Raw genomic sequence first — 117,859 nt, forward strand, 5'->3', positions numbered from 1 at the left:
TGCTCAACTACAAAAATTTCAAAGTCTGAATGCTCAACTTTTCCTCAACTACAAAAATTTCAAAGTCTGAATGCTCAACTTTTGCTTAACTATATGAAAACCAAAGATCAATTGCTCAACTTATTCCTCAACTTAATGGCAAGCTTCAGTTGAGGGCCAGTTGAGCGACATCTATTAAACATACAGTGCTTGGCCAGGTTTGAGTTGAGCTAAGATGCTTAACACCTAGCCCTCAACTATTTTGCTTAAAACAGCTCGCCCTCAACTGTCCGCCACATGGCCATCAACTGGCCCTCAACTTTTTTTTCTGTATTTTGTGTTCAGAGTTCACAAATGAGTAAAACAACTGAAATAAATACCACAAACACAAATAGATATCAGAAAAAACCTGTCAGAGAGAAATTAAGCATGCTGTTTTTGCAAAAATATTGAAAAAAGTGAAAAAGCTACATTTTGGTCATTTAACCTGAAAAGTGACTTTTTCACAAAATTTCTATCAAATGAAAGTGAAACTCTTGTGTATTCAAAAGTTGATAATAAGAACTCAAAATGAGACTGTTTATAAGGGTTTTTTTTGCACTTATTATTAGAAGTGTGACCTAATGCAGTTAACAACAAATAAGTAAGAAAAAATGCAACAATACTAAAACTGATTCAAATTATAGGTGCCAAAACAATGGCATTACAGTTACCATACCTTCTCCTTTAGTCTACAACGATATTAATAAAATAAATATTTAAAAAAGATATAATTGAAAACAACATGTAAAATTCAAATAAGACTCAACAAGGAGCAAATTCATTGAATGGCATATCATATAAATGTATCTGACTGTGAAATTTGAAATATTTACTGGCCACATTAAAAAAACAAGATGATAAAGATTAACAAAAAGGCTTATTTACAACATCAGATAAAACAAGAAATGATTGTAACAGAAAGATATAACAAAACCTCCCAAACAAGGTCCACATTAACATAAACCCCTTTGGTCTCCCTATATTATTCATTCAATTCATCTTGCGTAAAATGTATGGTTTAGAAGGAAAATTGACTATTTTCTAGATAATATTAGTTACATAGTGTACTAGTGGGTCAGTAAATTCCATATGGTGTGAGAGCGAAGCTGGAATCCAAATATGGAATTTACTGACCCCATATATCCTGTATTACGTCACTAGCACACTATGTAACGAATTTATCTTACCGCCTATTTTAACGTGTAAAATTAAAACAAAATGAGCAAGTCTTCAATACAGTTAGCATTAACATGATTAAGAAACTACTTCCGTTGATCCTACAAAAACAGATGCCAACAATGACAACTTTTTAGATTTAAATGTGTTTTATGAATTTATTTCACTTTCTTCATCTGTTGAAACCTTTAAGATTTTTTCTCAGTACTGTTTTGTTTTTCTAAAGGGACGTCACACCACTACTAACCGTGTATGAAATAAGCCCAGACTCCTTATTACCTTATATGGAATATAAAAGGACGTAACTCCACTACTAACCGTGTATGAAATAAGCTAACCTAATATTAAATATACACGGTTTCCACGAGGACAATTTTAACCAACCATATTCCTAGAAATGTATAGGAGGTAAGATAATAGAATATCCTCAAATAAGATTGGTTGGAATGACACATAAAGGCTAACCCTGTACATTTATCAATTCATCTTGACATGAATATATATGAACTAAGGGTTCAAATATTGAAAAATTACAAGATATTTGGGGTAGGAATGACAAAAAAGGGCTTACAATGTACACTATTAAGCATTTTTTACATGACACACAGGAGTGTATATGGTTAAGGGTGTGGGTACAAATGATAAGTTATACAAACATTTCACAACATTTTAAAATGGCAGGGGATTCATAGGGTTGGGGATCTTGACCCTTTGGAAATATTTTGCACATTATCAAATGACAAAGGATTGGGATGACCACTGGGGACTAGAGTCCAATATATTCGTTACAATCATTTTGACATACAAACAGTAACATCATGTGGTTGTGGGTTGGAACCTCAACCATCCATTTCAATATACTGTAAACAGGGAAATTTTCGTGGCAGTTTAATGGACTGTGAAACTCAGATCAGGAGATTTGGAAATTTTGGTCAGGAGATTAGGACTCAGATCAGGTGGGGACATAAATTTTGTCATAAAAGTAACCGTATGATGTAGAAATTGTGTTTTTCTTCAAATTTCCATCAAATTGTAATATGTTTATAGTACCCTTATTGCCTTTCTATTTGAATGAAAATAAAATATTAAGAAGAATCAGTTCTTGTTTTGTTTTGTTTTTGATAATTGATTGTTCACTGCTTGCAAATAATTCATTATATGTATTTATCTTATCTGTATAGATTTGTATTCATGTCTCCATCTCCTTATCATTGGTAACTGTATAGTCAAATAAGAAAGAAATATGCTATACATGTATATTTGCAACATGATAAATTAATTAAAAAAATAACAAACACTCACAATAGTACTGCATGGCTTTAAGGGCATACGATACAGTTACAGGGGAGGTAATGACGTTGCTAACGTAAAATGTTATTTTCGCGACGTCAAACTCTGATATATCAGGAAAAGATGCATTTTTCAACTGATTTTTATCATTCAAACTGATTTAATTTGAAAACGAGTGCATGGACCCCTATCTTTTTAAACAGCAATTTGTTTCATTTTGCAAGGAGATTATGTGACCCAAATTTTATAAAACTGTAAATAGCGCAATTTTTTTAATTTTGATAAACATGCAGCAAAAAATGATGTTTTTTCCTCTCTATTCATGAACATTTGATAAATATAGAGTTATTTCGAAATAAAAATTGTTAATGATACTTATAAAATACAAAAATTACCGATTATTTAACAAAAACCATTTTGTGTTTATCTTTTAAAACAAAAAAGTTATGTCTTTCTTTCTAAAAAGAAAATACGGACACAAATCTGAATTTTGAGCAAATATACAAAATTTCGAACTCATTTTACTCACAAAGTAGCACATGAAGGTATATTTTTTATTACATATTTGATTTAATGAGGTAAAGAATAGCCTATATGCAAATTTTCATCAACTTGTACATACAGGTTGAAAACTGTATCGTATGCCCTTAAAGCATTATGAAAGTCATATTTCTAGAAAACTTATAAAAAGACTCAAACAGTGTAAAATGTTTTGCTATCTTTAGTTTAAACAATAAAATCTTATATACTGACATAAACAATTCTCATTCCCAAGGTATAATTAGAAAAAAAACAGGTTTTTATTCAGTTTTTTTTTTTTTTTATATTATATAGTTTTTTATTCAATTTTAAAAAAGACCCCCTAAACATAAAATTGTCCATATTTTCAGTTAGAGCCGATGAAGTTTTCTATAATTTGTCTCAAAAGCAGTGTATTACAGGTTCTACTAATTTTTTAAACAAATCAATTTGACATTCAATAGATAAGTTATTTGTTCTACATGTCTTCAATAATCCAAACATGGCTTTAGTTGCCTGTTCCTTTAGATACTTTCTTGTAGACAAGAATGATCCACTTTTACAAAAGAATATACCAAGATATTTATAATCTTTAACTATTTCAAGCTCATTATTATTCAAATAAAATTTTGTGTTTTTTTACATCCTGCTTTTTGAAAAAATTAAACCTTTAGTTGTCTCTACATTTACTTTAAGTTAACCGTAGTTTGTCAATGTGTAACAGCAAGGGACCAAGGATGTATATTTCTAACAACATCTTTGTCCGACTCTAAAGGACCAAGTCTTAGGCATATTTGGTAGTTATCAGTATTTGATTCAATGTTAAAACTATACTCCTAGTTGTTGAAATGCTGACTGATTTTTATAGGGAAAATAATTATGATGGTCAATTATGAGGTTTATTAATAATTAACGGATTAGTGACCCATCCGATGGTGATAATCAGATTAGTTGTAATCATTCACACCTGTTGCAAATGTTAATTACCTGGGGTCAAAAACTTGTCAAAAACACAGAGACAGGTAGATTCACAGTATTTTCATGGGAAAATATCTTTATACTTTCAGAATTAAGTGACGAAATTGATTTGAAATTCTTTTGCCATTTTGAAAACTGTTTCGTAAATTACGAAAATGACGAATGCTAGCAAAATCACTGCAAAAACTATTTCATTGTCTGTAAAAACATTTTTTTTTAAACTTATCAACTTTTATATAAAGACCATTATTCATAAATGTGAATAAAGAATTGCCATTAAGTTTGTATATGAATATTAACTTTGTATACGAACATATCAAAATAACACAATTATTTACTATGTAAAATAGATTAAGAAAATATAAATATAATAATTTCTATAAATACATTTGTAGAATGCAATTCATTTTTTTTACTTTATTTTCACTTCAATCAATGACAAGTTATTGGTTTTGTGAGGTTTCTAATGAAAAACAAGAGGCTGTCACAACGACAGCAAACCGGATTTATTAATATTTATTTGTGTCCTGGCAATATCACAAGAACCATTACTGATGAATGGTGAAAGTGAAAATCGTCAATATCAAATTTGACCTCCATTTTGTCATCAGTATCAACATATTAAAATTTGAAAAGCTTAGATTGAATGGTTCATGAGTAAATGCAACAACGTGAATGGAAACACCATTTTACAATTTTTCAAGAACCATAACTCCTGAACGGTAAAAGTCAAAATCGTCATTATTGAACTTGACCTCTATTTTGCCATCAGTAACAACATATAAAAATTTCAAAAGCTTTGGTTGAATGGTTCATGAGAAAATGCACGGACACGACTGGAAACACCATTTTTCAATCTTTCAAGAACCATAACTCCTAAACGGTAAAAGTCAAAATCGTCTTTAATAAACTTGACCTCTATTTTGTCATCAGTAACAACATAATGAAATTTGGGAAGCTTTGGTAGAACAGTTCATGTGTAAATGCACGGACATGACTGGAAACTCCATTTTTCAATCTTTCAAGAACCATAACTCCTGAACGGTAAAAGTCAAAATCGTCATTATTGAACTTGACCTCCATTTTGTCATCAGTAACAACATATTAAAATTTGGGAAGCTTTGGTAGAACAGTTCATGCGTAAATGCACGGACACGACTGGAAACTCCATTTTTCAATCTTTCAAGAACCATAACTCCTGAACGGTAAAAGTCAAAATCGTCATTATTGAACTTGACCTTTATTTTGTCATCAGTAACAACATATTAAAATTTGGGAAGCTTTGGTAGAACAGTTCATGCGTAAATGCAGGGACATGACTGGAAACTTTATTTTTCAATCTTTCAAGAACCATAACTCCTGAACGGTAAAAGTCAAAATCGCCATTATTGAACTTGACCTTCATTTAGTTGTCAGTAACAACATATTAAAATTTTAAAAGCTTTGGTTGAACGGTTCATGAGTAAATGCACGGACAACATTTGATTGCCGCCCGCCCGCCCGCCCGGCCGCCCGCCGTACATCCCCAAATCAATAACCGACATTTTTGTCACAAAAATCCGGTTAAAAATAAAAATAATTATAATACAAACAAACAAAATATTTTTTTATAAACAGACATAATATGTACATAACATGTTAAAATTAAACTTTACTAACAAATAGAACATACCATCAAATACATTAAATTAAAATGACAATTTGATGACCATGGTATAAATAATTTTAAATATACACAATTTCATTGTCTTAATTTCAATCCATCAACAATATTGTAAAGATTATAAATAAATAAGTGACAAATAATTGTACAAGTCCAGCATTTAAAGAAATAAATATAATAAAGATAAGCTCACTATTACCCCCAAACTCAATCACAGCTTTCCCTTTGTGATATGGAATCTTGTGGCACAATTTCAGGGAGATCCATACACTTAACTCAAGTTATTGTCCCATTATTTGATAGTTTACTTGATAGTTTACTTGATACTTTTTCCCAAAATATATTGTTCAATTCACTTTTGCATTAAATGAGTACAAAAAATAGCTACTTCTGGTTTACACAAGGTCACTTCAATTTGGTTTTTCCATGGTCACGTGTCTTGCAACGTAATGCAAAAAGTCCCATGGCTTTATCATGTATAATTATGAGGTAAAAGCAAAGGTTAAAATCTAGACATCAATTCAACCTATGACCTTGAGTTCAATTTCAAGGTCATAAACCAAGGGCTTCAATTTTCTTTAAATCAAAAGACCATAGGTCTTAATCATGGATGGTTAATGAGTTATATCACTATAAGCCTAATTTTTAATATAAGAGGGGAGAAAACTCCACTTTAATGTTTCAACCAAAATTCATGTGTTACTAGATGTCGCAACTTACAATTTCAGTAAAAATATGTTGTCGATATCTTATACAGCATGTACAGTTTTTAGAAAGAATAGAAAATAAGCCAAAATCAAAAATATGACCGTGACCTTCACAAACAAATGGAAGTTTTTAGCGACCTTGACTAGCTATTCAGCCCTTCTTTTTCGGTTACAGAAAAGATGCAGTCACAAGGAAAACAGAGATAACTCTTTACAAAGAAAATTGTTTGTCTTAGCAGGATGAAATCTAAAAGCGCATGAACTATAAGATATAATATGAAAAATATCTAAGCAACATATTGCGAAACAAATATTTATCACAAAAACAAAATTAGGCAGAAGAAAAATAAAAAGAAAGAAAAGAAAGAAAAAAGAAGGCCTTTTCACATCAATATTTTAAGAAGAAAGTTCTGGTTTTCTCAAAGTTAAAATTGGCATCCTATCAACAGTTTCTGTGAAATAAGGGAGATAATTAGCTACTTCTAGTAAAGTGAATGTCACTTCCAGTCTCATATGATAGCTTCTTTCACACTGATTCAAAAAATATATAGTTTCTATATACAGTGCAAATAATTACAGATGTCACACTTTTTCACACTTGTTTTACATCATGACCTTTACAGTTTAAACACATGTAAAGAAACTGTAATATAGATTGATGCTGACAGCAAATTATTCTATTATGTCATTCTAACTATTGCATGTAAAACTAAAAGGTCATCATGATGTAAATTAAATTGAGCTGTCAACAACTGATTATTTTCTCTTTGTCACTCTGCTACTGTTTATCTTGTATAATCTAATTAGTTTTACATGTTATTAAACTCTATTATAACGGTGGCCCTTTAATATTCAGGATAAAATCATCCTTTTTATGATATATGTTACAATTTGGTCAGTATGATGTCTACACACCATAGATGGTGCCTATTTCTCTGAAAACCAAATTTGAAAACAAGAGGCTCCATGCAAACCCTGTAAAGTTGTTTTTTCCATCATTACGCATTTTTAAGCTAGGGACGTGGAAAGGATATGTAAAAGAATAAGCTTATTATTATTACCAGTATACACTAGTATACTGAATATGTATGGTTGTGAGTATGAACTGCAAGCGTTTTAAAGTGAACTTCTGAAATAAGATTGACATAAAGATATAGAGATAAGAAGTATCTCAAAGAAGGGCAATATTATTGGTCTGTCAGTCTTAATTTGTTAATTTGCATATAATAATAAGAAAAGTGTATTTTTTGTCTGAATGACTTGTAGTTGTAATAGTGATAAAAATTAGGCCCTTGTATGGTAACAAGCCTTTATTTAGTGATTCTGTAGAAATTTATTCTAAACTGTACAAATATTAGAACATTAAATATGTCATGTATATTATACCGGTATCTTTAATTTAAGAGTTTTAAAATATACTTAGAAATATATTTAGGAGTCCCCCCCCCCCACACGGAACCTTGTCCCTTAATTATTGAAGGAGTTCTGTAAATAGCGAAGTAATTGAAGTATCAGGTTGGTATCATCCCAAGTAATCAGATCTGTTTCTGTTACTCTGTAAATTTGATTTGGATCTCGCTCAACTTTAACCAATTTAATACCATCTGGAACAAAAACGAGGCCCAAAATATGTTCCTGGTTAAATGATAACCCAGCTAGGCACTGCTGTACACATTGATGTGTTGCATGATTCAGAGTTCGTCTAAAATTTGCTTCCCCAAACCTTTGCCAGGAGCAAATTTCCACTGTACATAATAGTGCTGCAGACAGGTTCTGTCCAATATTCTGCTCTTTAACTACTACACAATCTGGTTTGTGTGGTTCAAAAAAGTTATGTAAATTGGGGGCATGCAGATCATAATTATCTGCATCCCCCAAAAAATCATGGATGTCGTTTGGTGGCAACGGTCTAGGTGGTATACGCCGCCTTACCTGTGGACGGATGTCATTTGTAGGAGAAGGGGATCTAGACTTGGATCTTTGTCTGTCATCCATAGCTTTAGGTATAACAACTCTATGAGTCAATTTCCCATCTTCAGTCGCGTAATATTTTTCACGTCCACGTGCACGTTCTCTTAATCTTTGTTCACGTGGACGTTGCATTTGTTCAGTTGCTCTATCAATTTGATCTTCATGAAATCCATAAGTAAGACAGTGCATAACGCCTTCCCTCAATGACTTATTCCTAGATGTTTCCGCTGGTGTATTTATACAGTAAATGTCTGACCATACTGTACCCAAGCCAAGTAGGTTCGTTAAGAAATCTTGGATAGATGATTGTTCTTGGCCCATACCTTCAGTAATACAAAGGGCAAAGCTTTGTATCCACGCATTTTCAACCTAAAAGAGAATAAATTTTGAGACATTACAGAGCATTTAATATATTAGTATGATTCAAATTAATTATGGCATTTACAGCGATTCCCCTAACACTGAATGCACTGGGTGTTGTGATCTACATTTAATATATTTAGACTTCTACACATACAATATACACAAAAATGTGCAGATCTAGCCTTGAAAGGTCATCTAAAAATATCAACACATTTGTTTGTACATTGCCATAATTGTCTATAAATTATTTTTAATGCAAAATGATATTTTTGATGATTTTCAGCCACCTACAAAATTTCTGATTACAACTTAATACTTACACCGAAAGTTTGAAGAAAAAAAATCTTTTTGGACAACAAAAATCCTAATGTTTGTTTAAACTAGACATCAGGGAGATGGCAGCCATCTCGAAAGGCCCCGCCTGATTGAACCCTATTGGAAAAGTCCAAGGGCTTGACTAGGTTGAAAATCAACGGACCCGAACGAAACTTAAGCTTGACTTGTAACGCATCATATCAGACACACATACAAATTTCATCCCAATATCTGCAAGCGTTTGGAAAAAAAGTCTGGAAAACTGTTATTTTAGTCCAAGGGCCGTAACTTGGTCAAATATGGACAGACCGGATCAAAACTTTAACTTGACTTGTAACTCATCATACCAGACACACATACAAAATTTCAGCTCAATATCTGCAAGCGTTAAGAAAAAAAGTCAGGAAAACTGATTTGTTATGGACGGACAGACAGACTGATTACTATAAGGCGTCCACAACAAAGTTGTGGGGCCCTAATAAGGGGAGATAATATTTTACCTATATTTAGCATGTGAAAACCCTCATACATTTTACAATGAATTCCTTTTTCAAATTTGGTTGTAGCTAGTTGGGAAAGTCCGAAAACTTTATGAATACAATCTCTAAATGCAAATATAATCTTCAATCCTACTATTCTGAATGCCGCATGTACAATGTCAATATACATGTAATTGGTTTTAAGAGAGATAAACATTTTCCTTTGAATTTTTCTCACCATATGTTAGAAACAATAAAAAACTTAGCTTATAAAGATTTCAAAAATGTGATTTTTGTAATTTATCTGTATGACAGACTATCCACCTGAGTTATATATACAATCATATATATGAGTTGGTTACCTTACAGTTATCTTATACACATTCAGACTGTCAAAGACACAGGCATTTGGGGTCAGAATTGTTCTTACACTTTTGATATACATCACATGTACCATTTCTAGATTTGGCTTCTGTGTGTTATTGAACACATTAAATGGTTAGGAAAGATCAAAGAGTTTTCACTTGCTAAATATAGAGAAAATATCATTTCCCTTATTTGAACAATAAAAGCTACGCCGAGTGCAGCATGATTGGGGACCATTGTGAATAGTATGTGTTTGTCATATTCATCTCATGGTGGACTGACTAAACATTTTTGTCATCCCTTAAATAAAAGTAAAATATTTTTTTTCATTATAACATACAAAACTGTACATGTACCAATTTGGGGAGGGGGAGGAGCAGAGGAAATGTTTTTTTCCCAATTTCACCGGAACGCAGATGAAAAATTCCCAAAATGACCATAGACTCCTTTTTCCCAAAACGTGCTGATAAACCCCTGCCTGGTTAACAATCGCGGGCTGACAGGAATTCATCCCTTTATGTCACTTCTGTAACACGTTGCAGGCAGCATAATAACCTAAGTTAGAAAAATGTGATTTAAAATTCCAAATTATAGGCAATTTTGCATCAAAGTTTAGAGATTATTGTGCTTACTCATTCAAAATATAACAACTCATAGGAAAATACAACCGGACTGTTACAGGGTGACAGTCAAGGCAAGCAAACATACATTATCTGGCAATAAATACCTTACATCTAACTTACCCAATGCTCTCCAATGATCTGCTTTAGTGACGCCAATCGCACAGGTTTAGGTGTTTCATTACGGGAGTTGTTTATCCCACCAGTCCATATGTCGCTCTTTAATCCATCATGTAATGACTGGGGTGGAGGTCCATTTGCAGGGGTCATCTAAAAACATATAATTCTATTGAGAAAATATAAATAAATTTTGGAAAAAATTCAAGAATGCTTCATTTTGATTTAGCTGAAACCATTGATGCTACTTTTTTTTTTATAGCTCACATGACCCTAAAATTCAGCAAAATATGAAAAATTCAATGGCAATGTTCTAACCTTGCATATTTTAGCAGAAATAGTTGCTTGTGACATATCTTCCGCTTTTACTTCCCTAACGTACCAATAATTCTTCGCAGTGACGTCATAAAGTGTAGAAAACATCAATTTTTGGCGAAAAATCATGAAAAGAGAATATAATTTAAAAAAACATGGATATTCCTCTGCCTTTTGGTAAATTTTGAACACATTTTAAGAATGTTTATTTTTTTGGCCAATTCTGGTAATAGCTGAAGCTGCATACTAAATATTGAGTGGCTATGATGAGTAGTTCCTGAGAAAAGTGTGACGAAAATTTTCACTTAAGACCATAAATGCTAAAAAACATACTAATTAGGCCAACAGAAAATTGGGGTCGCAGAGGTCTGAAATAGCATAGTGCGATATGGGACCATTAGCTGAGGCTGCATACCAAATGTCGAGTGGCTATGATGAGTAGTTCATGAGAAAAATGTGACAAATTTTTTTTCACTTAAGACCATAAAAGTCGGTTAACAAGAAGTGGGGGTCGCAGAGGTCTGAAATTGCATAGCGTGTTATGGCACCAATAGCTGAGGCTGCATACCAAATATCAAAGGGCTATGATGAGTAGTTCCTGAGAAAAGTGTGACGAAAATTTTCATTTAGGCCATAAATGCTAACAAAATTACTAAGTCGGTAAACAGGATTTCTGACACAGAACGAATGTGGTCTAATGAACTTAAAAGTTTTTTTTTGCCTTTGAGCAATTCACTATGCTGTTGAATATTAATCCTCTCAAAAAAATGTTTGAAGAAATTTTCTTTTTAATTATGAAATCTGAAATGAAAAAAATTTAAACCCCCCCTTTTTTTTCACATCCCCGTTTCCCGTTTCCCTTTTTCCAAAACTGATATCAATTCAAATTTCTAATGGAGTTTGCAACAATAACTACTCTTTTAAATACATCATAAAATATTAAAATGTAAAATAAAGTGCTTGTTATCACTGAATGGTAAAGATTGGTTGGTAGTAAAAGTGAATATACATTGTTTATTGTATAAAACAATAAAAAAACTTCATCAGCAACATTTTATATTGGCAAATTTCCAATGAAGTTATTAACATAAAGTTATTGGCAAATAAAAATAGAAAATGACATCATAGTCATGTCTGGCAAATGTCCAACATACATTATCTAACCAGATGCTCCGCAGGGCGTAGCTTTATACGACCGCAGAGGTTGAACCCTGAACAGTTGGGGCAAGTATGGACACAACATTCAAGCTGGATTCAGCTCTAAATTTGGATTGTGATTAAATAGTTGACACAGCATAGGTTTCTGACACAGAATGAATGTGTTCTAATGAACTTAAAATTTTTGTTTTCTCTTAGAGCAATTCACTATGCTGTTGAATATTAATCCTCTCAAAAAAATGTTTGAAGAAATTTTCTTTTTTATTTATGAAATTTCAAATGAGAAAAATTGAACCCAATTTTTTTAATCACATCCCCCTTTCCCTTATTCCAAAACTAATCTCAATTAAAATTTCTAATGGAGTTTGCAACAATAACTACTCATTTAAATACATCATAAAATATTAAGATGTAAAAAAACTGCTTGTTATCACTGAATGGTAAAGATTATTTTAATTTATCAGTTGGTAGTAAAAAGTGAATATACATTGTATATTGTATATAACAAAGATTTAAGTTGATTCTGGACAAAGAAAGATAACTCCAATTAAAAAAAATCTTGCTATTGCACAATATTTTGCAATTAGATATTTCTTGCTTACTATTCTGGACAAAGAAAGATAACTCTAATTAAAAAAAAATTTGCTATTTCACAATACAGTACATTCCGGTTATTTGCATAGCCTATTTGTCAGACGAAATTATGCAATAAAGCGGAGTATGCTTATATCCGAAATGCCAAAATACGGAGTTAAATAACATCGATAGAGGAAATCATGAAGAAAGATGAACGTCAATAATCCACTTACATCATATTGAATGATTATTTATTCTAATAAAAGTTATTTGTCTAGTGTTGTGCATTTTTATTTCATTGTTTATTCTTTCAATAAAGTTTATAAACACATTTAGTTTTAGTTTATTTATGTACCGACTTTTCCTTTACCTGAGATACGAAAATAACATTGTTCTAAAAATAGATTTGTTTCTATAACCCGGATGTACAAATTATATTTTTACGCTTTGATTAAAACAAACTGTAGAACAATGTTACACAGTTTATAATCATTTGATACAATAAATGTGTAATGAACTGCCTTTAATGTGCAGTATTTACCGATTGCACATTGATGTAACACTGTTACAATAACCTCGTTAGTTTCGTATAATCTATGCAAAGCAGTTTTAACAGGTAATGGGGTCCTGCACGGGTTATTTGCTGGACACGAGTGTTGAAAGTGAGAAAATATAATAATTTTAAGTTAATGTTCTTTTCAAAAAATTTTTAAAATAAAGATTGATGTATGAAATTCTTCAACCATATATAAATGCCCTGTAATATTTAACATAAATGTAGATCACCCCATGCCAAATTACGAGATTGCACATTGGATAATGATCGATAATTAGCAGGCGTTATTGTTTTAAAAATACACCCAAAATGTAATCTATGAACAATGTTTGAAATGCAATCAATAATTAACACCTTTTGAGATAGAAGATCATAGAATGGTTGTGTTTTTACAACAATCAGCTGATTGACATCTTTATGACCTCGAGGCTTAAAATAGAATATGGGAAACTTTACCTGTGTACACATCGAGGCCTTTTTTATAATCATATAAACACGAAAGAAACTGTTTTAAAATTTTATTTAAATAACACAGAAGTAAATGTGAAATAATATAAAAAAAAATATGATGCATTCAAGAAAAATATACTTACCAAATTGCTGTTTCCGGTCAAAAATCTCGTTAGTTTTAAATCAGCATATCTAGCTGGCGATTATTTTCTATGCAATTAACCGAAATGCCACTTGAGGGGCTATGCATATAACCATACAATTTAACATTAGATGAATGGGAAATGGTTCTGTGCAGGAGAAAAGTATGCAATTAACCGAATTATGCTATTAAGCGGTATGCAATTAAGTGGAATCGACTGTATTGTGCAATTAGATATTTCTTGCCATTGCGCAATACTGTGCAATTGAAAAGACTTGCTATTGCACAATACTTAATATAATAATTTTAGATCCTGATTTGGACCAACTTGAAAACTGGGCCCATAATAAAAAATCTAAGTACATTTTTGGATTCAGCATATCAAAGAACCCCAAGATTTCAATTTTTGTTAAAATCAGACTAAGTTTAATTTTGGACCCTTTGGACTTTAGTGTAGACCAATTTGAAAACAGGACCAAAAATGAAGAATCTACATACACAGTTAGATTTGGTATATCAAAGAACCCCATTTATTCAATTTTTGATGAAATCAAACAAAGTTTAATTTTGGACCCCGATTTGGACCAACTTGAAAACTGGGCCAATAATCAAGAATCTAAGTACATTTTTAGATTCAGCATATCAAAGAACCTAACTGATTAATTTTTTGTCAAAATCAAACTAAGTTTAATTTTGGACCCTTTGGACCTTGTAGACCAATTTGAAAACGGGACCAAAAGTTAAGAATCTACATACACAGTCATGACAGTTAGATTCGGCATATCAAAGAACCCCAATTATTCAATTTTGATGAAATCAAACAAAGTTTAATTTTGGACCCTTTGGGCCCCTTATTATGTTGGGACCAAAACTCTTAAAAATCAATACCAACCTTCCTTTTATGGTCATAAACCTTGTGTTTAAATTTCATAGATTTCTATTTACTTATACTAACGTTATGGTGCGAAAACCAAGAAAAATGCTTATTTGGGTCCCTTTTTGGCCCCTAATTCCTAATCTGTTGGGACCTAAACTCCCAAAATCAATACCAACCTTCCTTTTGTGGTCATAAACCTTGTGTTAAAATTTCATAGATTTCCATTCACTTTTACTAAAGTTAGAGTGCGAAAACTAAAAGTATTCGGACGACGACGACGACGCCAACGTGATAGCAATATACGACGAAAATTAGACTTATTAAGCATAAGGAATGGTGAAAAGTATTTTCTTTTTTTCTTGCATATACAAGTTTTAAGACACGTTATTTTCTTTCTTTCTCACATTTTATACCTTCAGCGTTAATTTCCGTTTATTTTCACGCAAGTATGTCTCTTTTCGTAAGTTATATAAATTACCGATAAAAAACACCCGAGGTCATAATCAAGTATAGATTTTTATTTTTTATAAAACTTTAATGCAATTGAAAGCATTAACAACAACCTTTTGCTTTTTAAAACTTTTATTTTGTAATCATAAAATGGAAATGGCTTAGACTTATTAGCATAACAGATAGTGAATAATATTTTCTTTTTTACTTGTATACAAAACTTTGAGACGTGTAACTTTTCTATAAACTACCCTAATTTATTCAGCGTTAGTCTCCGTTTATTGTTACAAAATTATATCTCTTTTAGTAAATTGAATATTTATTTACTGATAAAAAACGGAAGTCAAAATCAAATATAGTTGTTTTTAAAAATTGATTTAAATGTACAGAGTAATTAAAAGAATTAACAACAACGTTTTGATTTTGATTTTAATCTTTCATTTGTTTCAAGCAATCAGATATAAACTGATAATCAATAGACAGGAAATACAATTGTTTAATTACATTAGAAATCTCGCATACCTTGACTGTCGCGTGCCGTCATAGATCAGAAGGATTAGGGCAATTAATTACCTGGTGTGACACCGCGTCACTCCAGACTGGGAGAGATGTCGCTAATACAATAAACAAAAGGTAACGGATTTACGCGGAAGTCGGAGGGAATACTCCCAAATTTTCTCCGAGAATTTAGGGAGTGATGTCGGCGTTTCTTGGTGTCACACCAGGAAAAAACTCGGTGTATGGAGTTTGGGATGGCTTTCCCGAAAATTGTACTGTATGGTGCAAAAACCAAAAATGCTTATTTGGGCCCCTTTTTGGCCCCTAATTCATAAACTGTTGTGACCTCAACTCCAAAAATCAATCGATATCCCAACCTTACTTTTGTGGTCATAAACCTTGTGTTAAAATTTCATTGATTTCTATTTACTTATACTAAAGTTATTGTGCGAAAACCAAGAATAATGCTTATTTGGGCCCTTTTTTGGCCCTTAATTCCTAAACTGTTGGAACCAAAACTCCAAAAATCAATCCCAACCTTCCTTTTGTGCTCATAAACCTTGTGTTAAAATTTCATTGATTTCTATTCACTTTTACTAAAGTTAGAGTGCGAAAACTAAAAGTATTCGGACAACAACGCCGACGCCAACGTGATAGCAATATATGACCAAAAAATTAAAATTTTCGCGGTCGTATAAAAAGGACTCTGTTATTCAACATTGCCAATTATTCAAATATTGTGATAGAGTTATCCTTCTTTGTACAGTATAATTTTATTGTGAAAAATGGCTAAGTCCAAAAACGGCAAAAATCACATTAATTTTTTTTCAAATTTCTCCAAAATAGGAGGTGCACATCTTCAATATATATATAATCACTATGTAAAGTTTGAATGATGTAGGTTGAATACTTTTTGAGTTACGGATTACACAAAATTTTGCGACGGACGGACGAACGGACGGACGGAATCGAGCGACTACTAGACCTGCTTTCACCGTTGGTGACGCAGGTAAAAATGTCGGTAACAGGAAGTAGGGGTCGCAGAGGTCTGAAATCGCATAGCGCGGTATAGGACAAATAGCTGAAGCTGTATACCAAATATCGAATAGCTATGATGAGTAGTTCTTGAGAAAAGTGTGACGAAAGTTTGTGACGGCGACGACGACGCAGGACAACAGATGGTATCCCTATATGCCGACTCTGCTAAAGCAGGCGACATAAAAAAGACAAAACAATTAACTATAAGCATGATAAGTATGCATTACACCTCCATTAGTGATTGAAAGTGCAAACCTGGTTGATAGGCCTGTGCATATATCATCACTGCACAGAATTGCCAATTTTCATGTATATCAAGAATTATAGGGAAACTACATGTGTATGCATGTAGGGAATCCTCAAATTAATACAAAAAATTGACATCCTGAACTAAGCAAAATTGACATCAAATTTCCAGAGCCAATACATGTAACTGTACATGTACCTTGACTTTCTTATATTAACCCTTTCACCGACAGTTCCCGGTCTACTGGGATCTAGAAAAGTAACGTCGAGACGACAGTTCCCGGTTGACCGGGATTTGCGGTATAGGTTTTTGTATGTCCGTAATATGGCGCGAAAACGGAGTTATCATTCTTTGGCGGTCTTCCAGTTTGAGTGCTCCTTTCATAACGTCATCTTTAACTTACATTTTTAAAAGAATAATAGATACAAGTACATTACCCAGTGTTCTAAAGAATGCAAGAGTAACCCCTGTTTTTAAAGCTGGTGAAAAATTCATGGCAACAAATTATAGACCAATTTCTGTACTTCCCGTTTTATCAAAACTTTTAGAAAAGCATGTTTCAAAACATTTGTATGACTACCTAAAAAGATTAGATCTTTTACCAGTGATCTGGAAGATTTTTTTCACTATGGGCCCATGGCCCCTCAAATATAAATTCAATGGGCCATTTTAAAAAATAATGGGCCATATTGTCAAATGAGTGGGCCATTTGAATTGACTTCGGTAAAAAAAATAAAAAGTATCATTATTTTTTGGCAAAGAGGTGTTGGTACTTAGGGAGCTACCATTTGATTTTTATGGGGGGGCTAGGATGAAATTTGAAAAAAATAGGCAGGACAGGAGTTTTAAGTAAAAAAAAAGGCAGGATGAGACACTTGCAAAAAAAAAAAAGTCAGGACGACAATTTAGGTAAAAAAAAGTCAGGATAAACTAAAAAAAAAAGACAGGACCGAACAGAGTGAAAAATAAAAAAGCAGGACAGAGATTACCGCTAAAAAAAAAGGCAGGACAAAATTTTTCATCCTAGCCCCCCCATAAAAATCAAATGGTAGCTCCCTTACCTTTACGATTTTAAATAATATCATGGATAATAATTGTTCCTGTGATTCTGTAATTTCAATGAATATACAATAAGTTCTTCCAAAGCAGACAATATTAAAGATAACCTTTATTTACAATGTTTAAACTGGTACTGTTGCCTTGGCTTGTTCATGTTCATGTTGGATTTTTTAACAATAAATTTGGGTCTTCGTCGATACCATACTTATTCCAGACGCACTTCCTCTGCACTTCATGTATTATTATTATTACTTTATCACGATGACAGTAGAGAGTACCACTAATTGATAGAACAAAACAATAATTCGCTGGTCATGTTTACAAAATGTCAAAACTGGTCAAAGACCAAAAAATGACCAGGAGTTGTAGTTAAGCGCCTTTTATGGAGACAAAAACTATATTCCTAAAAAGGCTTCAGGGGTTTTCAATCGAATATAGCAAGGGAAACTAAATTAAAGATTATTATTAGAGTTACATCTCGTCTGTAATAGCCAAATTTCACAAATTTAAAGTTGTTTATAAAAAATTATATCATGAATGATGGTTAATTACGTTTTTTGGGTTATCAGTTAAACCGCATGATTCTATTATTACCATAGGAAAACACCCGAGACGTTAAACCGCATGGTTCTATTACCATAGGAAAACAATGAGACGTCCCAAAAATATATACAGGTGCTCCTATGATTGGAGCAACATTATACAGTTGTGTACACACACATGGCGGCACGGAACACGATCGGAAATCCATTTGACGATATCTAAACGTTTCGAAACGATGTGAAAAATATCGTGCGCCACGTGGGCGCTTACATTTGTCACTCTAAGCGCCATTTCTGGTCAATATGCGCTATAGGCGCAGGGCGCACGACCTTCCCGATCACTGTTTTACACCCAGCACAGTCTGGGTTTCGACAAGAACACTCTTGCCAAACTGCCCTTATCAATATCATAGATAAATGGATACAGGATATGAATGATGGTAATATCAACTTAGCAGTCCTGTTGGATTTTAAGAAAGCTTTTGATGTAGTAGATCATGATATTCTCTGTAAAAAACTTGAAATTTATGGATTTGATAATACTGCTGTTTCTTTTTTTAAATCATATTTGAATGAAAGAACTCAACAAGTACAAATTGGTAATGCTCATTCTGAAAAACTTTATATCAAGTATGGTGTCCCCCAAGGCTCCATATTAGGCCCCCTTCTGTTTATATTATACATAAACGATCTTCCTATTTATATGAAAAATTGTTGCACTGATTTATATGCCGATGATTCAACTTTACATCTTTCTGGTAATTGTTATCAAACTCTACAGTCAAAGGTACAAGAAGATTTACATGGTGTAGAGGAATGGTGCAATGATAACAATATGTTCATCAATAAAAATAAAACAAAATATATGATTATTGGAACGAAGCAAAGAGCAATGCCACATTACAATGAGAGTTGTTTAACTATTAACAATCAAGTGATACAATCTTCCACATGTGAAAGTCTTTTAAGCATTAAAATTGACCCTTCCCTCACATGGACAAACCAAATTGATGTGATCTGCTCAAAAATATCATCTAGACTATATCTACTATTAAAGATTAAAAAATTTCTAAATCTAGACTGCAGAAAATTATTCTATAATGAAATATTACAAATGTTAATTCTTTCAAATACAAAATAACAGATCATTTATTGAAATCAACCTAGCTATATCAATAATATTAAAAACTGATCATGTCATCATGTTTATTTTTTTCATCACATTTTATCAAGTTGTATTAAACATTATTATCATACTTGACTTTTTATACTAATGTATGCAATGTAAATGTTTGCATTTTGTTTGATTTCTCATGATGAGGGCCTCAGGGAAGATTAGTTATATAGCTAACTGTGTAACCCTCTTAAAATAAAGTATTGTTGTTGTTGTTGTTGTTGTTTGAAAGGCAAATGTCAGGCGGTGTTTTTGTTGAAAACCGGGTGAAAAAAGACGAAATATTATTGATTTTACGGCAATTTAAAGTTGGAAAACCTTTTTATTTCAAATTTTGGAAAGCATGTTAGGTCTGAACATGGGCGATTTCGCGTTGAATACTCGTTTTCCAGCTGGAAATGATCAAAATAGACGTTGGATTTGACACGTACACTGTTTGGATCAAACTTTATCCAATCTTTTGGTAAATATATCGGAATTTTAAGTCAATTTGGACAATTTTGACGGCAATCTTGAAGTTTGACTTGTAAATGGCGGAAAGTCGGCTTTATTTAAATAATTTCGGTTCCAACTTTGAGAAAAGATTGAAAACGTATTTTTGTTGTTTTCTTCAATAAATGATCATGGACTTTTTATTTATTATTAAAACAATTTATCAACATTAAATGTGAAAACTCCATGTCTGACATTACTGCCAGGGAAGCCATCGTCTGAGAGTAACTTCCTGTAGGGGAACCAATCAGTGAAAGGGTTAAAATAAATTATTTAGTCCTCTAATAATCAATTTGTACTTACCATTTGAATTAAGGCATGCTTAAGATGCAGCAAAAGGTTTGTTATTTGAAGCCACAAGTTTGGTGGGACAATTTCAAAGCGGTTTCCCTCTGTATTAAGATCTAGATTTGGTCCCTGCAGCATGTTCCTGGTTGGAGCGTTGGGCCAATCTACTGACATAAACAAATCACTTCTGATAGCTGCCTTAACAAAGCCATCATTCACTTTCTGAAAGTGTATACCAGTGATCTCTGACTTCTCATTACCATACACTTCGGGTAGTATATCTCTACCAATTGAAAGACAAGGTACTTTTCCTGCAAACCTGAAATATGAAAAATATTGAGTATGCTCCAATGAGAGATTCACATGGCATTTAACATTTATTAATTTACTAATTTGTATATTCTCTAAAATAAATGTGACATATAAAAAATCAATTTATAGGTATTTATTTTATCCAGTGCTCATTACCCTACAATATTCAAACTAGATGGAGCAATCTAGGGATAGCATTTGTTGCCTGTGCTGTGCATAAGTTATCGGTAAACAGGAAGTAGATGACATAGAAGCATAAAATCAGAATATGGTTCTATAGTATTAAGACTTGTGTAAAGTTTCAAGCCTCTGCCGTTTTAAGTTCCTCAGAAAACTTCAAAAGTGTGGCGGAAATTTTTTGTGACGCAGGACGACACATGGTACCAAAGCAATCCCTATATGTCGCTCCAGCACACATAGTAGTCGACATAAAAATCATAATAATTCCATGGAGACCCTGAATGATCTTGACCGAAAGGTCAGGCGAGCTAAAAATAGGTGTGTTTCCTATTTCCCGACCCTACCTAATTTTTCGTCCCTACAAACATGTACCCTAGAGTTTTTTTCACCATTTTCCATTAAGTCGAGATTTTTCTCCCATAGAGTAAAAAAAAATTACAAAAAAAAAAAAAAAATTGTACTTTCCCTACCTATTTTTTTCTGGCATGCAATAGGAAACGCACATATTTTTTTGTTTGGCCCAATACCCTATAGAACATTTGAGTATGGTTTGGTTGAAAATGGTTCAGTAGTTTAGGAGGAGTTAACGTTTCAAAAATGTAACGAATTTCTGTCACTTTTGTGACATTTTTCAAAATGGCCACCAATCGCTTCCAACAAATTTTGATATTTTTCATAAAGTTCTAGTACATGTACTAATAAGTCTCTACCAACTTACCAAGTTTCATCAAATTTGGTTCAGTAGTTCAGAGCTCCAGATAAGCAATACAAATAATAAAAAACCCAATGCAATTGCCCATTGCAGGGTTCAAATTCAATAACCCAATTAATTCAAAGGAAAACCCAATTATATTCCAAAACCATGAGTTCTCAACCCTTTTATTGGCTACCATTTGCGTTATTTACCCTTATCTGTTTACAGTCGTCGCGTAAACTATTTTTATAAAATATTTATAATTGGAAATTTCTTTCGTTCTAAAAATAGATCCCTGCATCATGTAGCTTAAATGGGTCCCTGTTAGAGTTTTCCGTTGCTCAATAGGTACACGTGTTTTTGAAAACATTTCGATCTTCTCGGCGTTTATCCAATTAGCGTGTGTCATGAAGTCATATTTTTTTCGCATTGCTCGGGATTTATCAAAACATACATTGAATTAAAACGAAAGTGAATGTCTGGTAAAATATTGAATAGAAGCATGTTTTCTGCTTCTTTTGAAAAGCTGACGGAAAGTTATGATGATAACAAGACTCAGCCAGTGTTTTTAGGAAGCGTCCATCGAACACACGGGAGTGTGTGCGTACCTTAACGAGACCATTGCTAATAAAAACAGGGTTTCCTCAAAAACGAAATCAGTTGAAAAGTGAAAGGCCAAATCAATTATGACATGATAAAGCATCAGAAACCAAAAGTTCTAATAAAAGACAACTAAACCCAGATTTATGAAAATTGGAATAAAACAAAAACATTCTTGAAAGTATAATTAGAGTTTAAATACTATTTTTTTCATTTTACGGTTAATTAATGAACACAAACAGGCACTGGTCTCAGAATTTATTATATAAAGCAAGACGCGTACGAGTGCCTGTGAATACACATATCGGTTTTTAACAGTTTATATGAGAAAATACAAAACTGGCAGAAGGTTTGAAACGGAACACAAATTAAACCTACAATTGCTCCTCAGTGAATAAACCAAATAAAACAGCTAGCAAATAACCCTAACCCTAACCCTTAACCAAATAAAACAGCTAAACAAAGAAAGAAACATATTTAAAATGGAAAAAATCTGGGGTTGATATTGCCTAAATATTCAATATTGTGTTGATGAAAAACCCAATACATTAAGGAGCTTGATGGAAATTGATACGCTTCCAGTTTGCAAATGATTGTAACGGTCACAATTTTAGCCGCAAACATCAATTACGGTGTTTCGCGGACTTTTAGACGCTGTCATTCGGGGTAAAAATGAGATCATGACAACATTGAGCAAAGGGACAGCTATTTTATATCAACAATTGTCACGTTTTTAAACCAGAATTACCCCGTTTGGCTAAATTAATGAATGATCCCGTAAATGCGCAATCCATGTATTCTGGTAATTAAAACTGATGTAAACAACAAAGAAAATCATATGTGCTCGTCACACAAATTTGGTCGCATCAACAGGTAACGCCTGAAAATCATATTAATTTTTTTGCTTAGAGTCACAGAGTTTCGAGGTAAGTATATGTGTACATAGATTAATATTCATTTATATTAATCTATGTACACATATACATACTCCTATCAACACTTGGCCGCTATTTTGGGTATTTAGACGTTTTTCATGTCCGTTCCGGATCCGTTCCAGGTGAAAAAACGACGTTGTGGCAATAAGAGCAAAGGGAGAATTTTTTACAGCATGTTGTAATTTTCATTTTGCACCTACATGTATTTGTGACAAACAGACCCGGTTAGTCGATTTTTGAAGGACTGAGACAATTTTCTAGGGGCTTAAAACAACCTTCTGCAACAAAATAAACAAAATCACTTCACTCCCTATGTAACAACCGGAAACCAGTAAACAAGTTTTCGGTGAAATTTGACCAAAAACCCAAAAAGGTTTGATTGGAGTATTGTACAGGTCCTGTCCAAATACATTTTAGCTTTAGTAGCTAAATTTAGCTATTATAGCTTGATTTAGCTTTCATTTATTATCTCCCTTTGCTATTTTAATGAAGTTTTCCAAGATCTTTGTTACGTGCACCTTATAATTTGGTGGATAAATTAATCAAATAGTAATGCAAACATTGACAGCAAAAAATGAGAATTTTGCCGTCAAAATATTTTTTCAACTTTTTACTTGAAATGTGTGTAAAAATGGTCAAAATTAAATCAACGGTAGACTATTTAAATTTTTAACCGTATGTTGAAGAAGTGATTCCTGAATACGTCTGCATAAAATAAACATGCTCCTCCCAGAAATTACAATGTTGAAGACATTTACGATTAATTCTGACAAAGGGAGATAATCATGAAAGCTGAATAAAGCTATAATAGTTAAATTTAGCTACCGTAGCTAAAATGTATTTGGACAGGACCTGTTGTACTGACCTCGAAACCCTGTGCTTATAGTCCCTTTGAGATCGTGGTCCAAATACAAATAAAAATACCCATTTGCGATTTCGCAGCTAGGAAAGGCTTATTCCATGTTATATTCTTCTAAAGAATCCGTCGCTCCAATACCTACCTTGCATTAAACATGTGATAATCACAAAGCCCATCAACATCCCGCGCCATCTTGTCTATCTTCCGGGTTTTTACGCAACACCATGCGCATGACCCCGGTATACAACTCGGCCCGCGGACCACTCGGCCCATATATTTCATAAATTTTATTTATAAATTAAAAATACAATGATTTTGGAATTGTGGTTATTCAAATATTTTACATAATTATAATTTTGTAAAAATGTTGATAATATCCAAAATGAACAGATTTTTTTAACAAATACATTATTGACCATTATTATGTTTTGAGTACTCAGTAATTATATATTTTAATATACACGTTTAGAGACGTATTTCATAACATATTTTAACTTTAAAAGTTGTCAACGAAAATTAATACACAAAAAGCCACATACAACAACTGTTGCATAAAATTACGTAATTTATGACACCTGCTGATACTTTTACCTGTACCTGTAATTTTAGTTCTACATACATGTATATTCAGACGGCAAGAAATTCAAATTTATAAACCAACAAAGTTGTGTAATACAATTCTAGAAGATCCAAAAATTGTAATTTTAATGCCATTCTCTATATAGTTTTTGATATTAAAAATGTTTAAATTATAAATTATATATATATTTATTGAAGATTTAAAATTCATGTCATCACTGAAAATGAAATAAAATACATGATAGATTTGCACAGGGACAGACGTTGAAAAAAGAGCCCATTGTTGGTTGCAATGCTTAGTCCTTGATATAATGAAGTAGTGTACAAAATTTCATGAAGATCTGACTTGTAGTTTAAGAAAATGTAAAGTGTGACGGACGAACAAACGTTCACCAATGTCAATGAAGATATAAGTCTTGTATTTTAAGTCTTATTTACAAACAATGTGTAGCTTACAGTAGTAATATGCCAACATATTATGAATTACATGTAATGTACCATACAAATAACATGTACATGTATAACTACCCAGCTAACACATAATATTTTCATGATATTATTGACTGGTTATATATATGTTTTTCAAAAATATTACCAAAAAACATTTTAAAGACATTTTTTTTACATCAGAAATTATGCATTAATGATATTTTAACAATAATATTTCGTCCCAATGTTTGATTGCTAATATAAACACATTTTTTGTAAATATTTTTTTATAATGAATAATAAATATTTTTTGCTGATGTTTTTAAAACGTTAAATAGACAGTTTTATAAATGAGAACAATTGTATGCCGAGGAGATATTTCTTTGCAATATTCAATCAATATCTGATGGACATTTTTATATAACATTTAATATATATATTTTTTAGATGTGTAAAAGAAATATTTATAAAACATTTTTGATTTACATCTATGTAAATAAAAATAAAATTGAGAATGGAAATGGGGAATGTGTCAAAGAGACAACAACCCGACCAAATAAAAAAAAAAAAAAACAACAGCAGAAGGTCACCAACAGGTCTTCAATGTAGCGAGAAATTCCCGCACCCGGAGGCGTCCTTCAGCTGGCCCCTAAACAATATATACTAGTTCAGTGATAATGAACGCCATACTAATTTCCAAATTGTACACAAGAAACTAAAATTAAAATAATACAAGACTAACAAAGGCCAGAGGCTCCTGACTTGGGACAGGCGCAAAAATGCGGCGGGGTTAAACATGTTTGTAAGATCTCAACCCTCCCCCTATACCTCTAACCAATGTAGAAAAGTATTTTTAGACAAACTCTGTAAAAGCATAGGTTTGATGTATAATAAAATATCTTTTTGATGTAACATCAATATACTTTTCTTGTTCTAATCAAAAATATAAAAATGGTAATATCTAATGAATATTTCAATAACATCATAACAATATATTTTTTCGATTTTATTTAGAAAATATTAGTTAAAGACTGTTTCATAATAGTTTTAAGATAATATGTTTAATAGATAATTGTAAGATGTATGCTAGAAATGTTCTCCAAATGTTTGTCAGTGATATTTGAGTGAAGCACATGTTTGATATGAAAAAAGAAATATTTTATAAACATTTTTACATAATATTTTTAATTGATATTTGTAAGATGTACGACAAATGTTTTTCTTATGTTTGTTAGTGATATTTGTGTGAAGTCCATGATGTTTGATATGAAAAAGAAAATATTTTTTATATAATTTTTTAATCAGATTACCATGAATGTTTCCTCATTTTTGATAGAAAAGTCTTAACAATTCTAATCTAACTTAAATGAAAATTCAAATCAAGTCAAAAGAAAAATTATCTAGCGAATAACGATTGTGCTCTAAGAGCATTGAGGACCCAGTAAAAAATCAAAATGATAAAGTCATACCAAATAGGACTACGATAATCTGTCCCTGAACTAGAAAATTCTTTGTATTTTGCCTAATTCAAAGTTTTTTAAACAGTGTTTATAAAAAATATCATTGATATTTCATGCCAATAAAGAAATATAAGCCAACATTGTGCCAACAATATGCCAACGTATTAGGTACTTATCTCCCCTCTTTATACCACATACTTGAAAATCATATTATTCCACTGTTCTAACAAAAAATGTGCTCTTCCTTCTCTTTATTTAACATTTTCAAATCTGTGTAGTCATTTAAATGTATTTACCTAAATGATTGAATAATTTTATGCACAAACAAAAGATATTTAAAACCAGCCCAAAACAAAAAATACAATTTGGATATACTTTCATTTTTTTCATAATCTTGTATATCAACATATCATTGACATTTCTTAACTGGGCCCATTATAAAAAATCTAAGTACATGTTTAGATTCTGCATATCAATTAAAGAACCGGAAGAATTCATTTTTTGTTAAAATCAAGCTAAATTTAATTTTGGACCAGAATAAGGTTGAGAGACTGTATTTGAAAAAAACACTTTAGGTAGACATCAATAAAATGTATCCTTAGACATTAGAAGAATATTTTGTCCAGATGTTTGAAAGATGTTGTCTGGATATTTTCAATTGAAACTGAATTATATCAAAATTATGTTATTTCAATATAAAATCAAGATATTTAAAAATAATGCTCTTTAAACATTCAGAGCAAATATTCCCAGAAAATATGCTATACACATGAGTATAGCCAGACATATCACATCAAATACATGTTTTTGAATGATATTTTGGTGATATTTTGCAATATATTTTAAAAATATCAATAAAATGTTTTTGTGTTACCTGGGTATAAGGTAATAATTTGCACAATTGTGCAAACTTACAACCGAAATTTCACTCTCCCAGGGAACAAATCACAGATCAGTAAAAGACGTCCAATGCTATACCCCCATGTATCATATAATGATTTGTCAGAGTACAGTGTAGGTCAGCACCTAAATTGTAAAGTCTATATACATGTACATTAGACATATGACGATCGCAAACTCAAATGAGCATATCATTTGTGATTCATTCCTAAAACTCTAGTTGAAAACCTCTCAGATATTTACAAAACATGCAAGTGGCCAGTATGACTAAGGTACAACATGTCAACAATGTACATACATTTCGAATGTTAGTTTGCCTCGTCCTTTATGTTTGTTCTTTAGTAATTATTAGTGACCTGAACCTTTACATTTTATCCACTTAGAAAAGTCTAAGCCCTAAGGTCAGATTATGTTGATAGTCCTAAGTATAAAGCTAAGCTTTAATACAACTGTCACATAAACTTAACATTAACCAAGATAACTAAACAAAGACCAATGAACCTTGAAAATGAGGTCAAGGTCAGATGAACCATGCCAGGCAGACATCTACAGCTAACAATGCTTCTGTACAACATATATAGTTGACCTATTACTTATAGTTTAAGAAAAATAGACCAAAACACAAAAACTTAACACTGTGCAATGAACCGTGAAAATGAGGTCACGGTCAAATAAAACCTGCGCGACTAACATAAAGATCATAAAATATTTCCATACACCAAATATAGATGACCTATGGCATATAGTATTAGATAAAAAGACCAAAACGCAAAAACTTAACTTTGACCACTGAACCATGAAAATGAGGTCAAGGTCACATGACATCTGCCCGCTAGATAGGTACACCTTACAATCATTCCATACAACAAATATAGTAGACCTATTGCATATACTATGAGAAAAATAGACCAAAACACAAAAATTGTATAAAAATGTATAATGGAGAAAAAAACTTCTGGCTCTCATGTTTGAAAATTGAAGCTTAAGTCTATATGTTCATGTCTATATCTGGTAAGGGCGGTTTATTTATTGATGAAATATCACCAGGCTTACTTCTGGCTGGGACTATTATACTGTTAGTATAATCTGAGACTGCTATAGCACAGTGTTATAGTAGTCTCAGGTATAATAGTCCCAGCTTCAGGAAGATCTTGAATATTGTCCAAAGTTGGATAAGAATGCCTCAAAGAATAGGATTTTTTGTGTTATATAAAATGCCTTTTTTTGCCGTCATTTCTAAATACTTGACACTTCAAAACATTTTTTAACCGGTTTTACCGTGACTATATGCAATAAGTCACCTATACCTGTCACTATGTACATGATGTACTAGTATATAAGAAGATGTGGTATGAGTGCCAATGAGACAAGTCTCCATCCAAGTCACAATTTATAAAAGTAGACAATTATAGGTCAAGGTACTGTCCTTAACACAGAGCCTTGGCTCACACCAAACAGCAAGCTATAAAGGGCCCCAAAAATTAATAGTGTAAAATCATTCAAACTGGAAAACCAACTGTCTAATCTATATGAAAAACGAGACACAAGAAACACTTATGAACGACATCAACAAAGTTAACTATTGAAGATCAGATTCCTGACTTAGGGTTTTACTTAGGACAGGTGCAACAATTATACACTTAACGATTGCCCTATTTTTTTAATATGAAATGTGTGGTTTGACAATTGTACATGCCCACGACACCGATGTCCAGATATTGTTCGGAAGATGTTTTGAGAAGTAACGATGCTACCGGACATGTAAAATTAAACTGTTACAGTATATTACAGAACACAAAACTGGCTATCTTTGCTGTAAATACAAGTTAAAAACCGGACATGGTTTACATTAAAGCTAAAAATCCCAATCCCACGGCATCAAATAATTTTAAAAAAAACATATGATACTACCATATACCTCTAGTAGGCAGTAAAAGTGCTATATGTACGTTTTGTTTGGGTCTAGCCCAAGAATAAGTAAGTTCAAGTCTTTTTAGAACGTTATAGGAAGGACATACTAATACAAAAACTTAGTACCAGTGTTATATGAACGTTATCGGAAGGACGTACTCCTACAAAAACTTAGTAAATGAATGTATCGGAAGAACATATTCCCACAAAAATTGAGTACCAGAGTTATATGAACGTTATCGGAAGGACATTTCATACAAAAACTTCGTACTAGTGTTATATGAATATTATCGGAAGGACATACTCCTACAAAAACTTAGTATCAGTGTTAAATGAATGTATCCGAAGGACATACTCCTACCAAAATTGAGTACAAGTGTTATATGAACGTAATCGGAAGGACATACTTGTATAAAGGTCATCACATGTATGAATTTTTGCATACCACACTTGTAAAGATCATAACATTCATGATTTCTCGTGTATCTATTGTCACTTAATCCTTCACTCAACACATGTACACCACTTTTGTAAATTTCATGAATTCTCGTGTGCCTATAAAAGTGACTTTTTCCACTAAATTATTTACCGATACAGGTAAATGTGCATGCAATTATTCATCACAAGTATGGGTTATAATGTCTTTACGATAATAACCGTCGGAACTAAAGCTTGCACCCATACGTCACATTTTAGGTCTTCTTTTATCAGTATGTGTTTTTGTATGTCTCAGACAATTACTGATTCTGCCAACTCTTTTTCAAAATATCACATCTTATCTTTCCAAGTATGGATTTTCATGTGTTTATTACGATTGCTTTTGTGACCAAATGCTTTACCACATACATCACATCTGTAAGGTTTTTCGCCAGTATGTGTTTGGTATATAAGGTGTATAACATCCTCCTGTGTTACATCAACCATGGTGCATGTGGTATATAAGGTGTATAACATCCTCCTGTGTTACATCAACCATGGTGCATGTGGTATATAAGGTGTATAACATCCTCAGGTGTTACATCAACCATGGTGCATGTGGTATATAAGGTGTATAACATCCTCAGGTGTTACATCAACCATGGTACATGTGGTATATAAGGTAAGTATTTCACGTTTTATCAGGACACGAAAACAAATTTACAACAAATACAATAGGTAAAGATCTACATGAGGCATCAGACTTCGTTTATCCTTTCTGAATTCAAACATCGCACACAGTCAAAAGGCCGACCAGCTCTAGCAATGGATTGACTGTTGAGAGGCAATGGAAATTATCACATTTCTATACCCCAGTCACCACATGCACCATTGCGGTTTAAATCTATTAACGAACAACATATACAAAAATCGAATCAATCGCATGAAAATTGTTTAAGCATTTTGAGTTATTGTCCGACGTGTTGACGACGGATATAGACAACAGATTGCCATGATACGTCCCGTAAATGAGCGTATTAAAATCTGTGAAGATTAGTAGGAAAGGTCTTTACTCATCAGATCGACGAAAGCAGAATACATCTAAAATGGTTGAAAAGTATCATTTTTTTTACATAAATAAGGCCATTAGTTTTCTCGTTTGAATTGTTTTACATTGTCTTATCGGAGCCTATTATATGCCCTACTAGGGTGCTATGAGAGCATGACTGGGGTGTTAGATGTATAGGCATTATATATGTAGGTGTGATAGATACAATAGAACAATTATTACAAAGATATGATGTCTCTGTATGTATTATATAGTTGCATGATTGTGTATGACTAGAATGTCACAAATGCCTGACTAGGATCCTATGAGGGCATGACTTGGGTGTTAGATGTAGACATTATATATGTAGGTGTGATCGATACAATAGAACAATTATTACAAAGATAGGCTGTCTGTATGTATTAAATAGTTGATTGTGTTTGACTAGAATGTCACAAATGTCCGACTAGGGTGCTATGAGGGCATGACTGAGGTGTTAGATGAATACAGCTATACTAGTTTTCTTCAGGTTTAGTTTGTAGTTCTGATGTAACATGACACCAGTAGCAGCTTTTGGGGAACCAGTAAGTGGTTAAGGGGTCCTTACTTATTCATTTAGCTCTCATATTGGTCTGAAATAGAGATAGAAATAGGGGGTTTCTTTACATTGACTAGACATTATTTTTGACAAAGAATGTTTTTATGATGTTATATCAGCAAGATTAAATGGTTTATTCATTATTCATGCAAATAAGATTAATTGTTAAGATTTTCTGACAGTGAAAAACACAATAAGGGCAAATTGATTATGTAAGGGGACATACTTTAACTTAATGCATACATGAGAAATGGACAAAAAGTCAACTTAGAGATGTTTTCTAGTACATGTATTGTGAAAAAGATTTTGGAATAATAGTTAATTGCAAGCTAAAGACTCTTGTTGTATTGCCCTCATAATCTGGAAATGTTTAAAGTAGTATAAGGCGTGCTGTAAAATGTGGAATGGACTTTTAATATCATTTTTCATGATTTGGTGCTTAAACTGTTTCTTTCAGTCAGATTAACCATAAATAGAGTTGGCAATCCAATAATTCCTCCTGAATCACCATGTTTGACTTCTGTGTTGATTTGAAACATCATATATTTTGGTTTTGGACACTCCTCAAGTAAAAATGGTAAGATGAAAAAAAAAGTGAATATCTTCCAGATGGGGTAGGGATGTAATGTTTCATTTTTTTGGGGTAAGAAAGGAGTGCTGACAAGTATTCTTTATTGTAATATTATAATGAAGGTAAAATGAGGTAAAATATTTAAAGAAATAAATTTTAATATTTCATATAAAACTAAGTGAATCTTCTTTGCAATAGTAGAAAATAACTTATTCTTGTATAAAGCTTTTTGTATAAAAAGATATAGTTAGAAAGTCTATAATGTTATGTAACTTTTGATATGAGTAATAGATGTGAAATTCTTCCTATTTGACACTTAGCGACTTAAATAAGGTTTGACAGCTTAAACTCTTAGAAGTATTTCCTTTAGCAAATATATCTAATTCTTTTCTAGTGTTCACTTAGAATTCTATCTAACCAAATAATCGGATTTCCCTGATGGTCGTAAACACAAAGCATTAAGTAATTAAAATTAGTAACCCCAAATTATGTAAAAATATAAATTAGATAAAAAGAGATCTAACCAATAGAATCTGTTCTTATAAAAATAAGTATTCTAAAAGTCATTTTGATTGGTGAATAAAACAAGTCCATGATCCAACCAGCACGTGTTCTAGGGGTTTAAAATAGGAAACCCTAAGGAACCAAACATTAATTTACTCGTTTGGTTGGACTCGAAATAAACATATAGACATCTTTGTTTTATTCACCAGGTTTGTAAACTTATAAATTTTGTTTAGGGAAAAATTAAACGTAACCTAAGCAACATTTTAATGCAGTAATAAAATTATAACAGAAATCTTTCTTTATTACAGTTACCATACATATAATGATAAACTATTGTAATTAATTGATAAAGTATTTTGATAATTGTTAATTCAAGTTTATTTTTAGAATCAAACTCTTTTATTTCATATTTATGTATTTGATTAATTTACTCGTTTGGTTGGACATCTTTGTTTTATTCACCAGGAGGCCTCGAAATAAAGCAAACGACAGTCCCCCAAATTGTCGTAGTTAAAGTACTGAGAAGAAATATGTAAAACAGCAAAGCAACAACACAAAAACCCTTCAACGGGAAAGGGGAGGCAACTGCCTTAGTCTGCGCTTTCCCCCTCTTTTCCGCACAACAATATGTTTAAATTGAGTTGTAAAAGTGTTTAAATTACTAAAACATAACTTGTACGAAGCGGTCCGTTCGAAAAATATGCACACGATCAACAATATAAAATCACCCTTCCCTTTTCCCGCCCCAAAAAAATCAGTCAAAAAGAAGCATTCCTTTCTTATTATTATTTTTCTATTCTAATAAGACAACACAAACAGTTTGACCAAGTTTTTCTTTAATACACCAGTGCACTTTTTATTACGTGTCAATTCGAATTTAACATATAGTTTTGATATTCCTTATGTATTAATTTAATTTTAGACAAACTTCTCGTAATTTCTTGAAAGTTTTTACATTACATTTTTTTTCCTACAAATATAACTTCCTTGCCAACAGAACTGCATTTTGGTTTGTTTATTAACAAAGACTTCCGAAAAGTAATGTTATTCTTATCCTTATTATATACGCTGACTTTAACGACCTTATATTAAATATTCGCGCTTAGGTCAGCTTTTCGTGCGTAAAAATTACCACCAAGGTAGGCACGGGGTTTAACTATGCATTTCCCTGCACACTTAAACTGTAACGATATTTTTCTCTATGAATTATTATTCTGTGATATATTAAAACAGACTATTTTGACCGTTATGTTAATTAATCTTAATTACAAAAGGAACGGTTAGATATATGTCACCCGACTTTGAATGTTACCTTCACGCAAAAAAGGACAGATTCATGCTGTGATGTTCACTTAGCAGATCGTCTGTATATTCAAGAAGGTACAGGTGCTATTTCATTACCATATCTGAGGAACTGATCTTAGGTCATAAAAATAAAAGTCAATCAACACCTAGGCCATATGGTATCATAAAGTTTTACCTTAAACTATTAATCTGACCAGGCGACAGTTAGAGACAATTTATATACCCTTAATAATCGTAATCATGTTCTGACAGTTAGGTACCATTAAAATATATGTTCAAAATGCTAGCTAGCCCTGATTGCATGCGTGTATTTACATAAATGTTTTGTGCTTAATTCAATTGCATCGGATATTGACAATTTTTGAAAGGAGGGGGAAATGGGTCGTTCAGCATTTTATTTTGATATATTGTGAAGGATACATAATATTGTATACAGAACATCTAGTTAATTCCAATATATATATATATAGTTTGGCATTTAATGCACAGTTCTGTCGTATATTTATTAATGTGTCAGAAAATTCACGTTAGTAGGTAGAAAAATGATGCTAAATGCGTTTTTTTTTGTTAAACTACAATTACGATAGAAAAAAGACCCCCCCCCCCCCCCCTAGACAAAAAGAAAACAACTATTGTCGTCTTGTCGAAAGCAAGGAGGTCTTTAAGATTTATGAGTGAAATAGCTACCTACTTGGATCTTTTGACATACATCCTTCTTTTTGACAAGTTTCGCGAAAGCGATACTTAGCGATGCTAGGTTCCGTCGTCAGCATTCACGCCGACCAATTCAGCATTTAGGTTCAGTCTGTGGTTAAAGTTTTGTTTTACATCAAAATCGTTGTCAAACATAATGGAATTTCGGGAAATTGGGAGCTTCTTTCTGTCCAAAATACAGTATATCCAGGGTAAAATTTTGCAAATATTTATTTTCATTTTTCCGTAGCTTACTTCTAGATGGTCTTCGTTTTTCCTGAACAGTTAATTTCATGTTTTGTCTGAAGTAAAGGTTTTCGTGCAGTCGTCAATAACCGTTTTGTTTAATCGTCCAGTTGCAAGTTAAATGCATATCCATACAGGTCAAGATCATGATAATGATATATGAATGTTGAAACTATTTTGTTCTACATTGCGCTGGACTTTCACTCGTGTGTTCAAAATGCAACAGTCAGAGAAAAGACATTTATATATCTTATAAATGGGTGCGGCTTTTTTGCTAAGATTTTAATTCCATATGACAATCTGCAGCTGTTTGATTTTATGGGAACTTTATATTTTTATTATGGTTTGAACAAGGAACGTATATACTGTACCAAGGTTTAACGGTCAGATTATTTATACAATATTGAAAACGTATATATATAACATTTATGAAGCCATGATGTTTATTTTTTATTGAATACTCGCATAATATCATTCATTACGACTATGTGTTATGACCAGCAACAACTTTTCAAAAAGCTCCGTCTTACATGACAATCATATGGTTTAGATTGTTTATCTATATTCTCCCGAAAAAAAGGCTAAAGAGAATAAATTATGTAGTGTCACTATTGTAGTTATACTGTTTTGGCAATTAATGCCATTACGCCAGCATGTTTCTGGAAATTATTCTCAATCAACAAAAAAATATATTTCTGCACATAAACTTCTTCAAAGTTCTAAACAGCTTCCAGGGACTTGAAGGACCTCGTTCCTTCATTATCAAACATTTCGTTTTGGCTTTTTGCAAGCAGTAATTTCAATTTCTTTTCCAATTTTCTCCTGTAATTTTTAAACACTATGTCCCGAAATTTTTCAAAATATTACTTATTTTACTTTATTACACATAAACATAAACAAACAAAAAACAGATGACATTCAACGACTTCACAGGTAAACGGGAAAGCGGCAGGCGTCCTAATAAACGCCTATTAAACACCGAATATTGATGTGCACCATATATGACTTTGCCCCCAGTTCAACCAAATCTCGTATATTCTCGCATGAGTTTTAATTAAACGCTTGACCCACTCAGAATTCTAGGTCGCGAACAAGCTTTCCCTTAACTACTGTATTGAGAAATCATAAAAAGCAAAAAAAATGTCAATGTGCCGTTGTTCTCGAGATATTAGCCATTGGAATTTTGGCGGGGAAAATGTTCTCTCTTGATTTTTCATAGTTTTATCATTGACCAGTTAAAGTTCTCAAATACTATTAAAAAATAAATAAAATTTTATAAGACTTTTACAAATGACTTATAATTATACATGTAAAAGATTTATAAAAAGAAAAATGGGGGTTCATGGGGATTTTTTTTAAGGCCATTCAAATGGATAAAACCAGAGGATTCTGAAAATCTGACAAAAATTTCTAAACATGACAAGCAGACATCCTTAAAAAGATATATTTGATAAACCGATATATACGCCTCGTTAAAAGTTTTTTTTTCTAGCAATGAATCTCACGTGATGAAATACATCACATGTAATGTGAAGGACATTTGATTTTATGTACAATCTGTAGAAAATGAAAGTTATATATATTTTGAGATTTACACTATATATAATATTACGAGTTTATCAAGGTATGAGACTTCCAAATAGAATTTGGTTTGTATTATTTGTTTATTATCAGTATAATAATAGATATAAAAGATAGGTAGTAAATTCATCTAGTTGTAATTGTTGGCTAGATGAGCTGTTGACCTACTTTACGTAATCAATTATATAACAATAGCTTATTTAGCGTAGATTTATCACAGACCCTGGCGGATCTAGAAATTTCATAAAGTAGGGGCCCGCTCTTGTCATTTTTCAGTGATTCCACAGTGGCGGATTCAAAAGGGGTAAGATTTTTTGTTCCCTATATAGTCCCCCCTTTTTGTCCTGGGTTAGGAACCTCTTTTTAAAATGGCTTGATCCGCCTGTGTTCCCAGGGGCGCATGCAGGAATTTTCGAAAGGGGGGGTGCTAACCCAGGGCACCCAGGGCAAGGGGGGGGTGCAAAACATGTCCCGATACAAATGCATTGATCGGCAAAAATAAAGGGGGGTGCGCACCCCCGGAACCCCCCCCCCTGGATCCGCCACTGGTTCCCTTTATATTCAACCATTTTTTTTTAGAAATAATTAAAACCCTGCTCCCCCTTAAATCTACCTCTGGGCTCTGGGTTATATCTCCAATTTAGGTTATATTAGAGAAATTAGGTGTCAAACACCAAAGTAGGCACGGGGTTTAAGTATGCATTTCCCTGCAAAAATATTGTATTTTTCTATGAAAAAATTATTTGTTCATTGAATTACGGTATTATTCTTAAAGGCTTTTATATTATCTTTCAGATGCACAAAAAATTAGCTCAATGGCGTTTATTTTAGTTAAATACCGACACTTCAAAATTTGGAAACGTATATATACGCCTCTTTAACAGGTCGAGAACTCTAGATTTCTTTACGTCAGAATATATTTGCATAGTAATTTCCCAAACACAAGGCCAATACGGCCTTAAAAAACTGACCAATCGATTCAATGAGCTACAATGCATTGTGGGCTACTACGAGTTTACTACAACCGAAAAACACGTGGAATTAGTGGAAGAACTGTCAACTAATATAGTGTCTGGGATTCTCAAAATGTATGTTTTTGTTCTGCGAATGTGATTATTGTAAAATATATAACATAATCTTTAATTTGCATGCTCAGAATAAAAAAGTATTGTTTACGGGCTTCACTATTCGACATTTTTTTTCACCTTGTTAAAGTTGTTGTTATTAGGCAGGTGCGCATGTCTGAAAGAGGAAGTAGGTCAAACTTTGCATGGGCTCCCGAAAAAAAAATATAAATTTTTCACTAAAATCACGATATTTATCTTTATCTTGATCATCGTAATCAGCTTGAATTCATTAAATACACATATTGTTAAAAAATTTACTGCTTAAATACATTTTTAAAATAAAAAAACATAAAAACTGTCAAATTTGACAGTTGCTACCGCCAAATAAATCATGTGACCATTAAAAACCGTAAAACCGGAAGTAAACAAACTTATACGTTCTATTCAAAACCAAACAGGCTAAACCAAGAGACAGTAACCTTGCATCCTTGAGTCGCCCAAGGAACGAAGATTAACACTGTAAGTCTACCTGTATTAACATCCTTCTATTTTCTATCTTTTTTACCAACTGTCTCAAACAGCATGAATACAATTAAAACTATACTTGCAACAGTCCTCACGACTTGCATTGGAAAATCGTTAAATTTAGATATGCATACTTACTGCAAAACTGTAAACATGGCAAACAACACACATGTTCAGCTCAACAGTGACGCTCCAGATCGATCTTGGTCAGTAACCTTGTCATCTCAAGAACCAAGTAAGTCAAACATTTCTTCACTTAATATGCTTAACATACAGGCAAAGAAATCATTGATAAAATATGACAAACTAGTACTTATGTACTTATGTAGTCTGCTACTTACCAACTCATATGCCCCTGAACCAAACCCAGGGCCACGTACACCAAAATATCCTTGCGGAACATGCACTTGTGCAGTCACATGGAAAACTGAAGCTGTCTGCTGTGACAGCTGCGGACAGTGGTATCACATCAACTGCCAACAAATTAATCGCTCCATGTATGAAATATTTGGAAACAGTAACATCTCATGGGAATGCGTCAACTGTGGCATGCCAAATTTTTCCACAACCTTTTTCAACACCACAATTGAGACATCAAACAGTTATTCAGAATTAGACATAAGTAACGAGCCAAATGGTGTGGATAACATCGGGCCACCAAATTTTACATCTTCACCCTTACCAAAAAACCAGGGGAAATACAGAAATAACAAAAACAAACCTAATCCATGTAAAACACCACTGAGAACACTTACCATCAATTTTCAGTCTATGAAAAATAAAAAGCCTGAAATAGAACAAATAATTGAATCTTGTGAACCAGACATAATTTATGGCACAGAAACCTGGCTCTCAAATACTATATCACCATACGAGTATATATCACCATCAAAGTACACCGTATACAACAAAAATAGAAAAGATGGATATGGAGGAGTACTACTAGCAGTATCAAATAAATACGTATCATCACTAGTAAATGAATTTGATACAGATTGTGAAATAATTTGGGCAAAAATAACATCACCAAATAGTAAAACGCTCTACTTAGGTGCCTACTATAGACCACCTTCAGATAAAGGGGAATCATTAGAAAACATGGGTATCTCTCTTAATACTGCATGCAAGAAAACAAATGCAAACATCTGGCTGAGTCTAGGCCACATAAACTGGGAAAAACACTTGGTATTACCAAACAAACCTGATCCAGCACTACACCAACAACTGCTTAATATTCTGGATGATAATAACCTAGCACAAGTAATTGACAAAAACACCAGAAATGACAGAACTTTAGATCTAATGTTCATGACAAACCCATCATTTATCAACAGATTTGAGACCCTCCCACCAATAGGAGGAAGCGACCATGATATTGTCTTTTGTGAAATCAACTTTGCTATACCAACACCAAAACAACAACCACATAAGGCTTAAATTAAAATATTGATTGTTTGCCCTTTACCGACCGACCCTATAAATTCGTTGCGCCTGAAAATCTTTTATTTGTATTTACCAGCAAGATTTTATTTTATTTTATTTTTTCGTTCCTACCAAAAATCTTATATTTGTATTTCCCGCTCAAAACTATTTTACCCGGAATTCTCGGGTTTTATCTTTAAGTTATAAGGTCCAGTCCGTTTGGTATCACCTGAGCGTTTGACATGAACACTTGCAATTGAAGTTTCAAAGCATTTGTTTGAAATAGATGTTCAGCATGTGAACGCTTCCATGATATGACGTACGCTACTCTGTACCTTTATACTTAAAGAGCAGGGTTCATTTACAAAAAAGTTCGTTTGATACAAAATCATCAACGTGTGTACAAACTAATTTGTAAACGGACGTTGTATTCTATGTAGGGATGGCCTTTTGTGATCCGCAGATCAGGATGATTATGTTAACGATGTCGCTATATTATTTATATCTGACATGAACCAAAAGTGACAAAACCCTGTAAAGTGGAGAATATCTGGCAGTAAAATCGCCAAGTTTTCCATACAGGTCATTTATAAATGCGATGTAAAATACGTGAGTCGTGACAATTGTCAGAGTTTTAAGTCTTGTAGCATTTTTATTGGAAATAAAGGCACACACGATGTTTTTAACACTCTAGGGACTTTTTCTACTAGTAATGTATGTCTGTCCGGACATATCTTATCAGTACAAAGTTATCTTTTACAGAAAATCTTAAGGTAAGCATACAAGGTACATAGTACAGAATATTAGTGCAAGTTCAAACTCTTCAAAGTTCCAGGCATATAAACGTTGAAGATATGCAGCACAGCTCTATATTTTGATATTTGAAAACAAAATAGTAGTGCATATGAATTAGCTTCACATTCTACGTGATATTTTTTTAAAACTAATTGTCCCAGAAAACTTATTTGCAAAAACAAAACGGACACAAATTACATTATGCAGAGTTTGTATCTATAAAATAAAATATTATACCTACCTGCCTACCCATGACAAATAATATACCGAGCCAAGTTATTTTTTTGGGGAAAAAAATAAAATATTTTACCTACCTACCTACCCTGTTTCAAAACATAGGGTCGGAAAAGGGCAAACAAACAATATTTTAATTTAGGCCTAAAGCACTAATATACAAAAAAGCAAACTGGGAGAACATAAAGAAAGACCTTATTCTTATATATGATCATTTAAAAGCAAACAAGACAAATATGACTATCGATGATATATGGACCACCTTTAAAACCAAAACAACAGAGACCATCAACAAAAATAAACCAACTTTGCTATACCAACACCAAAACAACAACCACATAAAGCACTAATATACAAAAAAGCAAACTGGGAGAACATAAAGAAAGACCTTATTCTTATATATGATCATTTAAAAGCAAACAAGACAAATATGACTATCGATGATATATGGACCACCTTTAAAACCAAAACAACAGAGACCATCAACAAAAATAAACCAACTAAAGTAATTGGAAAAAAATCAAAATTACCATGGTTAAATAGAGACCTGAAAAGACTCATAAGAAAGAAAAACAAACTCTATAAAAAGAAAAGTCATGACTCTAAATACAAAAATAAATACAAAGAGATAAAGACCAAACTCCAAAAAGAGATGAGAATAGCATACTGGGCATACATCGAAAATATGATCTTTGACATCGATATAAAAGAACCAGATCAGCATTGCTTCAACAAACAACCAAAAAAGCTGTACTCTTATATAAAAAGCCAAAGAAAAGAAAACACCGGCATTGCATCCTTAAGAAGCGAAGGCACCCTCCATACAAACCCCTCTGAAAAAGCCAACATACTAAACCAACAATTTGAATCTGCTTTCACATCAGAAACTAACACAGAAATACCAACGAAAGAAGCTAGTACACACCCTAAAATGGAACTAATTAACATCAGTCGGGAAGGTGTATACAAACTCATAAAAAACATAAAACACCAATAAAGCTACAGGACCAGATACTATCGCTGGCAAAATACTGAAGGAAAACATCGAAATAACCTCAGACATACTTGTAATCATTTTTGATAAATCTCTTGAGACAGGCAAAGTACCATCAGACTGGAACCATGCAAATGTTACACCAGTATTTAAAAAAGGAGACAAACATCATCCTGGTAATTATAGACCAATCTCACTTACCTGTATCTCATGTAAATTACTTGAACATATACTAGCTAGCAATATGATGAAACATCTTGAAGCAAATAACATCCTATATGAACTACAACACGGATTTAGAGCAAAAAGATCTTGCGAATCTCAAGTAATATCTCTTATACACCAACTAGCTCAAAACAACGATAAAAATATACAAACTGACTTAGTTATCATGGATTTTGCCAAAGCATTCGACAAAGTGCCACACAAACGCTTACTTTTCAAATTAAAACACTACGGCATCTCTGATCAGGCAATAAACTGGATCCAATCAATTTTATCTAACAGAACTCAAACAGTCCTTCTCGAAAACACGACATCTGAAAAAAATCCAGTAACAGCAGGCGTTCCTCAGGGCACTGTACTAGGACCAATACTCTTTCTTATCTACATCAATGATTTACCTGACTACCTTAAACACAGCCAAATAAGACTCTTTGCAGACGACAGCATTATCAACCGGCCTATTACCTGCCAAAACGATTGTATTAAGCTTCAAGAAGACATAGAAGCAGCTATTAAATGGGAACACGACTGGCTCATGTCATTCCACCCTGACAAATGTAACATCTTAAGAGTCTCAACAAAGAAAAAACAAATACACTTCTATTACAACATGCACGGTCATATCCTAGAACAAGTACAATCAGCTAAATATCTAGGCATTACAATCTCTTCAGATCTCAAATGGAACAAACATATACAACAATCAGCAGCAAAAGCAAATCAATCTTTATCTTTCGTCAGACGCAATCTAAAAATTAGTTCAAAATTAGTGAAAGAAAGAGCATATCAAACTATAGTAAGACCAAAACTCGAATACTGTTGTACCGTTTGGGACCCATACACATCAGAAAATATATACAGACTGGAACAAGTGCAAAGAAGAGCTGCACGATATACATGCAACAGATTTCACAACACCAGCAGTGTATCTGATATGCTTCAAAATCTGAAATGGCAAACTCTACAAGAACAAAGGCTTAAAACCAGATTACAAATGTTCCACAAAGTAATAAATAACGAAATTGCTATACCATCACAAGATATTCTGATAAAAAGCCAGTCCAAAACAAGATCTACTCATCAATTAACATTCAGACAGCTCCAATGCAATAAAGACAGTTTTAAATTCTCATTCTTCAGCCAAACAATCAAAGACTGGAATAAACTACCACCTGAAATTTCAAACAAAACTTCTACATACAACTTTAAGGATGCACTTACCCATGAAGTACTCCTTAAAACCTTTTCTCACTTAAACTAAATGTACCTATTGTTTTTATCTTAATTTAAAAAAAAAAAATAGAATAAAAAATGTAAAAATCAAAAGTTCAATAAAAATTGTAAAGCTTAAAAATAAAGAAAAATTGAAATAAATTTTAAAAAGCAACCTCAATCAGGCATTGGCCAGAAAGTAATCTTCAAAATGTTGATGGTTTTCTGTAACTAAAGAAGAGGTTTTGTCCATTGTTATTCATTGTACCTATTCAATAATTTTACGACCTGAAACAGTGAAATTTCAGATGAAATGACCACTGTCCATTATGAAATTTTTTGAGCTCTTTTAAACCTGTATAATGTCATTCCCAAATCATTTCTGCCTAGAAAAACATGAAAACTTTCATTAAAACACTTCTTTCTGTACTGGATGTGTAAAATTTATCAGGACCTGAACTGAAAGTAAGAACATCATAATATGCATTATGCTAAAAATAAGTGTTATAAAAGCGGCAGGGCGGATCCAGCCATTTCAAAAAGGGGGATCCTAACCCAGGACAAAAAAAGGGGAGGTTCCAACTACATGTCCCCATTCAAATGCATTGATCGTTCAAAAAAGGGGGTCCAACCCTCGGACCCCCCCCCCCCTTTTGGATCCGCCACTGAGCGGGTACGGTATATAGCTTAATACATTTTTATATAGCTTCATCCATCGATAAAGTCCGATAGTTGCTAATTTTATCACAAAATATACCTTAGAAGTTTTTTATCGTTCGGCTGCTGTCATGTTGATGTATGTGAAATATCTCCAAGCCTCTGGATCACATTTGGTGCCATATTACCTTTTATTTTTGTTCAAAAACGTGCTTTGTATATAAAATAAGAAGATGAGGTATGAGTGCCAAATGAGATATCTTTTATGGCTGACTATGCGATATTGGCTTTGCTTATTGTTGAAGGCCGTACGGTGAACTACAAATGTTAATTTCTGTGTCATTTTGGTCTCTTGTGGACAGTTGTCCCATTGGCAATCATATCACATCTTCTTTTTTATATTATATCCAACGCTGCAATTTTCACAAAACATATCAAATTTTCCACCTCGTCGCACATACATATAAGGATAACATCATTACAGCTTATTTCCTAATGCATGTAGAGCAAAACTTTGGTTAGCTTGCTTGCTTTGTTTGTATATTGTACAATCATATTAGGATAACAACAAATTAAATTCAAATATAAAATATACAAGTTAAACTATGCCTATATATATTGTTTAAACAACTATACACACAAAGCAAGCAAGTCAACCAAAGTTTTACTTTGCAAGCATTAGGAAATCAGCTGTAATGATTTTATTCAATTTGGCGAATGTCCGAGCCCGTTAAAAAACGAAAACAAAATGAAACTACAGTTGCTGACTTCACTACCTTCAAAACAAAGGGAACAGTTTGGAAGTCTCTTCGCCTTTTTTACGAACACAAAATTCAAGGATCACACATTTGCCTTTAATCATCTATACGGAAATTGCTGTACTCGTGAATATTAGCACCGGCTGTTATCGACGGCTTACTTTACACTAGTAAGTTTGTCTCATGGGTAATTGTGTTTTTCGCTGTTGTTTCGTTGCTGTCTGGTGGACGAATACATGAAATCTCCGTGCCATCATCAAACATATTAATGGCTATATATCGGGTAATTCAAAACCTTTTTTCTTCGCATAGAAACAACTCTTCGTTAATCTGAGCATGGAAGGATTACTTTGTACCACAAACTATAAATGAGGATACACAAAATGAAAAACTAAGCGAAATTGTGAATCCCGCATTGCACGATAAAATGTGTTGTATTTCAATAAATAATGCGTGTTCTCGGTTGATTGTAAACACGTAGTAGTCCATCATGCATTGTTACTCATTTAGTGGATTGGTCAAAAACCTAGGTAAAAATAAATTGCGTCAAATGTAAATAAACAATTACATGTGCGAGAACATAAGTATGCTAATTTATGCATTTCCATATAAGGTAGTGGTCCCGACCTGTTTAAAAGGTCTTTTTTTCTAGCAATGAATATCACGTGATCAAATACGTCACATGTAATGTGAAGGACATTTGATATCATGTACAGTCTAGAAAATGAAAGTTATATATTTTGAGATTTACACTATATTACGAGTTTATCAAGGTATGAGACTTCCAAATAGAATTTTATTTGTATTATTTGTTTATTCTATCAGTATAATAGATATAATAGATAGGTAGTAAATTCATCTATGTCTATAGGTCACAGTATCAATATTGTTACGGGATAAATAATCTGACTGTTATAGATTGACTCTGACACTATGTCTATAGGTCACAGTATCCTTATTGTTACAGGATAAATCATCTGACTGTGATAGATTGACTCTGACACTATGTCTATTGGCCACAGTACCACTAGTGGTACAGGATAAATCAGCTGACTGTGATATATTTACACAGTAATTTACTCTGACGCCATTTCTATTGGTCAAGGTAGTATTATTGTTATAGGATAAATCATCTGACTGTGATAGATTGACTCTGACACCATGTAAATAGGTCACAGTATCATTATTGTTACTGGATAAATAATCTGACTGTGATAGATTGATTCTGACACTATGTCTACAGGTCACAGCATCATTATTGTTACAGGATAAATCATCTGACTGTGATATATTGTCTCTGACATCATGTGTGTAGGTCACAGTATCATTATTGTTACAGGATAAATCATCTGACTGTGATAGATTAACTCTGACACCATTTATATAGGTCACAGTATCATTATTGTTACAGGATATATCATCTGACTGTGATAGATTGACTCTGACACTATGTCTATTGGCCACAGTACCACTAGTGGTACAGGATAAATCATCTGACTGTGATATATTAACTCTGACGCCATTTATTTTGGTCACGGTATTATTATTGTTACAGGATAAATCATCTGACTGTGATAGATTGACTCTTGACACCATGTCTATAGGTCAGAGTATCATTATTGTAATAGGATAAATCATCGGACTGTGATAGATTGACTCTGACACTATGTCTATAGGTCACAGTATCATTATTATTACAAGATAAATCATCTGACTGTGATAGATTGATTCTGACACTATGTCTATAGGTCACAGTATCATTATTGTTACAGGATAAATCATCTGACTGTAATAGATTGACTCTGACATCATGTCTACAGGTGACAGTATCATTATTGTTACAGGATAAATCATCTGACTGTGATAGATTGACTCTGACAAAATGTCTATTGGCCACAGTACCACTAGTGGTACAGGATAAATCATCTGACTGTGATAGATTTACTCTGACGCCATTTCTATTGGTCAAGGTATCATTATTATTACAGGATAAATCATCTGACTGTGATAGATTGACTCTGACACCATGTCTATATGTCACAGTATCATTATTGTTACGGGATAAATCATCTGACTGTGATAGATTGACTCTTACACCATGTTTATAGGTCACAGTATCATTATTATTACGGGATAAATCATCTGACTGTGATAAATTGACTCAGACACTATATCTATAGGCGACAGTAGCATTATTGCTACAGGATAAATCACCTGACTGTGATAGATGGACTCTGACACTATGTCTATAGGTCAAAGTATCTTATTGTTACAGGATAAATCATCTGACTGTGATAGATTGACTCTGACACTATGTCTATAGGTCACAGTATCCTTATTGTTACAGGATAAATCATTGTTAATGATACTGTGACCTATAGACTTGGCGTCAGATTGACTCTGACGCCAAGTCTATAGGTCACAGTATCATTATTGTTACAGGATATATCATCTGACTGTGATAGATTGACTCTGACACTATGTCTATTGGCCACAGTACCACTAGTGGTACAGGATAAATCAGCTGACTGTGATATATTTACACAGTAATTTACTCTGACGCCATTTCTATTGGTCAAGGTAGTATTATTGTTATAGGATAAATCATCTGACTGTGATAGATTGACTCTGACACCATGTAAATAGGTCACAGTATCATTATTGTTACTGGATAAATAATCTGACTGTGATAGATTGATTCTGACACTATGTCTACAGGTCACAGCATCATTATTGTTACAGGATAAATCATCTGACTGTGATATATTGTCTCTGACATCATGTGTGTAGGTCACAGTATCATTATTGTTACAGGATAAATCATCTGACTGTGATAGATTAACTCTGACACCATTTATATAGGTCACAGTATCATTATTGTTACAGGATATATCATCTGACTGTGATAGATTGACTCTGACACCATGTCTATAGGTCACAGTATCAATATTGTTAAGGGATAAATAATCTGACTGTTATAGATTGACTCTGACACTATGTCTATAGGTCACAGTATCCTTATTGTTACAGGATAAATCATCTGACTGTGATAGATTGATTCTGACACTATGTCTATAGGTCACAGTATCATTATTGTTACAGGATAAATCATCGGACTGTGATAGATTGACTCTGACAGTATGTCTATAGGTCACAGTACCAATATTGGTACAAGATAAATCATCTGACTGTGATAGATTTACTTTGACACCATTTCTATTGGTCAAAGTATCATTATTGTTACAGGATTAATAATCTGACTGTGATATATTGATTCTGACACCATGTCTATATGTCACAGTATCATTATTGTTACGGGATAAATCATCTGACTGTGATAGATTGACTCTTACACCATGTTTATAGGTCACAGTAGCATTATTGCTACAGGATAAATCAGCTGACTGTGATAGATGGACTCTGACACTATGTCTATAGGTCAAAGTATCTTATTGTTACAAGATAAATCATCTGACTGTTATAGATTGACTCTGACACTATGTCTATAGGTCACAGTATCCTTTTTGTTACAGGATAAATCATCTGACTGTGATAGATTGTCTCTGACATCATGTCTATAGGTCACAGTATCATTATTGTTACAGGATAAATCATATGACTGTGATAGATTGACTCTGACGCCAAGTCTATAGGTTACAGTATCATTATTGTTACAGGATATATCATCTGACTGTTATAGATTGACTCTGACACTATGTCTATAGGTCACAGTATCCTGATTGTTACAGGATAAATCATCTGACTGTGATAGATTGATTCTGACACTATGTCTATAGGTCACAGTAACATTATTGGTACACGATAAATCATCTGACTGTGATAGATTTACTTTGACACCATTTCTATTGGTCAAAGTATCATTATTGTTACAGGATTAATAATCTGACTGTGATATATTGATTCTGACACCATGTCTATATGTAACAGTATCATTATTGTTACGGGATAAATCATCTGACTGTGATAGATTGACTCTTACACCATGTTTATAGGTCACAGTATCATTATTATTACGGGATAAATCATCTGACTGTGATAAATTGACTCAGACACTATATCTATAGGCGACAGTAGCATTATTGCTACAGGATAAATCACCTGACTGTGATAGATGGACTCTGACACTATGTCTATAGGTCAAAGTATCTTATTGTTACAAGATAAATCATCTGACTGTGATAGATTGACTCTGACACTATGTCTATAGGTCACAGTATCCTTATTGTTACAGGATAAATCATTGTTAATGATACTGTGACCTATAGACTTGGCGTCAGATTGACTCTGACGCCAAGTCTATAGGTCACAGTATCATTGTTGTTACAGGATATATCATCTGACTGTGATAGATTGACTCTGACACTATGTCTATTGGCCACAGTACCACTAGTGGTACAGGATAAATCAGCTGACTGTGATATATTTACACAGTAATTTACTCTGACGCCATTTCTATTGGTCAAGGTAGTATTATTGTTATAGGATAAATCATCTGACTGTGATAGATTGACTCTGACACCATGTAAATAGGTCACAGTATCATTATTGTTACTGGATAAATAATCTGACTGTGATAGATTGATTCTGACACTATGTCTACAGGTCACAGCATCATTATTGTTACAGGATAAATCATCTGACTGTGATATATTGTCTCTGACATCATGTGTGTAGGTCACAGTATCATTATTGTTACAGGATAAATCATCTGACTGTGATAGATTAACTCTGACACCATTTATATAGGTCACAGTATCATTATTGTTACAGGATATATCATCTGACTGTGATAGATTGACTCTGACACTATGTCTATTGGCCACAGTACCACTAGTGGTACAGGATAAATCATCTGACTGTGATATATTAACTCTGACGCCATTTATTTTGGTCACGGTATTATTATTGTTACAGGATAAATCATCTGACTGTGATAGATTGACTCTTGACACCATGTCTATAGGTCAGAGTATCATTATTGTAATAGGATAAATCATCGGACTGTGATAGATTGACTCTGACACTATGTCTATAGGTCACAGTATCATTATTATTACAAGATAAATCATAGTGCTGGAACATATTTTCTGTGAAATAATTTCTGGTGGAACATATTTCGGCGGAACAAATGTCACGCCGGAACAAATTTTTTGTTACACCTGATCTGTAACAACTGTCACTTTTTTTTCAAAGAATAAGATGAGGGCCCATTTTCCATAAATTTTAATATTTCCAAAGGACATCACTCTATTAATAAAAAGTTGATCGTCACCATTATAGAACTTGTCCCAAGACATTACTGGTATTAAAGTTTCTTCAATAGATAAAAACAATTCACCTAAGTTTCATTCAATTGGGTTATTTAATATAAAAAAGATGTGGTATGATTGCCAATGAGACACCTCTCCACAAGAGACCAAAATGACACAGAAATTAAGAACTATTTGTCATTGTATGGCCTTCAACACTGAGCAAAGCCAATACCCCATAGTCAGAGCTCTATAAAAGCCCATGAAATGCATTTTTTGAGGTATTGTCAGACATAATATGTCCTGTAAATGGTCATATAATTATTTTTTTTGGGGAGAGATAAAAAGTATATCTGAACAAAGAACCGATCAACTGGTATTAAATTTTCTTATTTTCTAATTTGTATTGGATGTTTATCAACCTTTTTCAGCTGGACCAAATCACTACTTTCCTTTAAAATTCTGGACCCAAATTTTTTTACAGTGTAATTTCACCCCCCTACTTGCAATTTGAGGCATTAAACATGTAGAAATAAATTTGGAAGGGGTATAAAAATTACTGACAAGTAACCCACTGTCAAAACTAGGGACTATATTCGTGAACAACGAAAATCAAGGGAAGACAATTGTGGTCTCGGACCCAATAGGATAGAAAGAGTTGACAAATCTTTAAAAAACTTGGTATGACCAAAGCTTAATAAATTATTACACTGCTTACAAACTTTCATGAAAGTAGGATGTATATTATAGACAATAAGTTAAGTTCTATACTCATCTTTGCATGTAAAATTTTGACGTTAAAATTGAAAAAATTTCAACTATCAACATTTGGGGCTTTAAAAATTAAAATGTTGCAAAAAAAATACTTTTTAAATGCCTTAATATATAACTTATCATGTACTAAAAGCAATAGAGTACTCATTTGATTTATCAGACTTGGCATAATTATTCAAAAGTCAAATTTTATATGAGCCTGCGCCTAAAAATTGAGGTTTTTCAATGAAGGGGGGCCTTACATGAAGAGGTAATATTTTCCAGCAATTTTAAATTTGTGAAGCATTTTGGTTATGAATATTCCTTACATATGTATTGAAAGTACTTTAAATTGAAAGAAAAGTTACAAATAACATATCATATTAGTTTAAAAGGGTCTTAGGCCAAGTAAGACTGGAAAAAATTCAGGGTCAATTTAGGCCATGCCACATATTTACAGTAAAAAATGCATATTGAGGCTATAAGAAATAAAAATTTGTGTCTTTTTATCATTTCTATACTCATGTGACATGATGCAACAAATCTGAGCAAAAAAAGACTCTTGCAGTTAACTTTTCTTACAAACAGTATGGTCTTGTAGTCTTGTTTCGTGGCAAATGATTTATCCTGTAACAATAATGATGCCTTGACCAAAAGAAATGGCGTCAGAGTAAACCTATTACAGTCAGATGATTTATCCTGTACCACCAGTGGTACTGTGGTCAATAGACATAGTGTCAGAGTCAATCTATTACAGTCAGATGATATCTCCTGTAACAATAATGATAATGTGACCTATAGACATGATGTCAGAGTTAATGTATCACAGTCATATGATTTATCCTGTAACAATAATGATACTGTGACCTATAGAAATGGTGTCAGAGTCAATCTATCACAGTCAGATGATTTATCCTATAACAGTAATGATACATTGACCAATAGAAATGGCGTCAGAGTAAATCTGTCACAGTCAGATGATTTATCCTGTACCACTAGTGGTACTGTGGCCAATAGACATAGTGTCAGAGTCAATCAATCACAGTCAGATGATTTATCCTGTAACGGTAATGATACTGTCACCTATAGACATGATGTCAGAGTCAATCTATCACAGTCAGACGATTTATCCTGTAACAATGAAGATAATGTGACCCATAGACATAGTTGTCAGAATCAATCTATCACAGTCAGATGATTTATCCTGTAACAATAATGATACTTTGACCTATAAACATAGTGTCAGAGTCAATCTATCGCAGTCAGATGATTCATCCTGTAACAAAAATGGTACTGTGGCCTATAGATATGGTGTCATAGTCAATCCATCACAATCAGATGCTTTATCCTGTAACAAAAATGGCACTGTGGCCTATAGACGTGGTGTCAGAGTCAATCTATCACAGTCAGGTGATTTATCCTGTAGCAATAATGGTACTGTGGCCTATAGACATAGTGTCAGAGTCAATTTATCACATTCAGATGATTTATCCCGTAATAATAATGAAACTGTGACCTATAGACATGGTGTAAGAGTCAATCTATCACAGTCAGATGATTTATCCCGTATCAATAATGATACTGTGACCTATAGACATGGTGTCAGAGTCAATCTATCACAGTCAGATGATTTATCCTGTAACAATAATGATACCTTGAACAAAAGAAAAGGCGTCAGAGTAAATATATCACAGTCAGATGATTTATCCTGTACCACTAGTGGTACTGTGGGCAATAGACATAGTGTCAGAGTCAATCTATCACAGTCAGATGATATATCATGTAACAATAATGATACTGTGACCTATAGACATGGCGTCAGAGTCAATCTATCACAGTCATATGATTTATCATGTAACAATAATGATACTGTCACCTATAGACATGATGTCAGAGACAATCTATCACAGTCATATGATTTATCATGTATCAATAATGATACTGTGACCTATAGACATAGTGTCAGAATCAATCTATCACAGTCCGATGATTTATCCTGTAACAGATAATGATACCTTGACCAATAGAAATGGTGTCAGAGTAAATCTATCACAGTCAGATGATTTATCTTGTACCAATAATGGTACTATGGCCAATATACATAGTGTGAGAGTCAATCTATCACAGTCAGATGATTTATCCTGTAACAATAATGATACTGTGACCTATAGACATACTGTCAGAGTCAATATATCACAGTCAGATGATTTATCCTGTAACAATAAGGATACTGTGACCTATAGACATAGTGTCAGAGTCAATCTATCACAGTCAGATGATTTATCCTGTAATAAAAATGGTACTGTGGCCTATAGACTTGGTGTCAGAGTCAATCTATCACAGTCAGATGATTTATCCCGTAATAATAATGATACTGTGACCTATAGACATGGTGTCAGAGTCAATCTATCACAGTCAGATGATTTATCCTGTAACAATAATGATACTGCATATCTTTGTAATAATTGTTCTATTGTATCTATCACACCTTCATTATAATGTCTTCATCTAACACCCCAGACATGCCCTTGTAACACCCTAGTCAGGCATTTGTGACATCCTAGTCAAACACAATCAACTATATAATACATACAGACATCATATCTTTGTAATAATTGTTCTATTGTATCTATCACACCTTCATTATGATGTCTTCATCTAACACCCCATGCATGCCCTTGTAACACCCTAGTCAGGCATTTGTGACATCCTAGTCATACACAATCAACTATACAATACATACAGACATCATATCTTTGTAATAATTGTTCTATTGTATCTATCACACCTTCATTTATAATGTCTTCATCCAATTCCCCAGTCATGCCCTTGTAACACCCTAATCAGGCATTTATGACATCCTAGTCATACATAATCAACTATATAATACATACAGACATCATATCTTTGTTATAATTGTTCTATTGTATCTATCACACCTTCATTTTTAATGTCTTCATCTAACACCCCAGTCATGCCCTTCTAACACCCTAGTCTGGCATTTGTGACATCATAGTCATACACAATTAACTTTATAATACATACAGACATCATATCTTTGTAATAATTGTTCTGTTGTATCTATCACACCTTCATTTATAATGTCTTTATTTAACATCCCAGTCATGCCCTTGTAACACCCTAGTCAGGCATTTGTGACATCATAGTCGTACACAATCAACTATATTATACATACAGACATTATATCTTTGTAATAATTGTTTTATTGTATCTATCACACCTACATATATAAGGTCTACATCTAACCCCCCAGTCATGCCCTCATAGCACCCTAGTCAGGTATTTGTGACATCCTAGTCATACACAATCAACTATATAATACATACAGACTTCATATCTTTGTAATAATTGTTCTATTGTATCTATCACACCTTCATTTATAATGTCTTCATCTAACACCCCAGTCATGCCCTCATAGCACCCTAGTCAGGCTATTGGGACATCCTAGTCATACGCAATCAACTATACAATACATACAGACATCATATCTTTGTAATAATTGTTATATTGTATCTATCACACCTTCATTTATAATGTCTTCATCTAACACCCCAGTCATGCCCTCATAGCACCCTAGTCAGGCATTTGTGACATCCTAGTCAAACACAATCAACTATATAATACATACAGACATCATATCTTTGTAATAATTGTTCTATTGTATCTATCACACCTTCATTATAATGTCTTCATTTAACACCCCAGTCATGCCCTTGTAACACCCTAGTCAGGCATTTGTGACATCCTAGTCAAACATGAGTTAATCGCCCGGGTTTACACATCAATAACCTCTAGAAAAAATGTGTTTAATCCTATAGTAATAATTGTTCTATTGTATCTATCACACCTTCATTTATAATGTCTTCATCCAACACCCCAGTCATGCCCTTGTAACACCCTAGTCAGGCATTTGTGACATCCTTGTCATACACAATCAACTATATAATACATACAGACATCATATCTTTGTTATAATTGTTCTATTGTATCTATCACACCTTCATTTTTAATGTCTTCATCTAACACCCCAGTCATGCCCTTGTAACACCCTAGTCTGGCATTTGTGACATCCTAGTCATACACAATCAACTTTATAATACATACAGACATCATATCTTTGTAATAATTGTTCTATTGTATATATCACACCTTCATTTATAATGTCCTATCTAACACTCCTAGTCGTACATAATTAACAATATAAGACATACAGACATCATATCTTTGTAATAATTGTTCTATTGTATCTATCACACCTACATATATTTATATCTAACACCCCAGTCATGCCCTTTAATACACCCTAGTCAGGCATTTGTGACATCCTAGTCATACACAATCAACTATATAATACATATAGACATCATAGCTTTGTAATAATAGAGCTTTCTTACAAATTGACGAAAGGTACGTATGCTTGACGAATTATACGTAATACTCGATTTAGGGATCCTTTATTTTGACATATTTATATAATAGTCGTGGAACTTCGGACAATAATCGTGCATGCTACGACACTTATTAAATTGGATTTTTCTTGAGATATATTAAGGATTTCGGGACGTACGATAGGTTAGAATATGATTATTGATACCACCAGGTCGGAGGAGGTAACACTACAAAGTATTCTAAATATGGAGTTGTCAGACGAAAAAAATGTCCCCTAGAAAACTAAAAACCGACCCCTCCCCCACTTTTAATATTACAATGTTGCCTTCCTTGATTCATAATTTGCAACGCTCAAAATAATAAAATGAAGAAAATAGGATGATCTTTATACTATGTCATATGCTGGTGTTCATTTCATAACTTTGGAATTATCGCCTTAATGTGATATATATGATACACCGGAGCAATGGAACGGTTATTTTAGCGTATAACTGCGTTTTGCCTAAGTCCTGAATATTCATGAAATATGAGCCGCTGGACTATCTTCCAAACATGTGTACTGTTAAATCGTCATTATAAAATCCACAATATATACGGTGCAAAACTGTAGATTTATTTCTTGATATACAGTCTTTTTTTTTTTTTTTTTTTTTTTTTTTTTTTAGATTTATTCAACATTTCTTTTTAAAATCATTGTATCATCATTTTATAGCAAATCTCGATATTCCACTTTGACAATTTGCTGAAAGTGTACTGTAACAAATAAAAATAAATGTGAATCTTGTCGTTAAATTTAGACTAACGATCTTCAATAATGTCATTGAAATGTTAATCGTGAAACTCGTGCTTAAAAAATTCCCGCGAAAATGTGTGTACTCGTGGTTTACGTAAATAACGTATCGGACGTAAGTGTATTTGGCACTATTTTTCTCTGTTTGATCATATTAAAATCGTGTATTATTTGCGATATTATTTTTTTTTTAAAATAAACTTGATTTAGAAAAGAATGCTGTTTTACTGGATAAAACAAAGACTCTTTTAACTGTTTTTGTAGAAATGAAATACGTGCTCCCTTTACGTTCGTTCGTACCTTTCGTCAATTTGTAAGAAAGCTCTAATTGTTCTATTGTATCTATCACACCTACATATATAATATTTATATCTAACACCACAGTCCGGCCCTCATAGCACCCTAGTCAGGCATTTGTGACATTCTAGTCATACACAATCAATTATTTAATACAAACAGACATCATATCTTTGTAATAATTCTTCTATTGTATCTATCACACCTACATATATAATATATACATCTAACACCCCACTCATGCCCTTTAATTCACCCTAGTCAGGCATTTGTGACTATCGTGCGGGACACTCAACCGAAACAACGTTACTTCGGGTTCACCATGACATTGCAAGTGCGCTAGACAAAAACTGTTGTGCCGTTTTATTGATGCTCGACCTTTCTGCGGCGTTTGATGTGATTGACCATGACATTATCGAAGCTAGATTAGAATATGCTTTTGGAATCTAAGGTTCTGCTCTGAAATGGTTACTCTCTTACCTCCGAGATAGGACACAGCGTATAACAGTAGGCTCGGCCCACTCCAACGAATTTCGTCTTAATTGTGGTGTGCCGCAGGGCTCCGTGCTTGGCCCAAAGCTATATACTATATTTTCGAAGCCGATCGGTGAAATCTGTAGACGTCACAACATGTCTTATCAATGCTACGCCGATGATACGCAGATCTATTTAGTTTTCGAACCTCTTGATAACTGGAAAAACACATCAAATCGAATTGAGGACTGTTTGGCCGATATAAGTTCCTGGATGTGTGTGAACATGCTTAAACTGAACGAGGACAAAACGGAACTGATGCTAATTGCTCCGAAAAACCGAGTGAAAGATTTGAAGGATTGCAATCTCACCTTTAAAGGAAACATCATTACAAGTTCTGAGTGTATTAAAAATCTGGGCGTTCATTTTGATAAGACTCTGTCAATGCACCAACAAGTCAGTTCAGTTTCGAGATCATGTTTTATCAAATACGAAATATAGGCCGCATACGTCCGTACATCAACGAGGATGCATGCAAAACTCTGGTCAATTCGTTAATCATTTATCGATTGGATTATGGCAACGCTTTACTACATGGACTACCAGCTTACATGATTCAGAGACTACAAAGAGTTCAGAACACTGCTGCGCGAGTGGTTACAAGAAAAAAGAAAGACGAACACATTACTTCGACACTTGAGTCTCTTCACTGGCTGCCTGTGCAATACAGGGTGCAATACAAAATATTATTATATGTATTCAAGTCCGTGAAACATGAAGCGCCATTATATCTTAGTGGACTTGTAAATTTATACAGGCCATCAAGATCATTAAGGTCTGAAAACAACTTAACACTCGTAACTCCTATTGTGCGAACCAAAACCTACGGCAATAGAAGATTTGATCAAGCAGCGGCCATCCTTTGGAATGCATTACCAAAAAAACTTCAAAATGCAAAGTCGGTGCCTGTATTCAAAAAGAACTTAAAAACTCATTTTTTTCGACAAGCATTTTTAATCCCTTAAATTCGTTTCTGTGATACATTGTGCCATAGACGTTAGCCTGCTTTTGATTTATAGAACCTTTCTTTTAACTGGAGATATGTTTCATTTATAATATGTACATTGTTTGTTTTTTTTAATAGCACACATATTTTTCATTTCAGTAATTATATCTTTACATGGTAATATTCCTTTTTCATCTTTTGAATACGTTTTCAAATTTTTAACTTATATTTGATAATTTGTAATAGCAATCTTATTTTAGACTTCTTTGGCTTTTTATTTTACCAACTTTATTCAGTATAATTTTTTACTCGTTTTTTTATTTTGATTCATTGATATATATATTCCACTTTTTTGAAGAAAAAAAATCCACATTATTAATCCTTTTATCTAGAAAAGTTTTAACACTTAAATATTTATTTTGTGGGTTCATGTTTTATATTTTTATCACTGTCTGTGTGTATATTTCGTTTAACATGTGATGTAAAGCGCTTTGAGTAATATTGTTTTAGATTTAGCGCTATAGAAAAATTGTAATAATAATAATAATAATTTTAGTCATACACAATCAACTATATAATACATACAGACATCATAGCAGGTGTATAACATCCTCCTGTGTTACATCAACCCGGGTACATGTTGTATGTAAGGTGTATAACATCATCCTGTGTTACATCAACCAGGATACATGTGGTATATAAGGTGTATAACATCCTCCTGTGTTACATCAACCATGGTACATGTGGTATATAAGGTGTATAACATCCTCCTGTGTTACATCAACCCGGGTACATGTTGTATATAAGGTGTATAACATCCTCCTGTGTTACATCAACCAGGATACATGTGGTATATAAGGTGTATAACATCCTCCTGTGTTACATCAACCAGGGTACATGTGGTATATAAGGTGAATAACATCCTCCTGTGTTACATCCACCAGGATACATGTGGTATATAGGGTGTATAACATCCTCCTGTGTTGCATAAACTAGGGTACATGTGGTATATAAGGTGTATAACATCCTCTTGTGTTGCATAAACTAGGGTACATGTGGTATATAAGGTGTATAACATCCTCTTGTGTTACATTAACCAGAGTACATGTGGTATATAAGGTGTATAACATCCTCCTGTGTTACTTCAACCAGGGTACATGTGGTATATAAGGGCTATAACATCCTCCTGTGTTACATCAACCAGAGAACATGTGGTATATAAGGTGTATAACATCCTCCTGCGTTACATCAACCCGGGTACATCTGGTTTATAAGGTTAGAACATCCTCCTGTGGTACATCAACCAGGATACATGTGGTATACAAAGTGTATAACATCCTTCTGTGTTACATCAACCATTGCATTGACTTAAGACTCAGGTGGTTTAATTTATGAAACTTTATAAATTGACTTCCAAAAATGGGGTAGACTTACTTTCCAATCCCCCTTCTTTAATTCATAAAAAAATTCCAACCGTTAACCTTTTGTCCATACTAGGTACAAATGATAGGCAACTGCCCAAGGTTGCCTGGACCCGAAGACCCAGGTTGTTAAAATTATGGAACGCTTTTAATCGATGTCTAAAGTTAGGGAAGGGAGACCCTACCACCTCCGTTCTTGAGTTCATTCAAGATTTTCTACGGCTAAGCTTTTGTCCACACTAGGTACAAATGATAGGCATTACCATAAGGTTGCCTGACCTTTAGACTCAGGTGTTTAAAATTATGGAACTTTTATTGATTGAGGTCCAAATTTGAGGTCGGCTGACTTTTCTATCCTCCTTCTGTAATTTATTAAAACAAGCCTTACGGCTAAGCATTTGTTGAGGTCCAAATTTGAGGTCGGCTGACTTTGCCATCCCCATTCTTTAATTCATGAAAAATTCCCTATGGAAAGCTTTTGTCCACACTTGGTACTTATGATAGGCAATATCCTAAGGTGGCCAGGAGTGAAGACCTAGGTGGGTATTCATATGGATATTTTTTAGGTCAAAAGTTGGTGTAGGGTGACCCTACCACCTCCCTTCTTTCATTCATTAAAAATTCTCTACTACAACATGTACAAAGCTTTTCTCCATAGTGCTAGGTATAAATGATAGGCAATTGTCTATGGTTGCCACAACCCAAAGACCGAGGTGGGTTAAGTTCGACATCATACCATTATGCGATCCAAAATAGGATATTCAACAATTACCTGCTATATCTATAGGCCATTTAACAATTAGTATCTCTCACAACCATTTGACATTCAACAAGTACCTGCTATGACTAGAACATTCAACAATTACCTGCTATAGCCATAGGACATTCAATAAGTACCTGTTGTATGTAAAGGACATTCATCAACTCTAGAAATATTATAGGACATTCAACAAGTACCTTATATGACTACAGGACATTCAAAAAGTACCTTGTCTAACTGTAGGACATTCAACAAGAACGTACTATCAAAAGGATATTCAACAAGTACCTGCTACTAAAGGACATACAACAAGTACCCTCTATAACTATCAAACATTCAACAAGAACCTTCTATATCAATAGGATATTCAACAAGTACCTGCTATCACTAGGTCATATTCACTAATTACATGCTATAACTATAGGACATTCACCAAGTACTTGGTGAATGTCCTATAAAGTTGCTATAGCTATAGGAAATTCACCAAATATAGGATATTCGACAAGTACCTGCTATACGACATTCAACAAGGACTAACTATACCAATAGGATATTCAACAAATACCTGATAAAACAATAGGACATTCAACAAAAGTATCTGCTATAACTATTGGAAATTCAACAAATACTTTCTATAGCAATAGGATATTCAATAGTTACCTAATATAGCTACATGACATTCAAAAAGTACCTGTTGTATGACTAGGACATTCAACAAGTACCTTCTATATCCACGCCTGGTAAACCATCTAATCTCAACCAAATGTTGAGACGGTAAAAAGTATTCTGGCACTTCCTGTTGAGCTTTTCTGGTTCAAAATATCCAAAATAAACATAGGGTAGGTCGACTTTTCGTCAATTTAATGAAAATCAATGATTGTTTTGTAAAATAGGAGAATGTCATGCCATAGATAAATGATAATTGCAACTAATATGTCTCTTCTTGGTTCAAAATATCTGAAATTGAAGTCACTTTCACTTTTCTCCTACTGATTATCATATTTACTTTCTTTGAATCCGATAGAACTGCTATGATATTAATGATTTAGCAAGAAAATATGTCAATTATTTGTGTTTTTTTAATGCTTTACGATAACCACTTCTGTAAATTGCAAGACTATTTGATTGTCAAGCCTATTCTTAGCACAGAAATGAAAAATTCTAAATGGTTGAGATATAAAGGTATTGGTTGAGTCTTTCTGTCACAATGTTGAGACTTTCTGGTTACTTTGTGTCATGAAATATATTACTGTTATAACATTGGCACTTAGGTTTCAAAGTTTAAATTAACTATGACTGGCAACCCAACACGCGTGCATTATTATAATATAAACAGGGGCGGATGCAGGAATTTTCGAAAGGGGGGGTGCTAACCCAGGGCAACCAGGGCAAAGGGGGGTGCAAAACATATGTCCCGATACAAATGCATTGATCGGCAAAAATAAAGGGGGGGGTGCGCACCCCCGGAACCCCCCCCCCCCCTGGATCCGCCACTGAATATAAAGATAAAACTATTAAAATAACTAGGCTAGAGTTTATTTCAACTAATCAAAATGTAATTTCTATTGTAAAAATATAGTTACTTCCCAAAATGAACAAAGAAACTTTATCAGTGCGCGGTACTATTCGAGTTAACCTTTTTAACGGTTAACTTGATTTATGTTTTCTGTCTGTGGTAAGTTAAAATCTGAATACAGATACAATTTTAAGAATTGCCGATAGAAAAATGCATCATCCATGCCTTTCTAGTATAAATAAGATTAGTTTATAATATATAAATTATATAAATATTAATATGATTTTGAAGAATTCGATTTCTCACAGACATTGTTCAATGCCGAAAATGCGTACCTTTATAAAGAAATAAAATTGTTAAAAACTAAACAATCGAACAGGGGATCCCCTTCTCTAGGTTTGTTTTATGGTGCACATTATTTCAGGATGAGTTCTCATTCTAAAAGGTGGTGATTATTTATTTGTGAGCAAAAGGTGTTATTCTGGTCATTATAATACTGATCACAAAAACAAGCCTTAGATTATAGATATGATTCGATTTTAAAACTGCTTTGCAAGTACTATAAGTGACGTCCAACTTAGTGTAATCACACATGTTGTGTTGAAATAATTATAACTTAGATTGATTGTTCGAAACTGCATTCAGGGCACATCCTTAGTATTTGGTAATATTCAGCAACATTAATATTATACCCCGGACCCTGTCACTCTAGGCTAAGATCGCACCCGATCTCTAAAAAAATAATGCTCATGACGATCGAAGTGCAATCATGTAGATCACAGTATCAGGCGGAAACCCGGTTAAAATAGAACAAAAGCATTGAAGCTCTTTGTTAGAGAAGGCGATAAATGCTTACTGAATTATTAACTATAGTAACAACAAATTTGGTTGATAGAAACAAATAATATGACAATTTTCTTCTCTATTACGAAGTGTTTTATTTTAAAAACACCATTTGCATAAGTTTTCAATTTACCTATAACATAGTTAAGCAGAACAATTATGTATCAAGTCCACGACATGGGTATCTATCAAGATGGATGTAGAAAATGCATAACCTCCGATTTCTTTGAAAAATTACCACGGACGGAGGACATCAACCTATTAGTTCAGTAATTTCCGTGTCTGCCCTTCCATTAGGGACAACATAAAAAAATCAATGAAGGATAAACATTTTAAATAGTTTGGATACTGGAGGGGAAAAAGGGGTGGGGGGTAAAAATTGCTGCAAGTTATGTTTATTAATTGACATCGATTCATTATATATCATTATTGGTCAATCAAAATTAAGTTAAGAGGGGGGTTGGTGGGGGAGGGGTTAGTGAAAAAACTATATGAATTAAGTTTTTTTATCCAACATTGAACTTTTGATGTCTAGTGAAATACCACAGGCACTTGTCTCAGAAAAAAAAATCCTATATATCTTAGTATAAGACAAATAATGGATACAAAACGGACACATAACGGACGAGTATTGTACAAAACGGTCGCTTACCGGACACTTCATCCGTTGAACGTCCGTTCAAAGTTTTGAACATGCTCATTTTTTTCCATCGGACAAAACGGACGTCGACTGATAAAACGGACAGCCCGACACTGAGCGAAATGAAACAGATATCGACCGACGTCTAAGTCGGGATAACAACATGCGGCTTACGGACATGAACGAATTCAAAAAAAAAGTTATCGGTTCGGCGTCCGTTCGCGCTATCTGGTGAGGTGTGACCGGAGTTTTAAGCACCAGTCACACCTTATTGGATAGCGCAAATGGACACCGAACGGATATCTTTTTTAAATCCGTTCATATCCGTTAGGCATCCCTTAGTTTTCGTTTAATGTCCGTTCAGCATCCGTTTTATCCATCAATGTCCCTTCTGTCCGTTGGAAAATTTTGAGCATGTTCAAAACTTTGAATTAAAGGACGTTCAACAGATGAAGTGTCCGTTGTACATCCGGTAGGCGTCCATTTTTTTACAGTATGTGTCCGTTCCATTTCCGTTTTTAATCCGTATCTTCATCAACGGACTCACAACGGATATCAATTTTGTCAACGGAAACCCCTTTCTTTTATCCGTAATATAATATAAGGCGTCCGTTCGTGCTATCCGGTACGGTGTGATCAGAGCTGAAGTGAGAAGTAAACACTTCTAGGCTTAGATTTATAATAATGTGTTCTTAAAATGGGACAATACCTTGTGTATACTATAAATATAGATATTTAAAAGAAGATGTGGTATGATTGCCAACGAGACAACTCTCCACAAGCAAACAAAATGACACAGAAATTAACAATTATAGGTCACCGTACGGCCTTCAGCCATGAGCAAACCCCATACTGCATAGTCAGCTATAAAAGGCCCTAAAATGACAATGTAAAACAATTGTAGCGAGAAAACTTACGGCCTTATTTATTTAAAAAAAAAATGAACGAAAACAAATATGTAACACATAAACAAACGACAACCACTGAAATACATGGTCCTAACTTAAAACAGGCACATACATACATAATGTGGCGGGGTTAAGCATGTTAAAGCGGGATCCCAACCCTCCCCTAACCTGGGACATTGGAATAACAGTACAACATAAGAACGAATAAAAAAAAACAGTTGAAAAAGGCAACTCATCAGAAGTACACAAATACAAGCGTGGACGTGTATATCAATTTCATTTCAAAAGCACACAAGGCGTGTCAGTCTAGTACATAGGAGGGTTTATATTCGTGCAACATGTTCATGTACTCGTCTTGAATATGCATGTAGTTAGACAATGGGCGTTAATGACTCATTCAAACATCAATACTACAATCTTTGCAGTTTTACTCCTGTTCATATTGATTATAAACATAGACAAAACGTTATAGAAAATAACTGACCCACTGACATTTACTTTGGTGAAATTGCCACCCGTTGATATATAATTTGACAATGAACAAGAGACCCATTCCTGTGGCACGTCTATGTATTCTTTATAGAGAAGGGACCCCATACCACGATATGAGGCTGTCAGAATAAAGGTCTAGTGTTGAAGATTCACAGTTAAGCACTGATTATATAGCCAAGGGAATGCAAATTGTCCCGTGCTAACGATTTTTAAAACCAAGTTCTGTAGATACAGTGTTATGTTGATGTTAACACCAGCACTGCAAATGTAAAGTATAGAGATGTAGATATCTAAAAGCTAGCTATTGAGATGTCAAGATAAGCGATGAATAAATTCTAGCTTTTGGAGATGTCAATTACACCATTATTGACTTTATAGCTTCTGTGCAAAACTGCATCTCAAACGCTAGACTATTAATCTCCAGCGCTAGAACTTTAATACTTTAAAAAACACACAGTTGTTTACTATTTAGACTCTATTACAACCAAAGGTCTCTTTAGAAGCTGTTGTCATAACTACAGACAAGATTTAAATGACAGTTGGAACGTTTTGACGGTTGTATATGTAATTGATACTAAGCTATAGTTGAAAGTTTCATTCACCAGAAGATCTCAACATTGTTCCAGAATATCTCAACCGATACCAGAAAATCTCAACATGACATACTTTATAGCCTATTTCGCTTAATGCCATTATATAAATAAAGAAAAAGAACAAACTGTAATTTTATGTTTATAAGGTTTTAAAAAAATACTAATTCATTGATATATACGTGATATCGCTAACATTTTGTCAATAGCTGACTGCACTGGCCCCATTTACCTGCGGGAGAAAAGTCATTTCGATGTCATTTAAAATCATATTGATCCATGTTATACACGAGAGAAACCCTAATTCAATTATCTATGGCATGACATTCTCCTATTTTACAAAAAACACATTGATTTTCAGTAAATTGACGAAAAGTCGATCTACCCTATGTTTATTTTGGATAATTTGAACCAGAAAAGCTCAACAGGAAGTGCCAGAATACTTTTTTCCGTCTCAACCATTTGGTTGAGATTAGATGGTTTACCAGGCGTGATATCTATAGGATATCAACATTTACCTGCTAAATCTATAGGTCATTCAATCAGTACCTGTTGTATGTAAAGGACATTTGTCAACTCTAGAAATACTATAGGACATTCGACAAGTACCTTCTATGACTACAGGACATTAAGAAAGTACCTTATATGACTACAGGACATTCAACAAGAACGTACTATAACAAAAGAATATTCAACAAGAACGTACTATACCAAAAGAATATTCAACAAGAACGTACTATACCAAAAGGATATTCAACAAGTACCTGCTACTATCAAACATTCAACTAGTACCTGCTATGACCATAGGTATCAGGACATTCAGAAAGTACCTATTATAACTGTTGCACATTCAACAAGAACCTTCTGTACAAAAAGGATAGTCAACAAATACTGCTATAGCTATAGGAAATTCAACAACTACCTGCTATTACTATGGAAATTTCACTTAGTATCACAATAGGACATTCACCAATTACTTGCTATAACTATAGGACATTCAACACGTTCCTACTATAGCAAAATTAAAAGATAATCAACACGTACTTATAATATCTATAGGATATTCAACAAGTACCTGCTTTAACTATAAGACATTCAAGAAGGACTAACTATACCATCGTCCAATAGGATATTTAGCAATTACCGTTTATATTTATATATATCAACAATTACCGGTTATAACTATAGGACATTCAACAAGTGCCTGATATAACAATATAGAATATTCATTAAACGTATCTGCTATAACTATACATCTTTGGTATAATTGGTTTTCTGGTGTAATAAGATATATGATGTTTGACGGTCTTTCTATTGAAACATGCTTGGTATAATTGGTTTTTATGGTTGATTTTTTGTCTCTGGATACACCAATGTCTTTGATTCACCGATAACAAAAACTGAAATGAGGGGGGGGGGGGGGGGGGGGGGCAAGGGGTTTAACTGTTATGCTGTTATGGGGCAATTTAATTCTTTGTTATCTGTTATTTTGAAAATTTATTTGCTGTTAGCTGTTATTGTCTTATTCTTTTGTTATTGTGATAATGTATTTGCTGTTAACTGTTATTGAAAATTGGAATGTTAGCAATTTTTTTTGACAGTCAATATGATCATTGGACATTGGGGTCTACCACTACTAATATGTTTGTCCCGTATTCAGAGATGGATTTCATTAACATATACCCATCACAGAAGTGAGGTCCAGGACAGTTCAAGTATATCTTATGATTATCCTTTGTAATAAATTCCATTTTTTTATGAATGTGTATTTAGAATTATCTTAATTTTTTGTATGAGAATAATGTTCCTTGTTTCCCCTACGAACATATTAAATTAAAACAATTCTTAAAATGACAAAAAGGAAAACATATGGCCAGGAATATCTGACAAGGATCTCAATTAAGGACTAGGTCCTAACAACCACTTTACCTTTTATATAATATGGTACATAGACTCAGCTCTGTGATTCTTTTCAAAGCAGAACCAAATGCATTGTACAATGAAAGTTCCAACCATGTACTTGGGTCCGAAGCTGCACATAACTCATTACAAACAAAGATTTATTTCGTTTCAAGCCATTGTTTCCCTACTAAACTATGTATTCTACATACGAGTACACTTGGTACAATCAAAAGATGAAAATTGTTCAAATAAGGCCTTTGAAAATAGTGGAATGAATTGCTTTTGGAGTGTCAAAATTCGTTCGAAGTACTTGATAAATTGCATGCTTATAATTGGTGCTTTTGATTTTTCTACCCTATATACCACTTTGCCTCATAGTCTTATTAAGAAAAATTCACACACCTCATTAAATGGTCATTTAGAAAAAGTCAGAATATTCAAACTCTTTTAGGTCATTTTTTTTAATAAGAAACAAAGGGAGCTTCAGTCAATATATATAAACAATACACCAACGTTTCATGAGAACTGCTGAAAGCAGTTATTTTTGAAAACTAGAAAATACCACCTTTTTCTAATGAATAAAATCCCTTAACTCAATAACATAAAATCTAAAATTAATAAAAATCGAAAGGGAGTTTACAACAATAGATATAAACGTTTCAGCAAAGTTTCATGAGAACTGTTGAAAACATTTTTGTGTTAATGTCTGAAAACTGGAAAATCCCCCCTTTTTAATTAATAAAACCCGTTAACTCGGAAACGTAAAATCTAAAATTTATAAAATTGAAAGTGACCTCATGTTAATAGATATAAACAATTCACCAAAATTCCTTGCTTTGTGAAAGCATTTTTGAGATATTATCAGAAAACTGAAAAAAAAACACCTATTTTATTGCATAAAAACCCGTTACCCAGAAACTTAAAATCTAAAATTTATAAAAAAAAAAAAAAAGCCAAAAAGGGAGCTCACGTCAATAGATATAAACAATTTCCCAAAGTTTAATGCAAATTGGTTAAAGAGTTTTTGAGTTAATGTCCGACATGTTGACAACAGTACACTACGTACTAAGTACGGCGTGCACAAAGCTGAGTCTACAAATGTAACGTCTTCAAATTACAAAAACCATTTACGACGTCGGTATTTTCCCTCAGAAAACGTAAGCGTAACAAAAACACTGGACACTTAGTTTACCACATAATCCTAAACATTCACGTTCAACATATTTCTTTTTTTTTTCGAACAAGAAAGTGCAGCAAATGCACATTTTGAAAATATAAATAAATATTTGCTACGAGCAGTATAATGGAAATAATTAGCGACGATGTCGTGGATCCTTTTCAGAAAACAGCGTCAAAACGCCATTTCTTTAGATTGTAACATAATAGCTGGACATTTAAAAAAAATCAGGTGTTCAGTCTGGACTATCGAATCATTCATATGTTGCAGATTTTATTAAACCTCTGGTTTTGCACATTTCGAATACCAAGTTATTTTGGAAATAAAAAGATAGCAATAACATATTTTTTCTTACCGATTCTTCCATTTTGATTATTAGTCCTTCCAAATTACTACTTCTTACACATAACGAAGATCATTCCAAACTTATCTACTATGGTCGTTTTTGATTTTTTTGCGGTAAATTTCATATAATGTCAGAGTCCGAATCTGAACAATTCTATTATACGAAAATGTGGGATACAATGTTAAATTTGTATAAGTTTTAGGTCAAAAACTCTATTTTATGCTAATTTAATGTTACAAGTTACACCGATTTTTTGCCGTTTTCTATATGTCCGTTTCATGCTTTATAGATTAAATATTAATTTACCTTACTAGTAATGTGGATTCTTATGGCATGCATTCATCATTTTATCATGAAAAAAAATTCTTCTTCAAAAAATATTAAAAATACATATAAATATTATATGTTTAAAGCTATTGAAAAAGCGCATTTTACAGTTGCCGTCAACTTTGTGCACGCCGTCTAATATACCATAATACGTTCCGTAAACGAGCGTATAAAAAAATATTATAATATATTGAGTAGTAATTTAAACACATTCTAGATACATAAATTAATACTAAAAACATAGTCATAGAAAATGGAATGCATTACAAAGGATTATATCCGTAATAAGAAATACTGATTTGTCAAAGACCGAATTATTTTAATATTTCATTTACCATGTTTACCAGTTTACTGTTATCTGTTTTTGTCCATTTTAATTCCTTGTTATCTGTTATGAGCCAAATCAATTTGCTGTTTTGCTGTTATTGGAACCCCTTGCCCCCCTCTGAAATATATTGAATTGGTACATTTTGTATTTATTCAAAATTAAATCAGAAACCTATACTTAATTATAAAATAATGAACCTCTTAAAGGGAGACAATACTCGCATAACTTTTTTTCGAATTGGCACATAATACAAATTAAGGAATGTCACTCTTGCATACACATGGCACATCAATATAAATAATTTACTGTGCATTCGTGCTCTATCTTCAATGAAGATTCAAAATTATAAATATAACCAAAAGTTGTTAATCTATAGGATAGTGAAGACTAATGAAAGCTAACCCACCGTAAAAAATATTTCATTGACATATTTTAAAACTTACTCAGAATAATGCTCGAGCCACTTGACTTTCATAGCTCATAATTAACGTTTTTACACGATATTTTAATAAAGAATACAAATCGTATGCTTGCATCCACGGGGGGTCAACTTCCTATTATTGGGTATACGGGGATGTGCCAAAAATATGGGTCATAATTTTGCGAGATTTTATATAAAATGACCCTCCTTTTTCATGACATCCTATATCAAAATGCATTTACGTTTGATAACTGTATATTGATTTGGGGAATGATCTACATTTCATATATAAATATGCTATTGAGAATGTCAATTCATATATAAAAAATTAAGGGTAGCTGGTATATTTATGAATTATGAGTGATGATCAGTTAGTGCTTATATAAGCATGGGTCATATTTTAAATATTGTATATAAGTATAGGTCATTTTTTCTTGAATATTTATATAACTATAGGTGCTGAATTTCAGTGAATGTTATATTAAAATGGGTACGTTTTTTGAGGCAAAAATGGCACACCCCTACCAAAAAAATATCGAAGTTACGCCCCCCCCCCCCCCCCCCCCCCCCCCCCCCGCCCGTGCTTGCATCACCTTACCCAAATACAGATTTGAACATTTCGACATTTATTTGTTTATTTCTATCAAAACCGCCGTGTTAGAACAAATCACAAGTACATGTTAATTAAGATACCTATATCCTGATATCGTCAGGTAAATATGCTATAGTATGTCTCTGGTTCAAATTATATACATTTGTATTGAGAAAAATAACAGTATATATTCATAATTAAACACTAATCAAATGCATTTAAATAAGTTGGTACGAGTTAGCAGTGGTACGAGTTTACATTGGTACGAGTTATATTTTAGTGGTACTAGTTAACGTTGGTACGAGTTTACATTGGTACGGGTTAACTATAATTCTCTGGTAAGAGACTAAGAGTGTTCCGATGTAAAACGGAGGATCATACTTGTACAGAACATTACAAAACTGGTATCCTGTCCACACTCAACTTTTTCGCCTTGACAAAGATAGTTGGATACAGTTAGCTCCATGCACATAAAGACGCACTTGTGAAAGATGTTGCGATTGTCACTTGGTGTAAAAATATTGTCCTCCCTTAATTTGCAAGTTAGTCAGTGTATTTGTACTTCTTTTCAAAAATCGAGGAAATACAGCAAAAACTTTCGGCGTTATACGGAGGAAGATATTTGTAATATCCTTATTAAATCACTAGACAGTTATAAAGACGTTCAATTTGAACCATACAGACTGAAAAACTTCACTCTCGGTTCAAGTTTTACAAAAGCTAACGTAAAAATAGAACAAATTATCAAAGATCTTACTGGAAAGTTGCTAGATCCTTACCTTGTTGACGACAACACTGACACGTACTCGGATTTGGTAGACTTCAAATCAATATTTAGGAATGGTTTTGATTCTCTCAACCAAAACATTGCAGAAGGAAAAACAGATAATGTTGATATTAACTTTGCAATTCAGGCCATTAAAACAAGCTTTTTACGGGACAAAGGTATGTGCTTCTTGTAGTGCTTCTCATGTGTTTCTCTAGATTGTGCGGTTGGACCTAATGGAATCCGGGTCTGTCCGCCCTGATTTCTGTTCGCCCTAGTTACTGTTCACCCTAGTTCCGTTTCGCCCTGAGACCGTTCGCCCTGATACCTATTCGCCCTGGGTATGTTCGCCCTGATTTTTATTTTTTATTATAGCGTTGTGTTGTGTGTATTTAATTGAATTTGTTGAAGTCAGGCTACAATTTCGCCGAATATTTACGATGTATTATGTTGTCTACAGCTAGCTGTTACTAGGTTATAAGTTCCTGTAAATTTCAGGACTACTATATTGTGACTTCAAGGTATTGAGAACTAAGTTAGTATCTGTATGTAATTACGTTACTAGGAAATTAGTTTTTGTGAATTTCGATCAGCACTACATTGTATTTTTAAATGTAAAACAACTGAAGACTAAATTATTTGTATGTAATGGCATATGATGAAGTCTGTTTACATTCACCGAATATTTATTTAAACTAACTAACTAACTAATTTTATTCAGTATAAAATCCAGTACAAAAGGATCATCGCTGAAACACATGAACACATATAAAACATATACAAAACAAAACAGCAATAATACATAACAACCAACAATTTTTACGTTTATACTGACAAGCAAGAGACAAAACTCACACTTCGATATTATTATTTATGATGTATTACGTGTTGCTGCTTTTGGGAAATAAGTGTCTCGGAATTTCAGGCTCAGCACTACCTTGTGTTTTTAAATGTACTAAGTTATTATGTTGTCGAATCCATGACAAATCGCCCCACACCTAATCGCCCCACTTTTTAACCAACTCGCCCCACTTAAAAAAAACCGCCCCAAACTGGTTTACCAAATGGCCCCACTTTTTAAAAAATCGCCCCACTTGTGAAATGTGTTAAATCCCGTTAATATTACTCCTGCCAACTCGCCCCACTTAATGGAAAACGGTAAAATCTAGATAAATATATTATTAACCAGGATGAATTTTGTAATGCCAACTCGCCCCACTTATGGAAAAAGATGTTATCCCGTTGTATATGGGTTAAATCCTGTTAATATTACTCCTGCAAACTCGCCCCACTTAATAGAAAACGGTAAAATCTAGATAAATATATTATTAACCAGGATGAATTTTGTAATGCCAACTCGCCCCACTTATGGAAAAAGATGTTATCCCGTTGTATATGGGTTAAATCCCGTTAATATTACTCCTGCAAACTCGCCCCACTTAATAGAAAACGGTAAAATCTAGATAAATATATTATTAACCAGGATGAATTTTGTAATGCCAACTCGCCCCACTTATAGAAAAAGATGTTATCCAGTTGTATATGGGTAAAATCCCGTTAATATTACTCCTGCAAACTCGCCCCACTTAATAGAAAACGGTAAAATCTAGATAAATATATTATTAACCAGGATGAATTTTGTAATGCCAACTCGCCCCACTTATGGAAAAATATGTTATCCCGTTGTATATGGGTTAAATCCCGTTAATATATGTTATTCCTTTTTGTCGAGCCTTCGACTTTAGTTGAAAAAGCGAGACTAAGCGATCCTACATTCCGTCGTCGTCGGCGGCGTCAACAAATATTCACTCTGTGGTTAAAGTTTTTGAAATTTTAATAACTTTCTTAAACTATACTGGATTTCTACCAAACTTTGACAGAAGCTTGTTTATGATCATAAGATAGTATCCAGAAGTAAATTTTGTAAAAATAAAATTCCATTTTTTCCGTATTTTACTATAAATGGACTTAGTTTTTTCTGCGGGGAAACAAAACATTCACTCTGTGGTTAAAGTTTTTAGAATTTTAATAACTTTCTCAAACTATCCTGGGTTTGTACCAAACTTAAACAGAAGCTTGTTTATGATCATAAGATAATATCCAGAAGTAAATTTTGTAAAAATAAAATTCCATTTTTTCCGTATTTTACTTATAAATGGACTTAGTTTTTTCTGCGGGGAAACATTACATTCACTCTGTGGTTAAAGTTTTTAGAATTTTAATAACTTTCTTAAACTATCCTGGGTTTCGTACCAAACTTGGACAGAAGCTTTTTTATGATCATAAGATAGTATCCAGAAGTAAATTTTGTAAATGATTAAATCCATTTTTTCCATATTTTACTTTTAAATGGACTTAGTTTTTCTGTGGGGAACCATTACATTCACTCTGTGGTTAAAGTTTTTTAAATTTTAATAACTTTCTTAAACTATCCTGGGTTTGTACCAAACTTGTACAGAAGCTAATTTATGATCATAAGATTGTATCCAGAAGTAAAGTTTGTAAAAAGATTACTCTGTTTTTTCTGTAATATACTTTTAAATGGACTTAGATTTTCTTACAATCATAAAATAGTAACAAGAGGAATATTTTTATTGATTTTTTTCCTCATTGTTGTTGAGCCTGCGATTTACAGCAAAAATAGGCGAGACACTGGGTTCCGCGGAACCCTTACAATTTTTTTAAATAGCAGTAAGAAGTGATTATTAGTATTTCGGTAACGTGAATGTGAACTCGCTCCACTTGTGAAAAATAGAAAAATCCTGATGAATTGATTTATGCCAACTAGCCCCACTTATGAAAAGTACAAGTATGAATAGAGTTAAAGGCTACCAACTAGCACCACTTATGAATAAAATAATTAAACTGTAAGTCACATTTGCCTTTCACTGATTGCTCGTTAGTGTTGAATTATTCTTAATTCAGAGACAAAAGTAACCAATCCGGTAATTGCTATGATAACAAATTGCTGTTAATTGAAATCCTTTAACATGTTTAATATTGCATTATGATACAATTAACAGGTTTCTTTTCAATTGTTATGCAAATAATTAAGATTACAAGAATACAGTTATTCTCCAACAATACGAAAATTATATTTAGAATTATAATTCCGGTATATCAATAATAATAATTACATAAATTTTCAGTTTGTTTGTATTTGGTGTAGATTAGTTTTCATTAAAGTGGGGCGAGTTGGCAGACATGAAAATTATATTTTAATCTAGATATTACCGTTTACTATTAAGTGGGGCGAGTTGGCAGGAGTAATATTAACGGGATTTATCACATTTCACATGTGGGGCGATTTTTTAAAAAGTGGGGCGATTTGGTGAATCAGTTTGGGGAGGTTTTATTTAAAGTGGGGCGAGTTGGTTAAAAAGTGGGGCGATTAGGTGTGGGGCGATTTGCCAGTGGGGTGATTTGTCCTGCTTCCATGTTGTCTTGCTGTAACGAGGATAAGTTTCTGTGAATTCAAAGACTACACAATATTTGACATGAAACAACTAAAGACTAAGTTATTTATATATTTAACTTTAATTGATACATTTTAACAATATAAAAATATTCACTAACAGTTATAACAAGATCAATTCGGAACTGCACTTCGCACACATATATTTCCTAAACGAATATTTTAAAGCACTAAATTGAATTACTATATTAATCCATCAAAGACAATTCATATAACAATCAGTGATATCAAAAATTTTAAATTATACCTAATCAGCAATCAAAATTTTTAAATTATACCTAATCAGCAATCAAAATTCAATCAACATGCAGTAATTAAAAGTAATTATAAAATAAAGTGTAACAATGCAGCCAAGAATTTTATTTAATTAATATTCTGTATTTAACTTTTAATAGATATACATAAAGTTTCATATATATATAAATATATATTTCTTTCATTAATCATGTTAATGTAACATATACATATCATAAATGAAAATAGGGCGAACGAACCTAGGGCGAACGGATTGCCAGGGCGAACAAACTCAGTGCGAACGAACCTAGGGCGAACATGTAATCAGGGCGAACGATCCCGATACCGACCTAATGTCCAACTGATTTCTCTGCAATTCATTCCTGGCAAAATCTAAATCTCAAACCAATTAAGTAAGTATAAGTATAGTGGTGTCCCCGCGGTCTGTGATATCGCGCATTTGCTGATTTTGTCATATCAACACACACAGTAATTTTAAAACACAAATAAAATCGTTCTTGTTATTGTTTAAGGTGGTACCCAACACCTTAACTAAAATTAATTTGGCTCGTTTAATTTTCATAAAATTTTGACAAACACTTATTTTGATCATAGAGAAGCTTAATATTCTCTTAACAACACAACGTAATAAAAATGTTTAGTTGATTTTACAGAGTTATCTCCCTGTAGTATTAGGTACCACCTTAAGCCTTGTGAAGGGATGAAAAAGAATAAAATTGATATGTTCAAGAGTTAATTAATAACTGCAATCCAGTGATTTACCATATTTGGCCAATTTCCATTAAAAGAAAATTACATCATCAGATAAAATTTGTTTTTGTTAAGTCAAATTTATATCAGATTGAAATAATTTTTGCTCTGCATCCTTGGCAGTGTGCTTGGTTCAATCTCAGCTATATTTCGTTGTACAAAATCTTTCCTTTATTCAAAATAAGCTATTTTTGGAAGGCATGCGCGAAATCACCGGACATTGGAGGAACTCTCAGAACAGGGGTTTCCCTAATTTCAAATAATTTTGGACACACATTACACAAAATCTAGAGGATGAAACCATACCTGCATACAAACAAGATTTTATTCTGGACATATATTATTTATATCTTTTTCAAGCTGATTACGTAAAGATTTATTAATTTTACATTTTAAGAAAAAGTGGGTTTCATCTTCAACCGCATTTATATTACAATGTTTACATATTCTATTTTCTCTTTCAATTCTTTTATATCTACCCCTCTCTATTTCCAAGAAATGGTCACTTATTCACATTTTACATAATAATTTTCTATTTTCAAAACTATTTTTAGAAATGTATTTGTCTATTTCATATTTTGTTTTTATTTTACTGTACAAGAATATTTTACTGGTTTCATTAGTTAATTTTAATTTTTCAAAGAAAATATTTTCAAAGCTATCTTTTAGTTCTTTTTTAATATTTTTTGAGAATTAACTCTTCTCTTGTTTATAGTTTATATCCTGTATTTTATTTATGTCTAATTTATTTACATTGGCTATATTTTCTACATATGAGAACCATAAAAATATACCGTTAGTGGTAAGCCATTTAGATAAACAGAAAGCATCATATAATAAACATGATAAAGGGTTATTTTCATCACTAGAAATTCTTGCTAAGTACTTCAATGATTGTACTTTAATAAAGACATCTATGGGATACTGAGCTAGTTCTGCTCTTGCAGCTATATTGACAGATTGTTTACTAAGCCCCAGTACATATTTGCAAAATTTTAAATGTGTCTTCTCCACTTGGCTACTATCAATCATTGCTAGAATATCAAATTTACTCATGTCTTTAATTTGTGCTCGTCTTTCAGCTCTTATTATTTTTTCATAAAAATCCATATACCAAATTTCAGAGTTATACATGAGAATAGGTTTAACTAGTGATTCAAACAATTTTTGGTATAGTTTTATAGACACGTTTTCTAAAGGAGAAAGATACTTAAAAATAGAAAACAAAACTTTAGTACCTTTCTTAGCCAATTCAGTGTGTGATGAAGTCAATTTCCCAGATGATTCAATTATATTTCCAAGATATTTATATTATAAAACTTTTTCTAGTTTGTCACCATTTAAGTAAAAATCATATTTTATTATATAAAAAAATATTTTTCTGTTGAAAGACCATTATTTTAGTTTTTTGTGTATTTATTGTGAGCTGCCACTTATTACAATAAGAATTTAGTTTATTTATAGAGTTCTGTAAACCTTCAGGAGTTTCAGATAATAACAAAATGTCATCTGCAAACATAAGGCAGTTCATTGACATATTTTGCAGAGTCACTGGTTTACAACTTTCATCAAATATTTCTGGTAGATCATTTATGTAAACATTAAATAAGTTTGGACTCGTATTATCCCCTTGTTTCACTGCTCTATCAATAGAGACATATTCAGATATATTCTCCTTTGATTTCACTGAAGTTTCAGTATTCTTATACATATTTTTTTATCAAATTGTAAAATTTTACACCAATATTCTCATTTTTTGTTATTTTGTACAAAAGACCTAACCTCCACACTGAATCAAATGCCTTTTTTAGGTCTACAAAACAACCATAAATCATTTTCTTTTTATAATTTATATATTTATTAAACAGAGTCTTTACAATAAAGATACCATCTGAAGTCCTACTATTCTTCTTAAAGCCTAGTTGATGGTGACATATATTATTTTCAAATAAGTAAGTAACCTACAATTTATAACCATATTAAATAATTTACTCAGACAGCTCATCAGAGAAATTCCTCTGTAGTTTGAAGGATTAAGATGATCCCCACTTTTAAATAAAGGAATTATAAATGATTTATTCCAATTTTCAGGATATAGAGAGGTAGATAATATAAGGTTAAAATATTTAGCTATGGCTGTTAACATTACATCACTTTCTTTTGATGTTAGCAACTTCTGTGTTATGCATAATTTTTCAAAAATACTTTTCTCAAAATTTTTATCTATCTTTTCAGGTTTACACTGATTTTTAAAGTGATCTGCAAACTGACTTAAATCCAGCATATTATCATCATTCTTGTCCTTATTAATTTTTATTGTTCTTAATAGTTTCCAAAATTCCTTGCTTTCATTTGGTGACATGTCTAGTTTATTCAGAACATTGAGTTTAAATTCTCTTTTTTTATGTTTAGAAACTGTTTTGAATTGTTTTGAATAAAAGAAGTATTTCAGTCTTATAGATTGGTCAAAGGGAGATAACTTTAATTTTTTACTATACAGATTAAAAGTACTTCTTAATGCAAAAAAAATTGAGTCTGTCTAGTTAGATATTCTTTTTCTTTTCTTTTTAAAATATCTTTTTCTCATACACTTATGTGATAAAGTTATATAAATGTCTGAAATTAAGTCTGTAGCTCTGTTCAGTCCATCTTGAGTATTTTCAAAGTTTGTTTGTTGAAAATTGTTTAATTCTTCTATATATATTTTTCATTAAGCTCATTCTCAAGCAAGAGTTTTGAAGTGTTTGTCCACTTGAATTCAAAATCTATTTTTTAGCTCACCTGTCCCGAAGGGACAAGTGAGCTTATGCCATCACTTGGCGTCCGTCGTCTGTCGTCCGTCGTCTGTCGTCGTAAACTATTTCAAGAATCTTCTCCTCTGAAACTACTGGGCCAAATACTTTCAAACTTTAACTGAATGTTCCTTAGGGTATCTAATTTATAAATTGTATCCGAAGTTTTGATCTATTAAAAAACATGGTCGCCATTGCTAAAAATAGAACATAGGGGTCAAATGCAGTTTTTGGCTTATAACTCAAAAACCAAAGCATTTAGAGCAAATCTGACATGGAGAAATATTGTTTATCAGGTCAAAACCTATCTACCCTGAAATTTTCAGATGAATCAGACAACCTGTTGTTGGGTTGCTGCCCCTGAATTGGTAATTTTAAGGAAATTTTGCTGTTTTTGGTTATTATCTTGAATATTATTATAGATAGAGATAAACTGTAAACAGGAATAATGTTCAGCAAAGTAAGATTTACAAATAAGTCAACTTGACGGAAATGGTCAGTTGACCCCTTTAGGAGTTATTGCCCTTTATAGTCAATTTTTAACCATTTTTCGTAAATCTTAGTAATCTTTTACAAAAATCTTCTCCTCTGAAACTACTGGGCCAAATACTTCCAAACTTTAATTGAATGTTCCTTAGGGTATCTAGTTTGTAAATTGTATCGGAAGTTATGATCTATCAACAAACATGGTCGCCATTGCTAAAAATAGAACATAGGGGTCAAATGCAGTTTTTGGCTTATAACTCAAAAACCAAAGCATTTAGAGCAAATCTGACGTTGGGTAATATTGTTTATCAGGTCAAGATCTATCTGCCCTGAAGTTTTCAGATGAATCAGACAACCTGTTGTTGGGTTGCTGCCCCTGAATTGGTAATTTTAAGGAAATTTTGCTGTTTTTGGTTATTATCTTGAATATTATTATAGATAGAGATAAACTGTAAACAGGAATAATGTTCAGCAAAGTAAGATTTACAAATAAGTCAACATGACGGAAATGGTCAGTTGACCCCTTTAGGAGTTATTGCCCTTTATAGTCAATTTTTAACCATTTTTCGTAAATCTTAGTAATCTTTTACAAAAATCTTCTCCTCTGAAACTACTGGGCCAAATACTTCCAAACTTTAATTGAATGTTCCTTAGGGTATCTAGTTTGTAAATTGTATCCGAAGTTATGATCTATCAACAAACATGGTCGCCATTGCTAAAAATAGAACATAGGGGTCAAATGCAGTTTTTGGCTTATAACTCAAAAACCAAAGCATTTAGAGCAAATCTGTTATGGGGTAATATTGTTTATCAGGTCAAGATCTATCTGCCCTGGAATTTTCAGATGAATCAGACAACCTGTTGTTGGGTTGCTGCCCCTGAATTGGTAATTTTAAGGAAATTTTGCTGTTTTTGGTTATTATCTTGAATATTATTATAGATAGAGATAAACTGTAAACAGGAATAATGTTCAGCAAAGTAAGATTTACAAATAAGTCAACATGACGGAAATGGTCAGTTGACCCCTTTAGGAGTTATTGCCCTTTATAGTCAATTTTTAACCATTTTTCGTAAATCTTAGTAATCTTTTACAAAAATCTTCTCCTCTGAAACTACTGGGCCAAATACTTCCAAAATTTAACTGAATGTTCCTTAGGGTATCTAGTTTGTAAATTGTATCCGAAGTTATGATCTATCAACAAACATGGTCGCCATTGTTAAAAATAGAACATAGGGGTCAAATGCAGTTTTTGGCTTATAACTCAAAAACCAAAGCATTTAGAGCAAATCTGACATGTGTGATATTGTTTATCAGGTCAAGATCTATCTGCCCTGAAATTTTCAGATGAATCAAACATCCTGTTGTTGGGTTGCTGCCCCTGAATTGATAATTTTAAGGAAATTTTGCTGTTTTTGTTTATTATCTTGAATATAATTATAGATAGAAATAAACTGTAAACAGCAATAATGTTCAGCAAAGTAAGATCTTCAATTAAGTCAATTTGACCAAAATTGTCAATTGACCCCTTAAGGAGTTATTGCCCTTTAAAGACTTTTTTCACAATTTGTTCATCATGTTGACTTACTTTAAAAAATCTTCTCCTTTGAAACTGCTGTATCAATTTCAGCCAAACTTAGGCTAAATGAGTTTCAGAGTATCTAGTATAAATTTTATATTTTATTTCCTTGTATGTCAAGAAACATAGCTCCTATGGCTAAAATAGAACATAGGAGAAAATTATTATTTTTTTTGGCTTTTGAAGAAAATAGGACGATCCAAAAAAAACATTTAAATAAATTGAAAAGCCAAAATAATCATTGATGAGAGATTTAACCAAAAGAATTAAGGTGAGCGATTCAGGCTCTTGAGAGCCTCTTGTTTATTAATGTTATTTATATTTGGCAGTTTTCCATCACATTTTAAATGAGTAACAATTTGATTATGATCTGAAAAGTATGATGGAGTTTTAACTATAAAATAATGGCAGTGTTTATTTATTCAAAAGTAACAGCCGTCGAATGATCCTCGTGAAAAGAGGGGGTGTACATGTTTGTGTAAAAAATAAATTGTTACAATAACAATAATAATAGTACATGATGTAAAGATTATTTAATGAATGAATAAATTTATTGTGAAGGAAATCTATACAAGAATGGACCAGAACTGCAATTGTTATCTCCCTTGAACAAGCTTGTTATTTCAATTTTATACTAATAATAATTTAACTTAATATTTAATCATGATAAATTACACAACAATTAATAAATAGTAGTATGTTCAATTAAGTTTAAGAAAATATTTATCAACATTTGGTTACTGTTTGTGTTTTTTGAAATATATAAATCACCTGGCCGAAAGGCCAAGTGAGCTTTTCTCATCACTTGGCGTCCGTCGTCGTCCTGCGTTAACTTTTACAAAAATCTTCTCCTCTGAAACCACTGGGCCAAATTTAACCAAACTTGGCCATAATCATCATTGGGGTATCTAGTTTAAAAAATGTGTCCGGTGACCCGGCCAACCAACCAAGATGGCCGCCATGGCTAAAAATAGAACATAGGGGTAAAATGCAGTTTTTGGCTTATAACTCAAAAACAAAAGCATTTAGAGCAAATCTGACATGGGGTAATATTGTTCATAAGGTCAAGATCTATCTGCCCTGAAATTTTCAGATGAATCGGACATTTCGTTGTTGGGCTGCTGCCCCTGAAATGGTAATTTTAAGGAAATTTTGCTGTTTTTGGTTATTATCTTGAATATTATTATAGATAGAGATAAACTGTAAACAGCAATAATGTTCAGCAATGTAAGATCTACAAATAAGTCAACATGACCAAAATGGTCAGTTGACCACTTAAGGAGTTATTGCCCTTTATAGTCAATTTTTAACCATTTTTCGTAAATCTTAGTAATCTTTTAGAAAAATCTTCTCCTCTGAAACTACTGGGCTAAATTTAACCAAACTTAGCCATAATCATCATTGGGGTATCTAGTTTAAAAAATGTGTCCGGTGACCCGGCCAACAAACCAAGATGGCCGCCATGGCTAAAAATAGAACATAGGGGTAAAATGCAGTTTTTGGCTTATAACTCAAAAACCAAAGCATTTAGAGCAAATCTGACATGGAGTAATATTGTTCATCAGGTCAAGATCTATCTGCCCTGAAATTTTCAGATGAATCAGACATTTCGTTGTTGGGCTGCTGCCCCGGCCAACAAACCAAGATGGCCGCCATGGCTAAAAATAGAACATAGGGGTAAAATGCCGTTTTTGGCTTATAACTCAAAAACCAAAGCATTTAGAGCAAATCTGACATGGAGTAATATTGTTCATCAGGTCAAGATCTATCTGCCCTGAAATTTTCAGATGAATCAGACATTTCGTTGTTGGGCTGCTGCCCCTGAAATGGTAATTTTAAGGAAATTTTGCTGTTTTTGGTTATTATCTTGAATATTATTATAGATAGAGATAAACTGTAAACAGCAATAATGTTCAGCAAAGTAAGATCTACAAATAAGTCAACATGACCAAAATGGTCAGTTGACCACTTAAGGAGTTATTGCCCTTTATAGTCAATTTTTAACCATTTTTCGTAAATCTTAGTAATCTTTTAGAAAAATCTTCTCCTCTGAAACTACTGGGCCAAATTTAACCAAACTTAGCCATAATCATCATTGGGGTATCTAGTTTAAAAAATGTGTCTGGTGACCCGGCCAACAAACCAAGATGGCCGCCATAGCTTAAAATAGAACATAGGGGTAAAATGCCGTTTTTGGCTTATAACTCAAAAACCAAAGCATTTAGAGCAAATCTGACATAAGTAAAATTGTTGATCAGGTCAAGATTTATCTGCCCTGAAATTTTCAGATGAATCGGACATTCTGTTGTTGGGTTGCTGCCCCTGAAATGGTAATTTTAAGGAAATTTTGCAGTTTTTTTGTTATTATCTTGAATATTATTATAGATAGAGATAAACTGTAAACAGCAATAATGTACAGCAAAGTAAGAACTAAAAATAAGTCAGTATGACCAAAATAGTCAATTGACCCCCTAAGGAGTTATTGCCCTTCATAGTCAATTTTTAACAATTTTCTTAAAATTTGAAGATTTTCAATAACATTTTCCACAGAAAGTACTATTACAGATAGAGATAATTGTAAGCAGCAAGAATGTTTAGTAAAGTAAGATCTACAAACACATCACCATCACCAAAACACAATTTTGTCATGAATCCATCTGTGTCCATTGTTTAATATTCACATAGACCAAGGTGAGCGACACAGGCTCTTTAGAGCCTCTAGTTAAGATGTTACGACTAAAGTCAAGCATGCATAAACTGTCACTGATATCGATACTTATAGTATTACCGTACTTGCAAGACTCTCATGTGTAGTCAAGGTTGTTAAAAAAAAAACAGCATAGTTTTTACTTATTCATCAATCCATAAATTTCACACAGCTCTTATTATGCCCCACCTACGATAGTAGAGGGGCATTATGTTTTCTGGTCTGTGCGTCTGTTCGTTCGTCCATCCATCCGCCCGTCTGTTCGTCCATCCATCCGTCCGTTCGTTCGTCCGTCTGTCCCGCTTCAGGTTAAAGTTTTTGGTCAAGGTAGTTTTTGATGAAGTTGAAGTCTGAATACTTTTAGTTTTCGCACTTTAACTTTAGTAAAAGTGAATAGAAATAGATGAAATTTTGACACAAGGTTTATGACCACAAAAGGAAGGTTGGGATTGATTTTGGGAGTTTTGGTCCCAACATTTTAGGAATTAGGGGCCAAAAAGGGCCCAAATAAGCATTTTCTTGGTTTTCGCATAATAACTTAAATGTTGTGTCCATACTTGCCCCAACTGTTCAGGGTTCAACCTCTGCGGTCATATATAGCTGCGCCCTGCGGAGCATCTGGTTGAGTTTTGGTCTATTTTTCTAATACAATAAGCAATAGGCCAACTATATTTGGTGTATGTAAATATTTTATGATCTATATGTCAGTCACGCAGATTTTATTAAATTGGTTCACATTGAGGTCTAAAGGGTCCAAAATTGAACTTTATTTGATTTCATCAAAAATTGAATTCTTGGGGTTATTTGATATGATGAATCTAACCATGTATTTAGATTTTGGATACCACAAAGGGATGGTAAGAATTGTCTTTGGGAGTTATAGCTCAAATCGTTAAGGATTAAGGTGCAAAAAAGGGGGGAAAAGGGTTTCCAGGTTAATGGACAATTACTTAAGTACAAAACATAATTTAAAAGCAGTGTAAGGTTGGTAATTGAAACTCATTTTAATAGCTCACCTAAACTGCTCTTAAATTATATATATTGGAAATTTGCCACAAACTTTGTTATTAATAAATTCCATTGGAAATTTGCCAAAAACTTTAGTTTAATGAACTTCATTGGAAATTTGCCAATATAAAATGTTGCATTGGAGTTATTTTTCTTTGTCCAGAACAGGGATGGGGTCGATTACTTTAAAATGTAATGGATTACATTACAATTACTTTGCTAATAAAATGTAATCGATTACATTACAATTACACCCTATTTCATATGTAATCGATTACATTAGATTACTTTTCTTTATTGTAATCATGATTACTTTAGATTACTTATGATTACATTGTATATTGCTATATCAAAGTTTTTTTTAAACTTTTTATCCGCTTATTTTGGTGATTTTTTTTAAAAGCCTTAATTTATTCATCTTTTAAAAGAATTTATAGACAAGACAGTTACAGTGTAACATGTGCAATTTGATAAAATAGCTATAGACAAGTGTCCTTTCTCTATATATAGATGTAAAAGATGTAACTTTATTTTTAACTACAAATTGTAACCAACTGCCTAATTAACAAAAGAACTGAAAATAAGGAAAAATTAATTAAGTATAGTTTTATTGTCTGTTGGGACATAATTGACACATCCATTAATATTTTTACAGGTGTTAATCACTACTTCCATTTTTTTAAACAAACAATGGGTGGGCTTAGGTATTAAAATTTTATTGTCTTAATAACGATATAAATAAAGTTAAAAGTGGTTGATTGTTATTATTTGTTTGAAAATTTTTAATACTTGATCTAATTGAAATTAATAGAATTATTGTCAGGTGAAAACACAAAACAGTTTTGTAACTTAGGAAAGATTATACATTTCTCTTTATATTAAGCAACAGTTTATTGTATTGATGAAACTTCTGACGTCACCTATTGTTTACTATTCAGTGGCGGATCCAGGGGGGGGGGGGGGTTCCGGGGGTGCGCACCCCCCCTTTATTTTTGCCGATCAATGCATTTGTATCGGGACATATGTTTTGCACCCCCCCTTTGCCCTGGGTGCCCTGGGTTAGCACCCCCCCTTTCGAAAATTCCTGCATCCGCCCCTGCTATGCATATTTTTTGCAATATATATGCCATATGTATACACTGTACATGTACAAAATGTACTTGTTTATACTGGTGAGCCTTAAGGCTAATAAAGTTAATAAAGAATAAAAATAAGAAAGCACATATTATACACGAATTTATGGAAAATAAAATTCATTCAATTTTGTCAATAAATGAAACCTGGGTTTAACCTCCATTTTGAATTAAGTGGGCTTATATATTTATGCCGGCCATCAAAGTCAAATAGGAACTAAATGTTTTCTGCATTTGAATTTCAATGTATCTATGTAAAAATATTGGGTAAACTAATATGAAACAAAAGTTTTCATCAAGGAAAACAAATGCTTTCAAGGCATATTCTTGTATCATAAGAGCTTAATTTCACGGGTTTTCTTCATAGTTCATAGAAATATTGGACAGTAAATTTCTTTTTGTAAACTGTTAAAACAAAATAAAACACTTGGTTATACAAATTTGTTATATAGATGATCACATCAAACAAGGTCCCATCATTGTGATTACTAGTTTCATGATTTTTCATTCAAGCTTTACATTTTCTTATTTTCATCTTGTCTATCAAAAACTATTTTCATATTTATACAAGATTTGTAATCATCAAGTAATCTTATGAATGTAATCTTAAAGTAATCTAAAAGTAATCATGATTACACCTGTTTTTTGCCATGTAATCGATTACATTACGATTACTTGTAATCAGAAATGGCATGATTACTGATTACATAGGATTACACTGCAAAATGTAATCGATTACAGCTGATTACGATTACTGATTACGATTACCCCATGCCTGGTCCAGAATAGTAGTCAAATCAACTTAAATCATAACTGTATGACATTTTATATTTTATGATGTATTTAAATGAGTAGTTATTGTTGAAAACTCCATTAGAAATTTGAATTGTGATCATTTTTGGAATAAGGGAAAGGGGGAGGTGAGAAAAAAATGCTGGGGTTAATTTTTAGCTCACTTGACCTGGTCAAGTGAGCTTTTCTCATCACTTGTTGTCCGGCGTCCTGTGTCCGTCGTCCGTCGCCCGTTAAGTAAAACTTTTACAAAAATCTTCTCCTCTGAAACTACTGGGCCGAATTTAGCCACACTTAGCCACAATCATCCTTAGGGTATCTAGTTTAGAAAATGTGTCCGATGACCTGGCCATCAAACCAAGATGGCCACCATGGCAAAAAATAGAACACAGATGTAAAATGTATATTTTGGCTTATATCTTTAAAATCAAAGCATTTAGATCAAATCTTGACAAGGGATAAAATTGTTGATCAGGTCAAGATCTATCTGCGCTGAAATTTTCAGACAAATTGGACAACCTGTTGTTAGGTTGCTGCCCCTGAATTGGTAATTTTAACAAAATTTTGCCGTTTTTGGTTATTATCTTGTATACTATTATAGATAGAGATAAACTGTAAACAGCAATAATGTTCAGCAAAATAAGACCTACAAATCAGTCAACATGACCAAAATTGTCAGTCAACCCCTTAAGGAGTTATTGCCTTTTATAGTCAATTTTAACAAACTTTTCGTCATTGTTTGTAACTTGTACAAAAATCTTCTTCTCTGAAACTACTGGGCCAAATTTAAACTAACTTTGCCACAATCATAATTGTGGTATATAGTTTAAAAAATGTGTCCGATGACCCCACTTACCAAACAAAATGGCCGACATGGCTAAAATTAGAACATAGTGGTAAAATGCAGTTTTTGCTTTATATCTTTGAAACTAAGACATTTAGGGCAAATCTTTCAAGATTTAAATGTCTATCAGAATAAGATATATCCCCTCACAAATTTTCAGATGAATCCTACAACCCATTGTTGGGTTGATGCCCTAAAATTGGTAATTTTAAGGAAATTTTGCAGTTTTTGGTTATCTTGAATACTATTATAGCATGTATAGATAGAGATAAACTGTAAACAACAATAATGTTCAGCAAAGTAAGATCTACAAATAAGTCAACATGACCAAAATTGTCAGAGAACCCCTTAAGGAGTTATTGTCCTTTATAGTCAATACTGAACAACTTTTCGTCATTTTCAACTAGGAGCCCCTAGTTTCTTATTTCAGATTTCAGAAATGAAAAAGAAAATTTCTTCAAATATCAAAGGATTAATATTCAACAGCATAGTGAATTGCTCAAAAGCAAAAAAAATACATTTTAAATTCATTAGACCACATTCATTCTGTGTCAGAAACCTATGCTGTGTCAACTATTTGATCACAATCCAAATTAAGAGCTGTATCCAGTTTGAATGTTGTGTCCATACTAGCCCCAACCATTCAGGGTTCAACCTCTGCGATCGTATAAAGCTGCGCCCTGCGGAGCATCTGGTTGCATATTCAAATAAACTGTAAAAACTGGCAGGCTTATCAAGTAAATGACAATTTCTGCATGTACATAGTTGTTTTTTCAATGGAATTCTGGTCTTTTTACCAATAAAAAAATCAAGCTTGTGGGAAAAATATCAAAAAAATGTTTTAAACACTTATTGAAGTAAGTTACTTGTTTCAGTGATTTTGAAAAGTATGTGCGAAAATTTTAAATATTTCACAGCTAAAATCACTCAAAGAAGTGATTTTGAAATCACTTGTTTAAGTACCACCCCTGACTGTATATTGGTATCACGTTGGCGTCTTCGTCGTCCGAACACATTTGGTTTTTGCACTCTAACTTTAGTAAAAGTAAATAGAAATCTATGAAATTTAAACACAAGGTTTATAACACCTTTTCACATAAGTACTAGCCTTCGATATTGGGCTGATTTAAGTATGAAGTCCGCCATTTCAGATTTTACCGGAAGTGCGACATTTTTTTCAAATGCCTCCCTATATGAAATAAAAGAGTAATAGATGAGGAAGGTCTATGCCAAATTTCATGCTTGTAGCAGGATGTGCACAATTTTTCACAAAGCCGCCGTACATAATAGGTAAATGTCCAATTTAAAAATTTTAAGAGTTTACATTTTTTGCATGGAAGAATTGTTAGATGTACATGCCTTCCTGACATACATGTAGTTCATCTATATCAATGATTAGTAAAGAAGGGGAGACATTTCCGCGTGTGCACTCTTGTTACAGTTCTTGGGTTATGTCCTTTTATAACATTATATGCTAGCTAGGGCATCATCCTTGTCCCTATGGACACAATCCTCATTTCTTGTATATTTATATTAAACGTTTTAATATATTATCAACATCTTGGATGTTTTTACCAATCATGCTGATAGAAAACTACATCATATAGTTGCATGAAAAAAGTAGCATGCTTTTCGTTGGTAAATTGACACAGGCTGACAAGAATGTGTGGTGTTACTGCACTGTTACATGATGTCATTGCCTGATCAAGTATTTTTGCTATTAATATTTTGCATGAGGAAACAGAATATGCATCTTTATTTTATAAATACTTCAATTCAGATTTTCATGAACTATGCCTACAGAAGCTCTTTACAAATGATGATGATGAAGATGATGAAGTCAATGAAGAATTAAAAGTGACAGTCCTATTGGCAAATCATCTTTTATCAAGACTGGCAATGCCAAGGCTTTCAACCAGTGCCAGATTTGGAACACATTTCTTTGTTGCTAATGACTACCGTTCAAAAGATTTTTACAGGAGATGTCCATGTGGTATGTGCCGAGAAAAAATACCATACCAAAATTCTGGGTTGGGTAAGTTTAAGCTATGAAATTTGTAAAGAAATAAGTCCTTCAAAGTATCAAGTGGCCAATTAGTGATATATATACACAAAACTAGTTTTAAATCTCGATAAGTTTAAAAAAAAAAAAAAGGGCACCGAGGGGGTTGTACAATTTTTACCCTCAAAATTTTTTTAAAGTGGGGGTGGGGGTCAAACAAATCCTTTTTGCGGAGATAAGGGCATGTTTTGTCAATTGTAAATTGACCACATAAAGAATAATTGCCCTTTTAAGGCCTTTAATATAAACTTTTCACAATACCCATAGGGTGTATAAAGTGAATGAATCAAGACGTGTAGTATAGCTGGTCAACACAATGACTACAATTTTCAAAATCGTATCATAGTACAAATATTTTAAGGTTGAACAAATAAATTAAAAAGAAAAAAAAAAAAAATTTTAATTTTATAATAAACATAAATTCCTGATATTGTTTGTGAACTTTTTTTCGCGAAAATAGCTTGAATATAATATTAATAACTTTTGTTTGATTATTTTTCTGCATTCCGATCAATGATTCCGACCTTAGATAAATACTTTTCAGTGGCGGATCCAGAACTTTTCCTAAGGGGGGGCCCGCTGACTGACCTAAGGGGGGGCCCGCTCTAGTCATGCCTCAATGATTCCCTATATAATCAACCAAATTTTTTCCCCTGGATCCGCCTATGCTTTTATCAGAAATGTTGTTTTCCTAATTTCCTATTTTCTCATACTATGATTGAAATACTAAATCTCAAATGTTTAAAAATGTTCAGAAATAATCGGTTAAAAGTTTTGTCTTCGTCATTGTATGTCAATAAACAATTCCCAGGTTTATTAATACAACACCACTGTGTATCATCAGTACAGCGGAAATAGGTACTAACCAAGTGGGCGTGATCTATTTTTACCTGCCACCGTAAGAAAATCTTTGTTTTGTTTACATAATATCAATGTGTACTTCAATCTAAACATAATTGTTGTTTTAAGAAATGATTTGGTTGTAGGTTGATAAGTAGAGAAGTCTATTTATTTTTCCAAAACAAGAATGCTTACTAAAAACATGTGCAAACACTCTTCTCATCCGATATCATTCTATATTCATTGCAAATCTTTTCTAATAGAAGAACACTGTGTGCAGGTAATAAGAATTGCTGTTTCAATAATTAAACCTTTCATACAGATGTTATTTTTCGATATTTTATTCCAAAAAGAAGCGTTGTGTATGGTATATAGTTGACCACATAAATCCTTCTGTACAGTGCATAGTTAAGCATGTTAAGTGAGAATGTACAGTATATTGCTTTTCATACCTCAAAGTTCCTTTAATGGCTATATCTGGTGTACCACTGATACACGGTGTACACACACAACAAGTAGAGGTCTCAAAGCATAAATTATATAATTGTGTTATCATTATACTTGATATTTAATATCGTTCACATTATAATAAACATTTACATTGTGAAGAAGCAAGTAGGTTCTAATATTTTAACGATTTTTTTACCTCAACTTAGTCTATTGTTTTACTTTCCAATTTTCTTTGATTGTTGAATATACAATTTCATGTGGTAGCCTAGACATAGACATAGAGTGACCATATCAAAGATGTACCTGAAGTTAACTACCTTTATAAATGATAATAAACTTTCAAGATGTTCCGAGAATTTTTTTTCTGACTTTCAGCCGATAGATATTGAGTGGCCCATAGACACATCCAAAACTTGCCAATATATAAGAGTGAACCTCTCAGGGGTTTCACACAAAAAGGATATCTCTGTTAACCGTTTATTGTGTTTAACTTTCCTTTGTACATGTGCATGTAAGAACCTCAAGTTTTGTATCATCAGCCAATTACAATTTTGTAGTATGCTGCTTACTGTTAAAAAAGATGATGGAAATATAGGAAAGGAACAATGTGAAAGGAAGACCCATGAATTACAAAATAAATTATCTCATTATACCAAATTCATGGAAAATAAGAATAGTTATGAATTATAAAAAGTTTTATTTTTTAACCTTGTAGGAAGTGAGTTGTTATGGTATGGATATCCTGATATAATCGTGTATTCCCTTGGGGGAAAATGTAATATAGTTCGGCCGCAACAGAAAGACAGAGAGGATTTGCTTGCAGAGGAGGACATTTACTTTGAAGCAGAATTTGATGAAAAACAGCTTATAGAAGTTAAAAAACATAAGGATTTATTAAGATATCCTAGAAATATCTCACAGTTTGTAGCTCAATGTATTACATTTTCTTATTATCAGAAGCATTTTCAGCTAAAACACAAGAAAAGCAGTCTGCCAGTTTCATTTATTCCAACCATTGCTTTAAGTGGAACACATTTTGATATTTACATGTATGACTCTGATAATGATATACTTTTAAGAAATAAGGGGTCACCTATTCCACTGTGGAGTAGGAAAAGGTATCCAGAGGCTAAATTAAATATGTCCTCTGTCTTACAGATTTGGATGATTCTTAATCACTTATCATTAAGCCCATCACTTCCTGAAGAGAAAATAAAATTGATGAAAGGGTCTTGTGATTTTTTTCCTGTGTTATCATCCAAACGAGTAGACCTCATAGCAGCAACAATGACAATGAAAAAAAGATTTACACCCTGGGAATATGAAGAAATTAATAGTCTTCCGTTTCCTAAAGGAAAACTTATCTCTGGTCCATTAGATAAAAAGAAATGACACATTATAGTTAGGAAATAATCTTTTAATTAAGAAAACACTAAAAACATTTTTTTGATCAAAGTATCCTCCTTTTCATTTTCATAATTTTCTGATTTGTAATGCAAGAGTAAAAAATGAAAACAACTTTTTAGAAATCTCATGCATCCATTAATTTGTAGATCTATAATGGGAAATTAAAGTGTATGTAAAACCAAGTTGCACGATAGCTACATTTTAATCCGTCATAAAGATTTACCGGATAATATATACATAATGTTGTTAAAATTTACTATCCGAAATCTCTTTTAACCTTTTGAATTATCTCCAGCTTAATTCTTTTTTGAATATAGTTGTCTACATTTTTAATGGATGTGTCATACATGCACATGTTTTCGGCATATAGTACACACAATGTAATTCTGTTTTAAAAATAATCCCTGTAAGTTATGAGTTAAAGACAGTGAAACAGAATGATTGATGGTGATTTTGTTACAGCAGTGAGTTTGTTATTTACAACTTTGTCATGAAGCATTTTTTGAAAAAAAGGTGTAGGTACAATGTATTTCAAATTGAAGCACATGATAGTCATGGGTAATACTTGTATGAATGTCTTTTATTTACTAGTTCAAGTGAATTATTTTGGAGTACATCTCTTAGATATTCAAACCTTGAAAATAAGATAAAAATCTTACAAATTTGCAAGTATATATTTCTTACATCTCTCAAAATAAAAGATTTGTATGAGTATTATTCCTGACTTTAGGTATATGATCAGTCATCACCAGCAATTTACATGACATATTGAAAACAGTTACCTTCAATATTTATTCTTGATTAACTGGATAAGATAGGGCATTTTTATTATATGATCATCATTTTTATGGTATCTAGTAGTCTGTCTATATGTACTTGCCTGATTTACTCAAGACTTTATGATGCCAGTAGGATTAATAAAAGCAAACTCCCTTTGTAAATTTGTAAATGAGGACAGATTTTTTTCTTTGCAACAGGCAACCTGTTTACCATTAATACAGTTCATTGCAGTCAACCATGCACCAAACTTTGGCAACTTTACACTTGTGAAGATTGGTGAATGAAGGCCAACTTTGCATTTTTTTTTAAATTGTCTGGTCTGATATTCCTGATGTATATGACTGTCACATCTTTTAGACAATACTGATATGTTGAGTATATCCTCAAGCAACATTTTCTAAAGGACTGTTTTTTTTTAAATCTGATCAAAAACCTTCTAAATATTACATTTTATTCATGTTACAATCTCTGTATGCAAAAAAAGGGTGTATTATGTGTATCCAAGTGCAGCTGTTTATTAAGTTATTTACAGTCAAACAACTATTAATAGAAGGACACTTATTATTTTAAATGTATAAAAGATATTTATTTATATTTTTCATATACACATTTCAATGAATACATTTATTATATCAAGCATGGCATGTACAATCATAATGAAATACAATTTGTGCAGAATGTAAATTAAGATGTGAAGCTGCAGTTAAATTTGAAATATTATATATAGAACAATAGCAAATTTTTTTTAATGATGTTATCAGCTAGAATAGCAATCAAGTCTGTAAGGCAAGACATGATAGAAGGTCCAGCACTTGTTTTTTTACTAAAAAAAATAAAATTAGTATGTAAAAAACATGACACTCATAAATCCTATGAACTGTCATTTAAACGTTTTCTATGGTTTTGAAATACAAATATACATAAAGACACAATAATCCATTCCAAATAACAAAATTTTTTACCTTTTAGTTAAAGAGGCACTAGCTGTCAAATTCATGGTAACCGATTTAATTCAAATTGTCATATTTAATTTATAACAATGTAAAACATTTATCCAAATTAAACTATCAAAAGTCTAAAGTAAACAATTTACAGAGTATGCTGTAAAATGTAGTTTTGTTTCGTGTGTATTTTAGTCTAGACTCCATCTAATGAACTACCGAGTTGACCTCAGATGACCATATAAGCGATGTAAACATAAATATAGATATAAATAGAAACATCGTTTTTACCTGTACAAGGAAGATTTTTTATGGATCGAATCAGTCATCAAATGATTAACATTTGTTTCACTTTCAATGTTGACATTCTTTTCCTTTAAATAACAAATACACGTACAATGCATGTGTTGTCCATCTTTAGTTGAGGTCGAATTATTCACTTGCAAGTGAATAATTCATTATCAATGTTATTTAGCTTAATTTGACAAAATTGAACCATTTTAGCTGCTAAAAGCCAATTATTATTTCACTTTTTCACTTTCATTATTGATTGATCATTTTTATATATCTCGTAGCTAGTGCCCCTTTAAGCAAATTCCTGTTTGGTACAAAACTTTTGAAAGTTTGCTTACCTTTATAAGTAACAGGACACATTAACAAAAAACAGGCAAATTCAATCTTATTTCCTTTATCTGTAAAATTAATTGAATTAAGGCACAAAGGGAGGTAATTTGGTTTACTATTCACCAAGCACTTTTAAAATGTCTTTATAATACCTAAAGTCATACAACTTTATCCCTTTATATGCCAGGGTGGACACTTTTTCTAATTTAATTGCAACTGGGGAATGTTTTCTTTTGGAGGATATAGCTGTTTTATATGCTGTCCACTTGGTCCGCTGTTACAAAATAAAATCTCAAATGAATAAGATATTGTGTTATTTGCATGGAAATTTAAAACCTGCATTTTATCACAATGATTTGAGGCAACTACAATTTTTATAACACTATGATATTTCACCTTTGTTAGCTTTAAAACTAAAAGTATGCATTAGCTACAAGGTGGATATCATATTTAATTTTTGTAAAAGGTATGGACATGTTTTGTGATTAATTTTGTAAAAAAATTGTATCATAAATTTTCTTTTAAAAAAAATCTATTTTGTTTTGAATTTGTACAAATGCTTAGCTATTGCTAAGTGCATTTTACATATGCTTTTGTGAAATTATCTGCATATTTTATCATTATATTATTTTATTCTTTGTTAATAACTATTGCAGCTGCTTATTTTTTTGTTAAATGCATATTCACTGGTATATAGGGGAATAATTTGTTTATTTAAGAAGAAATTGAATCATTGTTTGTCTGTTATATAACTATTTTAACATATACAAATGCTTAGTTTTGTTAAATGCACATAGTTTGGTACTGTTGAATACTATATGTATATTTGATTTTTAACTTCTAATACATTTAAAACTTCTTTATACATTTTTTCAATGATAAATATTATCTATTAAAGAACTCAAAAACAATTGACAGTTTGAAAATCTTCTATTATGCACATATAGTTAATACTGTGATTTAAGAAGTTCTTGCATGGTTTTTAGTCCCCTACAATCGAATGCTATGTAAACTTTAGGTCTCCCCTAAAGTCAGTCCGTCAAATCAGTTTTCCACACTTTGTTTTTTGTGCTTGAATATTTGGTATATTGTTTTATCATGATATGTTACATGTCGAGTTAAAATTCTGTTCCAATCTGATGATTTTGTGCTGAGTTATGGTCCTTTGGCTACGGAAATTCACTCAAATTATAAGTTTAACACACTTTTTAGCTCACCTGACCTGAAAGGTCAAGTGAGCTTTTCTCATCACTTGGCGTCCGTCGTCCGTAAACTTTTACAAAAATCTTCTCCTCTGAAACTACTTGGCCAAATTCTACCAAACTTGGCCACAATCATCCTTGGGGTATGTAGTTTAAAAAATGTGTGGCGTGACCCGTCAAACCTACCAAGATGGCCGCCATGGCTAAAAATAGAACATAGGGGTAAAATGCAGTTTTTGGCTTATAACTCAAAAACCAAAGCATTTAAAGCAAATCTGACAGGGGTAAAATTGTTGATCAGGTCAAGATCTATCTGCCCTGAAATTTTCAGAAGAATCGGACAACCTGTTGTTGGGTTGCTGCCTGTGAAATGGTTATTTTAAGGAAATTTTGCAGTTTTTGGTTATTATCTTGAATACTATTATAGATAGAGATAAACTGTAAACAGCAATAATGTTCAGCAAAGTAAGACCTACAAATAAGTCAAATGACCAAAATGGTCAGTCGACCCCTTAAGGAGTTATTGCCCTTTATAGTAAATTTTTAACAACTTTTCGTCATTTTTTGTTACTTTTCTAAAAATCTTCTTCTCTGAAACTACTTTGCCAAATTTAACCAAACTTGGCCACAATTATCATTGTGGTTTACAGTTTATAAAATGTGTCCGATGACCCAGCCTACCAAACAAAATGGCCGACATGGCTAAAATTAGAACATAGTGGTAAAATGCAGTTTTTGCTTTATATCTTTGAAACTAAGACATTTAGGGCAAATCTTTCAAGATTTTAATGTCCATCAGAATAAGATATATCCCCTCACAAATTTTCAATTGAATCGGACAACCTGTTGTCGGGTTGCTGCCCTAAAATTGGTGATTTTAAGGAAATTTTGCAGTTTTTGGTTATTATCTTGAATACTATTATAGATAGAGATAAACTGTAAACAGCAATAATGTTCAGCAAAGTAAGATCTACAAATAAGTCAGCATGATCAAAATTGTTAGAGGACCCCTTAAGGAGTTATTGCCCTTTATAGTCAATATTGAACAACTTTTCGTCATTTTTGTAACTTGTATAAAAATCATTTCTAAAACTACTTGGCCAAATTTAACCAAACTTGGCCACAATCATAATACTAGGGTATCTTTTTTTTTAAAAGTGTCTAATGACCCCGCCTACCAACGAAGATGGCCAACATCTGTAAACACATTAACAGGTGAGTGACACAGGCTCTTGAGAGCCTCTAGTTTTTATTATGCTTGTTGATATTTTTTGTTATATTGTTTACACAATGAAATTAACAAGTCAAGTAAATAAAATGTAGTGCACATAGTCTTTAATATTAAAAAACAATATTTGGCATATAGACCCAATCTGACAGGAATATTTTGAGTACCAAGTAATATCTTCTTAAAATGAATGCACTCATCAAACCTAATGGTTAATTGTAATTGAAGACAAAGCCTTCCAAAGTTTGGACACAATCATTGTAGTGTAAACCCGTATGCTTTCTGTAATCGATTGTAGACATTAGAAAATCTTATTTTGGGTTCTTGTTTATGTACTTTGTTCCGTCACCTATCAATTCTTTCAACAATATTAGTATTTCATTGATAAATTGGCATAAAAGGACACTTACCATTTAACGCTGTTATCTTTTTCTGTGTACAGTATTTGAAAGGATGCGTTTTCTGACTCGGAAAGGAAGCAAAAACACCGATTGGAAGTGTTATGAATATAACGTGACGGTACCCAAATTGCACCTATGATCAAGACAAAAACTTCTATTTTGTGTTTATTTTGTAGCCGTATCCTTCTTTATTATATAGGTACACCAATTTGATTTTCACTCCATATGTTATCATAGAAAAATTGGTCTGAACTTACCTCCAAACCATCAATAATTCTGTAATGAGGAGTACCCAAATTTCAACTATGCTTAAATTCTCATAGTCAAAAGTCAAATAACAGAGCTTTTGCTTATTTTTAAAATATTTTGAACAATTGGATATTTGTCCATGCTTACTCTTAATTTTTTAAGAAATGGATACGTGAAACATATTGTCTTTGCTAATTTTTAGTAAATCTTAGTAATCTTTTACAAAAATCTTCTCCTCTGAAACTACTTGGCCAAATTCTACCAAACTTGGCCACAATCATCTTTTGGGTATGTAGTTTAAAAAATGTGTCTGGTGACCCGGCCATCCAACCAAGATGGCAGCCATGGCTAAAAATAGAACATAGGGGTAAAATGCAGTTTTTGGCTTATAACTCAAAAACCAAAGCATTTAGAGCAAATCTGACATAGATTAAATTGTTTATTGGGTCAACATCTATCTGCCCTGAAATTTTCAGATGGATCAGACAACCTGTTGTTAGGTTGCTGCCCCTGAATTGGGAATTTTTAGGAAATTTTGCCATTTTTATACGACCACAAAAATTGAAAATTTTTTGGTCGTATATTGGTATCACGTTGGCTGTGTTGTCGTCGTCACTGTTGTCGTCCACATACTTTTAGTTTTCGCACTCTAACTTTAGTAAAAGTGAAAAGAAATCTATGAAATTTTAACACAAGGTTTATGACCACAAAAGGAAGGTAGGGATTGATTTTGGAAGTTTTGGTCCCAACATTTTAGGAATTAGGGGCCAAAAAGGGCCTAAATAAGCATTTTCTTGGTTTTCGCTCAATAACTTTAGTATAAGTTAATAGAAATCTATGAAATTTTGACACAAGGTTTATGACCACAAAAGGAAGGTTGGGATTGATTTTGGGAGTTGAGGTCCCAGTAGTCAGCACTTCGGTGTTGACATGAATATCAATTATATGGTCATTTTTATAAATTTTCTGTTTACAAAACTTTGAATTTTTCGAAAAACTACGGATTTTCTTACCCCAGGAGTAGATTACCTTAGCCGTATTTGGCACAACTTTTTGGAATGTTGGGTCCTCAATGCTCTTCAACTTTGTATTTATTTGGCTTTTTTAACTATTTTGATATGAGCGTCACTGATGAGTCTTGTGTAGACGAAACGCGCGTCTGGCGTATAAAATTATAATCCTGGTACTTTTGATAACTATAATCATATACCAATGAGACATAGTTATTCAATGGGTATATACCCTATACAACGTTGGGGCAGCCCCGATGTTCCGACACCCCGTTAGTCCGACACCCCATTGGTCCGACACCCCACTAGTCCGACACCCCACTGGTCCGACACCCCATTTGTCCGACACCTCATTGATCCGACACCCCATTGATCCGACACACCAATAGTCCGACAATACAATTAATCCCGATCAATAGTAGTAAGCTGATATACAGAAACTTACTAATTTGTGAACCTAGACCAGTTTTTAGAGAGCAATCAGGGACACATCGATAGTACTATTATGTAAATGTTTATCTTTACGATTTATTGATTGATTGTTGGTTGCTTAATGTCCAGTGGCAAATATTTCATGCATATTCAAGAGGAGAACAAGTTAACAATAAATACAATAGGTAGGTATTGTCACAACAAAGGCCATCTGGGATGATGGTCGGGGAAATTTGGACTGCCACTGTAAAATAAGGGTACATTGGATAGGGACAGAAATTTTGCCTTGCAACAGGCCACCTACGGACCACTCAAAGAGTTGTAGCATTATCTTTACGAGGAACAACATAAGATAACTTGCATACCGAAACTGTGAACACACATTTCCACATCAATGAACTTGTCAATTAACCCGCTATTCGAACGGAATTGCTTACCCCTCACCCATTATTGCGGGAGATGCAAACAACAATCTTCAACTTCCACTCAGTTGTCCTATCAGATAGATCTGTTGTATTTGAAATAAAAGTGAACACAAATTCAGGAATTTTGCGACTTAGATCAAGGGGTACCCCTAGAGTATCTATATAAAAGGCAACAAAAAATCGACCAATAAGGAGCCTGTAATTCAGTGGTTGTCGTTTGTTTATGTGTTACATATTTGTTTTTCGTTCATTTTTTTACATAAATAAGGCCGTTAGTTTTTCGTTTGAATTGTTTTACATTGTCTTAATCGGGGCCTTTTATAGCTGACTATGCAGTATTGGCTTTGCTCATTGTTGAAAGCCGTACGGTGACCTATAGTTGTTAATGTCTGTGTCATTTTGGTCTTTTGTGGATAGTTGTCTCATAGGCAATCATACCACATCTTCTTTTTTATACTATAAGTATGTAAGAAAATAGGACAATACAAATGTTCAAGTAAAGCAATCCCTATACAGTATTGTTAGGGGCAAACTGAAACACGACTCCAGGTGCAAGAGTTTCTCGCTGCATTGAAGACCCATAAGTGGCCTTCGGCTGTTGTCTGTTCTTTGGTCTGATTGTTTTCTCTTTCACACATTTCCCATTTCCATACTCAATTGGACTATTAAATAAAAGTTGTTCAAAACAAAAACTTGCACTCACAACCTAAAATGTAACTAGGTGATCTGGAAGGATATAAACAACACTACAAAGAAAGTCTCATCAGAAGATCGTTATATTCTACTTGTTACCGGTATACATTGTGCAACAGTAGTTTCACGGAACCAAGAAAAAAAACCAAGTACATATATATACTGAACGACTTTAGAAACGCAACACTCATTTTGTTGATTTTTTTTACCAAATCTTTTTTGATTCTCTTACAACTACTTTTCATGCTTATCATGCTTTTTTCTCCTTACAAAAAATCAAAATCAGACTTACCTGTGGTTATTGAACATACCATTTTTTTGAAGTCGCACGAATTTCTTAAAGCGAAATTTTGGTCCCATGAAAGATTGTTTCAGTTTTTTTGTATCTTCATTTAAACATGCCCTTTTTATATTATTATGTCATGTTAAATGCCCATTTTCAGTATTGGCACCCTGCCCTTTTGAAATCCTAACAAAGGAGATTTGGGGTTATTGCTCCAAGGTGGCTTTAGGCTTTATTAAATTAAATATATTCCTGACTTGGTACAGGCATTTCCTTATGTAGAAAATAGTGGATTAGTCCTAGTTTTGTACTAGCACATGTAGCATGACTAGCTAAACTATTCACTTGCATGACTCTAATTATAATGCAATATAATTACACATGATAAAGCTATTCTTCTTATATCATACATTTGTCATATGATGTACATGCCTTGTATTATTTTAGAGATGTTTTATTTTTAGTACGGGTATGGATAGTAAACCACATATTGACAGATTATCAGCATGAGAGAAGCAGGGATGTCGCTGAAACAACTGCACGTATTTTTGGTCATCACCATTCCACTATAAGTCGTTTTGAGAATAAAAATAAGGCACTAAACAATGTTAAAGACCTTCCGAGATAAAGAAGACCCCCTATACCATTTGCTAGGGAAAATCAAGCATAATGAAGGTTGGTCAGAAGGAAACCCATTGCATACAATACAATTCTAAAAAGAGAGTGGTGGGCATACAGGAGCCTTTTAAGAAGAACTGTTCGAGATCGACTCATCGCTACTGGTTATCGTGCGATAAGACCATTTCGGAGACATTTGCTTACGAACAGACACACAGTTTTCCGTATCCAATGTAGTGCAGAGCTCGCTAAAGTTGCAAATTAGCATCGTGGAGGAAGATCCATTGTTCCAATGGAATTCGGTTCATCTTCCTTGGACGGATCGTAGCCCGGATTTGAACCATATCGAGCATATATGGGACACTATTGGGTGGAACATGCGCGAAAGGACACCCCAGTTCGTACACATCATGAAATAATCAATGCCCTTCATGAGAAATGGTTGCTGCTACCTTAGCAACAAATAAGTCGATTTTTGGCAAGAACCAGGAGACGTTTAGATGCGGTTATCCGTTTGAATGGAGGCTGCGCACAAAGTACTAATTCTTTGGCGTATAACGATCAACCATGATGTGAACAGTCATCTGAAGATTAATTTTGAAATGTCTGACATTGTAAAGTTCGACTACAGTAAAAGTTGTAAAATGCATTTTTTTGTACAAAAAACACTTCATTTTGTTATTAAAATTGTGGTTATATAAATCATTTTTTTTCAAACATTTTTTGTTTGTTTCAATGCCAATGTTATCATAAACTATGTTTCAATAATATTATACAACTATTTTATTATATTTCATCCAAAAAAAGAGGCTGATTTTTCAAATTTTTAAAAATCAAGGTGTTGCAATACTTTTTTCCATGTGTATATTATGTTTGCAGGGAAATGCATACTTTAATGTCTCAAACCAAAGAAGGGCTACAAAATTGTTTATCCTCATTGGAACTTTATTGTCAAAAATGGCAATTATCATTGAATATAGAAAAAACTCAAATAATAGTATTTAACAAATCAGGTAAATTATTGAAAGACTGTAATTTTTATTTTGAGCAAAATCTGATCAAAAGTGTTCAAGAGTATAAATACCTAGGTATTGTAATGAGAGCATCTGGTTCTTTCAGTACTGCAGTTGAAGATCTTAGTAAGAAAGCACTTAAAGTAATTTTCATGATTAAATAGTAAATTTCACAGTACACATAATAACACACCTTTGCTTTTAAAACTTTTTGACTCCTGTGTAAAACCAGTCCTTCTCTATGGAAGTGAATTGTGGGGTCCGTACATTCTTAACCTGGACAAAAGATTAACACAAGGTTCAAATGATGATTTAGAAAAAACTTTTTTAAATTTTGCTCCTGAAAAGGTTCACATTCGATATTGTAAATATGTACTTGGTGCCACTAAATATGCTCCTAATATTGCAAGTATGGCAGAACTTGGTCGTTATCCAATCTCTATTATTGTTATTTTGCAATCTCTTAAATACTGGCTATATTTGTATAAAGACCCTCTTTTGAATTTTTCAAAATTAGCATATAAGTCAATCGAAGAAGTTGATTGTACCTTTCCATGTACCTTCAATAAACATATTTTTAAGTTTCTAAAATTAATTAATTTTGACCATGTTTGGAATAATAAAGGAACTATGTCAGAAGGAAAACTCATATCTGCAGTGAAAAAGATTTTACAAGAAAGATATGGAAATTATTTTTTCTCATGTTTGTCAGGTGAAAAGCAAAACAAACTACGCACATATTACAAGTTAAAAGAGGAATATAAACCTGAGACTTATACAAAGTTAAATATCCCAAAACAATATGTTAGACAATTATGTAAATTAAGAATTTCTAACCACAATTTACACATTGAAAAAGGCAGATATAATCAAACGCCTTTGGATCAAAGAATATGTACACATTGTATTGATAACAAAATTGAAGATGAGTTTCATTTCATATGTGAATGCAACCTCTATCACGAGGAGAGGGAAAAGTTATATGATGACATTGTTAATATTATACCATGTTTTTGCAATTTAAATAATTTTAATAAATTTAAATATTTAATGAACTGTTCGGAGACTGATGTTCTCACCAGATTTCTTATATATATAGACAAATGTATTTTGATTAGACATTCATCAGTGGGAATAATTGCATAATATTGAAATGTGAGTTTTGTCTCTTGCTTGTTATAAGTGTCAAAATTGTTGTCTGTTATGTTTTATTTTTGTTTTGTATATGGTTTTTTTATATGTGTTTATGTGTTTCAGCGATGATCCTTTTGTACTGGATTTTATACTGAATAAAATTAGTTAGTTAGTTAGTTACTTAAACCCCATGCCTACTTTGGTGAATATATATACTTTTCAATTAACCGGAAACTGTTCATGTTCGTGAAATGTAAAAATAGTTTCGATGAAACCTTCTCAAATTACGTCAACGAATAAATATCAGGAAATAAGTTAAAACTCAAATGAAACTAAAACAATTGATATGTTTGTACAATTCAATTGTATCTTACCTCTATATCCATAAGTTGTGTCTTTGTTTATTCACTTTAAAAAAACACACAGATTTGTCAAATTCGGGAAATTCGGGAAAACCCAAAAATACTTGTGAAGCTGTTTAGGGAGCTACCATTTGATTTTTTATGGGGGGGGGGGGGGGGCAAAATAGGCAGGAGTTTTGAGTAAAAAAAAGGGCAGGATGAGACACTTGCAAAAAAAAAAAGTCAGAATAAACTAAAAAAAAAAAAAGGCAGGACCGAATAGAGTGAAAAATAAAAAGGCAGGACAGAGGTTACAGCTAAAAAAAATGCAGGACAAAATTTTTCATCCTAGCCCCCCCATAAAAATCAAATGATAGCTCCCTTATTTCATTACGTCATGTAGATATTATGCGTATAAATATGTGACAACTTAACGAATCGAATATGTATGTTGTTTATACAGAGCAAACGCCACATTTATTTTTACTGTACATACAATTCTTACTTTATGTCAACAATGTAAATTTTAGAACTGTATTTTCTTCAATTTAAGAACCTTGCTAAACTGCAAAAAAAATATGTTTTAGGAAAACAAAGTTCTCAATCCCAACTTCGAAGATATTTATAAATATCTTGTTTTGGACTAATTGGTATTTTTTGCAATTTATTTTAATGTTATGATAATGTACTTCAAAGGTTAGTTTTATTTATAGACGAGTTTAAAAAATGCAGAAAAATATAAGCTCTCTAAATATAAAAAAATCGTATATTATAAATTTAGAAGAACTGGCTGCGAAATAAGACAGAAATGTCAATGTTTATATCATTGGACATGCCAGGAAAAATACGGCAATGAGTGCTGGAATTTTGTTAGACATGCGAAGTTCATAAAAACCACTAAAATTGATTTATATATTTATTAACTACCATCCTATATCATTAACATGTTGCGCAAATCAAAATAACTGCCAATAATATACAGTAAGAACATAAAATTTTGCAGAATACCCCGATCGGGATATTATGAAATAACCCGCTTAGGGATTTAGTGTTTCTATCATGAAAGCTAGTCTAATGGAATTTATTGCTAACCATCAAACTTATTGAATAACAGATTCATTTTTTTTCTTCAAGTATCTGATTCATATGTTTAATAAACAACAATTGGTTTAATTATATATGGTTTACATTTCAATTCTTTAACATAAGATGTAACTTAACGTAGAAGTTTCTTCCAGGTACAACATATTAAATACAATACAAGTCTTCCTTATTAAGAAGGAAAATGGACATATATAGGCATTTAATCTGCATCCCAGTTTGCAACCAGAAATAAATTTGCCATGTATAATTGCATAGAAGATCAACCCGAGGTTTGTTGGTCACATTCTGAGTTATGCTTATATGTTAGGGATTTAGTGTTTCTATCATGAAAGCTAGTCTAATGGAATTTATTGCTAACCATCAAACTTATTGAATAACAGATTCATTCAATAGTTAACTTCCTTTTTGACATATTTACATGTAAGAGAAGAGTTACATGTATTACTGCCATGGTTTAACTCGATCGGGCGTTAACTATTTCAAGCTGACTGAACATGGACCATTCCATCTAAAAAGGTGTTTTTAAATAGGCCTTTTAAGAAATGTACACTTAATTATCTGGATCAATTTTTAACTTTGTTTACGTTCAATCTTGAATTCGTTTCAATACCCAGTTTGACACCCGACAGAACTTTCTTTGTCTGTCTACGTGGACACTATTCACCTTGCCATAACGACTATATTCAATATCAATCAATACAGGTTAACAGATCAAGAAGAACTCAGTCAGAATAAAAATGTTGGGTTGATGTTTAGACGAGTTGTATATACATTATGTACACAGCCATGTTTCACCATCATTGATGGCGATCCGATGGATACATCTGTTGTAGAGTTGTCACTGACTCAGACGTACTTATAAATATAATTATTTTCTGTGACTGTATATTACATTAATTTGTAGGATCCTTTACTATAGATAATTTAGCTGATCTGTAACAATAACATCTTCATGCCTTATATATCATGTACTGTAGTACGCCGCTAGATTAAAACTGACGAGGAAAGGTAACACACGGCCAGCGAAAGCTCTTTTATTGAGAGCCCAGGTGGTCGTGTGGTCTAGCGGGACGGCTGCAGTGCAGGCGATTTGGTGTCACGATATTACAGTAGCATGGGTTCGAATCCCGGCGAGGGAAGAACCAAAAATTTGCGAAAGCAAATTTACAGATCTAACATTGTTGGGTTGATGTTTAGACGAGTTGTATATATATATATATACGTCTTCAAATTTCGAAGTGTCAGCATTTCACTAAAATAAACGCAATTGAGCTTATTTTTGCAATTAAGCTAGCGAGTAGCTTTCATCGTATGTTAAAGATGCATACTAGCCTTCCCCGAGATGATTCGAGTTAACTATTTGAGATTCCCCAAACAGAAGCGGAAAAAGATGTGACAATTTACGCTTTGGAGGGAGAGGGGAGACAACTCCATCAAATCCCCCCCCCCTTCCCCGCATTGCAGAAACATGTGGTGGAACAGAGAGGATAAGGGTTCCTCATATATGGCTCAATAATACTAAATATGGATTAGGTACCGACCTTTAACTTGCAAGGGAGAACGGGGGGGGGGGGGGGGGGGGGCAATGGTTTTTTCTTTAAAAAGTATTCTGTTGCTGAACTTGATAAATCATCTGACTGTGATGGATTGACTCTGACACTATGTCTACTGGCCACAGTACAACTAGTGGTACAGGATAAATCATCTGACTGTGATAGATTTACTCTGACGCCATTTCTATTGGTCAAGGTATCATTATTGTTACAGGATAAATCATCTGACTGTGATAGATTGACTCTGACACCATGTCTATAGGTCACAGTATCATTATTATTACGCGATAAATAATCTGACTGTGATAGATTCCATCTGAAACCATGTCTATATGTCACAGTATCATTATTATTACGGGATAAATCACCTGACAGTGATAGATTGACTCTGACACCACGTCTAAAAGCCACAGTACCATTTTTGTTACAGGATAAATCATCTGACTGTGATAGATGGACTCTGATACTATGTCTATTAGTCAAAGTATCTTATTGTTACAGGATAAATCATCTGGCTGTGATAGATTGATTCTGACACTATGTCTATAGCTCACAGTATTGTGATATGTTTACTCTGACGCCATTTCTTTTGGTCAAGGTATCATTATTGTTACAGGATAATTCATCGGACTGTGATAGATTGACTTTGACACCATGTCTATAGGTCACAGTATCATTATTGTTACGGGATAAATCATCTGACTGTGATAGATTGACTCTTACACGATGTCTATAGGTCACAGTATCATTATTATTACGGGATAAATCATCTGACTGTGATAAATTGACTCTGACACTATGTCTATAGGCCACAGTACCATTATTGCTACAGAATAAATCACCTGACTGTGATAGATTGACTCTGACACCACGTCTATAGGCCACAGTGCCATTTTTGTAACAGGATAAATCATCTGACTGTGATAGATTGACTATGACACCATGTCTATAGGCCACAGTACCATTTTTGTTACAGGATAAATCATCTGACTGTGATAGATTGCACTATGTCTATAGGTCAAAGTATCATTATTGTTACAGGATAAATCATCTGACTGTGATAGATTGATTCTGACACTATGCCTATAGGTCACAGTATCATTATTGTTACAGGATAAATCATCTGACTTGTGATAGATTGACTCTGACACCATGTCTATAGGTCTAGTATCATTATTGTTACGGGATAAATAATCTGACTGTGATAGATTGACTGTGACACCATGTCTATAGGTCACAGTATCGTTATTATTACGGGATAAATCATCTGACTGTGATAGATTGACTCTGACACCATTTCTATTGGTCACAGTATCATTATTGGTATAGGATAAATCATCTGACTGTGATAGATTGTTTCTGACATCATGTCTATAGGTGACAGTATCATTATTGGTACAAGATAAATCATCTGACTGTGATAGATTAACTCTGACACCATGTTTATAGGTCACAGTATCATTATTGTTACAGGATATATCATTTGACTGTGATAGATAGACTCTGACACTATGTCTATAGGCCACAGTATCATTATTGTTACAGGATAAATCATCTGACTGTGATAGATTGACTCTGACACCATGTCTATAGGTCACAGTATCATTATTATTACGCGATAAATAATCTGACTGTGATAGATTCCATCTGAAACCATGTCTATATGTCACAGTATCATTATTATTACGGGATAAATCACCTGACAGTGATAGATTGACTCTGACACCACGTCTAAAGGCCACAGTACCATTTTTGTTACAGGATAAATCATCTGACTGTGATAGATGGACTCTGATACTATGTCTATACGTCAAAGTATCTTATTTTTACAGGATAAATCATCTGGCTGTGATAGATTGATTCTGACACTATGTCTATAGCTCACAGTATTGTGATATGTTTACTCTGACGCCATTTCTTTTGGTCAAGGTATCATTATTGTTACAGGATAATTCATCGGACTGTGATAGATTGACTCTGACATCATGTCTATAGGTCACAGTATCATTATTATTACGGGATAAATCATCTGACTGTGTTAAATTGACTCTGACACTATGTCTATAGGCCGCAGTACCATTATTGCTACAGATAAAATAACCTGACTGTGATAGATTGACTCTGACACCACGTCTATAGGCCACAGTGCCATTTTTGTAACAGGATAAATCATCTGACTGTGATAGATTGACTATGACACCATGTCTATAGGCCACAGTACCATTTTTGTTACAGGATAAATCATCTGACTGTGATAGATTGACTCTAACACTATGTCTATAGGTCAAAGTATCATTATTGTTACAGGATAAATCATCTGACTGTGATAGATTGATTCTGACACTATGTCTATAGGTCACACTATCATTATTGTTACAGGATAAATCATCTGACTTGTGATAGATTGACTCGTGGGAACATGTGTACTGAGTTTCAAGTTGATTGTACTTCAACTTCATCAACCAGATGCTATGCAGGGCGCAGCTTTATATGACGGCAGAGGTCGAACTCTGAATGGTTGGGGCAAGTATGGACACAACATTCAAGCTGGATACAGCTCTGAATTTGGATTGTGATAAAAAAGTTGACACAGCATAGGTTTCTGACACAGAACAAATGTGGTCTAATGATTTTTAACTAATTTTTTTACGCTTTTGAGCAATTCACTATGCTGTTGAATATTAATCCTCTCAACAATAAAAAGATATTTGAAGACATTTTCTTTTTAATTTCTGAAATCTGAAATGAGAAAATTGACCTTCCTCCAATTTTTTTTTCACCTCCCCCTTAGTATAATAGTGACACAACATCCACGTATTCCAACATCAATCGGAATTACGATAAAATATGCAATTTCAATAACACATGTGGACACAAACATGATGGTAGTCTCACATTGATATGTTCATAATTATAAATTAACTGTTAACAAAACTCAGCTCAAAATATGTAGGCCTATAGAAAACTAGAGGGTCCAAGGACCCTGTGTCGCTCACCTGATATTTTTATTTACAATTGATGCATGATAAATGCAACTGTTGTACTGTCGTTTAGTTTCAGAGATATAATACTAAAAAGTGCGTTTGAAACCTATGTTTTATTTCAGCCATGTGGGCAGGCAGGGTCATCATACACAGTGGTCCCTGGATATCCTAGTGGTGATTTAAACCAAGTTTGTTTAAATTTGACAGTTGTTTCAGGGGAGAATTTTGTAAAATTTATCTAACGAGAAATGCAAAGTAATGAGAAAGTTGTGAAGTTGTTTTGTTGTTGCGCAACCCCCCCCCCCCCCCCCGCTCCCCCTTTGCCAAAAAAAACAAAAAGGTAATAAAAAATTATCATATAAGGGCAATCTATCCTATTAATGATTTCTGCAAAATTCAGTTGATTGTGCAAGGGTTGTATAGCCAGCTGAGGTCGTTAAAACTCTCTTTTGTTGTTGCAGATAGATCTTGACCTGATAAACAATTTTACCACATGTCAGATTTGCTCTAAATGCTTTGGTTTTTGAGTGATAAGCCAAAAACTGCATTTTACCCCTAAGTTCTATTTTTAGTCATGGCGGCCATCTTGGTTGGTTGGCCAGGTCACCGGACACAATTTTTAAACTAGATACCCGAATGATGATTTTGGCCAAGTTTGGTTTAATTTGGTCCAGCAGTTTCAGAGGAGAAGATTTTTGTAAAAGATAACTAAGATTTAGGAAAAATGGTTAAAAATTGACTATAAAGGGCAATAACTCCTAAAGGGGTCAACAGACCATTTTGGTCATGTTGACTTATTTGTAGATCTTACTTTGCTGAACATTTTTGCTGTTTACAGTTTATCTCTATCTATAATAATATTCAAGATAATAACCAAAAACAGCAAAATTTCCTTAAAATTACCAATTCAGGGCCAGCAACCTATCAACGGGTTGTCCGATTCATCTCAAAATTTCAGGGCAGATAGATCTTGACCTGATAAACAATTTTACCACACGTCAGATTTGCTCTAAATGCTTTGGTTTTTGAGTGATAAGCCAAAAACTGCATTTTAACCCTATGTTCTATTTTTAGCCATGGCGGCCATCTTGGTCGGTTGGGCGGGTCACCGGACACAATTTTTAAACTAGATACCTGAATGAAGATTGTGGCCAAGTTTGGTTTAATTTGGTCCAGTAGTTTCAGAGGAGAAGATTTTTGTAAAAGATAACTAAGATTTACGAAAAATGGTTAAAAATTGACTATAAAGGGTAATAACTCCTAAAGGGGTCAACAGACCATTTTGGTCATGTTGACTTATTTGTAGATCTTACTTTGCTGAACATTTTTGCTGTTTACAGTTTATCTCTATCTATAATAATATTCAAGATAATATCCAAAAACAGCAAAATTTCCTTAAAATTACCAATTCAGGTGCAGCAACCTATCAACAGGTTGTCCGATTCATCTCAAAATTTCAGGGCAGATAGATCTTGACCTGATAAACAATTTTACCCCATGTCAGATTTGCTCTAAATGCTTTGGTTTTTGAGTTATAAGCCAAAAACTGCATTTTACCCCTATGTTCTATTTTTAGCCATGGCAGCCATCTTGGTTGGTTGGGAGGGTCACCGGACACAATTTTTAAACTAGATACCCTAATAATGATTTTGGCCAGAGGAGAAGATTTTTGTAAAAGTTAACGACGCCGGACGCCGGACGACGGACGACGCCGGACGCCAAGTGATGAGAAAAGCTCACTTGGCCCTTCGGGCCAGGTGAGCTAAAAAGTCTGTATAACTGTGATTTTCAACAATTTTCAAAGTTGTAAACCCTTAATTTGGCAAAAATTAATGGAGCGGAACATAACTTAAACTTGATCTGTAACTCATAATGAGTAACTCACATACCAAAAATCAGCCCAATATCTGAAAGCCTTTAGCAATGTTTAGAAAAAAAGTCTGTATAACTGTTATTTTCAACAATTTATCAAAGTCCAAAGCCCGTAATTACGGCAAAAATAAGCGGAGCGGAACGAAACTTAAACTCGATCTGTAACACGTACATCATGGTTTACTCACAAACCAAAAATCAGCCTAATATCTGAAGGCGTTTGTATAAGGATTGTTGTGGAATGACGAAATTTCAGAATTTCATACAAGGGTAAAACTATATGGCACCTACAACTTCATAGTGGGGCCAAAAATATAGGACAAGAGCAACAGTGTTCTTTCAAAACAAAAAAACATATCTCGGGAATAAAACAACATTATATGAAATTGATACACAAAAACATTGAAAAATTGCTAATACTAGCATTTTTTTTTTATTAAATTGCCCACATAGATTGATGTGACGCTTACGTAAAGATTAATTAAGATTAATGTTTAGATAAGTATACTGCATTTATCATACAACCAGATGCTCCACATGGCACAGCTTTATACGATCGCAGCGGTTGAACCCTGAACAGTTGGGGCAAGTATGGACACAACATTTAAGCTTGATACAGCATATTGAAGAACCCCATATATTCAATTTTTGTTGAAATCAAACAAAGATTAATTTTTGACCCTTTGGACCTTAATGTAGACCAATTTGAAAACGGGACAATACTGTGCAATTGAATTTTCTTGCTATTGTACAAAACTGTGCAATTGAAAATTTTTTGCTATTGCGCAATATTGTGCAAATAGATATTTCTTGCTATTGTGCAATACTGTGCAATTGAAGATTTTTTGCTATTGCTTAATACTGTGTAATTGAAGATTTCTTGCTGTTGCGCAATACTGTGCAATTGAAAATTTCTTGCTAATGCACAATACTTAATATAATAATTTTGGATTCCAATTTGGACAAACTTGAAAACTGGGCCAATAATCAAAAATCTAAGTACATGTTTAGATTCAGCATATCAAAGTACCCCAAGAAATCAATTTTTGTTAAAATCAAGCTTAGTTTAATTTTGGACCCTTTGGACCTTAATCTAAACAAATTTTAAAACAGGACCAAAAATTAAGAATCTGAATACAGGGTTAGATTGGGCATATCAAAGAACCCCATTAATTCATTTTTTGATGAAATCAAACAAACCTAATTTGGACCCTAATTCGTTGGGACCAAAACTCCCAAAATCAATCCAAACCTTCCTTTTGTGGTAATAAACCTTATGTTAAAACTTCATAGATTTCTATTAACTTATACTTAAGTTATTGTGCAAAAACCAAGAAAAATGCTTATTTGGGACCTGTTTCTGGCCCCTAATTCCTAAACTGTTGAATTGGAACTAAAACTCCAAAAATCATTCCTAAACTTCCTTTTGTGGTCATAGACCTTATGTTAAAATTTCATAGACTTGTGTTTACTTATACTTAGGTTATTGTTTGAAAACAAAGAAAAATGCTTAGTTGGACCCTTTTTGGTCCCTTATTCCTAAACTGTTGGGACCAAAACACCCAAAATCAATCCAAACCTTCCATTTATGGTCATAAACCTTGTGTTTAAATTTCATAGATTTCTATTTACATTTACTAAAGCTAGAGTGCGAAATCCAAATATCTTCGGATGACGACACCAACATGATACTAATATACGACCAAAACATTTTTGCGGTCGTATAAAAAGTCTGCGGCATAATTCAGAATATTGGTTAGCCCATTTGGTGAACGAGTTCATCTTTCAACCACTTTGATTGAGTCCTTCTGTTCTTTCCAACATAGTTAACGTGTAGGATGAAGTTTCTTATCAATGAAAGAAGAATGCTATTTATCGCATAAAAAGAGATTGTTATACAAGGCTCTAAGATGGAACATTTCATCTTTTGGACATATATATTCTTATTTAACACTGGAAGTATGCACTGTAAATTTCCTTTAACACAGTTTGTTTTCCCAGTCAAAATTGTTGACGTTGTGATGATGAGGGCAAAAATGGGCTTGGGAATGAATTTATAATGATTTTTTGGGATATTTCAAAATAGTTTTATGGATATGGGATATTTGTAAAAAATATTTATTGGGATATTAGGGGTAAACATTATAGAGATACGGGATATTGGGATAAAAACTTAATGGGATATGGGATATTGATACCCCCCCCCCCCCCTAAACAAGCCTCAACAAGAGCTTACTACTTAAAATGTTTTTGAAATTGAAGAGCTTAACATAGTTATATGTTTGACTAAATACCAAAAACATTCCATTGAAAAAAACACCAAAAAATCAATTTGAAATTTTCAAGTTTTGCATTGACTTTGTAAGTTTCATAACTTCTATTTTATATAGTTGATATTGCATCATTATTTGCACTTTGTCAAATGGGGTCATCTGATATATCAAATTGAAGGTCTTAATAAACTCTACTTAAAAATGAAAATTTATTAAACCCCCGTTTCATCCCAGGGGGACGGTTGGGGTCATTTAGTGCAAAACATTCAAATTTCTCTGATGGTAAGGTTGTCGCATATCAAATGAAAGAACATAAAGCGTACATTTCAAATTTCAATTTGACGTCTCCCACAAATGGGTTGGATGGGGTCATTGAGTGGAAAAAAATAAGTTTCTTTAAAGATTGGGTTGTTGTATATCAAATGAAAGGTCATGATATGTACATTTGAAATATCAAATTCCCGACCTCCAAAAATTAGTTGGATAGGGTTATTAAGTGCAAAAATCAAAAACTTTCTAGAACATGGCGTTGTCGTATATCAAATGAAAGCTCATCTACTCTATATGACATATATCATAATTCCGATCTCAAAAATGTAGACGGATAAGGTCATTTAGTGTTAAAAAAGCGAAAAGTGTCAGAAGGTATGCTTGTCGTATATCAAACGAAAGGTCGTACAAGGTACATTACAAAAACATCACTTTTACAGGAAATACAAACAATTGAGATACTAGTTGTAAATTTTGTTCGTCAATAAATTTAAAACTGCAACGGTGACTGGGGTATAGAAATGTTACAATTTCCGTTTTATCACGACAGTCAAACCATTTGTAGAGCGGGTTGACTGTGTAATGCTTAAATTCAGAAAAGAAACATGAAGTTTGATGCTTCATGTTGAGGATGCCATACACATCTTGGTATTTTGAAGAACCTCTCTGAAACAACTGTGTGATGGTCCGTAGATTACCAGGGTAGGTACCCACTGTTATAATGCTATATTTTTCCAGGCCATCAATTCAGATCTATAACTATTGTATTCATTGTTAATTTGTTTTCGTCCTGATCATAAGTAAAATAATTGGCGCTGGACATAATGCATACTTTTCAACCTTTGTAGATGTATTCTGCTTTCGTCGATCTGATGAGTAAAAACCTTTTCTACTAATCTTCACAGTTTTTAATACGCTCATTTACGGGACGTATCATGACAATCAGTTGTCTATATCCGTCGTCAACACGTCGGACAAATACTCAAAATGCTTAAACAATTTTTATAAATTTATTATTTTGATAAAAGTAGGTAATATTTAATATAGTTGTTAATTTCCAGTCATCTGGTCTGTTGTGGAGAGTTGTCTCATTAGCAATCATACCACATCTTCTTTTTTATATTGAACTTTGTTTGAGCAGTGGTTTGTGTCCACTGCATGGCGTTTGTATGCATGTAGACTCCCTTCTCGTCTCCATAAAGCAACCATGACTCTAATCTATTGGTAACGGTCACCAAGCCTGCTATAAACGAAGACGGAAATCAAGTTGTCAACAGAGCGGGTCGATCGACCTTTTGACTGTGTGCGATGTTTGAATTCAGAAAGGATATGTGAAGTATGATGCCTCATGTAGATCTATACCTTTGTATTTGTTGTAAATTTATTTTCGTCCTGATCATACGTGAAATACTTGGCATTGGTCATAATGCGGATTATTATATACCACATGTACCAAGGTTGATGTAACACATGAGGATGTTATACACCTTATATACCACATGTACCCTGGTTGATGTAACACAGGAGGATGTTATACACCTTATATACCACATGATCCTAATAAAAGATGCATAATATAAACTTCTACATTTTACTAGAAACTTCTGTTGTAACTTTCTAGGATGTTCCATTATAGACTGTTCTAGAATCTTCCATGACAAATATATATATATATATATATACAGACACTAAAGTTAGACTCACTCTTACTCTTGGATTTGGACTTAGACATCGATAGACATTAATATTCATAGCCTTTGGATTGACACTTTTATTCTACAAACAACATCATACTGGATTGTGACCGTAATATTCAGATTGGATTCCGAAAGATATCCGGATACAGATAAAGATAAAAGATTGGACTCATATTTTGACAGTTAAGTTGACAGTAATATTTGTGTAATACTTCTTGTAAACTTTTGTATAATAAATATTGTTAAATTTTACTATTGATTTGTGTCTTTTGTTGGCTACAATTTAAAGGTGATTTCTGGCCGTAACAACACCCGTAGCTTAAGTGTGAGCTATAATATAACCCAATGTCATTCCTGGGCGGTGCTGGAGGAAGATTTTTCACTCTTATGGATATTTGCCTTTATGTTGGTTTTCGAGGCTTTTATGATGGTTTATCGTGTTTACCGCTTAATGAGGCACCTATTTATGTTGGAAAACACATCTTAAAGTTACCCAAGGTCTTTACGGTGAAAATGATACATTGATTTATTAGTCAGTATTTTACTTTCTATTCCGGCTGGTCATGTGACCTTTTCTCTGGGTCTAAAAATAGATTTTGATTTTTTTTTTCTTCAAAATCTACATCTAGTGTCTTTATATACACTGACTATACTATGATTGGAGACAACTTTTTATTTACCACACACTGAATTTGAACACACTGCAATTTCGTATCTTTTGATTTGGCAAACAACCTTAACATCACTGCAGACAACGGAGGCTTGTATAGGGTAAATTGGGATACCGGATATTTGCCATTTTAATTTTAGGTATACGGGATATTTGTCCTAAAAGTAAATGGGATATGGGATATTGATGCATTTATAAGGATATTGAATTTTTAACATGAAAAACTAGAGGCTCTAAAGAGCCTGTGTCGCTCACCTTGGTCTATGCTGAGGGTCTATGTGAATATTAAACAAAGGAAGCAGATGGATTCATGACAGAATTGTGTTTTGGTGATGGTGATGTGTTTGTACATCTTACTTTACTGAACATTCTTGCTACTTACAATTATCTCTATCTATAATGAACTTGGCCCAGTAGTTTCAGTGGAAAATGTTAGTTAAAAATTTCAAATTTTATGAAAATTGTTAAAAATTGACTACAAAGGACAATAACTCCTTAGGGGTCAATTGACAATTTCCGTCATGTTGACTTATTTGTAAATCTTACTTTGCTTAACATTATTGATGTTTACAGTTTATCTCTATCTATAATAATATTCAAGATAACAACCAAAAACAGCAAAATTTCCTTAAAATTACCAATTCAGGGGCAGCAACCCAACAACAGGTTGTCAGATTCATCTGAAAATTTCAGGGCAGAGAGATCTTGACCTGATAAACAATTTAACCCCATGTCAGATTTGCTCTAAAGGCTGCGGTTTCAGAGTTATAAGCCAAAAACTGCATTTTACCCCTATGTTCTATTTTTAGCCATGGCGGCCATCTTGGTTGGTTGGCCAGGTCACGGGACACAATTTTTAAACTAGATACCCCAATGATGATTGTGGCCAAGTTTGGTTTAATTTGGCCCAGTAGTTTCAGAGGAGAGGATTTTTGTAAAAGATAACTAAGATTTACGAAAAATGGTTAAAAATTGACTATAAAGGGCAATAACTCCTAAAGAAATCAACAGACCATTTTGGTTTTGTTGACTTATTTGTAGATCTTACTTTGCTGAACATTTTTGCTGTCTACAGTTTATCTCTATCTTTTATAATATTCAAGATAATAACCAAAAACAGCAAAATGTCCTTAAAATTACCAATTCAGGGGCAGCAACCTATCAACGGGTTGTCCAATTCATCTAAAAATTTCAGGGCAGATAGATCTTGACCTGATAAACAATTTTACCATATGTCAGATCTGCTCTAAATGCTTTGGTTTTTGAGTGATAAGCCAAAAACTGCATTTTACCCCTATGTTCTATTTTTAGCCATGGCGGCCATCTTGGTTGGTTGGCCAGGTCACCGGACACAATTTTTTAACAAAATATCCCAATGATGATTGTGGTCAAGTTTTGTTTAATTTGGCCCAGTAGTTTCAGAGGAGAAGATTTTTGTAAAAGATGACTAAGATTTACGAAAAATGGTTAAAAATTGACTATTAAGGGCAATAACTCCTAAAGGGGTCAACAGACCATTTTGGTCCTGTTGATTTATTTGTAGATCTTACTTTACTGAACATTTTTGCTGTTTACAGTTTATCTCTATCTATGATAATATTCAAGATAATAACCAAAAACAGCAAAATTTCCTTAAAATTACCAATTCAGGGGCAGCAACCTATCAATGGGTTGTCTGATTCATCTCAAAATTTCAGGGCAGATAGATCTTGACCTGATTAACAATTTTACCCCATGTCAGATTTGCTCTAAATGCTTTGGTTTTTGAGTTATAAGCCAAAAACTGCATTTTACCCCTATGTTCTATTTTTAGCCATGGCGGCCATCTTGGTTGGTTGGCCGGGTCACCGGACACAATTTTTAAACTAGATACCCTAATAATGATTGTGGCCAAGTTTGGTAAAAATTGGCCCAGAAGATTTTTGTAAAAGTTAACGACGGACGCCGACGACGACGACGACGACGGACGACGGACGACGGACGACGGACGCCGGACGCCAAGTGATGAGAAAAGCTCACTTGGCCCTTCGGGCCAGGTGAGCTAAAAATAAGTTGAATTTAAAAGTTAAGTACAGAAATATTTACATCTCACTTGATAAAATTGCCCCAAAAAGTTTAATATTAAAGGTCATTTTAGTGCTTTGTTGATTTTAATTGAGCTAATGGTCGTTTTATTTAAAAGTCATCCAAACCCAAGCAAAAAGTATTGATCTATTTTCGATATTTATATGCTCATGTGTACTGATAATTTTAAAAGTATTTATTTTGCTTTCCATACTTCGTTCCTTATTGTTAATTTTCCTTTTTTGGATGGTGATGTTCCTTTGGCACTATCTTAGTGTTTGTATCACAACACCTCCGCTATGCCCGCGTGTTGTAACGTTTTGGATTTTAATGAACGAAATCTATGTATTACTGGCAAATAATATTAAGTCAGGGATTTAGTTACAACAAATCACTTAAAATCTTTACTAAATTCTAGATTTGTTGCTTACCGTGCCATTGGATGTTGGATGTGTAATGATTGATAATTTAGTCTCAGATGCATTACTTTTTATTAGTTGTAATCGGCTTTGAACTAGCTGTCAGTAACTGCAAGTACTCTCAGATCTAATAGAGATCCATGATGTTTATCGTTACTAGGTTAAAGTAATCGAGAAACATCACCCGTTGAGATGCTGAGTTATATTCAGGAAGAATACTTAGTGTCTTTTTGTTGATGGGATGTACAAGTACTCGGTCACGTCCACTCTTTGTTTTTGTTAGATGTATTTCTATTTGTATCCATCTGATGAGTTAAGCCTTTTTCAACTGATTTGTATAGATCGTTCTTATGTTGCACCACTGTCCCAGGTTAAGGGGAGGGTTGGGACCCCGCTAACATGTTTAGCCTCGCCACATTCTGTATGTATGTGCCTGTCCAAAGTCAGGAGTCTTTAATTCAGTGGTTGTCGTTTGTTGCTGTGTTACATATTTGTTTTGTTTATTTTTTTATACATAAATTAGGCCGTTAGTTTTCTCGTTTGAATTGTTCTACATTTGTCATTTCAGGTCTTTATATAGCTAACTATGAGGTATGGGCTTTGCTCATTGTTGAAGGTCGTACGGTGACCTATAGTTGTTAATTTCTGTGTCACGTGGTCTCTTGTAAAGAGTTGTCTCATTGGCAATCATACCACATCTTTTTTTATATTATATGCTCATATGCATTGATAATTTTCTTGAAATAATCATAGATTTTTGTTAGATGTATCCATCTGATGAGTTAAGCTTTATTGTTGTCAATGTTTTCAT

At 33.1% G+C, this 117,859-nt stretch overlaps 2 protein-coding genes across 4 annotated transcripts; one reads left to right on the top strand and one right to left on the bottom strand.

Annotated features, from left to right (window-relative positions):
• Nucleotides 1-333: 333 nt before the first annotated feature.
• On the bottom strand, nucleotides 334-24,245 carry LOC134721476 (uncharacterized). The gene is made up of 4 exons (XM_063584528.1): nucleotides 24,170-24,245; nucleotides 20,463-20,766; nucleotides 10,592-10,738; nucleotides 334-8,694 (listed from the first exon to the last, which is right to left on the bottom strand). The coding sequence occupies exons 1-4, from the start codon at nucleotides 24,217-24,219 to the stop codon at nucleotides 7,822-7,824; spliced, it is 1,374 nt and encodes a 457-aa protein (XP_063440598.1). The 5' UTR covers nucleotides 24,220-24,245; the 3' UTR covers nucleotides 334-7,821.
• Nucleotides 24,246-36,202: 11,957 nt separating this feature from the next.
• LOC134721478 (uncharacterized) lies at nucleotides 36,203-94,024 on the top strand. Of its 3 annotated transcripts, none has more exons than XM_063584531.1 (3): nucleotides 36,203-36,315; nucleotides 87,790-88,044; nucleotides 90,077-94,024. In XM_063584531.1, exons 1-3 carry the CDS (start codon nucleotides 36,258-36,260, stop codon nucleotides 90,751-90,753), a joined length of 990 nt encoding a protein of 329 aa, XP_063440601.1. In that variant the 5' UTR covers nucleotides 36,203-36,257; the 3' UTR covers nucleotides 90,754-94,024. The 3 variants fall into 3 exon arrangements, with proteins under 3 accessions (XP_063440601.1, XP_063440602.1, XP_063440600.1); XM_063584532.1 differs by lacking the exon at nucleotides 36,203-36,315 and adding an exon at nucleotides 44,841-44,934; XM_063584530.1 differs by lacking the exon at nucleotides 36,203-36,315 and adding an exon at nucleotides 69,744-70,369.
• Nucleotides 94,025-117,859: the final 23,835 nt, after the last annotated feature.

The sequence above is a fragment of the Mytilus trossulus genome, chromosome 6 (genome assembly GCF_036588685.1).
Source record: "Mytilus trossulus isolate FHL-02 chromosome 6, PNRI_Mtr1.1.1.hap1, whole genome shotgun sequence".
Classification (NCBI taxonomy): Eukaryota; Metazoa; Mollusca; class Bivalvia; order Mytilida; family Mytilidae; genus Mytilus; species Mytilus trossulus.

Excerpts from the sequence above, each read along its gene's own strand:
- LOC134721478 (XM_063584530.1), top strand. The coding sequence starts at position 69,916 with ATGTTGCGATTGTCACTTGGTGTAAAAATATTGTCCTCCCTTAATTTG. Across the intron at positions 70,370-87,789 it reads AAGCTTTTTACGGGACAAAG|ATTTTCATGAACTATGCCTA; the intron begins GTATGTGCTTCT and ends ACTTCAATTCAG. Across the intron at positions 88,045-90,076 it reads ATACCAAAATTCTGGGTTGG|GAAGTGAGTTGTTATGGTAT; the intron begins GTAAGTTTAAGC and ends TTAACCTTGTAG.
- LOC134721476 (XM_063584528.1), bottom strand. The coding sequence starts at position 24,219 with ATGGCGCGGGATGTTGATGGGCTTTGTGATTATCACATGTTTAATGCA. Across the intron at positions 20,767-24,169 it reads TATCACATGTTTAATGCAAG|GTTTGCAGGAAAAGTACCTT; the intron begins GTAGGTATTGGA and ends TTCATATTTCAG. Across the intron at positions 8,695-10,591 it reads AGATCATTGGAGAGCATTGG|GTTGAAAATGCGTGGATACA; the intron begins GTAAGTTAGATG and ends ATTCTCTTTTAG.